At 44.2% G+C, this 121,896-nt stretch overlaps 6 protein-coding genes and 1 non-coding gene across 13 annotated transcripts in view; 5 read left to right on the forward strand and 2 right to left on the reverse strand.

Moving 5' to 3' along the window:
• The window catches only part of Impdh1 (inosine monophosphate dehydrogenase 1), a 15,777-nt gene extending 3,645 nt beyond the window's left edge, over positions 1–12,132 (reverse strand). The window contains exons 1-10 of one of the 4 annotated variants that reach the window (XM_090333257.1): positions 11,904–12,132; positions 7,983–8,081; positions 5,975–6,023; positions 4,032–4,133; positions 3,847–3,921; positions 3,434–3,640; positions 3,203–3,290; positions 1,771–1,970; positions 856–946; positions 559–654 (exon numbers count right to left, since the gene is read on the reverse strand). In XM_090333257.1, coding sequence (XP_090189383.1) covers positions 559–654; positions 856–946; positions 1,771–1,970; positions 3,203–3,290; positions 3,434–3,640; positions 3,847–3,921; positions 4,032–4,133; positions 5,975–6,023; positions 7,983–8,081; positions 11,904–12,073 — 1,177 coding nt within the window. In that variant the 5' untranslated portion in view covers positions 12,074–12,132. Of the gene's footprint in view, positions 1–558; positions 655–855; positions 947–1,770; positions 1,971–3,202; positions 3,291–3,433; positions 3,641–3,846; positions 3,922–4,031; positions 4,134–5,974; positions 6,024–7,982; positions 8,164–11,903 lie in introns of those variants that run through there. The other 3 variants (XM_090333256.1, XM_090333258.1, XM_090333255.1) reach the window with 3 other exon arrangements.
• A 21,537-nt stretch (positions 12,133–33,669) lies between these two features.
• On the forward strand, positions 33,670–35,852 carry Hilpda (hypoxia inducible lipid droplet associated). Of its 2 annotated transcripts, none has more exons than XM_090332381.1 (2): positions 33,670–33,826; positions 34,969–35,852. In XM_090332381.1, the coding sequence occupies exon 2, from the start codon at positions 35,029–35,031 to the stop codon at positions 35,221–35,223; it is 195 nt and encodes a 64-aa protein (XP_090188507.1). In that variant the 5' UTR covers positions 33,670–33,826; positions 34,969–35,028; the 3' UTR covers positions 35,224–35,852. The 2 variants fall into 2 exon arrangements, with proteins under 2 accessions (XP_090188507.1, XP_090188506.1); XM_090332380.1 differs by lacking the exon at positions 33,670–33,826 and adding an exon at positions 33,951–34,126.
• Positions 35,853–43,559: 7,707 nt separating this feature from the next.
• On the forward strand, positions 43,560–54,054 carry Garin1a (golgi associated RAB2 interactor 1A). The gene is made up of 5 exons (XM_090332382.1): positions 43,560–43,823; positions 45,886–46,070; positions 47,344–47,593; positions 49,286–49,374; positions 53,778–54,054. Exons 1-5 carry the CDS (start codon positions 43,671–43,673, stop codon positions 53,971–53,973), a joined length of 873 nt encoding a protein of 290 aa, XP_090188508.1. The 5' UTR covers positions 43,560–43,670; the 3' UTR covers positions 53,974–54,054.
• Positions 54,055–60,458: 6,404 nt separating this feature from the next.
• Garin1b (golgi associated RAB2 interactor 1B) lies at positions 60,459–75,648 on the forward strand. Of its 2 annotated transcripts, none has more exons than XM_090333259.1 (7): positions 60,459–60,752; positions 62,031–62,215; positions 63,220–63,472; positions 66,475–66,596; positions 69,392–69,435; positions 72,649–72,816; positions 75,027–75,648. In XM_090333259.1, exons 1-7 carry the CDS (start codon positions 60,507–60,509, stop codon positions 75,038–75,040), a joined length of 1,032 nt encoding a protein of 343 aa, XP_090189385.1. In that variant the 5' UTR covers positions 60,459–60,506; the 3' UTR covers positions 75,041–75,648. The 2 variants fall into 2 exon arrangements, with proteins under 2 accessions (XP_090189385.1, XP_090189386.1); XM_090333260.1 differs by having other exon boundaries at positions 69,398–69,435; positions 75,027–75,647.
• Positions 75,649–81,458: 5,810 nt separating this feature from the next.
• On the forward strand, positions 81,459–111,125 carry Calu (calumenin). Of its 2 annotated transcripts, none has more exons than XM_090333261.1 (7): positions 81,459–81,555; positions 91,769–92,000; positions 98,191–98,384; positions 102,428–102,594; positions 103,420–103,480; positions 106,558–106,757; positions 108,794–111,125. In XM_090333261.1, the coding sequence occupies exons 1-7, from the start codon at positions 81,471–81,473 to the stop codon at positions 108,896–108,898; spliced, it is 1,044 nt and encodes a 347-aa protein (XP_090189387.1). In that variant the 5' UTR covers positions 81,459–81,470; the 3' UTR covers positions 108,899–111,125. The 2 variants fall into 2 exon arrangements, with proteins under 2 accessions (XP_090189387.1, XP_090189388.1); XM_090333262.1 differs by lacking the exons at positions 81,459–81,555; positions 98,191–98,384 and adding exons at positions 82,014–82,098; positions 97,925–98,118.
• A 1,723-nt stretch (positions 111,126–112,848) lies between these two features.
• On the reverse strand, positions 112,849–115,714 carry Opn1sw (opsin 1, short wave sensitive). The gene is made up of 5 exons (XM_090332384.1): positions 115,369–115,714; positions 114,968–115,136; positions 114,243–114,408; positions 113,535–113,774; positions 112,849–112,982 (listed from the first exon to the last, which is right to left on the reverse strand). Exons 1-5 carry the CDS (start codon positions 115,712–115,714, stop codon positions 112,863–112,865), a joined length of 1,041 nt encoding a protein of 346 aa, XP_090188510.1. The 3' UTR covers positions 112,849–112,862.
• Positions 115,715–121,182: 5,468 nt separating this feature from the next.
• Trnap-agg (transfer RNA proline (anticodon AGG)) lies at positions 121,183–121,254 on the forward strand. The gene has a single exon. It is a non-coding gene; the product is annotated as a tRNA-Pro (tRNA).
• The last annotated feature ends 642 nt before the right edge of the window (positions 121,255–121,896 follow it).

Raw genomic sequence — 121,896 nt, forward strand, 5'->3', positions numbered from 1 at the left:
GGACAGGGAAGGACAAATAGGCATCAGAGAAATGATTCTCACAAGAGGGGCTGCAACCAAGCCTCTAGAGAGGGACCCTCTCCCCACACAGGGGTCATTGGGCAAGACTCTCCTCTCTGCCTTCCATGTTTGTCTCAGCAACCTACCCTGAAAGAAGGCCTCCCTCTACTCTGATATCACCACGTGCTAATGTGGATCGATCATTTCTCCATATGCTCTGGGACATGTTGTCTTCACGTCTTAGGCATCTGTCATGTCACTGATCCAACCTAAGCCTTTATCCAGTGACTCCCCAGCCATGGGCCTCTGGGCTCAGTGGACTTGAGCACAGTCCTTGAGAAGCAGCCTGGTACACTTCCACTCACAAGCCCTCACCTGTTTACGGCTGCCTCACCCACATCTGTGGGTCAGACAGGGCAGAACTGTGCCTATGTCACTCTGAGTCCCCCATCCTAGGAAGGACCCAGGAGGTCTAGCCCTCACTAGGCATCTGTAGAACAAGAACAAGGTGCCTGGATGGCTCTAAATGGCAGTCACTCTGCCCCTTGTCACACGCACCTTCCTGGGTGATGCAGATGGAGCCGCAGCCCATGCCCACACGCAGCCCGTCCACACCAGCGTCAATCAGGTTCTTAGCCTGGGCTGCTGTCACCACTAGGACATTGGGTATGAAAACAGGAACGGTTGAGAATGGGATGTTCCCAGCCTGCCCAGAAGCTTCCTGGGATCTCAGTCTAGTCCCTGAAACCCAAGATGGCCATAATCCCATCCTGCCCTTTGCCCCCTCCCCATCCAGGGGCAATGCCACTACCTAGAGGTGCTGAAGGACAGCGGAAGGGAGGGACCTGCACTCACCATTCCCTCCAATCACCTGAAGGTGGGGGTACTTCTGCTTAATGTAGTGCACCATGGCAATCTGATACACTGAGTTCCCTTGGGAGGAGTCCTGTGAGCAGGGAACAGAAAAGCTTAGACTGGATGGCTGAGAGAGGGGGACCCTGAGTGCATGAATCCCCCAATGGACAAGAACCCTCTTCCTGAAAGTCATTTGACAAGTCCAAGCTCATTCTCAAAGGGCCTGCTTTCCCAGGTCAACCACACACTAAGGTATGATCTTGAAAGTCCTTTCCTGCTACTCCCTGCCCATGTCCATCCTCTCAGCAAGGAAATGGTACTCTGCTCCTAAGAGCTCACTAGCCAAGTGGGCCTCTCCGCTTCTACCACAAGGAATGGAAGTTGTACTTTAAGGTGCCATTGCAAAGATTAGATGAATGTGCATATATTTAGACCTTAGCCTAGTGCCTGGCAAGTGGGGTAGGAGACTCTCAGTGAATGTGACCTATAATTATTAGGGTCTATTTATACACAAAGAAAACTCTCATGGGGCCGCAAGTATGGCCTAGTGGTAGAGTGCCTGCCTAGCATGCACAAAGTCCTGGGTTTGATTCCTCCATACCACATACACAGAAAAAGCCAGAAGTGGTGCTGTGGCTCAAGTGGTAGAGAACTAGCCTTGAGAAAGCCCAAGGACAGTGCCGAGGCCCTGAGTTCAAGCCTCAAGACTTGCAAGAAGGAAGGAAGGAAGGAAGGAAGGAAGGAAGGAAGGAAAGGGAAGGAAGGAAAAGTCATGTCTCAGGGGCTCCCACAGCTTCAGAACTCTATAAGATAGGGAGCATGCAGACCAATAAGGGAGGCCTCAAGTTACCTGAGAGGAGAACACGGGGCCTCATAAGCCCAGACTTTCCCTCTGAGGAACCGCCGCCTCCTTACCAGCACAATGGCATCGGCGCCTGCCTGGGTGAGCAAGTCTAGACGGTATTTGTCATCCTCACGGGTGCCGACTGCTGCCCCACACAGCAGCTGCTTGTGGGAGTCCTTGGAGGCCAGAGGGTAGTCTCGGTTCTTCTTCAGGTCTGTGCGTGCAATGATGGCCACCAACTCGTCACGATCATTGACAATAGGTAGTTTCCCTGGCCAGGAAGGAAGAGGGGAGAGCAAAAAACAGACTTTGGGATGAATGGGGAGATTGGAGGTTTAGAGGTGAAAACAAACACAACACTTCACTGAAGTACCTAAGCCAACCACTAGGTGACAGGACCCAACCAAGGAATGTTCCTAAGGACCAGGATGACGCTCTTCCCAAGGAACAAGAAGCAAAGTAATCCTCCAGACTAGCAAGTTCCAGGAGCACTTCCTAGCCTACTGCCTGGTGGGAGGGGTGGCCCCTGAGCACAAGCAGCTTTTCACCTGCTGGACTAGAGGTTACCCTAGTTGAAAAGCAAGGCACAAACATGAGGCTGCCTGCAGTGGGGTCATATGTTCTACCCAATACATGTTTTTACCCAAGAAACTCTCTAATATAGGTCAAGACAGTAATAGCCCCAAGAGATTTAGTGAACGTAAGATAAACAGCTTCAATATCAAATAAACTGGGCCGGGAGTTTGGCTTAGTGCTTGCATAGCACATACGAAGACCTGAGTTCAATTCCTTGGTACCACATACATAGAAAGGTCAGAAGTGGTGCTGTGGCTCAAATGGTAGAGCACTAGCCTTGAGGAAAAAGCCCAAGGACAGTGCTCAGGCCCTGAGTTCTGTCCCAGGGACTACCAAAAAAAAAAAAAAATCAAATAAACTTAACTGAAGGACTTTCCAGAACCTTTAGTAAGCCAATGGTGTTTTGAGTTTTTGTTTGTTTGTTTTTTTTCTTAATTTATTGACAAGTTCAGGCTATATTGCCCAGGCTTGCCTCAAACTCACCAGCCTCAGATTCCAGAGTGCTGGGATAACAGGTATGTACCACCTACCTGCTTCCATGCAACAAAGCTTTGTGCAAGATGGAGGATACAGAACGCTGGAGATCAAACCCAGCACATTGCTTATATTAAGTTCTGCCACTGCGTTGTATCCTATAGACTTTTAAGATCTTTCCCAGACTTTTAAGATGGCCAGGTCCTTTTCTAAGGGGCTGGAGACAAGCTCCTCCCAGGACTAGTTTCATACTATATTGGAAAAGATACTAAATTAGGGATAGGTTTCCCTAAGCCAGACTCAGGTCATCAGGAATCATGTTCCAGCCTGCACGGTGTCATTCAAGCTTCCCCAAGGCCCACTGTGTGTCTTGGGAAGAATTGTGATGCTGTGAAGGGAGAGAGGGACCTAGGCTGGGGTAAGGGTGTCACTTCTCTGTCTGCTCCCTGGTACCTTTCTTGCTGCGCTGCAGGATCTCATTTGCCTCTTTCAACGTCACACCTGCCGGAGCCACCACCAGGTCCATCCGTGGCGTCATCACCTGTGGGGCCAGGAACATTTGCCTGCAGGTTGGCAGGTGAGAGAGAAAGAGCCAGACCTCCCACTGGTCCACGGTCACAGTCATCTGCCTGGGTCAAGGGACTTTTCCACACCACAGCCTTGGTTTCCCTGCCCTGCAGGTACCTCACTAAGAAGGGTGGTGTGGTCCTTCTCCGCAAGGAAGTCGATGTCTCTCGAGGTGACAATGCCCACCAATTTGCTGCCCATGGTGCCTGTGGCAGTGATGGGGATGCCGGAGAAGCCGTGTCTTATCTTGGCCTCCAGGACATCGCCCACGGTGTGTGAGGGGCTCAGTACCACTGGGTCTGTGATGAAACCCTGCTCAAACTTCTGTGGGCAAAAGGGGAAGCAAAGGCTAGAAGAACCTCCTGGGTGCTGGGTAGCGTGGCCATGGGGAGAGACAGGGAGCCTTTAATGGGGTGAAGGGCTGCTGGGAAAATGAGGGATAAGCCTTGTACTCCAAAGGACGCAGCTGCCAAGAGGAGAAGTTGGGGTGTGCCAAGTGGCATCTTTCTGGGCATGGTCCCAGTACTTGCCTTGACCTTGCGCACTTCATTAGCCTGGAACTCTGGGGTGCAGTTGTGATGAATAAAACCAATTCCTCCCATGAGCTGGAATAGCAGGAAAGTGTGGTCAGAGCCAGGGGCTAGCCCTCCCCAGCCCCACCCCTTGGCACTCTGCTTAGTATGCCCCCTCCCAGGCCCAGCAGGTGTGGACTCACAGCCATGGCAATGGCCATGTCGGCTTCCGTCACAGTGTCCATGGGAGAGGAGACCAGCGGCGTCTTCAGTGTGATCTTCCGGGTCAGGGCTGATGTCAGGTCCTGAGGACAAAAGAAAAGTCCAATTGTCATATCAGCAGTGGACAGTGGACAATCACATCTCAGCATTTACTAATACCCTCTACCGGGACAGAACCTGGGGTCTTGGCAGTGAGCCAGGCAGAGAACCAATGTTTCACTTAGAAAGAAAGAAGGCAGGTGTGAGCCATACAGGCAAAATGTTATCCGTCAAGATCTAGGCTACACAGACACATGCTGAAGCCAAGTGCATCTGTGCAGTGAGTGGGCTTGGGGTTATGAAGGCTGAGGCAGGAAAAGAAACAGGAAAGGATCTATAGCCATCTAGGAAAGTGGTGACTAAAGATCTAGAACTCAAAACAAGAGTGAAGATGGCAAATACAGGTTGAGTTCTCTAATCAGAAAACACTAAATTCAAAATGCTCCACAGTCCAAAACTTTCTGAGTTCTGACTTGATGCCATAAGTAAAAATGTCACATGTGATCTCATGTGACAGGTCACAATCAAATGCAGGTATACAAAATATTATGTAAAAATTATCTTCAGGCTATCTTTGTATAGTGTATAGAAAACAAATGAATTACTGGGTGGAACTTGAGTCCATCACTGAGATACCTCAGTATACGTAGGCAAATTTTTTTAAAACCCTAAAATCCAAAACACTTTTGGTTCTGACCATTCTGAATAAGACAAGCCTGTCTACATTTGGGAGTTTTCTGCCTAGGAATGGTATAGACATCAAAGATCCCTCTGATATTCAGGTCGCCAGCTGCCAATCTTAACCCCAAAACCTGCCCCCAACTGTTTTTTATCTTTTTGTCTTTTTGAGGCAGGTACTCACAGGAGCTGATGCTTTTGCCTGTTGGCTGGCTCTCTACCAACTGTGCCACACCTCCAATCCCTCTCCCTAAAAATCTGTCTGGGTCAGCTCTGCACACAGGTTAAACATGAGCTTTCCCAATACATAAATGTGGGCATGTCCAGGCCCTCTGGCCTTTCATGAGAGTCAAACCAGAATAAATAGAAATAATAACAGCAACAGAAACATTTTTTTAATGTGCATGAGTTCATCAACAAATCATCAAACTTCTTCTTTTCTTTTTTTTCGATTGGTCATGAGACTTGAACTCTTGGCCTGGGTGCTGTCCCTGAGCTCTTCAGCTCAAGGCTAGTGCTCTACCACTTGAGCCACAGGGCCACTTCTGGTTTTTCTGGTAGACTTTCCTGCCCAGGCTGGCTTTGAATCACGAGCCTCAGATCTCAGCCTCCTGAGTAGCTAGGATTCCAGGTGTGAACCACCAGCGCCCGGCTTGAAACTTCTTGAACTGTCATCACTGTCCCTGCTGACTTCATATACTAATTGTTCATTGATTTGGCTCATTGCTGAGCCCCCTGTGGAAAGCAAGACACGTTTCCTCATTTGTTCCAAAAAATCCTAGTCCTTCAAACCCTCCTGCCAGTTCTTACCCACTGTGAAGTCAATAGACAATTGCTAAACACTGTATTCAAAGAGTATTCATAATTTTTACAGTTTCCATTATGTTCTTGCTCAGCATTTCAAACATCCAATCATTACAGTCTATACCAAGACAGCCACAACCAAGCCCTGTCCTCCCAGGGCCTTTCCCAAACTGCCCCCTCCCCACTAGCTCCAGCAGTAACAGAGCATCCTTGCAGAAGCAAGGCCCTCACACAGGGTGGGTCAGAATTACTCCCCTAGCTACCTCTGCTCCATCAAGCATAATCATATGCCCCCAACAAATTTCCAAGAGAAGTCTCTCCTCTGTCGTATACCTGAGCAAGAAGCCAGCCTGCTCCACAGTGTACCCAGCCCCCTCCCTGTGTCAAAGGCAAAGATACTTACCACCTCATCAGCAATGAAGTCTATGAATCCCGGGAGGATCAGGAAGTCACTACGAAGACAGAAAGTATTACTGGTGGGCAGGACTTTGCCACCCCATGGGCAGTGACACAAAACTTGGGAAAAGGCCAAAGAAGCAGAGGGTAGGATCTTCTGGTGCCCGCTGTCCCATGTGAAAGCCCTCTTTGTGCCCCTTATTAATGTCCTACTAGCCCCAAGTACTACAATCAAAGATAGCAGAAGGTCTGAGGCCCTGGGTGCTTCCAAAGCAACTGGCCCAAAATATCCATCTTCAGGAATCAGAGTTTATCAAGTGACACAAGACGTCCCCACATGGCCACACACACAACAGATAAACTGCCTGTCCTTGAAAATGTCTTAATCTTGTCAGGAATGACCATTAAGTCAACCCAGAATACACAGAAACCAGATGGCACAACTCAGTAGTGCAACAAGGTACAAACCTGTCCCAGCCCTGAACACACTGCCATACCCCAGCTCTCACAGGGCAGGGGCTGCTGAGTCACACCAAGTTCAAAGCAAGGTAGTGGGACCCCAGGCGTCTGAGCGCTGGGCATGTTCTGACAAAGCAGGCACTGGGACAGAAGCAAAAGACATAGCTAGGATGAGAAAAGAGGAGAGAAGGCCTCACAGCCAGCGTGCCAGCTGTCAACACAATGCTGCCGTGGTCACAGCAAAGCCCAGCAGGGGCAACGCCTCAGCCCAGTGGCCTCACAGGTCCAACCTGACAGAAGTCACAGCAGGCCTCACTCAGAAAACACTCTGAACCTGAGAAGATGAAGCAGAAGGCACTGCCCCACCCCCACCCCCCAGGCAGGAAGGAAAAGCCACAAGGTATGGATGGCAGTAGGCCTAGAGAAACTTCTGGGAGTTCTTCCTAGGACAAGCCAGTGAAGACTATCAAAGATATCCCCTCCCTCTCAGCACCAAAGGCTGCCAAAGCAGCCATGAATCTCACTCCCCACCTCAGGCTCTTCTGTATAGGGTCAGAGCCTCCCTGAAGAGGCCAGAGAAGAAATGCTGGGGTCTGAGACCCCCACACTTTCTAGATATTACAGACAACCCCCCCCCCGCCCGTTTATGGGAAGACAGAGGGGAATGAATCCTCCCCAGAAGTGACAGGTAGGAACCTTGGTGTTTAAGGAAACTGCGTGTGACCCTGGGTAAAAATGGCAGGAGCTAGGCCAAGGGTGTTGTTGGATCACCAGTATCCCCATTCTGCCCCAGTCCTGGGTTCTGATGCTCTTTCCTGGCAGGGACACAGTCCTGCAGCCAGGAGATAAGTGCCAGGCCTGCAGCTGGCAGGACAACTGGCTTAGGGCCCATGAAAAATGGCAAACTAAGCGATAGGTACAGGTCGGTGGGTGAATCAACATCCTCCTCCCAAATCTTAGGTGGAGTGGGAGTGGTAGTCACACAAAATTCCCTGGGGGAGAAGGGTTACTAGTGCCAACCGTGGTCAGGCAGGTCACAAGTGGAAGGAGGGCTAAACAGTGGCAAAAGGAACCATCCCACTTGCCCTCCTCCCCGGAGAGGGTACTCAAGCAAGTGCCAGGACTGGGCCCTTAGGGACGCCCCTGCTCTTGCTGTGAGGCGGAAAGGAAGGGGTCATCCTGACGCAATGATGGTTAAAGTCTCTGCAGCACTCCCACAGCTGCCTCCCGTCCCCCCCTCCCAAGGTCCCTCCAGGTGGCCAGGGTTGGCCCCTGGGAGGAGGGAGGGGGCAGCTGCCTCCCGATCTGGCCAGGAACGGGTCAAGACACCCAGGGCCGCGACGTCGCTGTGCCACGTCCGTCTGCTCCGGGCGCGGGCCTCCTTCCTTCTCTTGCCCAGCCCCCCACCAGCCCCAAGTCACTCTTATTGGGCCAGGGCGCGCGGGCGTCAGCGCCGGGCAGCGGTGCACGTGTGGAGCGGGGCGGGGGTGGGGGGTGGTTGGGGACCGCGGGTGGGCGCAGCGCGCACCCAGGTGCAGCCGAGCCCCGGGGCTTACTTGTAGGTGAGGCCGTCGGCGTTGGCGAAGAGCTGCTGCGCGGTGAGCCCATCCTCCGGCACGTAGCCGGTGCCGCCGCTGATCAGGTAGTCCGCCATGCTGCTGGGAGACGCGGCGACCCGACATAAACACCCGCGCGGGCCGCCCCGCTGCCACCGACTCGTTCGGCGACCACGCTGCGGCCAGGCCGGGGGCGGGGGCTGCGGCGGCGGCGGGAGGCCCGGGGCGCCGCCCTCTCCTCCCGCCCCTCCCTTCGTGGCCGCTGCCTCCGCCCCGCGCCGCACAAAGGCCCTGCCCGGCGGCTGCTGCGCGCACGCCCCACCGCCCGCACTGGCACAGCTACCCGGCCAGCCCCGGCGGGGGAGGGGGCCGGGGTCGGGGGCGGAGTGCAGAGACCTGGACACGCCCCCTTAGCCACGCCCCCGCGAGCTCCGCAGGGCCCCTGCATCTGCCGGGGTTCGCCCTCCATCCTGGGCTCCCCCACCTCCTGTCAGCCTGAAGCTCCGGTTGCTAACCGCAGGGGAACCACTAACGCACTTTTTACCTTTCCAGGCTACAAATCCCCCCCACTCTGACCAAGGCCGGGAGCCCTGAGATACTGGCCTGGGCCCAGAGCTCCCTACCACACAGGAGACGGAAGTTGAACCACTACTCTTCCCTCACCCCCATATCAGGGTGTGAGGCGGTTTAAACAATGCCATGCCTTAACCTTTTTTTTGGGGGGGGGGGAGTTTGGAGCCCTGGGTAATCTCGAAAGCTTTTTTCATAAATGATCACTTTTACCCCATCATCTATAAATTTCCAATTAGTAGGTGTCCCTTCCCTTTTTTAAAAAATACTAACACCTATAGTTCAGTAATCACTCCTGGACCCAAGTGTGGCTGGTGACTCCATCTCATCTAGGAAAAGGTGCGGGAAAACAGAGGATTGGCCCCCAGAGAGGAAAATTGGCTGTGCTTTGGGAAGAGCAAGACTTAGCTTAGACAAACCTAACTTAGACAAGTAAATATGTGTACAAATCAGCACAGAGGATGGGGAACTCTTGAAAACGTCCCAGAGCAGTGCCCAGCAAGATGCGAATTCCCCCACCACACACACACACACACACACACACACACACACACACACACACACACACCAGGACAGTGAGATTAGGAAGCAAATCCCCTGGTCTGTGGGGAGATGCTTTCCCTCTAGTGATACTGCCTAATGCTCCTCCTATTGCCCTCCTATATTTCCCACAGCTAACTTCTGGTAGGGCAAGATGAGTCAAGCAGACACAACCTTCTTCCTGACATAGGGGCTGTGTAGGACTTGAGCTCCCTCCTTCCTCCCGAGCAATGGGAGGTTGAGTTTGTTTACCTCCCAGCAATGTGGTGACTGCCAGGCCCAAGGGAGTTTTGGCTTCCAAGCCACAAGGCTCCCTGGGATGCCCAGCCTCCCCCATGATGCCCCCGGGACCCTGCCACAAAAACACACTGTTCCATCCCTGTTCAGACAGGAAAAGAGATCTGCCACAGAGCTCAGGACGTTACAGGGGACTCACAGATACCATCTCTCAACTGGGGGAGGGGGAGAAATGACACCGCAGACACTACCCCCACCCCAAGCTTTCAAGCTTTCTTCTTCATTCAAGGAGAGTCCAAAATGAGGGAGCTCTTTGAAGGCCCTCCATGCATCAGAAAGAAGGGCGGGGACTCTTGGGGCTCCCAGCTTAGTGGGCATTGGTACTAGCTCCCAGGGTAGCAAACTCTCCAGTACTCAGAGGCTCACACCAGAAGAGGGCCAAATAGAAGGTACATCCTGAGGAGGACCAGCACTAGAATCTCTTACTGGCCACCTAGGCCACAACAGTGAGGCCAGCCAGAGAAAGCACATGGCCAATCTGAGCTGGCCTTTCTGATTATAGAACATGCCAATCACAGGCTGAGAGCATGAGCCACTCCTCTGGGCTCTGTGAGTCTCTAAGGGATCTGCTTTGGACCACTGACCATACAGCATATATCAAGAATGGGTACTATTTGGGATTCAGCTAGGACTGGGACCCAGGAGAGCAGCGGGGTTCTGCCATCTCAGGTGTCCTTAATAAGACATTTAGCCTAGCCTATAAGGAGAGTTGTAAGGAGAATGGACTTCCCAGTATCTATAGACCACAGAGCTTCATGTCTCCTCCCATTCTACCTGTGTCCAAGCTCAGCCACTCTAAGCTGCTCAGCCCTGGGTGAGGCTGTCCTTTTCCAGAGACTTAATCCCCTCCCCTGGCTTCCCTCCTCCCTCTTCCTGAGCTTCCCCAGCTGCTTCCTCCACAGGGAGGAGACACCCAGGCAACCTTCTCAGCCTCAGGAAGGGTGGCTGATCCCCCGAGACTCTCCACTAGCAGCTTCAAGGGAAGGGGGCAGGTCTAAGCCTGTGTCCTGGGGAGAATAGGGGAATGGTGGCCCAGCAGGGCACTGAGGTCCAGGCAGGGAGCCCAGAGGTCTCTGTCTACTCTGGAGCTATAGGAAGAAACAAGCTTTCAAAACGTATTTAGAGGAGAAAAGGCAATCCCATTCACTTCGTTGAGCTAGGACAGGGGGCATAGCTCGCCCAATTTCTAGCCAGAGAACTACTTGTAACACTGGACTCAAGCCCAAGACTTCTCATGGCCTTTTCCCATGGCTCCAGGTTGGTAAAGGCAGATAGAGGTCTAACCAGGTTTTGAATCTACCCATACCCAGCTAGGTCTCAGGTTTTACACAAGCTCAAGTGAGCCTAAGGGTGGGGTTGGGGGGTACTGAGTTGGCACTCTCATTTGATAGTAGTACATCTGGAGAAGGGATTCTCCCCAGTGACCCCAGCCTAAGTTCTGAAATGACACTTTTTTTTTTTTTTGGCAATACCTGCTCTAACCAAAGTACAGCTTCCACCAAGCATGCAGGAACTGAGTGTTCTAGCCTGAACTGTCCCCTACAGGGGCTCCTCCCTGTCTCCTTGTGTCCCAACAGCTGAAAGAATAGGGCTAGCATAAGCCAGAGTCAACTCTAAAGAGGCAGCCTGGGGGGGGGGGCGTCAGAGCTCTTTAAACCCTTAAAAGTTCTTATATAAGCAGCCAGCCCCATGGGGCAGTGATACTGGGCTAATTCCCCCCCCCCCCACACACACACACAGACCACCCCCTCTCCCCTCCACAACCCAGCTGCCAGGTCACCTCCCCAAGCTGCTGAGCACCAGCAGATGGGATAGAGAAAGAAGTCCAAATCCTCTGGACCGGAAGGACAGTGGGATTGCATTTCAAGCAGCGATAAAATCCAGAGATTAGCCGCTGCGTCCTTTGCAGCCAGTTCCCATGGGGCCCAGTTCACTAGCCCCACTCTTTCTCCAGGGATCTTCATCGCCTTCCAGACCCTAGCAAGGAGGGTTAGGAGTTTTCTGAGGAGGGGAACTGTGTGGAGGGAACCTCGGGGCGCGGTGAGGAGCGTCGGGAGTGTTTTCACCTGGCCTTGGGGAAACAAGCGCCCCAAGCCGACACACACCTACCAGCCAACCACTGAATGCTGCTCTAGGCGGAAACAGCCGAGGAGGACGCAAAGTTGGACAAGCACTGTGTGTACCCCAGGAGTTAGAGCCACTTGGACCAAGTGTCATCGAGTGTGGTGCAGTCGAGGTCCGATCCAGGGATATGACTGTAGGGAGCGTTTGTATGACCTGCTCCCCTCCCCTGCTCTCCCCAGTAACTCAGCACCCAACCACCCTTCGCCCCGTGCCCGCTAACATTCTCCCAGCCGCAGCCTGTGTGCAGGGCTGCAGAAGGGCGTTTCGGAAAGTTCGAGATGGAGGTGGTGGAGAAAAAGGGTGTGTGGGGCCCGTCCGTGCCCTCCCCCGCAGCGCCCTCCACGGCCGCCCGCCCCGGATGCGCCCCGCGCGCTCTGCCCTGGGCGTCACCTCTCGGGCTCGTAGCCGGCCTGCAGCAGGCGGGCGCTGTACCGCTGCGCCGCGGTCTCGTGTCCCGGGTGTTGCCGGGCTCCGGGCTCCGGAATAGCGGCGGCTCCGCCTCCCTGCAGTGGCGGCGGGAGCAGCGCCGACTCCAGTGACAGAACGCACGGCCCCTCCATGCGGAGGCCGCGGCTCGGCGCGGCGGGAGCCTCTCCGCCTGGAGGCTCCCGGGCCGGGGCTGTGAGAGGAGCGCACTAGGCTGGTCCCCGGAGTGGGCGGGGCCGAGGGCGTGGTCGAGTCGCGGGGCGGGGCCTTGTGCCAAGGGGCGGGGCTAGAGTGGCGTGGGGGGGGGAGGGGAGAGTCGCCGGGCCCCGCCCTTGGCACGGAGCCCTGCGCGAGCCCCTCCGAGCTGCTGCTATTCGGAATGAGCTCCTACTGTGTCTCTTACCCCCGGTCAGGGAGGGTAGATTGGGGAAGTGGAAGTGGGTGAGTGTTTTCCAAGGGTGGAACTGGAAAGGACCCCGCCCTACCCTGCCACGCGGACCTCCCAGTCTCTCCAGAGAGAGAGAGAAGAGCAAGCTTAGAGGCTGAAGTTCTCAACGCGTCGCATAGCGTTCTTTGGTCTCTTTCGGACCTTCTGAGCTAGATCGAGAGCTGAAGACACTGTCTCCCTTTTCCTCGCGAACAGATTCCAACTTAGATGGGAGGGAAAGACTTTCCGCTAGTGGCCCGAGGGAGACCGACAAGCGACACCTGCAGTAGCCCATGGCACACGAGTGTTCTCTTGGCTACAAAGCATCCCTCTTCCGTTTGTCATTGTTACCATATACCGTAAGCGAGCTGCCCATGATTACAAAGTTTACAAATCCCGGCCCTCGGGCAATTTATTTAAGGAAACAATAGAGAATAAACAGCGTACAGTTCTTACCCTGTATACTTTTACAAAGGCATCTGATAATCTAGGGGAACAAATGGCACACACCCAATGATTGGGAGCTACTAAGATGCATTTCAAGAAAGCACAATTATAAATTAGGCTTTTTTTTTCACGAGGGAAATTGAAACAATGGTTAGATCTTGAATTATATTCCTGTAGGCAACTTTTCCTATACACATACACAGCTACCCCCCCCCACCATTCAGCATGAAAACACTTTCTCTGAATCCCTGCCAACTGTGAAATCTTGTCTCCATGAATGCCATTCTAGACAAGATTTTATATGCTTAGACTGTTCCCATGACTCTACAGATTTCTCAGAGAAACAAATGTTAACTGGACTAAATTGTACACAATGATAGTCATTTTTTTTCTGGTCCTAACTGATGAACTGATTGTTCTGTACATGAAAAGAGGGAACACAGGTTCCTGTGAACAGGACAGGTAGTAAGTATATCAAGGAAGATAAGGATAGATCATGCCCTTCAGCGAGCTGGATATAGGTCCAAATCTGGGCCTCTTACTGTCTAAGCACTTGTCACAAATTGATTCTATCTGACCCAACAAGGGGTTGATTTGTGAGGAGTGAGACAACATATATGAATTTCCTGGTTGCAGAGTAGGTTCTAAATAAACCCAAGCAATAATTATTGCAAACAAAGTAAGCTTTAGTTACATTATTCTGTCCACAATTAAACACAACATACTACTTCCATCATATATTTACTCAAGCATGCATTGGGCACCTTTCATGCAATGCCAGATGTTCTGGGAAAGAAACAGAACCACTCCTAGAAGTAAACAGAATATAATAAACAAGTGAGTGAATGGCACATGCACAACAAATGAACAGGAGCTGTGACTGAGATAGGCACACATTGCAGAGTGGCTCTGTTTTATTTCCAGACCTTGTTGGCAATAAATGAGATTTGCTAGCAAACGATTTATTAAAACAATCAAATCGGATGGGATAGCTCAAGGGCTTCAGCATTCCCTGGACAAGATTTTATTTTACCAACAATAATGTTCGCAATACTGGTTCTCTGTGGGATATTTGGCTGGCTATTTGGAGACATTTCTGAAGGTCATGACCAACATGTGTCACTAGCATCTAATAGACAGAGGGCAGAGATGCTGAAAAGTATCTGACAGTTCACAGAATGGCCTTTATTTTTTATTTTATTTTTTTGCCAGTCCTAGGGCTTGAACTCAGGGTCTGGGCATTGTCCTTGAGCTTTCTCAAGGCTAGCACTCTAGTACTTGAGTCACAGAACCATTTTTGGCTTTCTCTGTGTATGTGGTACCAAGGAATTGAACCCAGGGCTTCATGCATGCTAGACAGGCACTCTACCACTAGGCCACACTGCCGGCCCCCAGGATAGCCTTTTAAAACAAAGAATTGTAGGCCTCAATGTCAATAGGACTGAGGTTGAGAAAATAAAATGGCCTGGAAGAACTATTGGAAGAAACAAGAACTAAAACTACATGACTTAATATTCCTAATGGCATCTGGACAATGGATTTTTGTGTGTATGTGTCTATGAAAAAGCTACAGTATCCTCACAGACCCCTGGTCTCCTTATATGAGAAATGAAAGCATCGAATGAGATGACAATGACAAGTTCTTCTCAGTTTAAAATAAAAGCACACACATCAATACATTTACTAAATTAGTATGTAGTTAACATGGGCCACATTGAATCAAGTCAGTCCAGACATGAGTTTGAATGATGCTCTCACCTTCTAGACTTCTGGAGCCAGATGCTGAATGCATTGCTGGAATTCCTTGCTCTTGTTTCTATGAGCAAGGCAGAAAAGTGTGAAGAGGAGCTAGCGAGATCTTTGAAGTAACCACAGCATAAGGGAGCAGAAAAGGCAAGGGTAGCTAGCATAATGGGAGAGAATCTAAAGGCAGGTAGAAGAACAACAGCGAGTTGAATATTTATGTTAGACAGGAGAAGGGGACATTTGCATACCTGTCCCATTACTTATACCTATGGCTTAAATTAGGGAACAGCTGGGGATGTACCTTAGAGATAGAGCACTTGCATGAGGTCCTGGTTTGGTAGCTGGCACAAGAAAGAGAGTGAAAGGAAGGAGAGGGGAGGGGAGAGGAGAGGAGGGAAGAAGAGGGAAGGGAAGGGAAGGAAAGGGAAGGGAAAAGGGAAGGGAAGGGAAGGGAAGGGAAAAGGGAAGGGAAGGGAAGGGAAGGGAAGGGAAGGGAAGGAAAGGAAAGGAAAGGAAAGGAAAGGAAAGGAAAGGAAAGGAAAGGAAAGGAAAGGAAAGGAAAGGAGAATTGAAAAGATATAAGGAAGGGGAAGGGGAAGGAGGAACCAGGAGGGGAAAGGGGAGAGAGAAGGGAAAGAGGAAGGGAAAGAAAGGAGAAGAAAAAAGGAGAAGGAAAGGGAAGGAAAGGGAAAGGAAGAAGAGAAAAATCAAAGCTCAGAAAGCTTAAACAGCTTGATCAAAGATTGATGGCTAGAGGAGCCTTGGTAAGATGCACAGCCTCTCTATTCCAGAACCTTCTCTAGAGATGCACACTGCCTAAGAGTGTCAGAACAGGGACAGGAAGGACAAACAAAAGAGGATCCTGGTTAAAGAAAACATTCTGATCAGCCAGGTGCAGTGGCTCAGGCCTGTAATCCTACTCACTTAGGAGGCTGGGATCTAAGGATCGAGGTTCGAAGCCTGGCATCAAAGAACTTGAGACTCTTATTGGCTCTAGAAAACAGGAAGTGGGGCTGAGACTCCAGGGGTAGGGCATGGTAGCCTTGAGCGGAAGAGCTCAAGGACAATGCGCAGGCCCAAGGGTAGGGCAGTAGCCTGGAGCTGAAGAGCTCAGGGACAGGGCCCAGGCCAAGTTCAAGCCCCACAACCCAGCAAATCAAACAACCAAAAAAAAAAAAAAAATAACCTTCTGATCATCTTTTAAATACCAACTTAACTGGGGTGGTGATTCACACCTGTGATGCCAGCACTCAGGAGGATTTGGGTGTTTAAGGCTGGTCTGAACTACAAAGATATAGTCTATCTTTTTTTGTTTTGGGGTCAGTCACAGGTTTTGAACTCTGGGCTTGGACTCTGCTATCCTGGAGCTCTTCAGCTCAAGGCTAGCACTCTACCACTTGAGCCACAGTGCCACTTCTGGTTTCTGCTGGTTAATTTGAGATAAGAGACTCATGGACTTTTGTGCCCACAGGCTACCTTTGAACTTTGATCCTCAGATCTCATCATCCTGAGTATCTAGGATTACAGCTTGAGCCGCCAGTACCCAGCTGAAATATTCAATCTTAAAACATAAATAACTATCCTAGTAACTATCCTGTTTTCTTTGTTTCTAAAGAGCCTGACAGACATTATTAGTTTATGTCTGATAAAAGTTGTTGCTAGTAGTAGCTTTCAAAGCATGCTCCATGTTATTCTCTGATTCAACATGTTTTTTCCCTTTTCAGTAATACAGGGGTTTGAATTCAGGGTCTCAAACTTGCTGGATAAATGCTCAGCCATTTGAGCCATGCACCAACCATGTAGTTCAAATCACTCTGTATTTGTACAGGTCGTGGGCCCTGCACTCTCACGTGGCTACACTCTTACCTACTTCCACTCTCTCACTTGAGTCATACCTCCACTTCTGGCTTTTTGCTCGGTATTTAGAAAGGTAAGGGTCTCACAGACTTCTATCCTGAACTAGCTTTGAACCGTGATCCTCTTAGCCTATAAACCACTACTGCCTGGAAAATATCATTTGAAATAAATAGATTTGGGTTAGAAATATTTTTATTGTGAATTATATTTATTGTCACAAAAGTTCTGCAGTAGTAGACATAGCAAAGTCCTGGCTAACAACTACCTGTCAGGATCTGATGGAAGAAAGTAAATTGACCTTTTAGGAACAAATTCAACAGTGTAATGTAACCCAAAAGGTAGCTACAATAACTCCTTTTTGACTTTTAATACTTGAAAGACTGTATTGATTTGTTTAACAGATAACAATGGAACACATGACACATATAATACTGAATAGTCACATGAGGGCATATAAAGGAGTCCAACCAGGAAAGTAAAACAATAAAAGCTAAATAACCATTCCAAAAAAAGTTGCAGTTCTCAACCGGGGGCAAGTTTACCTCCTCTGGGTTCATTTGGCCATGTCTGTGGACATTTTTGGTTGCTACAATGGAGGATGCTGCTGGCTTCTAGTGGGTAGAAGCTAAGAATGCTAGTGAACAGCCTAAAATGAGCAGAGTAGCCATCCAAAACAAAAACATAAGCGTCTCAAAATGTCCAGTGATTGAGGACTCTTGATATCAAAATCACATGCCCAGTATAAACTTGAAAGGAAAAGCCAGGCACTAGTGACTCACACCTATAACATAGTTACTTAGGAGGATCTGAGGATCATAGTTCAAAAACAGCCTGAGTAGAAAAGTTTGAGAGACTCTTATGTGCAATTAATCAGAAAAATACTGGAAGTGGAGCTATGGCTCAAGGGGTATAGCTCCATCCTTGAGTGGAAGAGCCAGTTTGAGACCTTGAGTTCAAGACCCGGTGCTGGCACAAAAAGAAAAGAGAAGGAAGGAAGGAAGGAAGGAAGGAAGGAAGGAAGGAAGGAAGAAAGGAAGGGAGGGAGGAAGGAAAAAAGGAAGGGATGGAGGGAAGGAAGGAGGGAAGAAGGGAGGGAGGGAGGGAGAGGGAAGGAAGGAAGGAAAGAAGGAAGGAAGGAAGATGAAGGAAGGAAATACGGAGGGAGGGAGGGAGAGAGGGAAGGAATGGGAAGGAAATGAAGAAAGAAAGATAAAGAAAAGGAAGTGTCATTGTTACTCAAGTGATAGCTCACTAGCACTGAGCTGAAATGCTCAGGAGCAGTGCCCAGACCCAGGGTTCAAGCCCCACGACCAACCAAAGAAAGAAAGAGAGAAAGAAAGAAAAAGAAAGAGAGAGAAGAAGGAAGGAAGGCAAGAGAAAGAGTAAGTGTCATCAGCTGGAGAACTTGGGAAGATTTCATGAAGGGGAAGGACTAGACTATGTGTTGAAGAAGAGTTATGATTGGAAGTGAGTAAACTTGTGGAGAATGTTCTCAGAAGGGAACCTGAGCAGAACTTCGTGGTGGAGTGCACTGGCAGGTTTCTGAGTGCTGTGAGGGGGTAAGGTAGGCAGGAGGGTTGTCATCTTTGTGTGACGCAGGAGGAAACAGAAGCACAGCAAACCTGCGAGAGGATCCTACGTGATTCCTGAGCCAATGCCAGAAGCAGGCCTGTGTTTACCCCACAGTAACCCAGCTCTCCTCATGGGTGACCAGAAGCCAGTGGGACATTCAGGTCATCACCAAACTTCCTTCTGCCTGGATCCAGCTGTCCTTCTCTAGAACACATTGTCTCCTTATTTGAAAGGACACACACACACACACACACACACACACACACACACACACACACACACAAGATAATGCAAGAGAAAGTGATAGATTAACATGGAAGAGGCAAAGACATGCCAGACATTGAGAGGTGGGCAAGGGGTAGAAGATATATCTCAGTTGGTAGAGCACTAGCCAGTGCACAAAAGTATCAGGTATAGAGTTCAAGTCCTGGTCTTGGGGGGCCAGGGAGAAGTGGGCAGAGGGCAGAGATCAGAGGATCACATAGGAGGCAGGCAGATCCCCAAACAAGGTTCTCTTTCCCACCCCTGCAGACCACCAATGTCATTTCAAGTGACAAGAGTCCATGGATGGAGTTAAGGATCCAGGCACCAGCTCCATGGTCTCTTTATCCCTCCTTGTCCAAGCCCTGGCTCTGAGCTGCAAAGGCTGCCATGCCTTGTCCCACTGGGCGAGCATTTCCATCTCTAGTGAGGATGAACTCCGGTCCTGCACAGCTGGTGTAGCAGTGGCGACCACTGGTCTAAGAAGCATCTAGGCCAAGACCTAGATGTTGCTTCTACCATGACCTCAGTCAACATCCTATGCATGGGAATCCCCTTCGCGCCCAGGAAGACAGGGAACCATGAGCCTTTATTTGAGGACAGAATGCCCACTCTCTCTTGCCTTCTCTCTCTCTCTCTCTCTCTCTCTCTCTCTCTCTCTCTCTCTGCCAGTCCTGGGCTTGAACTCAGGGCCTGAGCACTGTCCTTGGACTTTCAAGGCTAGAATTCTACCACTTGCGCCTCAGCACCACTTCCAGCTTTTTTTCTATGTATATGGTACCAAGGAATCGAATCCCATTCTTCGTACATGCTAGGCTAACACTCTACCACTAGGCCAAACTCCCAGTCCTCTTTCTTTCTCTCTTTCTATCTCTTTCTCTTTCTTTCTTTTTTTCTTTGTTCCTGTCCTGGGGTGTGAACTCAGGGTCTGGGTGTTGTCCTGGAATTTTTGTGGATCAAGACTAGCACTCTACCACCTGAGTCACAGCCCCACTTTTAGCTTTTGCTGGCTATTTGGAGATAAGAGTCTCACAGACTTCCATGCCTGGACTGGCTTTAAACCCTGGCCCTCAGATCTCCTGAATAGCTAGGATTACAGGCATGAGCCACGGGCTTCTCCCTTGCTTATTTTCAACCATTTCTCAGCCTGGCGGCGTAGGAAAAATGTAAGCAATGTGCAGATTGTACTTTTCTCTCGCCTGGGAGGTCCTGGCATTAGTGGAGCCACCACAAATGCTGGCCTTCACCCCGGCCCACTCCTGCCTCTTGCCTTCGGTTTGGAAGCCAGAGAGAATGAGAGTGCAGCTGCTGTGTGGGCCCAGGACACAGGGCTTGGTCCAACCAAAGGAGTAGCTGCTGTGGCCGGTCTAGTCCCTGAAGTGCTAGAGGGCAAAAGAGGAAGGCATCCCAATGTAGGTTTGCAAGTGCAATCGGGGCTTAGGTTTAGAAAAGTGTCCTCAGCCTTCCTCCTCACTTGTCTAAAACCCTGCTATCCCCTGCCTCCTGCCGGGTCACTGAGGGCAAAGCAGGCTGCTGTGTTTTTTCAACAGAGGACAAAGGGCAGAGAGGTGAACCAGGGCTTCCAGTCGGGGTGAAGGCCCCCATGTTCCAGTCACAGGAGAAGCCTTTCTGGGCCTGCTCACTCTCCCAAGCCTCCATGTACTAGACCTCCCCTCCTATGGGACCAATCAGCACATGGGCATCTCCGGACTCCTGAAAGGGGAGCCTCCCATCCTGCTCCCAGGCTTTGAGATGCCCCGACCTGGCTTCCCACTGCTGTTCTGTCTCCCTGCTGCTCATGCGCTCTGGTGTGCTCCTGTTTCCGACCCATTTCCTCCTCCATCCTCCAGCTCAGACCCCAGCTCCGCCTTCACGGTGGGTGTAACTGGAGGTGTGCTCCTTTTGGTGGATCCCTAGGCCCTGGGCAGGCCCAGAGCTATCTCCACTCCACGGCACTGTCTTCCCTCCCCGAGGTCCTGCTGCGTCTCAGACAAGGTCCTCCGGGAGGGCTGGGACACCAAAGTAGCAGAAATGCAGCTCTGGGTTGGGACATCAAAACCTGCACCCACTCACTGTAGAGGTGGGACTGACAACTCCAGATAGGAATGCTTGACACAATTCTCACCACCACCACCTGCCTTCCAAGCAAGCCTCGTGTGTGTGTGTGTGTGTGTGTGTGTGTGTGTGTGTGTGTGTACTAGGGTTTAAACTCAGGGCTTTACACTCTTGCTCATCTTGTTTACTCACTACTGGTGATCCATCACCTGAGCCATGCCTCCAGTCCAGCATTTTGCTGGTTAATTGGAGACAGGCTTTTCTGCCTCAGCTAGCTTCAAACTGAGGTCATCCAGGTCTCAGCCTCCTGAGAATAACTATAATTGCACTGGCAATGTGAATCACTGGCAGGCAGCTTAACAATGTCTTTAAATTATTCTGTTTTAACTTTTTTGTTTTTGGTTTGGGGGCTTAAACTCAGGGCCTGGGCTCTGTCCCTGAGCCTCGTTGTGCTCAAGGCTAGTGCTCTACCACTTGAGCCATGGAGCTACTTTCACTTTTTGAGTGGTTAATTAGAGGTAACAGTCTCATGGGGATTTTTCTTCCCAGGCTGGCTTTTGAATGTTTTGACTTTTTTTTTTCTTTTTGTAGGTCATGGGGCTTGAACTCAGCCTGAGTTCAGTCCCTGAGCTCTTTAGCTCAAGCCTACTGCCCTACCCTAGAGCCAAGCCCCACTTCCTGTTTTCTAGGGGTTAGTTGGAAATAAGTCTCAGGTCCTTTTGTGCCCAGGCTGGCTTTGAACCTTGATCCTCAGATCTCAGCCTTCTGAGTACCTAGGATTTACAGGCATAAGCCACTGCCTCCAGCTTACATTTCAACTTTTAAAAAAGAAAAGAAAAAAAAATAATACATTTGGTTTGGGTGGCTCTACAGTTACATAATTGGGGCTAAAACAAGGCTACCCTCTTCTGGGCCTTTTCATTATTGCAGGGAGTCCTTATACAGGCTGACTTTTGTTCTTCCTTGGCTGGAAAGCAGCTCTAGCTAAACCCTTGTCATGTTTTTTCCACTTCACCATTGTAAGCAAGCAAGTCTGCCCTTGGGCATAGACTGGAAGAGGACTGTGGTCCTCAGCTGTGCTGGGTTTACAGAAAGTTTTCCAGACTCCCCCTTTTTTTGGGAGTGGGGGTGGGGGTGGGGGTGGGATTGAACTCAGGTACTGGGAGCTGTCCCTGGGCTTGTTTTGCTCAAGGCTACCACCACTTGAACCATAGCTCTACTTCTGGCCTTTTGGTAGCTTATTGTGGAGAGTCTCACAGACTTCCCTACTTGTGGGGAGGGGGTGTGGTTCAAACTGTGATCCTCAGATCTCAGCCTTCTGAGTAGCTAGGGTTACAGGTGTGAGCCACTGGCACCAGCAACCAGTCTTCTTTTTGGGATCAGAGGTGTAGTTGCTTCCCAGCAGTGTCTCCTTAACAATGAAAGAGCTTTAAAAGAACAGCTTCACATTACATATTTCATGTCATAATAATCCTGTGAATTATGATGGTTCACAGATTAATCTCATTTTTTCTTTTTCTTTTTATTGTTGGGGTAATATATAGGGGGGTTATAGTTACATTCGCCAGGTAGTAGGTGCATTACCTCTCACACATTGATATCCCAGATTCTCATGTTTTTGTTCCCATTTCCCTCCCCTATTGCCTCCCAATCATCTTGTTAATCTCACTTTTATATGTAATAATGTAGGTTCAGAGACAGCAAGTGATTTCCCCAAGATCACACACCCACAAAATGGGAAAGAAGTTTAGAGCCCAGACCTCCTTCTACCTAGCCACAATACAGATATTTTATTCTTGTTTTTAATGGTAAGAAAATTTGGCAGAGATTTATTGTCTAAGTGTGAAAACAGACAAGCAGACAGACAAGCAGGAAGACAGAGGCACCCTCAAATAGAATGTTCGCATTCTCCAGGGAGAGATCAGATATTCTATTTTATTTATGACATGCTAGGGCAATGATTTTTTTAAAAAATTAATCAAGATATTAATAGATAGTGCAAACCATAATTTCATCTGAATATAAATGTATGCACACGTTTCCAATGAGTTATCTATTAGGTATCACAAACAGCAACAAGGACTTAAGAGTTATATTAGAAAACTGTATAACTGGAATTTCATTCTAACAATCTCACTTACTCTCTAGAGAACACATCCATTTCAAATCAGTGTTACAAACTCCAAAAGACAGGGTAGGGAGCAGTTGAGGAGGGTGACAGTAGAAGACACAGGGAGAAACACAGCTCTGGAAAAAGCCAAGACACATTATTACAGCTAAGGAAAAGCCTATGGCTTAAAAAGAAGACTTTTCTGCCAGTACCATACAAGTTTTACAAAGAGATGTGCAACAAGTCAGCTGACTTAAAGGTCAGAGGTTACATCTTTAGGACCAGCTCTACTGCCAACAGTCAACCCTTTCCATTGAGAATTCAGCAGTGGAGTTAGCATAGTCTAGAAGCTCAGTGTTGGATTTGCAAATAGTTTATTTTACGGAAATTTGACATTATAAACAGCAGGCTCCTCCCACCTGCCTGTAATGATTCTTAATCTGGCTACACATTTTTGGGGTCTGAAGACTGGAAGTATCGTTCAAATTGTAGAGCAGCAGCCTAGAAACCTCAGGGCCCTGAGTTCAAATCCCAGTGAAATAATAGCTTCCTAAATAATAACTTTAAAAAGTAATTTCTTTGGTCTTAAAAAAAACCCAGGAATGTAAAAATCAACATTAATAAAGAAAAAAAATGACACTGTAAAAAAAAAACCAGGAACTTCCCTTTCATGACCAGCCAATAGGCATCTTAATTACTCCTTCCTCAGACAACTCCAATAAGCAGTATTACACATGCATTCTCCTTTGAACTCCATTATAATCCCATCAAGTTGGGTATTTAATCTACTGGTACAGCTGGGTAAAAACAAGGGGCACAGGGCTGGGAGCATGGCCTAGTACTAGAGTGCTTGTCTAGCATTCTTCAGTACCACATACACAGAAAAATCCAGAAGTGGTGCGATGGCTCAAGTGGTAGAGCTCAAGTGGTAGAGTGCTAGCCTTGAGGAAAGCCCAAGGACAGTGTTCAGGCCGAGTTCAAACCTCAGGCCTGGCAAAAAAAAAATAAAAAAACAAGGGGCACAAAGATATATTGATCAGTTGACTTTAGGTAGTTCCTAATAATATAACTCCCAAACTGTTCACCAAGTTGCTGGATTCTGCAGGATATTTAATTTTTTTTCAAGGAACACCACAATAACTGTCTGTACAGCAACCTTAAACTTCTGTTTTTCCATATATTTTTTCTTGTAATTAATAGAAGGGTTACATTATATTCGCCAGATAGAAGGTGCATTACTTCACATACATTGATACCCTTTCTCATGTCTTGGTCCACATTTCCCTTCCCCCAACTCCCACCCCTCATCTTGTTTTCCCCCCTTCCCTATCCAATTTCAAATAACCAAATGCGCATATATCCAACATATCAGATAACAAAGTGAAATACTGTAACAATAGGAGATAACCAAGGGACAGCAAAAGAGATGATAACATAGTACATTAAGGACAACAATCACTCATTATATGGCTTATGTTTCTATATCCTAGAGGTCCTTTCATTTAGCATCATACTATATGGCCTTATGTATCAAGGTTTTGCTCTATTGCAAATCTCAGCTAGGAGAGCCCAAGGTTTCTACTGATTATGACAAATGAGGGAAGCCATTGAGCCTATGTTCCTTTGAGTCTGGCTTACTTCACTTAATATGATTGTTTCTAAGTCTTTCCATTTCCTTACAAATGGGGCGATGTCGTTCTTTCTGACAGCAGCTAGAATTCCATTGTGTACAAATACCACATCTTGTTGATCCACTCATCAACTGAGGGACATTTGGGTTGGTTCCATATCTTTGCTATGGTAAATAGTGCTGCGTAACCGTGAACTTGTAGTTGAGTTGGTAGCTCACCTCTGTAATCCTAGCTACTAAGAAGGTTGAGATCTGAGGATCAAGGTTCAAAGCCAGACCAGCACTGAAGACTGTGAGACTCTTTTTTTTTTTTGCCAGTCCTGGGCTTGAGCTCAGGGCCTGAGCACTGTCCTTGGACTTTCTCAAGGCTAGAGCTCTACCACTTGAGCCTCAGCACCACTTCCGGCTTTTTTCTATGTATGTGGTACCGAGGAATCGAACCCAGGTCTTCATGCATGCTAGGCAAGCACTTTAACCACTAGGCTAAATTCCCGGCCCTGACTGTGAGACTCTTATCTCTAATTAATCACTAGAAAATGTGAAGTGGGGCTGTGGCTCAAGGGTAGGGTGGTAGCCTTAAGCTGAAGAGCTCAGGGACAGTGCCTAGGCTCAGACTTCAAGCCCCATGACCCCCACACACACAAAAATTCTAGTTAATGGTAGCTCACCATTTCTACAGTAGATGGCGCTAGAGTCCCTCCAATGACATCGTATCTACTATAAAACTGGATTTTTCCATCATGAAAATTAGTCTCGGAAATGAGTACCAAGACATGTGAAAGGGTATCAATGTACGTGAAATAATGCACCTTCTATCTGGCAAATATCATGTAACCTTTTTACTAATTACAATAAAAAAATGCAAAAAAATTAGTCTCTGAATCATGTGACAGTATCCAATCTGATTCCAAAATTGAAGATACACTGTGACAATAGAGCCAGATATAATGCATAGAAAGTAATTTTGAAATTTATGAATAAAAATTTTAGCAAGCATGCTGGCATATCTGTACTTGAGCACAAGAGTTCAAGGTCATCCTCAGTAACTCAGTAAGACCCGGCCCCCTCATATTTTTTTTTGTCTTTCTTAACCATTCTTTTTGGGTTAACACAGAGGTTTGGGGGGTTAACTGGGAGATTAGATCAAGTATCCCCAACTCACTTGTAAACTCACCTACCCACCCAGCAGGATTCTGGTTCCTGAGTGCCTGGTCTCTCACTGGCCCTTTGACATAGGTGGAGTCTGTTTGCAGTGAGGGTCTTCTGTATACTTGAACTCAGGGCTTTTTCACTCGCTGCTGGAGCTCTACCACTTGAGCCATTCCTCCATCCTAGCATTTTGCTGGTTGATTAAAGATGGAGTCTTCAGGCCTTTTTTGTCTGTGTTGGCTTCCCTGAGATCCTCAGATCTCAGTGTCCTGAGTAGCTAGGATTATTAGCCTAAGTTATCAGCGCCCCTCTTGTAAAGTTGTTTGTGAAAGTGTATAAAGACACTTGCACACAGCATGTTCTGAGCCCCACATTCCTCCCTGATTTTGACGCATTAGTACACACCTCTTAACCCCTGAGTGATCCTAGACTGAATCCTTTCTTAGTAATTGAGTCATAGTGAACATGCTTTGCATTCCAGCAAAGCTGATGAGAAAGTCCGGGCCTTAGGTGGGCCTTGTGACTAAGAGGTGTGGGTCAAAGGTGAGGCGACTGAGCAAGGTGGAACCATTCTTACTCTGAGGCCTAGAGACAGACACCAAAACTTAAAGAGATGGAAAAGATGAAGGTTATTTTTTTGGGGGGGGGGTTGGTTTGGGGTTTTTTTTTTGTGAGTCATGGTGCCTGAACCTTGGCCTGGGAACTGTCCTTGAGCTCTTCAGCTCAAGGCTACTTCCCTACCCTTGTGCCAAGCCCCACTTCCCGTTTTCTTGAGGTTAAGGGGAGATAAGAGTCTCAGGTCCTTTTGTGCCCAGGCTGGCTTTGAACCTTGCTCCTCAGATCTCAGCCTCCTGAGTAGCCAGGATTACAGGTCATGAGCCACTGTGCCCGGCTGGTATCTGGTTGTTTTTGTTTTGCCAATCCTGGGCTTGAGCTCAAGGCCTGAGCACTGTCCTTGGACTTTCTCAAGGCTAGAGCTCTACCACTTGAGCTTCAGTACCACTTCCGGCTTTTTTCTAAGTATGTGATACCGAGGAATTGAACCTGAGTCTTTGTGTATGCTAGGCAAGCATTCTACCACTAGGCCAAACTCTGGGCCCTGGTATCTGTTTTTTAACCTTAGGGTTGGCCCTCAGAGTCCTAACGAAATCCCTTTCAAAAGCAGGATTTGGCTATTCTGTTTAAAACTCTGGAGTTCTGGGTTGTACAAGACAGGAGGCTGGTGGATGGTGTTAGGCTAGACTTGAGCTTGCTATTTCATGTCCACATGGTGTCATGACATTAGGCCCTTATGTTCCAAGCCTCTTTCTTGCCCTTTCCCCGCCTTACAAGCCTGACCCTGAGTTTCCTAATATAACAGATCAACCTCAGCCAAGTGCCTGTGGCTCACTCTTGTAATACTAGCTACTCAGGAGACTGAGATCTGAGGATCAAAGCCAGCCCAGGCAGAAAAATGCATGAGGCTCTTATCTCTAATAAACAAAAGCCAAAAGTGGAGGTATGGCTCAATTGGTAGAGCACCAGATTTGAGCAAAGAAGCCCTGATTTCAAGCCCCAGTACCAAAGTATGTGACCCAGACCCACACACAAACTTACCACTTAAAAAAAAAACTGCTTAAAAACCAAATTACTAAAGGTAGAAATTGCCCCCCAAAAGAGATGGCTTCAGAGGAGCCTACGAGTTCACTGTTCAGTCCTTGACCTGCTTGTGACCACAAGAACTCTGTTCTTCCTAGTTTGGGGGAAACACTGGGTCACTGTGACCCTGCCAGCCCAGCACAGCCCAACCCAGGTTTGCTGATCTCATGGGGGTGGTGGAGGCTGAGCTGGAGAGGACCTTTTCCCTCTTTCCTGCCTACTCATTTCCCTTTACCAGCCACACGTCCCTGCCCTGTCTAAGGAGGCGCATGTGAGCAGGTAAGCAGACACATGCCCCACAAAGGCTGCCTACTTGCTGGCCTTGAGGAAACTGGACTAGTTTCTAGTTAGCTTTGGGGCTTCTGAAGACTTCCAGAAACAGCCACAGGTATCATGTGGCCATCTTCTGAAAGATGGAAGGGATGACTTTTGGGACGGTCCCTTGTGGAAGCCATTTTGAAACCAGGGCAACATAAAGCAGGACCCTTCTCCTATGCAGGACCTGAGCAGTGGTGGTTTTGGGGGTTGCTGTGAGGTTATTCCTGTCCAAAGGACAGAGCAGATCAAGTACCCCCAAATTACCTGCACATTCACCTGACCAACAGGATTCTGGTTTCTGAGTGATCAGGCCTCTCCTAGACCTCTGACCCTCGTAGGGTCTGAGGTTTTTTTGTTTTTTGTATGTCATGGGGCTTGAACTCTGGTCCTGGGCACTGTCCCTGAGCTCTTCAACTCAAGGCCTCCGCCCTACCCCTGGGCTGGCATTGTCCCTGGATTCTTCAGCTCAAGGCTACTACCCTACCCCTTGAGCCACAGCCCCACCTCCCCTTTTCTAGTGAAGATGAGTCTCATGGTCTTTAGTGCCCAGGCTGGCTTTGAACCTTGATCATCAGATCTCCACCTCCTTAGTATCTAGGATTACAGGCTTGAGCCACGGTGCGGGTTTGGGTCTGTTTGTATTGAGTGGCCTCTGTCCATCTTTTTGTGCTGCCTCATTAGCCATGGGCCTCTTTCCTTGTCCTCCTCACACTAACAGCCCTCTTACCTAACCAAGCTGTTGTTTTTTTGCAGTTCTGGGGATTGGTATGGTTCTTGCACTTGATGGGAGAACCTCTACTACCCAGCTGCCCCCTCTGGCTTGCCCCAGGTGGTGGGCTTGAACTCAGGGGCTAGCTGCTATTCCTTAGTTTTTTTGCTCAAGGGTGGTGCTCTACCACCTAAGCTACAACTGTACTTTTGGCTTTTTGCTGGCTATCAAAATAGAGTCTCACAAACTTGCCTTCCCAGGTTGGATTGTAACCTCAGATTTCAGCCTCTTGAGTAGCTAGGATTACAGGGATGAGTCACCCATTCCCCATCTCAACTCCCTCTTTTTTTCTTCTCTGTATATATACACGGTCACAACATTGCTTAAGCAGTAAGCTTACAAAAATTAAAATTTACTACTTTTCTCTGATTTAAAAAGTAACAGGTGCCCACGGGAGAACATTGGAGAGAAAAAATTCATCACATTATCCAAAGATGGTTGGTAAAATGCTGTTCCAAAAGTATTCACAGGTGCGAATGTAAATTAGTACAGCCACTCTGGAAGGCAGTGTGGAGGTTTCCTCAAGAACTGAAAATAGACCTTCCCTACGATCCCGCCATACCACTCCTGAGCATCTGTCCTGAACATCATAACCCAGGATGTGATAAGGACACCTGCTCAGCTATGTTCATCTCTGCACTATTTACAATAGCCAAGCGATGGAAACAACCCAGATACCCTACTGCAGATGAATGGATACAAAAAAAAAAGTGATACACACACACACACACACACACAATAGAATTCTACATAGCCAACAGACAAGATAAAATAATGACATTTGCTGGGAGGTGGATGAAATTAGAGCGAATCATGTTGAGTAAGTCAAGACCAAAGGAACAAAAGGTATCCTTGATGTGTGGATTATTAGATCCAAATAGTACAAGAGTGAGGACTCAATATTCAGGCACCCAAGGTTATGGACATGGTCTTGGAGATATAAACATAACTACATAGACATAAAAATATACAATGGGACATATACCCTATAGACATGTTATAGAGATTGATATGTATCTATGACATACAAACCCTCAGCTTAATTTTTTTTGCCAGTCCTGGGCCTTGAACTCCGCGCCTGTGCACTGTCCTTGGGCAAGGCTAGTGCTCTACCACTTGAGTGACAGCACCATTTCTGGCTTTTTTCTGGGTATATGGTGCTGAGGAATTGAATCCGGCTCTGTGCATGTTAGGCAAGCACTCTACCACTAGGTTAAACTCATGGCCCTCAGCTTAATTTTAATTATGTTCTAAAATCTATGTGCCAGTGATTGTATATCGATTATACCTTCCTGAATACTTGTTTGTTAAACATGACATTTGAAATATGTAAACACAATGTTAATAAAATCTTAAAAAAAAAAAAAGTATTGGGCTGGAGTTTGGCCTAGTGGTAGAGTGCTTGCCTAGCATAACGCAGACCCGGGTTTAATTCTTCAGTACCACATACATAGAAAAAAAGCTGGAAGTGGTGCTGTGGCTCTAGTAGTAGAGCACTAGCCTTGAGAAAGCCCAAGGACAGTGTTTAGGCTCTGAGTTCAAGCCCAGGTCAGGCAAAAAAAAAAAAAGTTCACAGGCTTGGGCATTCAAAACTGTTTTGTTCCTTTTTTCTTCCAAGAATACAGGAAATAGTCCAGAGACAAATGATTCACTTAGTATATATTTGTTAAGCACCTATTATTTTCTAGACTCTACTATGGATTTAGGTACTTGGTATTCTCCTCATTCTAGTCTTCCTTTCTAGCTAGATTCCAGTGGGAGAAGCCATGATTAACAAGTAAATATAAGTTGGGGTTGGTGGAGCTGAGACTATGAAGGGAAATAAAGCAGAGTAAGGGATAGGAAATAGCTATCAGGTACTTTATCTAGGCTGTGGAAGAAAGCCACCCAGACCATGACATTCGCTCAGGAACAAGAGGAAGTGCAAGAGGCATTTGTCCATCCATTCATTCACCAAATATTTACTGAACGTGTTTCCAAACACTAAGGATCTAGCAGTAAAGACATTGCATTATCCTGATCTGAGTCATACACCCTTCTGTTCATTGCAGCAAACTTCTTCGATTTTTGTTTTTGAGGCAGGGTCTTAGGTAGCCAGATTGGTTTTGGATTCCTAAGCTCAAGTGATTCTGTCTCAGCCTCCCGAGCAGCTGTGACTGCAAGTTTGTATCTCAATATTCAGTTGAAACTAAATTATTCAGGAAGGGAAGAGGAAGAGCTTCTCTTGACATTTTAATATAAAGTCTAAAATTATTTTTCTTCAATTAAGGACTGGCTCAACTTTATCTCTGTTCCTTGCTCCTATCTTAAATGTTTACCAGTTTTTCTAGCTCATTTTTATTTTCCCAAATTAATCATTAAACATAGTTTTGAGTGCTCATAATTTGTTTAGATAGGCTCTTATGTTTTATAAATATTCATCATTTATCTCATTTCTTTTTGAGGTCAAGTTTTTTTTTTTTTTTTTTTTGGTGAGTCATGGGGCTTGAACTCGGCCCAGGCATGCTGTCCTTGAGTTCTTTAGCTCAAGGCTACCACCCCACCCCTGGGCCTAGGCATTGCCTTGATCTTTTCAGCTCAAGGCTACTGCCCTACTCCTGAGACAAAGCCCCACTTCCCTTTTTCGAGTGTTAATTGGAGATAAGAGTCTCTCAGTCTTTAGTGCCTCAGCTGGCTTTGTACCTCAATCCTCAGATCTCAGCCTCCTGAGTAGCTAGGATTGCAGGCACCTGCCTGGCTCAAGTTTTCTTTCTTAAGTACATAGTTCCTAAGTTTCATAAGGGCCTGTGATGGTGCTTTTTGAAAAATGACTTGGGGCTGGGGGTTTGGCCTAGTGGTTAAAGTGCTTGCCTAGCATGCATGAAGACCCGGGTTCTATTCCTCGGTACCACATACATAGAAAAAAGCCGGAAATGGTGCTGAGGCTCAAGTGGTAGACTAGCTCTAGGCTTGAGAAAGTCTAAGGACAGTGCTCAGGCCCTGAGCTCAAGGCCAAGACTGGCAAAAAAAGAAAAATGACTTTTTGTGTGCTGGTATCTTAATTTGAACTCAAAAGCCTCATGCTCTTGCCTTGTGCTCTAGCTCAACTTTCTTGCTCCTGGCTGGCATGTTAATAATTGAGCCTCTAATCCAGATGTGTGTGTGTGTACTTGAGCCTCTAATCCAGGTGTGTGTGTGTGTGTGTGTGTGTGTACTTGAGCCTCTAATCCAGGTGCGTGTGTGTGTGTGTGTGTGTGTGTGTATGGGTGCATGCAAGTACCAGGGCTTGATATCAAGGTGTGGACTCTGTGCCTGACCAGTGTCACTTCTGGATTTTTTGGTGGATAATTAGAGATACTCTCATAGATTTTCACTCCTTCGGCTGACTTCTAACTACAATCCTGATTGAAGCACCCTGAGTGGTAAAGGATTGTAGACATGAGGCACCAGCTCCTGACATTACTTCAATCCTTATGGCTGAAAAATATACTCCATTGTGGCACATATTGGTTATCTTTTCACAGTTGGTAGACATTTACATTTTTCCTTTTTGTGCTACTAAAAACAAGGGCTGGGAGCATGGCCTAGTGATAGAGTGCTTGCCTAGCATGCACAAAGCCCTGGGTTTGATTCCTCAGCATATATACATAGAAAAAGTCAGAAGTGGTGCTGTGGCTTATGTGGTAGAGCGCTAGCCTTGAGAACACCCAAGGACAATGCCCAGGCTCTGAGTTCAAGCCCCAGAAATGGAAAAAAAAATAAAAAAATAAAAAGACTGTGTAGCTCATGAGATAGAAGGATCCACGTTTGAAGCCAGACTAGGTAGGAAAGTCATTAAGACTCATATCTCCGAGTAACCACCAGGAAACCAGATATGGTGCTGTGTCTAAATGCTGTGGAGCGCTAGCCTTGAGCAAAAGGAGCTCAGGGACAGTGCCCAGGCTCTGAATTCAAGACCTAACACCAAAGACTGTGCCTTTGTGCAAAGGATTTGGGTGTGAAGAGATGTTTTCAGTTCTCTTAGGGATGTTCTCAGGAGACTGATGGATGATATGGCAACTCTTCTGAGGGAATGTCAAAATGTTTGCTAAAGCATTACTGCTCCATTTTGCATTCCTAGCAGGCATATAGGAGTACCAGTTTTCTCCACATTCTCATCAACACTTCTTCTCATTTTGCTTTAGTATCACATCCTAACAGTAGTTATCCTTGTGTCTGTTCTAATACAACCCTTCCCGTGCTACAAGCAGGAGATCTATCATTTAGTGCCTGTACTAAATAAATGCACATTGCCACTTGAGGCACACCTCCACCTCTGGTGGCGGCAACAACTTCTCCTTCTCCTCCTCCTTTTTTCCTAGTTGTAGATAAGTCTGGACTTTTCTGCCCAGGCTGGCTTCGACCTGGAATCCTCAGATCCCAGCCTCTTGAGTAGCTAAGATTGCAGATAAAAGCCAACAGCGCCCAGCCTTTCCTCTGTGATGGTAATAATTTTTTTTCTTTTTGGTGGGTCATGGGGTTTGAACTCGGCCTGGGCACTGTCCCTCAGCTCTTCAGCTCAAGGCTATCACCCCACCCTTAAGCCAGGCCTCACGTCCCCGTTTTCTAGAGGTTAATTGGAGATAAGAGTCTCAGGTCCTTTTGTGCCCAGGCTGGCTTTGAACCTTGATCCTCAGATCTCATCCTCCTGAGTAGCTAGGATTATAGGCTTGAGCCACCGCGCCGGCTCTGATGGTGATAGTTCTGCACTTCTCCATCCAAGGGACTATCTGTAAGGACAGTTCAATTCTGGGTTAAAGGGTACAGACTGATAAAATGATGAACCAACAACGCTTGTGACAGAGCTAACTCGTTATTTTCCCAGCCTGCCTCCCAGCCAGTCAGCTCGCCTCTAGCCCTAACTTTCTTCTTTCCCGTCTTCCCCACCTCTTCCTCCAGGCCGGACTAGCCTGGAAAGTAGAGGAAAGGTCATGGCAGCGGTGCCGCCCCAGGCTTCCGGCCCCTTTTGTGTGTTTTTAGCAGCGCGTTCTCACCCCTCCCACAGTACGTGCCTGCGTTCGCCCAACAGGCAGTCTTGGGGCTCAGGGGGTCCCCGTTTTGAGACATCCCTTCCTCCGAGCTCGGATCCACAACTCTCCTCCCCGGAAGACGCTCGGGAGCGGCCCCGGCCTCCCCTTCCCCGGCGCGGCGGCGATTCGGGCGGGGTGGGGTCTCGCCAGGGTCAGGCCTGGCCGGCCGGAGGGCCCGCTCGTCCACGAGGGCATCACCGCGTCCCACCAACGGAATCGCGTTTCCTAAGCGCGGCGGCGCTCCGCCAGCAGAGCCCACGCAGCGCCAGGCCTGAGGGCGGCCCTCTGAACCACCGGCCCCCGCGGCCGAGGCCGCCGACGCGGGAGAGGGCAGGGGCTCCGACGCCCGGACGGGGGGTCACCGTGGGCGGGGGGTCACCGTGGGCGGGGCTTCCTGCGACGCGCTATGGGGGTAAACGCGCTGTTCCGGTTCCAGCAGACGTTTCCGCCGGCAGAACTCGGTCCGTGCGCAGCCTCACGCTCCGTCCCCTTCCCGGCCGCCGTGACTCAACCGCAGGGCGCGCGCTTTCAGAGACAGTTTTTCCCGGGACTCGCCCGGCACGCGCTTTCAACCCCCGACCACAGACGCGCCGGGGGCGTGGCGGCGGACGTGCACGGAGGCGTGTGCTGCGGCTCGAGTGCGCACGCGCAGACGGTAGGGGCCTGTAGGGGCGGGGCTACTGCGGTCGGGGGCGGGGCCTGTCGGGCCTGGTTTTTGTCCGCTGTTGGAGCTGCTCCCCGGTATCCGGACACTCGTGTGCTGGACCTCCCGCGCAGCTGCTCGTTGGCCGCCTTTCCTGTCGACTCCTGCCCTGCCGGCTGCGACAGCGAGCTGGCCGCTTCTGGCTCTTCCTCTCGAGGTGAGAGGCCCTGGCTTCCCGGGCCTGAGCTTCATACCCCGGCTCCCCGCCCCCTACCCTTCGGGCTGCGTGCCTGGCGTTCGGCCCCCGCGGGCTACGCCGCCCAAGCCTCACTTAGGGCCCGCAAGGATCCTGATTTCTCCTGGCTGTGACCGATCTCATGCTTGGCGGCTGCGGGGTTGGACGTCTCTTCTATGCCCTCCCAAAGCACCCTTAGCATTTCCTTCCAAACACAGTACTTAACGTGCTGTGTGGCAAGGCTGAAGGACAGGCTCCTGTCCATTCTACTGAGTGCTCACTGTAAGCATATAGATATGCTTTGTAGATTTAACGCTTAGTTATTTTGACTTTGAAAAAGTTTATAATCAACTGGGATCTGACTGTAGGGGAGGGAAGTTGCTTTAGGTAGGAGCTTGTTCTATTCCCTTCTACCTCTTTACAGAAAACCCTGCCCTCCACTTCAGGTGTCATGGCACTAGGTTTGTGCACTTGATCGAAGGAGTCTTCAAGAAAATTACAAGGCTCCCCCGCCCCGCCATTTTGGTGTTTTTAGACAATATATATGTAGCCCAAGCTATCCTGGAACTCACTATATAGCCACCCTAGCCTTGAGCTCCTCCCACAAGATGGGATTCTCTCCACCCTCTCTAGTGATAGGATTACAGCAGATGTGATCTACCCTCTTAAACAGTCAAAAGTTTACAGCAGTTCTCAAATGGAATTTGCAGTGTAAATACACTTGGAGAAATTTGTGTGTGTGCGCGCGCACGTGCATGTGCAACATGAGTATATTCAGGCTTGAACTCAGGACCTGGGTGCTGTCCCTTAGCTTTTCCCTTTAATCTGGTGCTTTAGAATCCACTTCTGGAGTTTTTGTTGGTTAATTGGATAAAAATATCTCATGGACTTCTGCTGGCTTCAAACTGTGAAGCTCAGTTCTCAGCTTTTTGAAGAGCTAGGCTCACAGGTGTGAGCCACAGGCACCACACTTGGAGCTTCTGCTGAGAGAACATGCAATGATCCACAACAGTCTTCCCTGGCCATCCAAAAGGATCTCTTAGTTCTGTCCTGACAAGAACAATCCTGGACACACGCATATCCTTGAAAGCTCCAGATTAACCCTTCCTCTTCTCTTTCCTCAGATCAGTGGTCCTCCAGAAGCAGAAGGCAGTTCCACTGCTCTCTGCGGGGTCTTTTCAGCCATGCGATATATGGTGAACCTCTACCTGCTGGGTGTGGTGCTGACTCTGCTTTCCATCTTCGTGAGATTGATGGAGTCCCTGGAGAGCTTATTGACAAGTCCACTACCTGAGAACTCTTGGACCACTCGAGGCCAGCTTGCCAACACAGAGGCCCCCAAGGGCCTTCCAGACCATCCATCCAGAGGCGTTCAATAAAACCTCCCACCGCACCAGCCAAACCATGGACCACTGACCTCAACATGTCCAGCCAGGTGTCCCATTGCCCAACAAACTCATGGCACCCGTGTTTTCCAAGAACAAACTGGTACTAAGCCTGGAAGGGCCAGCTTGGATGCTCCTTGCCCTGGAAAAGCCTGTTGCATGCACAGATGGGTTACCAGTGCTGTGCTTTGCTGTCTTTGCCAGTGTGGCTCTGTCACCTCTGCGGTGGGGACTTGGACTTGTGGTGCCTCCACTTTAGCCAGTGGGAAATGTTTTCAACCATCCATCCTAAACATCTGCCAAGGGTTCCTTTTGGCTATGGTTGTCTTATGGTCTGTTTATTCGATGTTTAGTTTCTCCTGTGAGAGCTTTTCTGTGTTTGGAAAACTGTCTGAGATGTGTGAGTTGGCTTGAGGGGGATTGGGGGTATGGAATATCCCATATGTAGTCCACGTTGTTTTACAGTTTTAAGTAAATTCTCCAACACAGAGTTTATGTGTTTGCATATAATGGTCCAAAGCGGGCAGTGGGGTGACAGATTGCCCAGGACATGGGCATTATGGCCACTATGTGGTTTAAATGAGTTTTTCTAATGCAATAAAGTTGAATATGTGTTTCCGCTATGTGTCATGTTACTTTCTGCTCTTGAAATTAATGGTAGGGAAGGGTCTCAACTCCTAGAGCTCAGGAAATTTTGGAATGGGAAAGTGCTTATAGATTTGCTTAAACATCAAACTCTGAAGCCAGGCATTAATAGTTTATTCCTGTAATCATAGCTGCTAAAGAGGCTGAGACCTTTTTGTTGTTGTTGTTGTTGTTGGTTGTGGGGCCTCAACTCTGGGCCTGGGCACTATCCCTGAGCTCTTCAGCTCAAGGGTACCACCCTACCCCTTGAGCCACAGCGCCACTTCCAGTTTTTTAGTGGTTAATTGGAAATAAGAGTTTCATGGACTTTAGTTCCTGGGCTGGCTTGGAACCAAGATCCTCAGATCTCAACCTCCTGATTACAAGCATGAGCCACCACGCTGGCTAAGGAGGCGAGATCTAAGGATCCTAATTCAAAGCAATCTGATTTCCCAAGTGGTAGAGCCAGCCTGGAACAAAAAAAGCTAAGCAAGAGTATGAGGCTCTGCCTGGGAATGTGGCTTAGTGGTAGAGTGCTTGCCTAGCATACATGAAGCCCTGGTACCATATAAATAGAAAAAGCCAGAAGTGGTGCTGTGGCTCAAGTAGTAGAATGCTAGCCTTGAGTAAAAGAAAAAGAAGCCCAGTGATAGTGCCCAAGCCCACAAATTGTGTGTGTGTGTGGGGGGGGGAGTGGAAGAGAGTAAGGCTCTGAGTTCAAGCACCAGTCCTGCCATACATATGCACAAAATTAATGTCTGGATTGAGGGTAAGGGCTAGGCCCACCCTGAATCAAACAGCTATCCAAGCCTAGGTCAAGACTGTTAGAACTGAACCTCCTTACCACAGAAGCTGCAATCCTGAGGCCAACTGCAGCTTGAACTTTTTTGGGGAGAGAACAGGAGAAAGGAGTGTTGTGTTGGAGTTTGAACCTAGGGTCTTGCATATACTAGGCCAATGCATCCATCCCCAGCTCTGGAAGTATGGGAAAAAGTTTTAATTATGCCTATATGGAATACTGTTGAATTTTACATTTTTTATCATTGAATAATATAACAGTTTACATAATATTTCCATTGCATTAGAAATTATAAGAAATCTAGAGGGGTCGGGAGTTTAGCCTAGTGGTAGAGTGCTTGCCTAGCATGCACAAACACATGGGTTGGATTCCTCGGTACTACATACATAGAAAAAGCTGGAAGTGGTGTTGTGGCTCAAATGGTAGGGCACTAGCCCTGAGGAAGCCCAAGGATAGGGGGCCAGGAATTTAGTCTAGTGGCAGAGTGCTTGCCTAGAAAGCCCAAGGACAGTGCTCAGGCCCTAAGTTCAAGCCCAAGGACTGGCAAGGAAAAAAAATAATGTAGAAATGGTAAAATGGTATTAACTACAGGAAGCTATTCCTAGGTAAAATGCAAATACTGTGGGGGGGTTTTTTGTGTTGGTTTTTTTTTTTTTTGCCAGTCCTGGGGTTTGAACTCAGGGCCTAGGCACTGTCCTTGAGTTTTCTCAAGGCTAGCACTGTACCATTTGAGCCACAGCATCACTTCCAGCCTTTTCTGTTTATGTGATACCGAGCAACTGAATCCAGGGCTTTGTGTATGCTAGGCAAGCATTCTATCACTAGGCCACACTCCTGGTCCATGTGCTATTTTATATTCAGAACTAAAGCATGCAAGTAGGGCCTACAATCAATCCTAAAGACACTGAGGCATGGTTCTTCTGTCCTCTTGTGACGTCCTTCTCTAGAGAGGAGAAATGATCCCTTCTCCCAATGTTTTTAGCATCAGTCTTTAAGACTTCCATTCTAGGAGGACTTATCATTTTTCTTGAACTCTTCAATGCCTTAAACCACCAAAGTAACTACTCAATTCTGTACATTCTCAGATTCCTGGTAAAATACCTCTCACAGATGATTTTTTCAGTCTGGGACCTGAACTCTGGGCCTGGGACTTGAACCCTGAGCTCTTCAGCTCAAAGCTACCACCCTACCCCTTGAGCCACAGCACCACTTCCAGTTTTTTGGTGATTAACTGGAGATAAGAGTCTCATGACCTTTTTAGATTTTTTTAGTGCCCAGGCTGGCTTTGAACCACAATTCTCAGATCTCTGTCTCTTGAGTAGCTAGGATTACAGGCGTGAGCCACTGTGCTGGTTATTTTTTTGTTTGAGGCAGCCTCAAACAACCCAGATTGGCCTTGAACTCACATCTCAGCCTCCCTTGGTAGCTGAGAATGCTAAGACATGCAAATGATTTTTTTTTCTGGCTCATCACACCTAAGTAGCTTGGCTTTCACTAAAAACTGGAAGGGTTTTAAGATTTGTTTTGAATAGGTGGCACATGCCTGTAATCTCAGCACTTGGAAGGCAGAGGCACAAGGATGCAAAGTTTAAGACTGTCTAGACTAAATGGCAAGGCAAGAAAAAAAGGTTTCTTTTCCTCCTTTTGGCAGCACTAGGGATCAAACTCAGGGCCTCATACTTCATGAGCAAGAAGAACACTACCACCACATCCTATCCCTTTTTTGCTTCCGTTGTTTTCGGGTAAGTTCCTATTTTTTAATTCATTGTTGACCAATTCTTTTACCTACAGTCTCTGGCTTAACTGGAATTACAAACTCAAACCACCAAGTCTAATTTATCAATTTTTCTATTTTGTTTTGTTTTGATCTGTCCAGGGCTTGACTCAGGGCCTGGGAGCTAGCTGTCCTTAGCTTTTTTGCTATTCTACATTTGAGCCACAGTTCTACTTCCAGCTTTTGGCTGGTAAACTGGAGATAATACTCTAATAGACTTCCTGTCTGGACTGGCTAAGAAATGTGACTCTCAGATCTCAGTCTCCTTAGTAAATAGGACTATAGGTATGAGCCAGTAACACCTGCTGGCTACTCTGAGGTTACAATAACAAATGTGAACCTACACAGGAAAGGTGACCAACTTCCTGTTTGCCTAGAGAAGAGATTTCCACAGGGTGCAGGTGGCTAATGCATGTAATTTTAGCTTCTCATGGGGCTGAAATCTAAAAATTTCTAAAGAAAGTCCATGAGACTCTTATTTACCAAAAGAGAGAAAGTGGAATTGTGGTTCCAGTGGTAAAGTGCTAGCATTAGCCTAGAACACAAAAGCTCAAGCCCTGAGGCAGGTTAAAAAAAAGAGAGAGAGAAAAGAAGAGAGGGAGGGAGGAGATAGAGGAGAGAGGAATGAGAAGATGAGAGGGGAGAGGAGGGCCAGAGACTGAGACAGAGAGAGGAGATTTGGGTTTTGTTCATAATGGCAGTTTTACCCATCAACAATTTAGGATGAGAAGCAGCTACTCTGCCTACTCTGCAGGCTCGAGCACTTTCATCTTCTCTAGACACTTCACATGCTGACGAGTGTGCTCTCTGTCTTGTGGGTTGTTGTCAGTGGCAACCATTACCAATCATTCAACGCTCTGACTCTCTCCCCTCTTTCTTTCCCCTAGATCTGCAAGACTATTAGACACAGTATCTTTGGTGTCACTCAAAGCAACAGTTCTAACAAATACTTTGCTACTACATAACAAGGGCTGCATTTTTCCCACCTCCAATCTCTTTGCTGCAATCCATGTAAGTTCATGTCCAATAGATCAGGGCCTGTTGATTTTTTTTAATATTTAATACTCTAATTCCAATTTCTGTATCAGTCAGGGCCAAGTTAGATTAAGGTTAACCTATGGCAAGAACACCAAAATCTCAGTAGCTTAAAACAATTGTGTGAGGCTCCTCTTCCTGCCTGAGTATGCTGGGCACAGCATACCCTGCCCCCAGGGCTCTGTCATCTTCTCTGTGTATATAACTACTAAGTTGCTATGTCTCCCATTAATTCTTCCTCATCTAGTCAGTATGAATTCTGTTCCTGTATTTTAGACATGTGTGTGTGTGTGTGTAGGGGTGGGGGATAGTTTATAGATATCCATCTCAAGCTACATCTGAAACCAATAGAGAAACTATTGTTAATCACCAAGATGGTTAAATTTGAACTTGATGCTGTAGCTAAAAGAAATTCTTGCCTTGTGCCGGTGGCTCATGCCTGTAATCCTAGCTATTCAGGAGGCTAAGATCTGAGGATTACAGCTCAAAGCCAGCCCAGGCATGAAAGTCCATGGGACTCTTATCTCCAATTAACCACCAGAAAACCAAAAGTGGCTAGTGGCTCAAGGAGTAGGGTGGTAACCCTAACCTAAAGAGCTTGGGGACAATGACCAGGCCCAGAGTTCAAGTCGCACCACTGAAAAAAACAATTCTTGGGTTGTTGTCTTTGTAGATAGATTCTATCTGCAGGGGAGAAATGAGCTGAATAGTTATCCACCTGAAAGGCCATTAGTAGCAGGTAATGACCCCAACATTGAACACCTAACATTGGTGTGCTGCCCATACAGTTGATTGAATTGTGCATCCTGGCCCTCTAATAGTTGAGGTAGGGTCATGTGACTCATTCTGGCCAATGAGTTGTGAGTAAAAATTAATTACTTGTGTCAGTTCTAGTCCAAGCACATGTGGCGCATGCGCATGCGCGCGCGTGTGTGTGTGTGTGTGTGTGTGTGTGTGTGTGTGTGTGTGTGTGTGTGTGTGTGTGTGTATGTGTTCCCACTTGGCTTTTCTGGTCTTGTGCTCTCCTTGGTTTTTGTGCTTAAGGCTAGCACTCTACCACTTAAACCCACACCTCCACTTCCATAGTTTGGAGCATTTAAGACTGATTTCCAAATCTGTAAGGTCTTCATGTATCCTCAGTTGCAGTGATCAGAACTGATCTTTACAGGGCTCTGCATTCCTGTAGGTGGTGGAGTAAGGATGCCACAGAGCAGAAACCTCATCGGATCCCTGATCAGTGGGAGTTCAACTTTTCTTGTGGAAGCTATGAGAACTTGGGGGAAGGGGGTTGCCTACTGCTCTAACACCCTGTCTGGATTGAGGTGCTAAATGTCCAGCACCAACCGAGATCTCATCACCATTTTGCTTCAGATAGCATACATGAGGTAGTTTAAAAACAATAATGCAGGGCTGGGAGTTTGGCCTAGTGGTTAAAGTGCTTGCCTAGCATGCACGAAGACCCGGGTTTAATTCCTTGGTACCACATAGATAGAAAAAGCCAGAAGTGGTGCTGAGGCTCAAGTGGTAGAGTTCTAGCCTTGGGAAAGTCCAAGGACAGTGCTCAGGCTCTGAGCTCAAGCCCAGGACTGGCAAAAAAAAAAAAAAAAAAAAAAAAAACAACAACAGCAACAACAACAAAAACCAATAACGCATCATGGTTCTTTGATAGAAACATTTGTATAGAGTACAAGCCATACAAGTTATTTGTAAGGGGATATAAGAAATAGCTTTTTGCCTGGTGCTGGTGGCTCATGTCTATAATCCTAGCTACTCAGAAGGTGAGATCTGAGGATCATGGTTGAAGGCCATCAAACTCTTATCTCCAATAACCACCAGAAGACTGGAAATTGAATAGTGGTTCAAAGTGATAGAGTGCTAGCCTTGAGCAAAATTGCTCAGGGACAGCACTCAGGTCCTGAGTTCAAGCCTATGACCAATAAAAAGAAAACCAAAGAGCTTCTGAGGTGGTCTGAATATTTTTGAGATGACTAGGTTTGATAGGAAAGAACATTCCCGGTAAAGAATAATGTGAGCAAACACATGCAGATAAGCCCATGAAATAGCCCATTGAAAAACTCCCAAATACAACATCTAAAGCTTTATTGACTAAATGTGGCCTGGACTCTTATGCCATCTAGTGGACACTGAGGAAGAAAATGTACTTACTTTATTTATTTTTGTGGGTCATGGGGCTTGAACTCTGCGCCTGGACGCTGTCCCTGAGCTCTTCAGTGCAAGGCTACTGCCCTATCCCTAGGCCTGAGTGTTTTCCTGGATCTCTTCAGCTCAAGGCTACCGACATACCCCTGAGCCACAGCCCCACTTCCCATTTTCTAGTGATTAATCGGAGAAAAGAGTCTCATGTTTTTTAGTGCCCCCATTGGCTTTGAAACTTCAATCCTCAGATCTCAGCTCCTGAGTAGCTAGGATTACAGGCACAAGCCACCTTGCCTGGCTGGAAAATGTACTTTAAATGCTGTGTAATGTTTTCTGGATTTGAAAGGCTATGACTACAGCTTACTACAAATACCAAAATACTAAGAACTGGAAGATATAGCATAGTCCAACACTATTAAATGAATGATAATACACAGCACATGTATAATTTAAAATATCATAGTGGCCACATTAGAAGAAAGATATTTTAACCTATTTGACCCAGTATACTATATATATTAATATTCCAGCATATAATCAATATAAAAAGTTATTGATGAGGTATTTTGAGGTAGTTTTTGTTGGTGTAAGTGTATATATGTATGTCTTCTTTTTCTTTGCTATCTAAGCACACATTTTATTTTATTCAAGTAGAGTTTCCTATGTTGTGACATTACTTCCAAACACATGTTCTTCATAGTTTGTTAAAGAATGTTGCTGAGCCAGTGGCTCACACCTATAATCTTAGGTATTCAGAAAGCTGAGGATCGTAGTTTGAAGCCAGAAAAGTTCATGATATTCTTACCTCCAATGAAGCACATAAAAAGGCTAGATGTGGAGCTATGGCTCAGGTGGTAGAGCAATAGCCTCCAGCAATAAAGCACAGGAATAGCACCCAGGCCTTGAGTTCAAGCCTCTGGAGCAACACACACACACACACACACCTGGGAGTGTGGCTAGTGGTAGTGTTTGCTACCATGTAGCATGCACAAAGGCCTGGGTTCGATTCCTTGATGCCACATACTCAGAAAAAACTGGAAGTGGTGCTGTGGCTCAGTGGTAGAATACTACTAGCCTTGAGAAAGCCCAAGGACAGGCCCTGAGTTCAAGCCCCAGAACTGGCAAAATAATAACGAATAATAATAGTGTAAAAAAGAATATACAGAGAAAAAAGTTCATGATAAGCTAGTAGACCCCAACTTTTGGGACTCATGGACATTAAAATTTTTATTATTATTAAGGTGTTGTACTGAGGGATTACTATTTTGTAAGTCAGAGAATGAGCATGTCTATTTTTTGAACAGTCACCTCCTTTCTCTGCTTTCCCCTTTTCCCCTTTCCATCCCTGTCCCCAAGTTGTACAATTAACTTTGCATATGATGTATAGTGAGTATCATAGGCATTTTAAAAGTTGTCACATTTTTATTTTGTTTATTTACTTGTTATTGGTGACATTACTAGGGTTCTGGTTAAATTTTTTGCTCAAGGTCGGTATTCTACCACTTGAGCCACACTTCCAGTTCTGTCTTCTTGCTGGTTAATTGGAAATAAGAGTCTCTTGGGTTTGTCTGCCTTGGAACAAGATCCTCAGATCTTGCCTCCTGTATAGTTAGGATTCTAGACGTGAGCCACCACACCTGAGTCATAGCTTTCACATATTACTTAGAAAGCATGCTCTGTAACTGGGAGAGAGTGAAGGAAGAGTCATTCTCCCCACTTGGCAGGCGAAGAGTGAATGGGTGAAAAGTTGGACAGGACACTAATATATTGGTTTGTAGCCCAAAGACAGAGGCCCAAAAGAGTTCCACGTATCCTCTATGCTTCCTGTCCTCTTCATTTTCCTCTTTCTTGTTGTTACCCTTCACATTCCTTGATGTCATGCCTGCCATTGTGAGCTGATAGGCCCTCCCAGCCCTGTGGACAGCTGGAAGGAGGGAAGCCAGGTGGAGTTGGGGAGGAGGGGGAAGCAGTGGTCCCACCAACACCTTGGACTTGGGCTGGGTCTGTGTGGGGCCCCAGAGATGTTCCCCAGCCCTTTCTTGCCAAGAACCAATGAGTAAAATCAGGGGCCTCCCTCCTGAGGTCAGGGACTCAGGCCCTGGAGTGGAGCTTGGGGTAGAAGATGGCCTTCTTTGTCAACTGATTCATTCTCCAGAATTCAACTTGTTCCCCGACTCTGTGGTGTTTGAAAGCAACTTTATCCAGGTATCCCTGCACAGGTCAGGGCTTGCCCTTTCTAAAATCTGTCCCCAGGGGTTGGTCAGAAGATGCTGTGGACTTTGAAAGCCCTGAGAGAAAGAAGCCACGAAAACCAGAGTAAATCCATGTTGTAGTCTCAGCCTGTTTGTTCCCTGTAGGCCATACACTTTTATGTTTTGAAAGTGATAGTTACGTTTTTTTTTAGGAAAAGGAAACACTTCAATAGACTGAAAGCATGTCTAGGATAAGAGTGATAATCATTTTTACCCAACACAATTGTTATTCAAGTGTAAGGGGCTTGGAGTGCTACCATGTACTCAAGGAGCCAGTTTCAAGTCATACAAAGCAATCACAGCTCCATCATCACCCGCATGCCCACAGGCATGCGCTCTGCAGGTGACACCCTCTCTGGAATGCCTCCCTCCCCCACCAGAGTGGTGAGAGGATTCTTGGAAGGAAACATTGTGGCCTAGGGAAGTGAGGAATCTACTGGTCCCATTGGAGTGTGGAGTGCTTGTCTGAGGACATGTCCTCCCACCCCGGTGCTGCCTGCTTCCCACAGTGGCCTAGCTGAACCTGATGAATCTGTCCTCCTTTGCCTTGTGGTTTAATCAATTAGCCAGAATGCACACAAAAATTCTTACTCTGTGGAGGAAAGGGCAGGAGATACAAAGTATCTCAGTGTCCTGGGCCAAGAAGCTTCTGAATTAGTTTCACCTGTTATAAAAGCAAACTCTGTCCAGTATTTGGGAGGAGCTGACCCATAAGCCAGGAGCACAGAGAGTGGACGCCTGGGGCATGTAGAGCAGACACTGCATTTGGGCAGTGAAAGAAAGCCTAGGAAAACAGGGTCTCGAGCCCTTTTTTCTTTTTTTTCTTCTTTTTGATTTTTGTTTGTTTATGATACTGGGGTTTGAACTCAATGCTGGTACTGACTATGTAAGCCCTCTACCACTTGAGCCACCCCTCCCCCCGGCCCAGCCCTTTTTGAGACAGGGTCTCACTACCAGCTCAGGAACATGCCTAGGACATGACTGCTGTTTTAGGCTTCCCACAATAGCTAGCATAGTAAGTATATGCCATTCTGCCCACTTCTCAGTTGTGAAGGTGGATCTTGTGAACTTTCCTGCCTGATCTGACCTCAGATTACAATCCCCTCTGGACACCAGTGATTCACTCCTGAAATGTTAGCTACCCATGAGGCTGAGATCTGAGGATCACAGTGTGAGGCCAGCTTGGGCAGAAAAGTCTGTAAGACTCTTATTTCCAATTAATCAGCAAAAATCCATAAGTGGAACTGCAGCTCTGGTGGTAAAGCAACAGCAGAGGACCCTTGGCCCTGAGTTAAAGACCTTGTACTAGGAGAAAGGAATGGAAAGGAATGGAAAGGAAGGGAAGGGAAAGGAAAGGTAAAGAAAGGAAAGGAAAGGAAGGAAAGGAAAGGAAAGGAAAGGAAAGGAAGGAAAGGAAAGGAAAGGAAAGGAAAGGAAAGGAAAGGAAAGGAAAGGAAAGGAAAGGAAAGGAAAGGAAAGGAAAGGAAAGGATGGAACCAGGGTTGTTACTCAAGTGCCAGTCTTAAGAAAAAGCAAACAAACAACAAAACTGAGGGACAGTACCCAGGCTCTGAGTTCAAGAAACACACACACACACACACACACACACAGATCAAAGAGAAGTTGGTTGGTTGGTTCATAGTACTGGGATTTAATTCAGAGCCTCATCTTTACTTAGGTAAACACTCTACCACTTGAACCACAAAATCTCCCAGTTGTTTTTCAGGAAGGGTCTGTGTTTTGACCAGGCTGGCTTCAGCCCATGAGCCTCATACCTCCTCTTTCCAAGAAGCTGGGATTATACTTGGGCTGTCAGACCTTGCCCTAGAGGGCTTATTGCCCAGAAGTTCAATTTATTTAAGGAGACCCAACAAAAGAGACCAATAGCTGCTTATAGCCCATTCCAGTACACAACCCAGCTGCCACTGAGCTGAAGTGTCCTTTTCCAGCATCTGTATCCTTCTAGCCCTGGCTTCTGCTTCTTTCTGATCTCTGTTCCTGGGGCTGATTTCCAGGTCACTAAGGCAGGGGACTGGATGGATGTCCATGAAGGATCCACCATCGTGATCCTTGGAGTGACCTCTTCAGTGCCTTCTTTGCCACTCCCCAACATCCTCCTGATGGCCAACATCACCTGGCCCCAGGGTCCATTTTCCAACTGGAACACACCTTGTGCTGCCCCTGTCATCACCCTCAGCAGGTAAAGAAAGGCTGGAGGGAGGGGCAGAGGGGATGATTGACAACTATCCAAATTCTTCTGCAGCTGGATTGTAGATTAAGAAATGAGTGCTCTTTTTTTTTATTTTTTGCCAGTCCTGGGGGCTGAACTCAGGGCCTAAGCACTGTCCTTGGGCTTTCCTCAAGGTTAGTGCTCTACCACTTGAGCCACAGCACCAGTTCCAGCTTTTCTATATATGTGGTACTGAGGAATCAAACCCAGGTCTTCATGCATGCTAGGCAAACACTCTACCACTAGGCCAAACTCCTGGCCCCAAATGAGTGCTTTTTAGTCTGTCAACAATTTAGAACAAATTCATTCATTCATTTGACAAAAGTTTATCTACTATCTGTACATACCAAGGGTAGAACAGTTTACAGTTCTGCCTCAAGCCCAGGTTTGTTTGTTTGTTTGTTTGTTTGTTTGTTTGTTTGGTGTGTGTGTGTGTGTGTGTGTGTGTGTGTGTGTGTGTGTGTGTATAAGAGAGTATTGAGGCTTAAACTCAGAGCCTGAGCACTGTCTTTTAGCTTTTTCCCTCAGGCTAGCACTCAACCATTTGAACCATGAATCTACTTCCATCTTTTTGCTGGCTTAACTAGAGGTAAGCATCTCAAGGACTTTCCTGCCCAGGCTGGCTGTGAACCACAATCTTCAGCCTCCTGCATAGCTAGGATTTCAGGTGTGAGCTCTCAGCATCAAGCCTAGTTCCTGAGGATCCGGGTTTCCTTTGTTGTCTTTCCTCTTATTTTGTCAATATAGATGTAGGAGATTTCTAAAGAAAGGACAAACATATGACAGTCCAATAGGACTCTGAAGTCTTGGGATCAAATGAAAATGGATTATAGGAGATATCATTCTTCTCCGTTCTCTTTCAATACAAGTAATGGAGACATAAGAAAAAAGTCTAGAAATGGAGTCAGGAAACCATTCCAGTTCCCACTTAATAAAAGATCTAAACTTGGGAAAACCATTGGGCTTTTTGGAGCCTTTAAGTCAAAATCTATAAAGTACAATCAATAATTCTTACCCTCCCATCATCAAAAGGTTGTTGTCAGAATTGAGTGAGACATTGCTCTGCAGTAAGAATGCTGGTTAGATGCCGGCCGATTAACAATGAAAGAAAGCCCTAGAAACCAGAAAGAACTCAAATCTTAGTGGTCATTCTCACTCCCAAAACACGAGCTTTCGGCTCCCCAAGCATCCCCCAAGCAAGCAGGGAGAGGCACTGACACAGGAATTTCCTGATTATACACAGGATTCTTCCCCTAAAATACGTGGAGTTACAAATCTACGATCGGATCCAACGCATTCTGCGTGTTAGGACAGTGACTGAAAAGATCTACTACCTGAGGCTCCACAAAAACCATCCAGAGACCGTGTTCCAATTTTGGATCCGCTTGGTGAGAATTCTTCGGAAAGGTCTGTCTATCACCACCAAAGACCCAAGAATCCGGTTCACTCACTGTCTGGTGCCCAAGAGGCCCAGACACTCCACCGAAACAACAGTAAGTGGGGTCTCCCTTGGCTGTCTGCAACAAAATAAACACAGATGTGGTGTAGGCATATATGCACATGGATCCATCCACATGTACCAAATACATAGTTGGCCTTTCATCTAGGTCCTTCATCCATGAATTCAACCACAAATATTCTTCCTTTTTCCCCACCCTTCCCCCTGCTGGTAATTGCTCTGACCTTAGGGCCTTATGAACTGTCTTGACTTTTTTGCTCAAGGCTGGCACTCTACCACTTGAACAACACCTTCCACTGCTGGCTTTTTGCTGGTTAATTGGAGATGAATCTCACAGGCTTTTCTGTGTATGCTGGCTTTGAACCACAATCCTCAGATCTCAGTCTCCTGAGTAACTAGTATTACAGGTGTGAGGCACCAGTGTGCAGCTTCAGGCTAAAAAATGTTCAGAAAAGAGTTGCATCTGTGCCAAACATGTCAAACCTTTTCTCCTTGTCAGCATTCCCTATACCATATAGTATGTGGAAACTTTATGTATTGTTTAGATTACATTAGGTCTGGTGAGTCAGAGGATTGGATGTAGGAGGGCAGGTGTCCCATAGACTATATAAGAAACAGCAGCATGCATAGGTTTTGTGTTGGAGCAGGGTCGTAGACCCCATCTCCACAGGTACTGAAAGACATCTGTATATATTACAGAATACTGTACTTTTCCACCGTAGATGGTATCAGAGGCACTTTATTTTCATCTTAGGGCACTGCTTCCTTATCGTAATCAAGTAGCATATAGTTGTGTGTATGACCTCTTGCTCTCATTTGGCTTTTTAACCCAAAGCTGGTGCTCTACCATTTGAGTCATGACTCCAGCTCTGGCTATTTGCTGGTTAGTTGGAGTAAGAGCCTCATAGATTTGCCTGTCTCTGTGGTTCCAGCCTCAGTCCTCAATCTCCTGAACAGCACAAGACAATACCCAGAAAATAGTATACCAAATTACTATTAAGCTAGGTATAAAGTAGCATTTCTAATCTTTGTGAGGTTGAACACTTGTTACATAAATATTTACACATACTTCATTTCCTTTTGCTTCTTTTGAATTTATTTTTCTTCTGGACAGGATCTCGCTGCAGCTCAGACTGGCTGGATACTTGCTGTATAGGGCAGGCTAGCCTCCAACTCACAACCTTCCTACACTAACTTCCCTCCCAAGTCAAGTGCTGGGGTTTCAAGCATGTGCTACTATGCTCAGCTTCAACTCTTTTTTTTTTTTCCCTTACAGCAGGAAAGAGGGAGAATCAGGGTTTTTCTTGACACTCAGAAGCCTTTCAAGGACTTGTTTAGTGTAGAAACACAAAAAAGGAATCTTGATGGGTTGAATTGCTCAGAACCTTTAGATTTCAGACCCTATAAACTTTCCTGCTGTCCTTCAGGGGTCTAATGATCAGCTTTGAAAGCTAGCTCCAATCTACCTCTTGAGCTCTGGGTAGATAGCCTCTACACCCCAACACAGAGAAGTTGGAACCCTGCCAGGGGTCCTGAATCCGTGGGATGGTTCAGTGGCTTAATGCCGGAGGGCCAGGTTTCCAGGACTAGTCTGCAGAACTTAGATAGAACCCCACCAATTCCTTCAGGGTTCTGTCCCAGGAGGCCATGGGTGCTCCATGAGCAGCCTGGCTTTGCCTTGAATTTCTTTACACAGCCTGAGAGCAGCCTCCCGTCATCCTCCCAGACCAGTGAGACTTTCTTGCTGCAGGAAGCTGAGCAGACTACTGACAGATTCTTGGAACTCTCTGGAAGGACCCAGCCCCCAGCAGACAGGTGGGTTTTGTCCCCAGCATGGCAACATGGAGCCAATGCACTTCTATCATCCTGGCTCTACTCTTTCTTTTTACTCTCAATAGCAATGCGCCTGACTTTGTCTCTCGACTCTGTATTAAGCCTATCCTTGAAAACATGGTTTATAGTATTCAAGTCTCTTTGATCTGACTGCTCATTCCTTGAATAAACCCCCAGCACTTTCATACAGTATGTGCTCAATAAAGGAAATGAATAAATTAATTCCAAAATGTAAGCTAGCCCATAGCTAGTGTCTCATATATGTAATCCTAGCAACTTGAGGATCTCAGTTGAAAACCAGACTGGGCAAAAAAATCTTTAATACCTGATCTCCATATGGCAAAAACAGTGCTGAAAGTTTATATCTCAAAGTACACATGTAAAGAAAACAAACAACTCAAGTAAATAACCTCACAATACAACTAAAACCACTAGAAAAACAAGAACCAACCAGACTCAAATCTAGACAGAGAGACAGAAAAGATTAGAGCAGGAATGAATGATGTAGAAACTAAAAATTATACATAAAATTAATGAAACAAAAAGCTGGCTCTTTGAAAAAAATTATAAAATTCACAGACCATTAATGAGATTAACAAAAAAAAGAAGGTAGAAGATTCAAATCAATAAAAATCAAAGATGCCACAGGAAACATTACAACATCCAAGAAATCCAATTATAAAAGCACTACTTTTTGCTTGCCTAGCATGCATGAAGACCCGGGGTTCGATTCCTCGGTACCACATATAGAAAAAAGCCGGAAGTGGTGCTGAGGCTCAAGTGGTAGAGCTCTAGCCTTGAGAAAGTCCAAGGACAGGGCTCAGGCCCTGAGCTCAAGCCCAGGACTGGCCAAAAAAAAAAAAAAAAAAAAAAAAGCACTACTTTCAAAATCTACACCAAAAAGAAGGAAAACCTAGGAGAAATGGACACATTTCTAGAGACCTACCAATTACCTATGCTGAACCAAAAATATATAAACCAGTTAAACAGGACAAAAATATGAGGAAGTAATCAGAAGTCTTCCCACAAGGGACAGCCCAGGCCCAGATGGATTCACAGTTGACTTCTGTAAGGCTTTAAAAGATGAACTAACAGTCATACTCCTAAAGCTTTTTCGTGAAATAGAAACAGAAAGATCAAGTCCAAGCTCATTCTATGAAGTGAGTATCTCCAAACAAGTAAGGATCCAACAAATAAAGACAACGATAAACCAATTTCTCTGATGAACACAGACACAAAGCACTTGAAGAGCTTTTCATTTTCCATTTTGCATACTTTTTAATGTTTGACTTTATACTTTTATGTACTTTTATATAATGTATACAATATTATTTATGGTACCTACAAAATAGTTAAACAACTACTTCACCTTATCCTTTCCCCAGTCTGTTACAGTGCCTCTAATAAGCTTTATATGTATGTATATGTATACATGTTTTTTATTTTTTCTTTTCTTTCTTTTATTTTTTTGGTGGGTCATGGGGCTTGAACTAGGCCTGGCTCTGTCCCTGAGCTCTTCAGCTCAAGGCTATCACCCTACCTCTAGGCCTGAGGGCTGTCCCTGAGCTCTTGAAGAGTTTTTTAAATTTGTTTCCAGTAACAAATTAAAAAAAAAAACAACTATACATTATGACCAGACAGGCTTCATCCCACAGATGTAATAAGTCAATAAATGTAATTCACCATGTCAACAGAGCCAAACACAGCCTCCGTGCTGAAGGTAAAATGTTCTGTGCCTGAAGATTATACAGAGTCAGAACCTAACACACCTCCTTGCTAACATCAGCCTGGCCCCCATCAAGATGCCTTTTCCTGGGGTAAGGCACTGAGTTGACCCTAATGCTTTCCTGAGTTTCCTAATGCTTTAAGCTCACTTTTTAGAGTTTTCTTGGATTTTTTTGAAGTTCCTAACTCCAATTCAGGTGAGGTTGTAACACTTCCCTCTTTTTTGTCTTTTTCTTCTTTTTTTCCTGTCAGTCCTGGGCCTTGAACTCTGGGACTGGGCGCTGTCTCTGAGCTCTCCAGCTCAAGGCTATCGTTCTACCACTTGAGCCACAGTGCCACTTCCAGTTTTTTGGTGGTTATTTTGGAGATAAGAGTATCACGGAGTTTTGTGCTTGGGTTGGCTTTGAACCGCAGTCCTCAGATCTTAGCCTCCTGAGTAGCTAGGATTACAGGTGTGAGCCACCAATGCTCAGTGACACCTCCCTCTTATATGGTCACCAGCCCTGTCTAGGCCTGGATCCCCAGAGGTCCTTGAGACCTGGCATTAGCAATCAGGCATCACCTTCATCCTTTGAAGGAATCTTCTTGGAGGACTTAAAAGGCTTACATTGGTTTTAGACAACTCTATAGTATCCCAACCAAGAAGCTCACCATCCCATCTCTCCTGTCTTTCACCTGCCAGGGCAAGAGTGTGTTCATCTACAAGTTCCCCAGACCTAGAAGCTCAAGCCCTCTGTGGGGCCCCAGGGATGTCTTCCTTGGCTTTGAGAAGGAATAGCCATGTTGGTTCTAAAAGCTGAAGAGGTCCCTCCCGCAGCCCCAGATCACACTCAGCTCCTAGTCTTGGATTTGGGGGTCCCTAGGATTATTCCTTATTTTTAAATTTTTTTAAAGTACTTGGATGTGAACTCAAGGCCTTGCGTTTCTGGGCAGGCAATCTACTACTTGAACCATGCATCCTGTCCTTTCTTTGGAAGTTTATTTTTTCAGATAAGGTCTCTTGCTTTTGTTAGTACTAGTCTCAAACTAAGATCCACCTATCTCTACTTCCTGAATAGCTGGGATTACAGGAATGTGTCTCCATGCCAGCTCTGTTTTGTGTTTTGCCCTTAGAATTTCCTCAAGGCTATTACTCTACCAGTTGAGCCACAGCATTGATTTTGGCTTTTCTATGGCTACAGTACCCAGGAATCGATTCTAGGTTTCGTGCATGCTAGGCAAGAATTCTACCACTAGGCTAAACTCCCAGCCCACATGTTAGTAGTATTAGTGATCTTTTTGGTATTTTTGTTTTCTCTTTTTTTTGTAATTTCCTTTCTTTGCCTTTTAAAGGAATATTTATTTCCCTTCTAATTATAGATTCTTGTAGCCACATGAACTCATAGCCCAGGATGGCCTAGAACTCTAGATCCTCCAGCTTCTCCTTCCTGAGAGCTGTAATTACAGACAAGCGACACCATGTCTACCTAGGAGTTGTGATATATATTGATTTTGGCTTTGGTTTTGTCAGTCATGGGGACTTGAACTCAAGACTCGGGCTCTCTTCCTGAGCTATTTTGCTCAAAGCTCTACCACTTTGAGCCACAGCTCTACTTCCAGTTTTCTTTTTCATTTCTTTTCTTTCTTGTTTTTTTTTTTTCCAGTCCCAGAGCTTGAGCGTTGTCCTTTGGCTTTCTCAAGGCTAGAGTTCTGTAGCACCATTTCTGGCCTTTTCTATGTATGTGGTACTGAGGAATTGAACCCAGGTCTTCATGCATGCTAGGCAAGCACTATAACACTAGGCCAAACTCCCAGCCCCTACTTCAGTTTTCTAATAGCTAATTAAAGATAAGAGTCTCAGACTTTCCTGCTCAGGCTGGCTTTGAACCACGATCCTCAGATCTCAGCCTCTTGAGTAGCTAGGACAACAGGCATGAGCCATTAGTGCCCACGGTGATATTTTTTAAGTTGTATTATTTTAGAGGAATGTTCCAAGATTCTTTTGGCACTTAAGCGGACTTCACCATCTGGCGGGATGCAGTGGGCACCAGGCAGCTCCCAGTGGGTCTGGGTTTTGACTGTAAGTCATAAGACATTAGGTTCTCAACACATCCAAGTGATATTCCAGGTGCCTGGCACTCTTCTTCAGTTGGCGTCTCTGCCTTGCTGCTGTTTTGCTTTCTCCTGGGCATGCCATATATGCTCCCTGTTATTTCCCTTCACATCCATACTTTTAGTTATCTTCAGTGTACTCATCCTGGAAAAGACAAACGGAGAAAATGATTGTGTGTGTGTGTGTGTGTGTGTGTGTGTGTGTGTGTGTGTGTGTACATGCGTGCGTGCTTACACAAACACACACTGATCCTGGGGCTGGGGCTTGAGCTCAGGGACTGGGCCCTATTCCTGAGTTTTGGTCTGTAAGGATGATGCGCTACCATTTGAGCCGCAACTCCATTTCTGGCTTTTTGATGCTTAACTGGAGATAAGAGTCTTACAGACTTTCCTGCCTGGGCTAGGTCTAAACCACTATTCTCAGATCTCAGCCTCCTGAGTAGCTAGTATTACAGGTGTGAACCGTCAAGTACCCATTAGAAATGAGTTTTTAAAGTAGATTTTTAATAATGCTGTCTTTTCTTCAATTGTTTCCAATGAATGACCCCCAAATTCCTGGCCTCTTACAGAAACACCAGCACTGTCATCAAAAAGGTCAAATCCAACTGCTGCAAGATACTTTCCAAAGTGGCATCTCCAGTCAGCTTAAATATACCCATGAGGGCAACCTTGTGCCACAGCCTCTGGGAACAAGAAGACCCAGATGGGCACTGCTTGCAGGCTCCAGCCGCCAGTTCCCTAGGAGAGCACTTTTTTGGACCCTGACATCTAGCCAAATGGATGATCATCGTGGGCATTTGCTTTCTTGCTACAACTCCTATGATGCTGTTTCCCACAGTGGGCCACATGACCATGGGAGAGGTAAGATGGTGTTTATAACAAGGTGCTTCTGTACTTCCACCAATAAACCTCCAAGAAAACCTGTGCATGTATGCTTTGCCATGGGGTGGTCGGGGCTCGAAAGAACCCATTGGAAACAGGAGCTCACTCCTTCAGAATGCAAACTGAGGGGGAGGAATTAGCATTTGCTCATTTGAAATCCCAAAGCATCTTCACCATGCCCAGAATGCCCACCCAGAAGGAAGGGACTTTAGGGAGAAATTGTACATATATATGGAAATGTCATAATGAAATAGACCTGGGGAAGGCAGGCAAGTAGTGTGGGAACTGGAAGGCTGCCTGTCTTCCCAGATGTGGGTGTGGAAATGGCTGTGCAGTAAAATATTGGAATCCTGTCTGCTCCAGGAAATCCAAACAGGAACAAAGGCCTCTGATTTTATTCACACAGCCTTCTTTGCAGAAATATGCCACCAGATGGCACCACACTGCAGTTAGGCCCCAGGAGGGGCCACTCCTAGCCCTCAGTGAAGCAGGCTTACCACAAGCATTTTATTGACTTAACAATAACACCACCATACCCTAACCACAATTTTGAACCCCGCTTATCAATCTGTAGTGAAGAGGTACTAGAAGTACTATTTTTGAGTAGCAGATTCAAATTCATGACATTTTATGACTTCTAAGTAGTTATCCATAAGCATTTACATATTGACATTATATATTATACTTTCTTTTTATATTACAGTTGGAACAATATGCCTATTTTCTAATTTAATTTTATTGTCAGAGTGATGTAGAGAGGGGTTACAGTTAAGTATGTCCATTTAAAATAATTTATACAAATAGGTTATAATCACTAGGAATTATTTCAGAATAGTAAAAGGATATGACTAAATATTTGCCATGAAAAGAAGATTTTGGACAATAGAGTTGAGAACTTCAGTATTACAGTACTGAGTTCAGTGCTCCTCTGTTGACTTTGGTGACACTCAACCAGCTTGTCACCATCTCAGTTTTCACCTGCTCTCACCTCACAATGGGATCCTTAATTCATGGCTGGCACTCTAAAACTTGAGCCACACCTCTACTTCAGGCTTTAAGTTTGTTAATTGGAGATACAAATCTCTCAGATTTGTCTGTCCAAGCTGGCTTTGAACCTGAGATTTTCAGATCTCAGCTTCTTGAGAAGCTAGGATTACAGACACAAGCCACCAGCACTCAGCAACACTGTCATTATTATTATTATTATTATTATTATTATTATTACTACTACTATCAGTTCTGAACTTGAACTCAGGACCTGGGTATTGTCCCTGAGCTTCTTTTGCTCAGGCTAGCACCCTCCCACTTGAGCCACAGTACCACTTTGGACTTTTTTTTTTTTTAATGTGGTACTGAGGAATCAAACCCAGGGCTTTCTGCATGCTAGTCAAGCACTCTACCACTAAACCACACTCCCAGCCCAACAGTGTTATTTATTATTTATTGGGGTGGGTCATTGGGCTTGTACTCAGCCTAGGTGCTGTCCCTCAGCTCTTCAGCTCAAGGCTACAGCCCTACCGCTGGAACCATAGTGCCACTTCCAGTTTTCTGGTGGTTAATTGGAGATAAGAGTCTCACTGACTTTAGTGCCAGCCTAGGCTGGCTTTGAACCGTGATCCTCAGATCTCAGTCTCCTGAGTAACTAGGATTACAGGTGTGAGCCACCACACCCGGCTCCAACAGTGTTACTTTTATTTACTTATTTTTTTTGCCAGTCCTGGGCTTGAGCTCAGGGCCTGAGCACTGTCCTTGGACTTTCTCAAGGTTAGAGCTCTACCACTTGAGCCTCAGCACCACTTCTGGCTTTTTTTCTATGTATGTGGTACCAAGGAATCGAACCCGGGTCTTCATGCATGCTAGGCAAGCACTTTAACCACTAGGCCAAACTCCAGGCCCCAGTGTTACTTTTATTATACAAAAGGGTTTCATTGTGATTTTCCATATATACATACATGTACTTTGATCAAATTCAACTTTCTATTACTCTTTCTGATCTCTCCTCCCACCCTTTTTGGATGATTTTAAAGGGTTTCATTATTCTGTCTTCATACATGTATATAAAGTACTTCGGTTCTCCTTCTTCAAATGATGTTACAAATATCTAAATGGCCCTTGGCAGGAAAAAAATTTTCCATGATCCTGGCTCAGAGCAAAATAGTATCAGTATATAGTACATAGAAAAATAAAATGTGTGGCCGGGAGTTTGGCCTAGTGGTAGAGTGCTTGTCTAGCATGGACAAAGACCGGGTTCGATTCCTCGGTACCACATACATTGAAAAAAGCTGGAAGTGGTGCTGAGGCTCAAGTGGTAGAGTGCTAAGTCGTAAGAAAAGTCCAAGGACAGTGCCCTGAGCCCAAGCCCAGGACTGGCAAAAAAAAAGAAAAAAGAAAAAAGAAAAAGAAAATGTGTAAGCCAGACATTGGTGGCTCATGCCTGTAATCTTAACTACTCAGGAAGCTGAGATCTGAGGATCTCAGTTCAAAGCTAGCCAGTGTAGGATCAAAAAGCCTGAAGTGGTACTGTGGCTCAAAGTAGTAGAGTTGTAGCCCTGAGCAAAAAAGAGCTCAGGGATAGTGTCCAGGCCCTGAGTTCAAGCCCCATAACCAACAAGAAAGAAAGAACAAATGAAAGATAAAATGTATACTACTAGTAGCAAAAACATCAGGAGAGAAAAACTGCAAAGACCTGTTGTAAGATCCTCATACTACACATGAAGCAAAATAATGTTTGCAGGTAGGTTTTGATAAACCAGAGATGCATATTGTAATTTCTTGAAAATTTCTGAAATTTCTTGAAAATAAGATTATATGATACACATACAGGATGTTTATAAAATAGTCATGGTAAAATTGAACAATAAAATAAAAGTGGTTAATGAACTCAGAAGATGGAACAAAAAGAATAGAGGATACTATGGCTTAAAATAGTAGTTAGATGATAGTAACAGTAATCACATTAAATGTGGATAATCTTGCTTCTTTTGGGGGGAACAGTGGCAGTGACAGTGGTACTGGTATTGGAATTCCATGCTAAGTGACACTACCACCTGGGCCACATCCCCAACTCTGGACAGTCACTCTAAATGCACCAGCTAAAAATCATATTATCAGACTGCACTGGAAAATAGGACCCAATTGTTTATTCTCTAGAAGAAATCTACTTTTAACATTGAGAGGTTAAAAGTAAGATGACAGAGAATGCTATCTGATAAAGGAATCAGTTCTCCAAAGAGACACGCAAGTGTTAAATGCGCATGCAAACTTCAAAATATATAAGCAAAAGCAGATGGCCTTGAGAAAAGAAACAAATACACTGTTGAAAGTAGACACTTCAACACTTTTCTGTCAGCAAATTGATAAAAATAAAAAGTAAGGATCTTGAAAATCTAAATACTACTATTAACTATCAAATTGATATGTATTGGCCTCTATCTAATGACCATATACTTTCTTTTCAAACATATGTGCAAATTCATTAAGACAGACTACACTGTGGACTATAGAACAAATCCTCACATTTTTTTGGCCAGTCCTGGGCTTAAACTCAGTGCCTGAGCGCAGTCCTTGGGCTTTCTCAGGCTCTACCACTTGAGCCCACTGCACCATTTCTGGCTTTTTTTCTATGTATGTAGTTCTGAGGAATCGAACCCGGGTCTTCATGCATGCTAGGCAAGCACTCTATCACTAGATCAAATTCCAGGCCAAATCCCCACATTTTTTAAAGCATGGAAATCATACAGAGCATGTAATCAGATAACAAAATAAAGCAGAATTGGGAACAAAAAGATTTCTGGGAAACACCCAAATATTTGGAAATCAAAAGAGATGTTTTTTAGATAACTCACGGGTCAAAGAGGACTCAAGGGAAAAATATTATGTATCTTCAAATCAACTGAGTGAAAAGGAAAACACAGCACATTAAAATTGATGATATTCTGCCAAAGAATCAGCAGGATGAGGAATAGTTAGGTGGTGCTACTTGGAGGTTGGGAGGAAAGTTTGACTACAAAAAGTATGACTGCTTATGTTGGTATTCTTTAACTGTGAACTTACTAAAACCCACTATGTGTGCCACAAAGAATGAGTTCCATACAAAGAAAAAAAATGCCAAGCACCATTGACTTATGCTAGTAATCCTAGCTACTCAAGAGAATGAGATCTCAGGTTCCAGGTTCAAAGCCAACCTGGGCAGAAACCTTCAAGTCTCTATCTCCAATTAATCAGAAGAAAGCTCAAGTGGTAGCGCACCAACCCTGAGTGAAAAAGCTATCAAGAACATAAGGCCCTGAATTCAAGCCCAAGCACTGCCACCCCCAAGAATAAAAAAAGAAAGGCTAGGCACAGGTGCCTTATTCTTGTAATCCTATAGCTACTCAGGAGGCTGAGATCTGATGACTGGAGTTCAAAGTCAGCCTGGGCAGGAAAGTCCTTGAGACTCTTATCTCCAATTAACCACTAGAAAACTGGAAGTGGACCTATGGCTCAACATGGTAGAGTGGTACTAGCCTTGAGCAAAAGAGCTCAGAAACAACTGACACACACATAGAGAAAAAGACAGACAGACAGACAAACAGACAGAGACAGAGACAGAGAAACAGAGAGAGACAGAGAGACAGAGAGACAGAGACAGAGAGATATAGGATGTGAGGGAAGCTATGGTGGAACACAGACCAAATACATCAATGGCATAATATTGAAGAGGGTGGTGAAGGAAGGAGTCAATCCAAGTAACTGAGAAATGGTGAAAACTTGAGAAAAGAGTACTTGCCTAGCACGCACAAAGCCCTGGGTTCAACTCATTCATACCACATACACGGAAAAGGCCAGAAGTGGTACTGTGGCTCAAGTGGTAGAGCACTAGCCTTGAATGTTCAAGGACAGTTCCCAGGTCCTGAGGACTAGTAAAAAAAAAAATCATGTTAGTACAGGGGCTTGAATTAAGAGTCTGGGCATTTTCACTCAAGGATAGCATGCTACCACTTAAGCTACAGATCTACTTCTGATTTTTGGTGCTTCATTGTCATAAGGGTCTCATCGACTTTCCTATCTGGACTGGCTTCTAACTTTGATCATTAGAGCTCAGCCTTCTGTAGTTGGGATTGTAGGCAGAAGTCACCAGTGCCTAGCTAAGAAAATGCTTATAGATTAAGACAGGAAACCTTTACCAGTAAGAAAAAAGTTGAAAATAAGTTTTTAAAAAATCTAATAGTTTTTTATCTTTCTGTCTTCTATCATTTAGACTTCTAGCATGAATCAATAATTTGTCCTTTTTTTTCCAGTCATGGGGCTTGAACTCAGGGCCTGAGCACTGTCCTTGGACTTTTCTTAAGGCTAGAGCTCTACCACTTGAACCACAGCACTACTTCTGACTTTTTTTTTTCTATGTATGTGGTACCAAGGGAAAAAAATCCTGTAGTGGTAACCAGTCATCCAGAGTAGAACAAAGAGCCAGCATCAGCAGTCCTACAGCTCCTTTTAGAAGCAGAAAAGGCCACTGTCCATAAGCCAGCACGTGGGAGGCCAAGTCAGTGTCCCGGGAAGCTCAAGAATCTAGATTCCAGAAAGTTTTCCTTTCTGATGTTGATAGGCTGCATTAAGAGTAAGGAAGGGTTGGGCCGAGGGCAAAGCTCAGTAGAGAACATTTCAAATAGTAAGCACAAGGCCCTGGATCCAACTTTCACCACTGTAAACAAGAAAACAACAAAAAAGCAGAGCTGTATACCAGCGGCTTGTTCCTGTAATCCCAGTGACTCAGGAGACTGAGATCTGAGGATACTGACAGAAGCCAGCCAAGGACAGACAGACTCATCTCCAATTAACCACCAAAAAAACAGAAGTGGAGGTATGGCTGTAGGAATAAAGCACCAGCTATGAACAAAACAACCCAGGAAAGCTGGAGGCCCAGAACAAGAGAACACACACACACACACACACACACACACACACACACACACACACACACCAGAGAGAGAGACAGACAGACAGACAGACAGACAGACACAGAGAGAGAGACAAAGAGAGAGAGACAGAGAGAGAGACACAGAGAGAGAGACAGAGACAGAGACAGAGAAAGACAGAGAGGAGTTGAAAGATAGGAAGGGTATTTTTTTTCTTGGCAGCAGCAGGAGCTTTGTAATTGCCATTGCTTCCTGCCTGGCTCATCCCTTTGTCAGCAAGTTCTGGATCCCAGAAAAGTGGGGCATATCAGGGCACAAATAAATCACAGCAGTGCTCTGGAGGAAGCAGGAGGCTCCTCTGCACTTCCCTTTCCTGCAGGCCTGTGGGTTTTCATGATGTCATCCATTCATCATTGTGAGCTGATTGGCCATCCCAGGGCTTGGCCAGCTGCCCAAGGCCAGAAGGGAAGAGAGAGACCCCAGGACAACTGTGCAGCAGGCCCCTGAGCATGTGCAGAAATGTTGACATCAGTTCCATCTAGAAAAACTTGGAGGAAATCGAAGACAGTAAAAGTCACAAGATCTTATCCAACCTTCTCTTCCCTCAATGCTTGGGGAGAATTCAGGGGCCTCTTGCCTGTGGATGGGGAACCAAACCCTGGAGTAGGCCTGGGTGTGGAGGAGGGACTGCTCTGCCAGATGGTTCATTCTCCAGAATTCAACCTGTTTCCTCAATCAGTGGTGTTTGAAAGCAACTTTGTTCAGGTACTCTTAGATGGCTCAAACAGCATTCCTTGATTCTTCTGCATTCCCAAACTATGACAATCACCTCCACAATTGGAGAAGAAGCTAGGGGTCTCGAATATAAGGCTTCTTGTATGGACCAGGGCGTCTACATCAGAGGAGAGTGGTCAGGCCTTTTCTGATACAAGGGGAGGGCTTGGTATTTGAACCCTCAATTTTTTCATCCTCAACCTGTCACTTGAATCCAGATGAACAAGGAGGTAGTAAAAGGAGATGGCTTTTGGGGTCAGGAACTGAAATGCTGATTGGTGGAAGAATAGGAGCAAGGGACTCAGAGAGATGTCTCTGATTCCAGTTCTTCTTGTGGGGACCTGTCATTATGCAAAAAACCTGCACACTTGGAATCAATTTTCTCTCTTCTGTTTGCTTGGGTTTTTTTCTTTTAATTTTTTAACAGTCATGTTATGTAGTCCAGACTGGCCTTAAGACTTTTTTTTTCTTGCCAGTTGTGAGGCTTGAACTCAGGCCCTGAGCGCTGTCCTTTTCTATGTATGTAATACTGAGGACTCAAACCCAGGCCTTCATGCATGCTAGGCAAGCACTCTACCATAGGCCAAACTCCCGGCCCCTGGCCTTAAGACTTTTGATCTGCCTACCTCTGCTTCCTGAGACATCATGCCCAGCTTTCCTTTTTCTCTATTTAGAAGGTTTGATTGATCTGGGGTGAAATAAAAACACGAAAACACAGCAAGCAAAGGTTCCTGGTCTAACAGGCACTGCGTATACTTTTTCAGTCAGAACTAGAATAAACTGAGCTGTGAAACTGGAAGGGGCCTTCCCACTGTGTGAAAGTGCAAGAAATAATAAATTCACTCAGAAAAACATCATGAGGATGTTTTTAAAAGTCAGGATACAATCCAGGGGAGGATTCATGGATACCACATAGATAAGGATATCCTGGCTTATCATTCTTGCAAACAGTTGATAATATTAGATGACTGGAGTTTTTAAGCCAATGTAGGCGAAAATACTTGCCAACAGCAATGATTTCTTCACCGCTGCTACAAGACACCTGGCAGTGCCTGGAGATCTTTTTGGTTGTCACAATCTGAGGGGGGGCAAGGTTGCAATCTGCATTTAGGGGATAGAAGCAGCTGCTGCTGCTAAACAATCTTCAGTGCATAGTATAACCTTCCCCACAACAATGAATTCTAACAATGCTGAGTTGAGAAATCTAGGCTAAAAGACACTGCTGCTTTTGTCCAGTACTCAGGGCTGTGTCTGGGGGTTGAATTGCAGGTCAAACGGAGAAGAAACTGGATAAAAATCTACAAATCCTCCAACACCATGGCCCTTGGGGTGACCTCTTCGGTGCCCTGTCTGCCCCTTCCCAACATCCTCCTCATGGCTAGTGTCAAATGGCATCACGGGCAAAGCCAAACATGGAATAGACCATCTACAGCCCCGAAGATCAATCTGAAGAGGTGAGCAGCTTTGATGGGAATGAGGGACAGGTGGGTGGTTAGAGGGTAGAGCCAAAGTGGAGTCTGCTTGTGGCAGTGGGGGTGGGGTGAGGAGGAAGGGAAGAAAACATGCATAGCCAGTGGTGGGGACACCAATTATATTTGAGGAGTCTGTGTAAACGCAGACATGTGAAGACATTCCCTAAGACTCAGATTCGAGACATATGGAGTATGGCCCTGGAATCTGCCATTTCTACCCTGTCATGATTCTCCTGCTGGCCCTCCTTGTGTCCGGCTTGAGAGACACAGCCTAGGGGTTAAGGTGTTAAAACTGTGGGATTTTGCCATTTCTTCTTGTTATATTTTATTATAAATATCTTTTTTTTGTCAATCCTGGGCTTGAGCTCAGGGCTTGAGCACTGTCCTTGGACTTTCTCAAGGCTAGCCCTCTACCACTTGAGCCTCAGTGCTATTTCCGGCTTTTTGCTATGTATGTGGGGTACCGAGGAATTGAACCCGGGTCTTTGTGCATTCTAGGCAAGCACTCTACCACTAGGCCAAACTCCCGGCCCCTATTATAAATATCTTTAAGTGGCTGTACCAATGGGTTATCATTCAGCCTGTCAGTTTATAAGGACAAATCTTGATTAAAACCTCTTGGGTTTTGTAATTTCCTTCGGGATAGCACAAAGGCTCATATGTCCAACACATCCTCCATTAACTTTAATGCCTCCATAATTCTATCTAAAGAAAATTTTAAGGAGCTGGCTTTCAATTTAGTAATTGTCTATTGGGTCTGTTGGTTTACCAAAGATGCACCAGAGAGGTGGGCCAGTGAGGGTTTTCCTGGACTTCTAGGAATGTCTAGAGATTCCAGATATGATCAGCATGTTGTTTAATAAGACTATAAACATCAAGGAGGTCTTTTTAGGTCTTCTGGCCTTAAGGAAACACCTTCATTTTAATGAAGATAGAGTTGCATCTGAAGCAATGGGGTTGTCAAAATGTCCTTCCGGTGCCTTTAGGATTCTCCCATTGAAGTTTGTGGAGCTGCGGGTCTGTGACCGCCTTCAACGTGTCCTGCGATTAAGGACAGTCACAGAGAAGATCTACTATTTAAAGCTCCACCCAGACCATCCTGATACTGTCTTCCGTTTCTGGATCCGACTGGTTCAAATTCTGCATAAGGGCCTGTCTATTACCACCAAAGACCCTAGCATCCTTGTCACTCACTGCTTGGTACCTAAGAACTGCTGTAGTCCATCTGGAGACTCTAAGGTAATGTAGCACCATTGCCAGCCTTCTGCTATGGAAGAGATGAAAGGATCACCTTAGACCATCTCCTAGCAAAGCAGCCTGGAAAGCCTTTATTGAATAACATTTGTAGCCATAAAAGTTACTCTGTGGGGCCGGGAGTTTGGCCTAGTGGTAGAGTGCTTGCCCAGCATGCATAAAGACCCAGGTTCGATTCCTCAGTACCACATACATAGAAAAAGCCAGAAGTGGTACTGTGGCTCAAGTAGTAGAGCTCTAGCCTTGAGAAAACCCAAGGACAGTGCTCGGGCCCTGAGCTCAAGCCCAGGACTGGCAAAAAAAAAAAAAGTTACTCTGTGTATGTAGACAGTATATACTTATGCAACCATCAACCATCATCACATCCCAGTTTTAGTCAGTGTCACCAAGAAAACTTCCCTCTTGTTCCTCTGTAGTCATTCCTTATTTCTATTCCTAGCCTTAGGCAACCACTGATCTGTTTTTCTCTCTGCAAAGTCAACTTACTTAGATATTTCATGTAAATTGAATCTGTTTCTGGCTTTTCACCCAGTACAAATTCATCAATTTAATGGCATGAAACCAAATCTGGGACAGAGTCATAAACTGCCAGTAGGTCATTCCTTTTCGTTGCAGAGTAGTAGCCCATTATATAGACATACCACATTTTGTTTTTCCATTCACTAGCTGATAGACTGTGATGAACATTGCTGATGTGAACATGGGTGTGCAAGCTGTTGAACAGACATGCTTTCATTGGTCATAGTTAGATGCCATTTTGGGGTGGACATATAGAAAGTGCATATTTAACTTTTAAAGAAACTGGCAAACTATTCTCCAAAGTAGTCATTTTTGCATAGCAAAAGAGTTTCAGTTTCTTCCTATCCTCACCACCATTGATGCTATCTTTTTTTTAATCTTTTTTTTATTAAAACAGTGATGCTATCTTTTTAAATTACAATCATTCTAGCAAATGTGTATGTGGTCATCATTTGGTAATGATTTGTTATGTTAAGCAACTTTTCAAAGGCTTTTCAGTTATTCATAAGTTGTCTTTGGTGAAATGTCTAGTTAAATTGTTTGCTCATTTTAAAACTAGGTTTTCCCTTTCATAGAGTTCTAAGAGTTCTATGAATATTCTGGACATATGCCCTTTATTAGATATGTGATCTGCAAATGTTTCCTCCCAGTCTGTCTGTAAATAATCTTCTTTCTCTTTCTTCTTCCTCCTTCTTCCTCTTCCTACTCTCTCCATGTTCCCTCAACCGCCCCCCTCAATTTTCTGTGCTGAAACTGAGGCTTGAACTCAAGCCCTGAGTGGGCACTGTCTGTCCCTGACCTGTTTCACTCCAAGTTGGAGCTTTCCCACTTGAGCCATAGTCCCACTTCTGGTTTTTTGATGGAGGAATTTGTTATAAGTCTCACAGACTTTCCTGCTGGGCTGGCTTCAAACTGTGATTCACAGATTTCAGCCTCCTTGAGTAGTTATAATTGCAGGCATGTACAACTAGTACTAGACTTGACATTGGATTTTGTTAAATGCTTTTCTGCAGCTCTGAAGATGATCATGTGATTATCCTTTATCTCATTGATATAGTATTTTATATTAATTGATTTATTTGGTATTAAATGAATCTTATGATCCTATAATAAATTCTACATGCATGCTCATGACATATATAATTTTTGTATGTTATAGATTCAGTCTGCTAGCATTTTGTTAAGGATTTCTGCATTATGTGTATAGCTTTCTTGTGATGTGTGGATAAAACTCTGTCTTTGGGCTGGGAGTTTTTGCTCTAGTGGTAGAGTGCCTGCCTAGTATGCACAAAGACCTGGGTTCGATTCCTCAGTATCACATACATAGTAAAGCTGGAAGTGGTGCTGTGGCTCAAGTGGTAGAGCGCTAGCCTTGAGGAAAAAGTCCAAGGACAGTGCACAGACCCTGAGTTCAAGCTCCAGGACTGGAAAAAGAAAGAAAGAAAGAAAGAAAGAAAGAAAGAAAGAAAGAAAGAAAGAAAGAAAGAAAGAAAGAAAGAGAAAGAAAGAAAGAAAAAAAAAACCCAACAAACTCTATCTTTGGCATCCAGTTAATATTAGCCTCATGAGTCAGTCAGGAAGTAGCCTTTTCCCCTCTATTTTCTGACAGAGATGATAAATTTCATTATTGCTTTAAATATTTGACAGATTTCGGAAATGAAGCCACTTAGGGCTTTTGTCCCCAGGCTTTTGAGCATGACAAATATAAATCCAGTTTGAGCCACAATATAAATTTTGTAAGGGCAGAGATTTTTTTTTATCTCTCTCCTCCACTGCTTCACTGCTCTCTACTGCCTAGCACAGAGCATTCAATAAACAGTGAATGGATGAATGAATGAGTGAGTGAATGAATACTGGCAGACTATACGATCGGAGCACCTCTGAGACAAAAGGAAATAAATTAATTTTATAGAGTTGTAAAACAAAATTTTTCTCAAAGAAAATGATTTTTTCAATGTTCATTCAGTTCTTATACAGAATTTCCTTGCATTTTAATATAAAACCAAGTAGTACAAACTATTAAAGTATACATCACCCAACCATTCAATAAACCAATCTACTAAATTATGTTTTTTTTTTTTTTTTTTTTTTTGCCAGTCCTGGGCTTGAGCTCAGTGCCTGAGCACTGTCCTTGGACTTCCTCAAGGCTAGAGCTCTACCACTTGAGCCTGAGCACCACTTCCGGCTTTTTTCTTTGTATGTGGTACCGAGGAATCGAACCCGGGTCTTCATGCATGCTAGGCAAGCACTTTAACCACTAGGCCAAACTCCCGGCCCTAAATTATGTTTTTAGAGCACCAAAAGCTACTTATATCAATACATGAGATATAGTCTCAGAATTGTCTCTATGGGCAGCTGGAGTGGTGGGCCAAAGTTTAAATTCCAGCACTGCAAAGTCTGGGTTATGACAGTGGGAAAATGCAGAGATCCTGGGGCCTTAACCACTTGTTTGTTTATTCTCTATATAGTTAGTTCGGAAGAAGCCCAAAGCCTCCCAGCCCAGTGAAAGCCTCATGCAGCTGATGGCCAAGGCGGAGAGTGAAGCCCTCTCCCAGATCTTTGCTGACTTGCACCAGCAGAACCAGTACAGGTACAGGACTTAAATCAAGTGGAGTCTGAGGTGGAAGGTTCAGGAGTTTAAGATCAGCCTGGGCTACATAGTAGCAAAGCTCTCCCCATGCCCTCCCCCTACCCCCACCCCAAATGAGGCCAGTCTGTGACATCCCTTTTTACAGCACAGTTAGTCTGATGATGAGAGTCTTGGTTGGGGAGCACAGGGAGAGAACAGGATATCCTGCCACACACAGTTCCATCTTTATCCTTACCTCAGGCAGCACTCCCCTTGGCTTTAGTCCCTTTTTCCACACAGCATAAAAAGGCTTGAGCTCTAGCCTGGGCACTGTCCCTGAGATGCTTTTGCTCAAGGCAAGCACTCTATACTTGAGCCAGTGCACCACTTCCAGCTTTTTTTGAGTAATTTATTGGAGATAACTGTTTCATGGAGTTTCCTACATGGGCTATCTTCAAACTGCAATCCTCAGATCTCAGCTTCTTGAGTAGCTAGGATTACAGGTGTGAGTCATTGACACCTGGCTCAATTCCCTCCTTTTTAAAAGGCTGGAGAGACTGTACATTTCCCAAGGCTAAGCAAATAGCCAAATAGCCACATAGCATCAAGGGCAAGAGAAAATCAAGGCTTTAGTTCACAGGGGTTTTTTTGGGGGGGGGATTTTTTATTTTCCTTCTAAGAATTTTGTGTATGTATGTGCTGGTCTTGGGCTTGAACTGAGGGTATCAGTGCTGTTATTTTTTAATTCAGTTATAGTTCTATAGAGAAATAACCAAAATGTTGTTTTGAACCCTGCCTACCAAATGGGTTCACTTATCTATTTGCTTAGCTTCTTCACAAGCACTTTTGTGCTTGTTTTCTAAAGATATAATCTGTTCTGGAAAGCGCCATGGCAAAGGCTTATCTTCTACATGCCTGAGGAGGAAAAAAAATCCCTGTATGTACAGAATACTTAGTGCCAAGTCTAAAACCTGTTTGTATAAGAGGTACAGGAACTGAGGGGCCGGGAGTTTGGCCTAGTGGTTAAAGTGCTTGCCTAGCATGCATGAAGACCCGGGTTCGATTCCTCGGTACCACATATAGAAAAAAGCCGGAAGTGGTGCTGAGGCTCAAGTGGTAGAGCTCTAGCCTTGAGAAAGTCCAAGGACAGTGCTCAGGCCCTGAGCTCAAGCCCAGGACTGGCAAAAAAAAAAAAAAAGAGATACAGGAACTGAGAAGACTTAGACTAGAGGGTACCACAATCAGAAGTGGATAAAGTAGATGCCATTTGTTTAAGGGCCCAAGTCCCTTCTCCAACTGTGGCCTTGAGTATTCTGCTTAACTTTTCTGGGTTTTAGTTTCTAGATTCATAATATAGAAATATTATCTGTGCCAATTTCATCTAGATATTGGTTGGGTACAATGAGCTTGCAAATTTCCAGGACTTAATGTAGTTAGCATGTTCCTTAACAAATTTAGAAGCAAATATAACTAAACCATCACTAAATATTGAATTGCATTATAACTATGACTTGGGTTGCGAGTAGACAAATAGTAACATAAGAAAAGGACACTGGGCACCAGTGATTCATGCCTGTAATCCTAGGTACTCAGAAGGCTGAGATCTGAGGATCTCACTTTAAAGCCTCTCCCAGACAGAAAAATGAGACTCTTATCTTCAATTAACCACCAAAAATCTGGAAGGTTTACAGACATGAGCCACTGGCGCCCAGCAAAACCACTGAGTTTTAAATTACTAGGAGACATTTTAGTAATTTGGTCAACATCTCACTGACCACAGTTAACTCTGATGGCCATAGCCAGGGCAAAGGAAGTTTGGAAATTTATTCTCCTTTAGACACCTGCCCACTGAAAGTAAGTTCCTCCCAAGGAAGAAGGGAAAGGGGGTGACTGGAGGTCTATTGATAGTGCCATCTCTAGTAGGCACTGATGGCCTTAATATGGCTGGAAGGTCAGAGGAACCCGTAGGAAAAACAGCTGATAGGCAGATAAAGGATGGAGAAGAGTCAGGCAGATTGAGGGAACAAACTTGTGCAAAGCTGAGGCCCCACCTAAAGAAAGAAGTTTGGTGACTTTAGAGAAATGGAGAAAGACCAAGGAGGAAAGAGCAGGTGGTAGTAGAAGAGACTATGAAGTGAGCAGGGGCTGGCTAGGCAGGGCCTGGAAAGCCACGCAGAGGGATTTAGACATACAGTGGAGTGGGAGCCTTAGCAGCATTTTAAACAGAGAGGTGATGCAATTTACATTTTGAAAAGGTCACTCTAGCTACTGCAGTGACAGCAGAGACTGAGATGCACCAGCTAGGAACCTAGATTGGGCAAACTAGTTCTGTACTGGCATATGCAAAATCAGTCAGAGGTAAGAGGGGGTCACTGTTAACTTGGTAATTGTACTCTTCCTTCTCTTAAGTTATCAGAAGGCATCTCTGAGTGATGAGTTTTCTCATCATTCAGGCAGGTTCCAGTCTGGCTCTAGTTATTATCAATTTTTGCCTAGTAGCAATAATACATGACTTAACAATAACTAAAATACATAGTTGAGATGCAGGATCCACATCCTTCCTCCTCAGCAAAATTAGCAGCATGGGCTCTGCTCCCTGGTTTTCTCCATTCCTTTTTACTTCTGGAAATTGAATATGCATTGTACCCACCCAATATAGCCACAGCTGGCCCTTTTCATATTTATAGCTAGCTGTCTCTAAAGCTATTGCATCAGGCAGGAAAAAGCAAACTAGGATTAAGGCTTGAAATAGGAGTGTCATGTTTCATTCCTTTAACTTTTGATCTTCATTTCCTTGATCCCTGAAATGATTGGAGTTCTAGGAGCAGCAAAAAGACAGAAAACAACAAGAGCAGCTCAGGTAAGATGGGGGATACAGGCACCATGCCTGAGAGCTTTTCTCTGCCAGGGGCAGGACGTAGATTCCCAGCAGCTCCCCTCCTGACCTCCCAGGAGCTGTCAGGAGCACTGTCATTCTGTGGCATAGCTGGAACCCCTTTGAATTCTTTCATGACCACAGCCAATCTGATACCACATCCTATATATTTGTTTCCTTGAGATTTGTTTTGTTTTTGCTTCCCCCCACCCCTCCCTGTCCTGGTCATAGGCCTAAACCATGGGAGCCTCACTGAAATGTTTTTATATTCTTTATTTCAACTTCCCAGACATAACTCGAGCCCAGCTTTTCTTATCTAAAGCCTACAGTATCCATTTGTTTATTCATTTGTTGGTTCATTCAAGTCATGGACCAAGGGACTTTGTAAGTGCCAATCACTGTGCAGGTTTTAGGGCAACCATGTAGAAAGATGCTGTGCCCCTTCAAAGGAATTATGTGGTAGAGTCACAGGGGCAAATACCAAAATGATAACAAACAACCTTTCCTACTAAAACATTTAAAGCTCATGATCAGGGCAGCAAAGACACACAAAGAATGCTGGCTCAGGATGCTGGGTGTCTGAGCAGTCACAGAGGGTGATGTTTACATGAGCTGGCTGAACAGATCCAGCCATCTGTCTGATAGAGCATCACATATTCCAGAATTAGCAGCTGGTTCTCTGTACTCAGGTTTTAGTCTCCCACAAATCCGCTGAGCCTGGCATGCATAATCCTGGGAAACTTCCCCATCATTCCCCTCTCACCAGATTACTCCTCTCCTGACTCATCATCTTCAACCCTAACCTGCTCCCTGAGCTTCCTGGTACCTCATCCCTGACCACTACCTTCTCCCAAGCTCCACTCTAAATCCTCCTGCCCACCCAGACTTACCCTATTCCTCGTGGTAATCTAGTTCATTCTCTACTACTTTTATAGACTTAAAGCTTACATCTGTAGCTTGGACTCAATCCTATGCCTCTGAATTATCCATAGAAGCAAGGTCAGGGCTGGGGGGGACACAATGGAAGTTCAAAAAATATCAATATACCAGACCACTCAGATCAGATTGGCTAAAACACCAGCCAGAACATCATATTTAGGCATTTCGAAGTTATACATCCCAAAACATCATTCAAACCAGGACTTACAAACACACATATCTGCAAATGCTATAAAGAGATATATGCCTGGAAAGGGCGCAGATATATAAAAATGATTACAACTGTGCCCTAAACTCTATAACAATTAAAATAAATTTTGGCAGCTGACCTTTAGTTTTAGCACTAAGGAAGGCAATAAGGAGTAGAGGGAACAGTGGTAACAAAATTAGTGGTTCCTGTTAAAGCTTCCATAAATTGCTGTGGTTTTGGAATATACACAGGTTTGGGATATCAGATACCTTGATTTTTAGAAAGGAACTAAAAATCAGAGTTTTTAAGTAGTACATGCCTCTGTCCCAATAAATAAAATGAATCACAGAATAATCTAAAACTTAGGGCTCAAAGTATGGCCTTAGTGGTAGTATGCTTGCCTACCATGTACAAAGCCTTCCTTGGTACCACTTCATTTCCTTGTTACCACATACACAGAAAAAGCCAAAAGTGGTGCTTTGGCTCAAGTGGTAGAGTGCCTTGAGAAAGGCCACAGACAGTGCCTAAACCATGAGTTCAAGCCTCAGGACTGGCAAAACAAAACAAACCAAAACAAAAGAATAGTCTAAAACTCAGTGTGCAAACAAGATGTAATAGAGACCAAATTCAGCCTAGAGGTTATCACCCTGCTCATAACCCTGATCCTGAGCAGAGTGTGAGCAGAGCCACACTTACAGACAGACTGCTGCTTGTGTTCCATTACCCATTGCGCATTTTTTGTGTTTATACATATATTCAAACATACTCAATGTACATACCCAAAATGCATGCCATGAGGTTAGAGTTGAGGAAAAGAAATAGAAAATACTCTGGATTTCTGAAACTGAGGAAAACAGCTAGAATTTCAGGATAGCTGGCATTGTGGAAACAGCTATGTCTAAGATGTCTTCTGGGCTTCAAACTTGAGCCAAAGTCTCCAGCCCTTTTTGCTTTAGGTAATTTCAGGTAGGAAGCTGTTTACCAGCCTCTGATCACAATTCTCTTATTTATAGGCCCCTTGTTAGCTGGGATCACAGGTGTACACCACCATGCCCATCTTAGTTTTGTTATTTTGTTGCTGAAATTGTGTCTTGCTTTTTACCTTGGCTGGCCTTGGGCCAAAACTTCCTGATTTCTGCCTTCCCAATAGTTATGATTATAGACATAAGCCACCATGACCAGTCAAATCCTCCTATGTTCAGTTAGCCAGCAAACAGGCTGGAAATGCATGTGTGGCTCAAGTGGTAGAGTGTCAGCTTTGAGTAAAAGAACCAAGCAAGAGCACAGGTTCTGAGTTCAAGACCCAGTACTAGCATTAAAAAAAATGAAACGTAGATTCCAATTAATTAGGCCTGAGAAGTGTTGCTTGAGACAGTGAACTTCTAACATGCTCTCAGGTTATGCCAAGCTTTCAGCTATATTTTGAATTGCCAGGGCTAAGAGGAGAACAACAGGCTCTGGTTTGGATCTTCTGAGTTCAAATCCATTGTCAGTTCTGCTAATCAACTCTACTGGGAAAGTTTATTCAGTGAAACTGCCCCAACCATGGTGGTTCTCTGCTTTTGCTAGGGCTGCCTTGTTCATATGATGTAATGGTAAGAACACGGCCATTGACTTTGAATATTGACTCTGCTTCCTCATAATGTTTACCATTGGTAAGTCAAGCAACCTCTCTAAGCATCAGAAATCACCACACATGGGGACTGCTGCCTTCACAGAGATGTCATGAGGAAAAGAGAGCAGAATGTGCCTCATGCTTGTAATTCTAGCTACTCAAGAGACTGAGGGCTAAGGATCACAGTTCAAAGCTGGCCATGCAGGTAAGTCCAGGAGACTCTTAGCCAAAAGAAGCTAGAAGTGGAGGTGTAGCTCAAGTAGTAGAGTGCTAGCCATGAGTGAAAAAAACTAAGAAACAACACCCAGGGTCTGAGTTCAAGCCTCAGTACTGGCACGCACACACACATATGTATTTTTTCCAGAACAGCCAGAAAAGCACCCTTTGCCTGTTGGTGCTACAAGTGTCATGTGAACCAGAATGTAAAAACAAAAATGTCTTTTTTCTTGACTAGAAAGCGACAATCCCTGTGAAGACTGCATTCCTTGTACCCGGGACCTCAGTTGGAGGGACTCTTTCACTTTTGGAGAGTGGGAAAGAGAAAACCCTTCTGGACTACAGCCCCTCTCGCTCCTTAGCACTTTGGCTGCCTGCACCGGGCCACAGCTGGCCCCTCTCATAGGTAAGGCAACAGGATTGATCTGGGCACTACCATGGGACAACCTCAGGGCTAGTATCAGATCCTGAGGTCCTGAGGGTGATTCCAGAATGTCATGGGCTGGAGAAGGGAGTCCTGGCCACAATGACCTCAACCTTCTTTTTTCCTGTTCTCTACCCCCTTCTCTCCCTCTCCCTCCTCCTCTCACCTTCATTGGTGCAGAGTGAACCCCTGCAATTGGTACCTCCAGAGCGCCCAGAGTTTCTGCTAGTGGCTCTAAAGGAACCGGCACTACTAGAATGAAGCGCTTGCAGCAAGAGCTCTTTCTTTTCTTGCTGTGTGAAGGCATAAGGGCTTCCTCTGGGGCACTTCTGTGGGTTCTTCTCCCTCCCTAGAACTCTTGATAGCTTTCTTTCTGAGAGGTTGGAGGTGCAAAGAGGAAAAAGCTAAACTACAGGGCCAAGTGAAGCTAAATTTTCTCTAGGGCTGCAGCCTATCTCTTATTTATTCAACAAGTTTTCATGAAGCATTTCCTACATTTATATCTGACAGAGTCCCTATGCTGGTGGGGTAATTGAAATACCTGTTGTTATTGTGCCAGTACTAGGGCTTGAACTCAGGGCCTAGAGCTCTTGCTCAGCTTTTGTGTTCAAGGCTGGTGCTTGTGTTATACTTCCACTTCCAGGTTTTGATTGTTAATTGGAGATAAATGTCTCTTTGGATTTGTCTGTCCAGACTGGCTTTGAAGTATGATACTCAAATCTCAGCCTCCTGAGTAGCTAGGATCATAGCTGTGAACCAACAGCACCAAGCAAGTTTCCTTCTCCCCCTTCTCTCCCTCTCCGATCCCCCATTCTCTTCCTCCTCCTCTTTACTTCCTTCTCCTTCTACTTCTTTTGTCTGCATTGGTATTTGAACTCAGATTGGTTTTCTTAATGCTTGGCTGGAGCTTTACCAATTCAGACGTGCCTCCAGTCCTACTTTTTTTTTTGCCAGTCCTGGGCTTGGGCTCAGGGCCTGAGCACTGTCCCTGGGTTCTCTCAAGGCTAGGGCTCTACCACTTGAGCCACAGCACCACTTCTGGCTTTTTGCTATGTATATGGTACCGAGGAATCAAACCCGGGTCTTTGTGCATGCTAGGCAAACACTCTACCACTAGGCCAAACTTCCAGCCCTCCAGTCCTACTTTTTGATAGTTATTTTGGAGATGGACTCCCAAGGAATTTTCTGCCTGGGATGGCAGAAAATTGTACTGAGATCTGGATCTAAGCCTCCTGAGTAGCTGAAATTATAGTCATGAGCCAACAGTGCCTGGCTAATTTATGTTTTCTAAAGTAAACTATTCTGAATGAGCTTCTCTTTAAGAGACCAGCATTAAAAATTAACAGTTTAAACAATTAAAATAAGTGGTGTTCCCTCCATCTGCAGTTTTAATTTTTAAAATTTCAATTACCTTCAGTCAATTGCAATTCAAAAATATTAGATAAAGGCTATGTATAAGTGGCTCATACCTGTAATCCTAGCTATTCAGGAAGCTGAGATCTGAGGATCATGGTTCAAAACCAGCCTAAGCAAGAAAGTCTGTATGACTACAATTAACCATTGTAAAGCTGGAAGCTCAGCTGTGGCTCAAGTGGTAGAGCATCAGCTTGAGTTAAAAAAAAAAAAAGCTAAGTGACAGTGCTCAGACTTGAGTTCAAGCCTCAAGTACTTGCACTTGAAAAATCGACATTTGTGGGGATCATGGGCATGGCCTAGTGAGTGGTAGAGTGTGTGTCTAGCATTCATGAAGCCCTGGGTTCAATTCCTCGGTACCACATACACAGAAAAAACAGTAAGTGATGCTGTGGTTCAAGTGGTAGAGCGCTAGCCTTAAGGAAAGCCCCATGACAGTGTTCAGGCCGAGTTCAAGCTCTAGGACTGGCAAAAAAACAAAAACAAAAACACAACTACATTTGAGAGAAATCACATTCATATAGCTTCTACTTATAATTATCCATCTAATTATTGCTATTCATTTCTTACCATGCCTAATTTGTAAACTTTATCATAGATATGTGTGTGTAGGAGGAAAAACATTATCTATAGGGTTTGGTGCTAAGGTTTCCGGCACTCCCTTGCTCTAGGAATAAACCCACAGAGATAAGGGAAGGCTACTGTATCTCTGAGCCCACAGAAGAGCTCCCCAAGTAATGTGTATACTACTGAACCTCCTCTTCTCTCCTGTCTCACAGGAAATTTTATATGATCTACTCTCTCACACTGGGGAGTGTTATGCAGCTCTCACCATACGGCTCTGCAACTGTCAGCTGGGTGGGGGGTACTCTTTCTGGACTGTGGGGAGAAAGCTAAAGTCATGATTGCACGCTGACAGCAGAGCCTTTCCTCACTCCAGCTGTGCCTCCCTCCACACCCTCCCCACTTCACATGAGCACAGCCCATCTCCATCCACTGACCAAGCAGGCACAGGAAGAAGGGCACACTCGCAGAATGGCTGGAACCAAAGAGAGAAAAGAAATATAAGGAAAGCAAACCCTCTCCAGGGGAGAGGCGGATGAGAGCAAAATAGAGATGATGAGGAAGGTGACAGGAGGAAGTCTGAGAAGAAGACAGACACAAAGAGAAATGAAAACAGAAGGAAACAGAAGAGATGTAGGAGGAGTGCTAAAGAGGACCAGACAAGATACCTATCACTGAGAGATGCCTCATCAAGCTTCTATTTATCTAATTTAAAACTTGAAAGTAAAGCCATAAACAAAAAAAAAAAAGAAAAAAGAAAAGAAAAGAAAAAAGTGTCATTTCCTCTCTGCTCAGAGCCCCCTGGAACAAGCATGAGGGGATTATCCTTTATTTGCTTCTTTTGCCAGCTTTTCCCTTTCCTTAATTTGTTATTTATTTTTGTGCCAGTCCTGGGACTTGAACTAAGGGCCTGGGCACTTTCCCTTAGCTTTTTCACTCAAGGCTGGTGCTCTACCACATTAGCCACAGATACACTTCTGGTTTTGGTGGTTAATTGGAGGTGAGTGTCTCATCAAATTTCCTTTCCAGTCTGGCTTTGACTGTAATCCTCAGATCTCAGCCACCTGAGTGGCTAGGATTACAGGCATCGACCAACAGTGTTGAGCTGTCCCTTCTTCTGCTTTAAGCTTAATACTTAGTCTTTTTTGCCCAGCTCTGTTGTTCAGACTGGGGTTTGAGCTGAGGAGTCCTGATTCATACAGGAGGTTCTAAGACGGTGTGTGTTTCATGTCAAGCTTGCCAAACTCAGTCTTATGAACACTAGTACAATTTCTTTTGCATGTGACTCCCTTTGAAATGTTGACATAACTAGTTAATGTGTTATTAAACTAATGCCTTCAGAGAATGGATATGCAGGCTCAAAAATACAAGTAGCAGCTTGGAGTCTTGCTTAGGGGTAGAGTGGTTGCCTAGCCCACATGAAGCCCTGTGTTCGATTCCTTGGTTACCACATACCCAGAAAAAGCTGGACGTGGTGCTGCAGCCCAAGTGGTAGAGCACCATCCTTGAGAAAGCTCAAGGACAGTGCACATTACCTGAGTTCAAGCCCCAGGGCTGAAAAAAAATACAAGTACATAGAAGATCACAAGTTTTACATGGAAAAGTTTATTAAACAGTATCTGCCAGATGGCCCATGGACTGGTCTCTTGGTTTCAATTGTGCAATATTTCACATTCAATAAAATCTAGACTATGAGTGTTGCAGGACAGATGGCCAACTTACATTGGAGTTGTTTTTGTTTGTTTTTAGATATTTGGTTCTGATTTAAGATATACTGGGAGCCATGTGCCAGCGGTTCACACCTGTAATCCTAACCCAGGAGGCTGAGATCTGAAGATCACAGTTCAAAGCCAGACCAGGCAGGAAAGTCCATGATATCCATCTCCTTACCTACCAAAAAGCCGGAAGTGGACCTGTGGACCTGAAGTTGTTTTTAGACCATAATGGTTGGAGGGGACTATAAAAAGCAAGCTGCTAAATCACCATCACTCCAAGGATGAGTTATAGCCTAGCTCTTGGTGTTTTTATTGTCCATCTTGATGACATTATCCATGGTTTGTTTACTGTTTTTGAATTCCTGCTTTTCACTCTTCTGATTCTTCTGATTTTAGATTTAACTTTACTGTACCCCATAATTCCCACTTTCTAGCTATAATACCTCTTCTAGCTCTCTTCCTCAATCTAACAATCCTTCACTCCTACCAATCCTAGACTTAGTTACTCGCAAAGTTTTCACTTTCCTTTACTCCCTTGTCCTCACATTTTCTTACCATCCCAGATTCCAACATCACTCTTGTCATTTTCACCTCCTCATAGGTGTCTGTTTCTTCCATTCACCGGGATAAATATAGCTCTACACCAACTCCATGCCTGCCCTGGGTCTGGATTTCCATTTGCCTAGAGACTAACCAGTCTCACCTCAAAATTATTATCCTAAGCCTCAAGAGAGTCCATGTTGACTGGAAATCATCCTACATTCCACCAATCTGTTCCATCTCATGGCTATTTAATGCCTCTTATGACCCAGCTTTTTTTTCACAGAATACCATTTACCCAGAAGCTTCTCTCCTTCTTACTATAGAAGAACCATCTCAACTCAGCAATTCATCTTTACTAGGTCCCATCTCATCTACCCAAGGCTGTTTTTCCTATATCATTCATTTGATTCTTGTACTGGATTGTTCCCACCAGCACTGGATATATTAGACATACTGTTATTTCTTTCACTTAAAAACAGAATAAGGGTTGGGAATGTGGCTTAGCCTAGCATGCATGTGGCCCTGAGTTCAATTCCTCTCTACTACATAAACCCAAAATTTATAAAACTAAAAAAGTAAAAAACTTTTTTATGATGGTCCTGAGACATTAACTCTCTATTACCTTTTTAAGCTCCAGGCTGATAATCTACCATTTGAACCATACCTCTACTCCCAGATTTTTGGTGTGTCACTGGAGATCAGAATTTCCTGGACTTTTCTGCCCAGGCTGGCTTCAGATCACAATTCTCAGATCTCAGCCTCCTAAATAACTAGAATTACAGACATTAGTCAGCAAGATTTGGCCACAAAATCTTTTTCTTGAACCAACTGCCTCATCTACTCTATTTTACTCTCAATTTTTTATTAACATAATTAGTTATTAAGGAAATACTTCTTTTTAAAATTCATTTTTTTGCAAGTCCTGGGGCTTTAACTCAGGGCCTGAGAACTGTCCTTGGGCTTTCTCAAGGCTAGACCACAGCACCACTTCTAGCTTTTTCTGTGTAAATGGTACCAAGGAATCGGACCCAGATCTTTGTGCATGCTAGGCAAGCACTCTACCACTAGGCCAAACTCCCGGCCCCTTAAAGTTAATCAACTTTTTTTTGGTTTGGGACTCAATTGAGTATCTGATACTTCCACTCACTGACTCATGACTTCCATTGCTACTACTTGACCAAATCATCATCACCATTCATCACGCTTGTTGAAAAAGTCTCTTAAACTGGGTGCCAGTGGCTCACGCCTGTAATCCTAGCGTCTCAGGAGGCTGAGATCTGAGGATCACGGTTCAAAGCTAGACCAGGCAGGAAAGTCCATGAGACTCTTATCGCCTATTAACCACCAGAAAACCAGAAGTGGCACTATGGTTCAAAGTGATAGAGTACTAGCCTTGAGTTGAAGAACTCAGGGACAGCACTCAGGCCCAGAATTCAAACCCCACAACTGAGAAAATAAAGAAAAGAAAAGACAGACAGACAGCTCTTTTTTTCCACTTCAAACCTTACTCTTCTCTGTTCAAAATCTTCCAAAGTCTTCCTGGCTATGCTAGGGTAATGCTAGCTCTATAAAAGGCAAACTTTGGGGCCAGGAGTTTGGCCTAATGGTAGAGTGCTTGCCTAGCATGCACGAAAACCTGGGTTCTATTCCTTGGCACCACATACATAGAAAAAAGCTGGAAAGGGTGCTATGGCTCAAGTGGTAGAGCTCTAGCCTTGAGAAAGCCCAAGGATAGCACTCAGGCCCTGAGTTCAAGCCCCAAGACTGGCCAAAAAAAAGGCAAACTTTACTACATCAAAAGAATAAAATGGGCCAGGAGTTTGGCTTAGTGGTAGAGTGCTTGCCTTGCACACACAAAGACCCAGGTTCCACATATATAGAAAAAAGCTAGAAGTGGTGCTGAGGCTCAAGTGGTAGAGTTCTAGCCTTGAGAAAGTCCAAGGACTGTACTCAGGCCCTGAGCTCAAGCCCAGGACTGGCAAAAAAAAAAATAAAACAACTAGTATTTTAGTACTCACAAAAAGTCTGAAATGGGTGTTTGTGGTAAGTAAATGATACTTTTAACAGGAATTTGGGTCCCTCCTATCCTATGGCTCTGCAGCCTGCAAGAAATGATTTATAAAATGGTCATCAAAAGAGAAACAACTTGGAAAATTACACGTGACGAGTTTGTGTGGCCAGTCCTGGAAGAAGTGGACATATCTGTGGTCTTCCTTGGTCACAGCTAAATCACACTGCAAGGGGAAATGTAAATCTTCACTAACAGGATGAAGAGAAGCCAGTTTGGCAAACAGCTAATGTCTTCCACACCATCTCACAGTAAAAACTAAAAGTCCTTGCAATGGTCTGAAGGCCCTACATGATAGCCTTCCCCCTTCCCCCACATCCCTGCAATCTCCCCAACCACAAGTTATCTCCTCCTCTTATTTCTGCACTTGAGCCACACCTGCTCCCAACTCCAAAACATGCTCCCAGTTCCAGGCCTTTACCTTTGCTGGTCCCTTTTCTCAGAATGCTCTTCATCATCACACATTTACCCAGGAGTCCTCTCATGATCCCTCTCTAGCCCCCCCTTTTTTTCCCAGTCTTGGGGATTGAACTCAAGGCCTGGCCACTGCTCTACCACTTGAATCACAGCACCACTTCTGCCTTTTCTATGCATCTGGTACTGAGGAATTGAACCTGGGTCTTCATGCATGCTAGGCAAGCACTCTATGTCTAGGCCAAACTCAGGGCCTCTAGCCACCCCTTTTATCTCCTATTTTCTTTCCCTTCCCTTTCCTCCTCATCCTTTACTTTTGTGCTGGTACTAGGGCTCAGGGCTGGTGCTTCATCAATTGAGTCACAACTCCACTTCCATGTTTTTTGGTGGTTATAACTGGACTTTCTTAGCCAGCCTAGCTTTGAATCCTGATGCTCAGATCTCAAAGTTATAAGCATGAGACACCTGTACCCAACATGGACACCCTCCCTTTCTTGTAACCACCCTTAAGTCCTCTTCCTCTGCTGCCTACTCTTAACTCTACAGCTCCCAAGGGACCTAACCTGCTTTTTTTCTCCCCTCAATAAAATCTATGCATTTTGAATGTTTGCAGAATTTGTTTGTTTTTTGGGTTTTTTTCACTAGTCCTGGGGCTTCAACTCAGGGCCTTGGCACTGTCCCTAGGCTTCTTTTGCTCAAGGATAATTCTACCACTTGAGCCACAGCACTACTTCTGGCTTTTTCTGTTCATGTGGAACTGAGGAATCAAATCCAGGGCTTCATCCATGTGAGGCATGCACTCTACCTCTAAGTCACATTCCCAGTTTGTTTTTTTTTCTCAAGGCAGTTTTCTGGGAACCATATACTCACAGACAGCAAATATCTACTATATTTCCATCGTTATTTAGTTATTTGGCAATGTGGGGTTTGTACTCAGGGCTTTATGCTTGCTAGGCAGGCTCTTTACTGATTAATCCTTTTTTGCACTGGGTGCTGTCCCTAAGCTCCTTTTGCTCAAGGCTAGCACTTGAGCCATAGCAACACTTGAAGTTTTTTCTGTGATTAATTGAAGATAGATGTTTTGCAGACTTTCCTGCCCAGGCTGGTTTAGAACCTCAATCCTCCAATCTCAGCCTCCTGAGTAGCTAGGATTACAGGCATAAACCAGTTGTACCAGCTTCTTTTGGGACTTCTTTAGTCTGACTTGAGTCATATCTTTCTATGAAGCTCTCTTGGGGTATCACCAATATCCCAAAAAATTGTCAGTCTTTATCTTGGCACTTAAAAGCACACTGTCTTTGTGCCTTTAATTCTTTTGTGAGCCTATTTGTTTCAACTGAATTTATTGAACCTTTATGTGCTAAAAACGCAGGGTTTTTTTTTGTTTTGTTTTGCCAGTCCTGGGCTTGGGCTCAGGCCTGAGCACTGTCCTTGGGTGTTCTCAAGGCTAGAGCTCTACCACTTGGACCACAACACCACTTCTGGGTTTTTTTCTATATATGTGGTACCGAGGAATCGAACCCGGGTCTTCGTGCATGGTAGATAAGTAAGCATTCTACCAATAGGCCAAACTCCCGGCAAGAACTCAGGGATTTTTTGTTTGTTTGTTTTTGTTTTAATTCCATTTGTGTTAAGTAAGTACCCTTCAATGGGTAGATGCTTTAAGCCTACAACACTAAAACGAGTAGGTGAATAATTTCTCTTAAAAGGGATGGACAACGGATACCCTTGTTCAGTTCACCTGACCCGTTTTTTTTTAGCATTCGCTGCCGATTCAAAGGATGCCTATTCCAGCACTTCGTCTAACACTGATGGATAAGCGACTTTATGTAGCAAAAACTGTCAGTGTACTGAAAGATACAAAGTGCTATGAAGGCAACTAAGGGAAGCAGTATTACGCTCAGTGGGATCGGGAAGAGATGCTGCGAGTCTTACTGGCTTTTCTTCTACCGAAAATCTGGAAAACGCACCTATTTCAAGCCGAGGAACAAAGCCCAAGCAGAAGTGAGGAGAGTCAAGGACGCGGCGAGCGTGCGTACACGAGGGGGCGCGGCGGGAAGCTAACGTGACAGAGCGTAGCCAGACTGCAGTTTCCTGCAGACGCGGATAACGTCGCGCTATGTCTGGCCGGAAAGTAAGAGAGTTGTCCGGGAAGCTGGGTGGAGGCAGAGCCACTCGCTGTGAATGAAGACGTGGCGGCCAAGCGGCCGCGCCCACTCGCGTCGGGAGCAGGGGCTGGAGCCCGCCATCCGCACACGCTCCCAGACCAGGGTTGGGCGGGAATCCGGTCCACGCAATTCAGCGCGCTCTCGGGACGTGGCGCTTTCCAGCCAATCCCGACGACGTGACCGGACGGCCAATGGGTGCCCGGGAAAGATACGCGTCAGAGACGAGTGTAGTGATGATTGGCCAGAAGAATGCCGACGAGGCGGACGGGGGCGGGCAGAGGGGGTCGTTTCCGGCTGGGCGGTGCTTGCGCGCGGGAGCCGAGCCGGTCGCTGATCAGCCGCCACGGTGTTCTGTAGCTGTGGGGCTGAGGGGGAAAAGGTGAGTACCAACGTGTCTAGCTGCTCCGCCGCCGTGTCCTTCATTCGCTTGCCTTTTGTCTCTTGGCCTTGCTTCCAGCACGGCTTGGGTCTGCCTTACTCGGGGCGCGCGTCTCCACGGGCGCTGGGGTCCCGGGCCTGAGGCCTTTCGCCACGCCAGGGCCCTCCGGCTGGCAGCCTCGGATGAAGGCCCGGGTTGGCCGTGTGGCTCGCGCTGAGAAGCGGGCTGCGCCCGGTGCAACTCTGGCGCTGCTGGCTTGGCGCCCTGTAGGGCACTGTTTTGTGCCTTTCTTGTTGGTGTCCTTTTCTCTGCCCCTGAGCGCTTCTGTTCAGGGAATCCCTCAGGTCGTAGGGTCACTTTTGCCTTTTGAAGGTCGGAGGACAGTGAAGTAGCGTTATTGCAGCAGCTTCCCGCCACCTCCCACTCACTGGCCGACTTAGATCTGCGGGCCCCACCCCAAAGGCCACATCCCGCGGTTAGGGTGCATCTGCCAGCAGAGTTGTGTTCACTGACTTCAGGGAAAGCAGGAGAAAGAACGAAGGAAGACCTCAGATCCTATGTTTAAAACATCTTCCATAATTTTAAAGAAAAGCTGGAGATTTTAAGCCTTTTTGTGTGGCTGCATTCCTAAATCAGGATTGCGGAATCGTTCTAAAAGGTTGATAGGGATAAATGGTTTCTTTGATTTGTTGCTTCTGTCCCCGAGATCCTCATTCTGACTGTGTGTGTGTGTGTATGTGTGTATGTGTATGTGTATGTGTACGTATGTATTCGGGCGCACACATACACACATTGAACTCAGGTTCTGACTCTGTGTGTGTGTGTATGTATGTGTATGTATGTATGTATTCGGGCGCACACATACACACATTGAACTCAGGTTCTGACTGTGTGTGTGTGTGTGTGTGTGTATATATGTATGTGTACGTATGTATTCGGGCGCACACATACACACATTGCCCAGGCTTAGGATTTTTGCTCAAAGCTGGCGCTCTACCACTTGAGCCACACCTCCGCTTCCGGTTTGGTGGGTATTTTTTATCCCCCTATCCCCGGGTTAATTGGAGATAGACTGGATTTCCCTAAGCACGGGCTGGTTTCCAACCTCTTCTAAAGATCTCAGCTTTCTAGTAGCTAGCATTGTAGGTCGGAGCCACAAGTGCCTGGTTAGTTGACTTTTTTAGCATGCTGTGTACAGAAGAAGTAATCTTGTCTACAACTTCCATGATTAAGAATTGAGTGGATTGCTCATTTGGGAAATGTCTGGCACCAAAAACCTGTCTAAGTATATAAAAGCGCCACAAAGATAGGGTTGGGTTTTTTGGGTGCCACCCTGGAGCTTGAACTCAGGACCTGGGAGCTCATTCTCAGGACCTCATTCTTTTTGCTCCAAGGCAAGCGATCTGCCCCTTGAGCCACAGCTCCATTTCTGGTTTTTGGTCTCATGGACTTTGCCACTTGGGCTGACGTGGAACCACTGTCCTCAGATCTCAGCTTCCTGAGTGGTTGGGATCAGGCACATGAGCCACCAGCACCCACCCAGAGGAATGTTTTTGAGAATTGAATAGTATTCCTCTCTTGTTCCTTGAAGACAACATTAATGAAATGGGAATGAGTTTACTTCTAACTTGTTTTTATAATAGATTTTAATGCGCTTGAATGCAGAGAAATTTGGAAACTCTGATAAATTATTGTTTGCTGTAGAATGGAACTTCACCCAAGACAAATGTGTGTTTGCTATTACTCAGTAGGTTTAATTAACTAAGTATTTAAATGACAGTTATTACACTGAAGAATTTGTGGAATAGTTCAAATGAGGGACCAGACCTACTTTATAGAAAAGTGCATTGCTTCAGGAAAGCCCAAATACCTGATTAAATTCAACTCAGGAACATTAACAGTAAGTGATCCCATAATTATTCTGGTTCGCCAAAATCCCACTGATTAACAATAAAGTGGGAGCAATGGGTGTGTTGGTAAAATTCCAGTTCTCTGAGCTGGATATAAGCAGAAAAGACATTTCTCTAATGAAGAGAGGAAAGTAACTCATTGCTTAAAAATGCCCACTGGAAACTAGGTGTAACAATCTGATAGCAATTTAATCAGTACCTAACTGTACTGAGATTCAGGCTATAAAATTTAGAAACTAAAGTTATCCTGTGATTCTAGACTTTAGTACAAGTATCACCAATAGACTATAATATAAAATACTCTCATCCTTTATGATTTCGTAAGATTTTAGACTGATCAACTATTTAGCATTTCTCTAGAGACAAAGTAAATTTACCGTAGTTCATTAATACAGTCTAATGTTAATTGTGTGCCAGAGCAGTCAGCCGACTAGGAAAATAAAAATTTGGCTGGAGAAGAAAAGCTCTGACATTAATAAACCATTGTCCCAGCCTCATTAGTTCTCTAACCAAAAGCAAGCTGGCAGAAACTTACATTTTTCTGCTACATAATCAAAAACTTTCTGGCAAAAAAAAAAGTTCTAAACCAGGTATGGGTTGTTTGTGCCTGTAATCCTCCATACTTAGGAACCTGATATGTAAAGATCAAGTTCTAGACTAGCACAGCCAAAAAAACCCAAATCCAAACCAGCAAAAAGTTCTGAAGTAAAGGTGTGGCCCAAGTGTTAGAGTGCCAGCTTTGAGCCAAAAGGCAAGCAAAAAGCATAAGACCCTGAGTTCAAGGCCTAGTGCTAGCACTAAATAAATTCTAAAAGGAATAAAAACCAAGACTTCATGGATGCTAGGCAAGCAGTCTACCACTAGGCCACGCTCCTGGCCCCTGTGTTTAGTTTTTTGAGGAACCTTCAGACTGCTTTCCAGAGTGCTTGTACTAATAATTTATATACCTACCAGCAGTGCAGTTAGGGTTCCTTTTTTTCCTCACATCCCTGCCTACATTTGTTGTTCAATTTCAAAATACTGGCCAATCTCACTGGAATGAGATGGAATCCCAGGGTTGCTTTGATTTTCATTTCCTTTATGGGTAGGGATGATGCGCATTTCCTCGTTTGTTTGCTTGCCATTCTTACCTCGACTGAGAGTCTCTTCTTAGCTCCCTTGCCCATCACTCCATTAGTAATTGGTGTAATAAGTTTGGGAGGGGTTAGTTTCTTGATCTCCTTGTATATTTTGGATATTAGGCCTTTGATATATTGCTGGTAAAGGTCTTTTCCCAGTTGGTTGACTGTGTAGAAAATTATTTTAATGTAATCCCATCTGTGCAGTCTTTCTCCTTTTTGTTGTGCCCCTGGGACTCTTCAGAAGGTTCCTGCTTATATCTAAAAGTTCTAATGTTTCCTCTACTCTCTTTTGTAGTAGTTTGAGGGTTTCAGGTTTGACATTGAGGTCTTTGGTCCACTTTGAATTGATATTAGGGCATGGCTACATGCAGGGATCCACTTTGAGTTTTCTGCAAATGGCTGCTCAGTTTTCCCTATAGCAATTGTTGTTTAAAAAGGCTGTGCGTTTCTCATTGTATGTCTTTTGCTCCTTTCTCAATTATCAGACTTTTTTTTTTTTTTTTTTTTTTTTTTTGGTACCGGGGATCCAACCCACGACATTGCACTTGCTAGGCAAGCACTTTGCCATTGAGCTATGTCCCAGCACAGATGACTCTAAGTATGTGGTTGTATTTCTGGATCTTCTAATCTGTTGTATTGATTTTTGGGTCTTTTTTGTGCCAATGCCAAGCTGCTTTTGTTGTTGAAATCTGTGATAGCACCCGCATTGCTTTTTTTTGCTTACAATTGCTTTCACTATTCTAGGTCTTCTGTTGTTCCAATGAGAACTTTTGAGTTTTTTTTGTCTATCTTGGTAAAAAACATTATTGGGATTTTGATGAAAATTGCATTGGATTTTTTATTTATTTATTTATTTATTTTTTTGCCAGTCCTGGGCTTGAGCTCAGGGCCTGAGCACTGTCCTTGGACTTTCTCAAGGCTAGAGCTCTACCACTTGAGCCTCAGCACCACTTCCGGCTTTTTTCTATGTATGTGGTACCGAGGAATCGAACCCGGGTCTTCATGCATGCTAGGCAAGCACTTTAACCACTAGGCCAAACTCCCGGCCCCTGCATTGGATTTACATATATAATTTTTGGCCGTATGGCCATTTTCACAACATTGACTCTACCTATTCATGAACATGGAAGGTCTTTCCATTTCCTGGTGTCCTCTTGGTTTCTTTCTTCAGATAGTTAAGTTTTTACAAGTCTTTGGTTAGGTTTATTCCCAGGGTTTTGTTGTTGTTTGGCTATTGCAAATGAAGTTGTTTTCCTGATTTCCCTTTGTTTTTACATTGTTATACAGAAAGACTACTGATTTTTGTGGGTTAATTTTGTTTCCTGATACTTTGCCAAAGTGGATGATCAGCTTTAGAATCTTGGGGATAGAGTCTTTTGGGTCCTTTAGGTATAAGATTGTTGCTTGGGGCTAAGAGTTTGGCCTAGTGGTAGGAGTGCTTACGTAGCATACTTTGGTACCACATACATAGAAAAAGCTGAAAGTGGTGCTGTGGCTCAAGTGGTAGAGCACTAGGCCTTGAGAAAGCTCCAGAACAGTGCTCAGTCCCTGAGTTCAAGCCCCAGGACTGGCAAAAAAAAATCATGTCATCTGCAAATAGGGACAGTTTGACTTTTTCTTTCCCTATATGAGTCCCTTTTATGTCCTTTTCTCGTCTTATTCCTGATTTTAGGGGAAATGGTTCTAATTTTCCATTTAGTATAATATTGGCTGTTGGTCTGTCATGTATAGTCTTATTGTTTTAAGGAATGTTCTTTCTAGTCTTAGCTTCTCTGATGACTTTTTTTTTTTTTTTTTTTTTTTTTTTTGCCAGTCCTAGGCTTGAGCTCAGGGCCTGAGCACTGTCCTTAGACTTTCTCAAGGCTAGAGCTCTACCATTTGAGCCTCAGCACCACTTCTGGCTTTTTTCTATGTATGTGGTACCGAGGAATTGAACCCGGGTGGGTCTTCAGGCATGCTAGGCTAGCACTCTACCACTAGGTTAAACTCTCAGCCCTGATGATTTTTAACTTGAATAGATGTATTTTTTTTTTCTGCATTTATTGAGACGATCATGTGGTTCTCAGGGTCTTTGGTTCTGTTGACATGGTGAAATACATTTATTGATTTGTGTATGCTAAACCAGCCTTGCATCTGTGGAATGAGGCCTAATTGGTCATAATGTATGATTTTTTAATTTGTTTCTGGATTCTGTTGGCTTAATATTGAAGAGCTTTGCATCAATGTTTACCAGAGAAATTAATTTATAATTCTCTTTTTTTTGTTGTTCTTACCTGTTTTGGGACGAGTGTGATATTGTCTTTATAGAATAACTCAGGAATTGATCTTTCTGTTTCTATTTCACAAAAGAGATTGAGGAGTATTGGTGTTAGTTCATTTTTTTTTTTTTAACCAGTCCTGGGCTTGAGCTCAGGGACTGAGCTCTGTCCTTGGGATTTCTCAAGGCTAGAGTTCTACCACTTGAGCCTCAGCACCACTTCCGGCTTTTTTCTATGTATATGGTACCAAGGAATCGAACCTGGGTCTTCGTGCATGCTAGGCAAGCACTCTACCACTAGGCCAAACTCCCAGCCCATTAGTTCATCTTTTAAAGTCTTACAGAATTCAACTAAATTCATCTGGGCCTGGGCTTTTTCTTGTTGGAAGACTTCTGATTAACTTCTCAATTTTGTTGCATGTTATTGGCTTGTTTGGCTGGTTTTTGTATTCTTGGTTCAGCACAGGCTGTTTGTAGGTCTCTAGAAATTTGTCCATTTCTGCCAGGTTTTCTTTATTTTGTGAGTATAAGTTTTGAAAGTAGTCCTGTATAATAACTTGAATTTCTTGGATGTTAGTTGTAAATGTTTCCTGTGACATCTCTGATCTTATTGATTTGAATTTCCTTTCTTCTTTTTTTCTGTTCGTAAGTATTCTGCCAGCTTTGTTTATTTTTGTTGGTTGTGGGGCTTGAACTTTGGGCCTGGGTGCTATCCCTGAGCTTTTTAGCTCAAGGCTACCACCCTACCCCTTGAGCCACAGCACTACTTTTGGTTTTCTGGTGGTTAATTGGAGATGAGTCTCACGGACTTTAGTGCCCAGGCTGGCTTTGAACTGTGATCCTCCAGAGTAGCTAGGATTATAAGCATGAGCCACTGTGCCCTGGAAGTTTTATTAATTTTTTTTTAAAAAATAGTTTTTTGTTTCCTTGGTTTTTATGCGGTTTCTTTTTAGTTTCTATTTTGTTGATTTCTGCCCTTTGCTATCTCTCTCCATGTAGTAGTTTTAGATTTGATTTTTTTTCTTGTTTTTCTAGCAGTTTTAATTGCAACATGAGGCTTTTTACTTGAAATGTTTCTATTTTCTTTATGGGTGCGCTTAGAGGTGTAAACTTTCCCCTCAGCACTGCTTTTGCTGAATCACAGAAGTTCTGTTGTGATGTGTTTTCATTGAATGTAAGAGCTTTCTAATTTCTTTTGTGATTCAGGTGTTCTGTAGAGTGCTGTTTGGAGGAATCCCCGCCATGTGTTTGAGTGATTTCTGCAGTATGTTTTTGTATTGAGAGCTAGTTTGACTGTGGTCAGATGATACAATGCAAGGAATTATGTCAATCTTTTTGTACTTGCTTTTAGGTTCTTTTAGGTTCTGATAAGATCTATTTTGGACTATGTTCCATGGGTTGGAAAGTTGGGGAGAGCTCTTTATGGTTTTCCATCCTTGTGTGTACAAGCTGTGAGTTTTCCATTCCTGTGATTCTCTATTTGTTTACATATTTGTTGTTAATCTCTTGGGTAGAAGTTAGGACCCGAAATCTCTAATTAGAGAGCTAGGGTGATTCTCTTTTGCTGCCATCTTCCTACATTATTTCCAGTTTTAAAATCATATATAGTCATCATTGAATATCTTTGTTACAAATACCATTGTACACATATTTGAGTATTATAATGAATTCAAACGAAGGTGAAGAACTTTTTGGAATCATAGCTTAGTCTAACATACTTGGGTGTTTTTTTTAAACAACAAAAATACAGTGCTTGCTTCTAATGCTTTCTCATCTTTCATGGTTTTGCTTTCATGCTGTGCCCTGCATGGGTTTTCCTTGGTCTAAATTATCACATTGTTGGAAACAATAAAATTTTTTAACCTTTTAAAAAGTTTAGGCCGGGAGCATAGCATTAGTGGCAGAGTGTTTGCCTAGCATGCACAAAGCCCTGGGTTCAATTTCTCGGTGCCCCATACACAGAAAAAGCCGGATGTGGCACTTTGGCTCAAGTGGCAGTGAGAAAGCCCTGAGTTTGAGCCCTCTCCCCCCCCTAAAAAAAGTTTTTAAATGTTTAAAAAAGCTGGGCGCGGTGGCTCACACCTATAATCCTAGCTACTCAGGAGGCTGAGATCTGAGGATCGAGGTTCAAAGCCAGCCCAGGCAATAAAGAACCTGAGACTTATCTCTAGTTAATCACTAGAAAAGGAGAAGTGGGGCCTATGGCTCATTGGTAGGGCTGTAGCCTTGAGCTGAAGGGCTCAAGGACGGTGCCCAGGCCCAGGGTTCAAGCAAAAAAAGTTTTTTTAAAGTTTTTTAGTTGGGCGTGGTAGCTCATGTTCATAATCCTAGGGAGGATTGCAGTTCAAAGCCAGCCTGGGCACTAAAGAACTTACCTCCAGTTAACCTCTAGAAAACCGGAAGTGGTGTTGTGGCTCAGGGCTGGGGTGGTAGACCAACAATATTTCTTTAAAAATGTTTTAAAAGTTTATAATCACAGGCAAGACCATGCTGTCTGAAGATTAGGGGGAGATCTTATTTTACCTATTCTGAGCTTCTGGTGGTTGTCAGCAATCCTTGGCATTCCCTAACACGTAGAATATTTTACTTCAGTCTTTCTGATTTCATAACATTCTCATTCTGTATGTGGCTGTCAAAATTTCCTTTGTCTTATAAGGACACCAGTCTTTGGGTCAGAGTCCACCCTATTTAATAATCATGACATCATTTTAATGTGATTACATCTGCAAAGACTTTATTTCCAAATAAAGTCACATTCATAGGTACCAGAGATCAGACCTAATGGGAGATGAGGAAGAAGTTGTATAAAATTACAAGTGATTTATTCTCACTGATGTGTATGGGAGTGGACATTCAGAGGCCTTGCTCTGCAGTTTTGTTTCATTCTTGTTCATTTAACTTGTTTGTAACTGAAGAATCTGATGAGATGCTTAGGTTCTATTGCCTAGGAAAATTTGGGAAAGACAATTGTACAGAAGGTCAAAAATTATTTCAATGATTTATTTGGTCTTGTATGTGAGAGGCTATTATGTGCTATAGACCTAGGAAGATGCTGAGTATTTCATTCGTTTCTCATGTGATGATCATCAGAAATATTTCAGAAGCACTTAAAACTACTTACACTTGGATTCAGCTTCATAGATTCTAAACTTATATAAACTCCTCCTAGATAATTCTAGTAGCCAGCCAGATCTGAGTACCAGACCACTGATATAGTGCAAGAATTATATAGTTAGGACCTGTCACTTATGTCTGCAATCTCAGCTACGCAGAGTAGATATTAGCCTCAACAATATTCAAATAAGTGGAAAATAGTCATTCACATCTATACTCTTACAGATTACACAGAAGGCAAAGATTGTAAAATCATGGCTATTTCTGGCAAAAAGCAGGAGACCCTGTCTAGAAGTTAACCTAAAGTAAAAAGTGTTAGAGCTTTGTCTAATATGCATAACGTCCTGAACTTAAAAAATAAAAATAAGGGCCGGGAGTTTGGCCTAGTGGTAGAGTGCTTGCCTGGCATGCACAAAGACCCGGTTCAATTCCTTGGTACCACATACATAGAAAAAGCCAGAAGTGGTGCTGTGGCTCACCTGGCAGAGTGCTAGCTTTGAGGAAAAAGTCCAAGGACAATGCTCAGATCTGGGGATCATGGTTCAAAAGCCAGCCCATGCAAGAAAGTCTATGAGATTCTTATCTCCAGTTAACCACCAAAAATGGTAATGGTGCTATAGCTAAAAGTGTTAGAGTTCTGGTCTTGAACAAGAGTTCAGGGATAGTGCCCAGGAACCTGAGTTCAAATCTCATGACTGACCAAAAACAAACAAAAAACCCAGAACTGAGATCAGAAGGTCACAATTTGAAGCCAGCCCAGGCATGAAGGCTATAGGACCCTTATCTGTAATTAACTAGCAAAAGCCAGAAGTGAAGCAGTGTCTTAGTAGAGAGCTGGCCTTGAACAAAAAGCTAAGGCATAGCACCCATCTCTTGAGTTCAAACCCCAGCATTGATTGACACCAAAAAAAAAAAAAACCAAAAAACAAGGAAGAAGAAAAAAGGACTTAGAGTCTCCAATTAAATCTAGCCTCTTTCACTTCAACACTTATTAGCAAGTTGAACAAAGGAATATTGGTGTCTTTTGAAGAAAAACTACCAAGTAGCCATTTAACTATAATTTCCTTTTCAGTCTACAATCAGGTAAAAGAAACTGGAGAACGTCTGCCAGATTATTTTATGGACTAAGTAACAGTATTTGGTTGTTATAAATGACTTGCTCAGACTTTTATATGTCAAATTGGTAATTTAGCTAAGTTATGACTTGGGTTTCTTGCTTTACTGGTAAGTATATTGCCTGCTGTATTAACCTCTTCATTTTCTTTAAGATTGCATTATCATGGACCTGCGGCAGTTTCTTCTGTGCCTGTCCCTGTGCACAGCCTTTGCCTTGAGCAAGCCTACAGAAAAGAAGGACCGCGTACATCATGAGCCTCAACTCAGTGACAAAGTTCATGATGATGCTGAGAGTTTTGATTATGACCATGATGCTTTCTTGGGTGCTGAAGAAGCAAAGAGTTTTGATCAGCTGACACCAGAAGAGAGCAAGGAAAGGCTTGGGTAAGGTGCCAGTTCCTGGGTGGGTAGGTAGGGTTACACTATCTTTATAAATAAGCTAATTCATTTACTTGTTAAGCTTTGTAAAGCTGTGCTACATCTTCTGAAAGCTAACCACAGAATGGCTGCCACTAAAAATGAACTAAGTACCTGTTTTCATACATTTTACTACTGAATAACAATTTGTGTCTCATTCTGTGAAGCAATATCATTTTTGCATAAAAGTACTGAGATGGTGGGCCAGGAGTTTGGCCTAGTGGTAGAGTGCTTGCCTAGCATGCACAAAGACCTGGGTTCGATTCCTTGGTACCACAAACTTAGAAAAAGCCAGAAGTGGTGCTGAGGCTCAAGTGGTAGAGTTCTAGCCTTGAGAAAAATCCAAGGCCAGTGCTCAGGCCCTGAGCTTAAGCCCAGGACTTGCAAAAAAAAAAAAAAAAAAAGGTACTGAGATGGTGCAGAAATTATATTATTCATACAAAAACTGTATCATCTTAATCCCAGAACAGGGTGGGGAGGGTCTCATTTTTGCTGCTTTTAATTTTGGAAAACTTTCTGTGACCTATTTTTTCATTGTTTACCAAGCTAGGTCTTTGACTGCCTAATAACCAATGTATTATAGTAAGGTTTAGGGTCTCCCAGGGTGTCTTTCAACAAAAGCCAAACCAATTTTCCTTTTTTGGGGAGGGGGGGAGACATGGAGCTTGAACTCTACCTGGGCACTGTCCCTGAACTCTTCAACTCAAGGCTACCACCCTACCCTTGAGCTAAGCCCCACTTCCCATTTTCTAGAGGTTAATTGGAGATAAGAGTCTCAGGTCCTTTTGTGCCTGGGCTGGCTTTGAACCTTGATCCTCAGATCTTAGCCTCCTCAGTAGCTAGGATTACAGATGTAAACCACCTCACCCACCACACCTGGCTCCAACTTTACCATTTAGGAGATTATAGCAAGTAGCCAGGTGTGGTAGTACACACTGAGTTTTGTGTTCCAGGCCAGTCTGAACTGCAAGTTCAAGGCTAGCTCACAAAACCAAATACTAGGGATATAGTTCAAAAGTAGAGTACTTGTCTAACATATATATACAAGGTGCTATGGCTTAAACTCAGAGTTTCATGCATACTAAGCAGGTACTCTACCACTGAGCTATATATATATATCACCATTCCCAAAAGAAATGGTCTTATATTGCTAGAGTATGAGTTATTAATTCAGTAGTGGCTAAGTTATTGTCAGGATTCAAAATCTCAGCAGACAGTGGATTTAGTACACAACTACCTGTTTATTTGAAACTGGAGATCTGAGAATATCTTTTGGCTCTTTAAGAAAATATGGTGGGGGGAGGGGTTGGCAGGAATTTGGCCTGGTGGTAGAGTGTGTGCTGAGCATGCATGAAGACCCAGGTTTGATTCCTCAGTACCACATACATAGAAAACAGCCGGAAGTGGTGCTGTGGCTCAAATGGTAGAGCTCTAGCCTTGAGAAAGCCCAAACACAGTGCTCAGGCCCTGAGCTCAAGAAAAAAGAAAAAAAGAAAGAAAATATAGAGGAACACCACCCTGGACAAGAAAGTTCATGAGATTCTTACTCCAAATAGGCAACAAAAAAGCCAGTGAACTGTGACTCAGGTGGTCAAGCACTAGCTTTGAGCAAAAAAGCTCCTAGACCATGAGTTCAAGCCCCAGGACCAGCATACACACACACAAAAAGTAAACAAGTTTGATTTTTTTTCAATTTGCCCTTTAGTAAGTACTGCTAATACAGCCTTCTGAACTATAGTTAATAAATGTATATAGCAAACTGTACAACATAGCGATTTTTAATAATATTTTGCCATTGTGGGTCATGCTGTAAGAATTATTACAGTTTGCTTTGGGAAAGATCTCATTATAAATTTATTCTTTCATCTTGTTAACTGCTGGCTAAAGGGTAGTTTTTCATTCTTCAGTATTAATAGAAATAATGAAACGGTTTTGCAGTAGAGAATGGAAAATTGCCCCCAGAGTGGAAAGTAGGTCTAGATTTAAAAAAGTCATCAGTGTTCTGAGCTGGACATGGTAGTGCACACCTGTAATACCAGAACTTAGGAGATGAGGCAGGAGGCTCATGGGTTCAAGACCAACCTGAGCTTCATAATGAAATTCAGTTTAATGTTATGTGTCAGGGGGTAAAATTGTTCCTAGTCTTTATGTCATGCTATTAATATTGTACATGTCCAACCTACCTTTTGGTCTCTATAAATCTTTTCATAGAATTACGTTTGTTTGTTTGTTTGTTTATGTTGCCAGTTCTGGGACTTGAACCCTGGGTCTGGGTGATGTCCTTGAGCTTCTTTTGCTCAAGGACAGATTCTACCACTTGAGCCACAGCTTACTGAAATAAGAGTCTCATGGACTTTCCTTCTCAGGCTTTGAACCATGTTCCTCAGAACTCAGCCTCCTGAGTAGCTGGGATTACAGTTGTGCAGCCACTAGCACCTAGCTAGAATTACTTAAGGCAGGTAGTAGAATAGTTTGCTAACTATTTTCAAGGGAGAAAAACTTCCTTTTTGTCATTATTAAATATTATCAAATGCCCAGCACATGAATAGACAGAATAGATCATAATATTAAGGCTTTTTTTTTTTTTTGCCAGTCCTGGGCTTGAGCTCAGGGCCTGAGCACTGTCCTTGGACTTTTCTCAAGGCTAGTGCTCTACCACTTGAGCCTTAGCACCACTTCCGGCTTTTTTCTCTGTATGTGATACCAAGGAATTGAACCCGGGTCTTCATGCATGCTAGGCAAGCACTTTAACCACTAGGCAAAACTCCCGGCCCGATATACTTAATTTTTATGTATGTGTCTTATATGAAGGTTTTTGTTATTTGCAAGTGGTAGTCCTTAGTAACTTTTACTATAGAAACAAAGTCTCTTAACTCAGAAAAGGGCACACAAGGGATGTATGTAAATTTTTGTGGCCTGAAATTTTCAAAACTACTATGCAGTCTTCTGGAGCCCATTATTTTGCAAGTCTTTTAAAGCACTAAAGTATTTTAGTAGAACTGGCATGAGGTCTATTAGGAGAAATAACATAAGGTCCAATTAAGTACATTGTGTCTGTCCTAGAATAAGAATTTATTTACATGCATCCATTGGATTCTCTAGTGTCATAGGCTACTACATCATTAGCTTCATAAATCACAGGGCTTTAGAGTTTAGCTATACATGGAACCTGTCCACTTGTAGAATACATTCTAAAAGCAGGATGGTCAACAAGACAAGAATGGCCTTTATATTTTTAGAGGGTTATTTGTGTGTGCAGGATATGTATGTGTGTGCACTTTTCACAATGGATCATATGTGTATGTATTTACTGTTTCTTCCAAAAGAATTTACCCAACCCCTAACTAAACCATTTGAGATATCAAGCCTCCTTCATTAAGAAAAGCCCATCTAGAGTAGTTGTCATATGTCCCTTTTTATCTGGATGATCCTTCAGGCTATTTATAGTAGTTTTAAATATATATTCAGGGGAAGGGAGAGGTTCAGATACCTTGTCCATTTTTTTTAATAATAGGGAAGTGGCACTATTAGCAACCACCAAACGGTGGTTGCATAAATTGTATAAATTATACAAAGACAAAGGAAAAGTCTTATTACTTTACCATTTCTGTTAGCATTTCAGTCTGAATGATTACAAATTCTTTGAAGGGAAAGACTTGTTAGTAATTGTGTTAAGTAATGCTACATCAATATCAACATGTAGAATCTGTTAATAGTTTTGCTAGTACTCTGATTCTGATTACTTTCCTATTCTATATTCATGAAATGAACACAAATGTGATAAAAAATCATTTGCTTCCAAGAGAACATCTTGGTCACACTGTGCAGGTCAGATTGGCCTTGAACTTATGTTCTTCCTTTCTGCCTCATTTTTTTTTTAATTAATTAATTTATTTATTTATTGCCAGTCCTGGGCTTGAGCTCAGGGCCTGAGCACTATCCTTGGACTTTCTCAAGGCTAGAGCTCTACCACTTGAGCCTCAGCACCACTTCCGGCTTTTTTCTATGTATGTGGTACCGAGGAATCAAACCTGGGTCTTCATCCATGCTAGGCAAGCACTTTAACCACTAGGCCAAACTCCCGGCCTCCTTTCTGCCTCATGCTACTATGTTATGAGATTATAGGCATGTACTATCATACTCTGCTGAGGTAATATTTCTCTTGGAACCTTTCATTTTAAATTCCAATTCTGAACTGTGAGTGTGTGTGTGTGTGTGTGTGTGTGTGTGTGTGTGACTTTACATAGGTTGTCTGAGCCTCCAGAAGTAAATTTATGAGTTTTATATCCTGTGCTTATTTTTATTACACAGTGCTAAGGACCAAATCCAGGTCCTCGTGGGTGCTAAGCAAATCAAGAACTTTACCACTGAGCAGTACTCAGCTCATGAACTTATATTTAAAACCCTAAATTGATGGAGAATGGGATAGATTTTTTTTCCTTTGTTGGTCATGAGGCTTGAACTCAGGGCCTAGGCAGTATCCCCGAGCCCTTTTGCTCAAGACTAGTGCTCTACCACTTTGAGACACAAAACCACTTCTGGGATTCTTTAGTTTTGTGTGTTGCTTTATAGTTGCATACTAACCACTCAGCTTATTAATAATCTCATAATTGTACTGCATCATCGTTTCCTCAGTTTTTCTTTTCATGATTATACATAAAAATAAAGTTTTACAAGGCGGGCACAGTGGCTTACACCTGTAATCCTAGCTACTGAGGAGGCTGAGATCTGACGGTCAAGGTTCAAAGCCAGCCCAGGCACAAAAGGACCTGAGACTCGTATCGCCAGTTAATCTCTAGAAAATAGGAAGTGGGGCTTAGCTCAAGGGTAGGATGGTAGCCTTGAGCTGAAGAGTTCAGGGACAGCCCAAGCCAGTTCAAGCCCCATGACCCACCAAAAAAAAATAATAATAAAGTTTTACATAGCATAGTGTATAAAAGTTGTGGCTTTTTGTTTTTAGATGAACATCCTTCTATCTGTATCTTAAAATATATTCAATCCCAGAGTTATTTTCTATCTTTATATTTTTAACAAAAGTATTACCTTTTTTTCTTTTTGTGTTGGTCGTAGGGCTTGAGCGCTGGGCCTGGGTACTGTCCCTGAGCTCTTCAGGTCAAGGCTACCACCCTACCCCTGGAGCCATAGCGCCACTTCTGGTTTTCTAGTGGTTAATTGGAGATAAGAGTATCCTAGACTTTAGTTCCTGGGTTGGCTTTGAACCAAGATCCTCAGATTTCAGTCTCCTGAGTAGCTAGAATTACAGGTGTGAGCCACTGCGCTGGTGTTAAGGCAGCTTTTAAAAAAAAAAAAAGTTTACTTTAAATATTTTGAATTTTTAGAAAACCATTGGTACTGTTGTGATCATTTGCCAAAAAACGGCAAATATAATAAAGGAAAGATTTGTATGGTGTTTGATGCAAAGGATCAGAACCCAGATAAGCAAGAGTCTTCATTCCTGAATTCTGACCACATACTCAAACCTAACTAAAGAGACTGGCTGAGTTTGTTTTTATTTTTATCTATCTATTTATTTATTTATTTACTTATTTGCCAGTCCTGTGGCTTGACCACAGTACCACTTCCACTTTTTCTATGTATGTGGTACCGAGGAATCAAACCCAGGTTTTTCTGCATGCTAGGCAAGCACTCTACCAGTAGGCCAAATCCTGGCCCTGAGTTTGTTTTAGACCCAGTGACCAGCCAGGAAATCTCTTTACCTTATCTAGATGGCTCACTGTAGACCAGAAATGGCTTTCTGCCTGGCGATTTTGTTTTGAAGACAGTTTTTTACCTCTGTGTGTTAGCTCTGGGCGACACCTATGGTCACAGCACATACTGGCTAACGTGTGTGCCTTTTAACCTCTTGCTGGATTTCTCTGCATTTTCTACAGAAAGATTGTAAGTAAAATAGATGGCGACAAGGACGGGTTTGTCACTGTGGATGAGCTCAAAGACTGGATTAAATTTGCACAAAAGCGCTGGATTTACGAGGATGTAGAGCGACAGTGGAAGGGGCATGACCTCAATGAGGACGGCCTCGTTTCCTGGGAGGAATATAAAAATGCCACCTACGGCTACGTTTTAGGTAGGTCCCTACTATCTGGGGGAAGAGTCTTGTAGAACCGGCACCTTGAACCGTAACTGTTTTGTCTTGTAGAATGATTGTAGATAAAATAGACGCCGATAAAGATGGGTTTGTGACGGAGGGGGAGCTGAAATCCTGGATTAAGCACGCCCAGAAGAAATACATATATGACAATGTTGAAAACCAATGGCAGGAGTTTGATATGAATCAAGACGGCTTAATCTCCTGGGATGAGTACAGAAACGTGACTTATGGCACTTACCTGGGTAAGGGGCAAGATGTCAGCCTGGCCAAGACCATGATCTTGAGTCAGAGAAACAAATGGGTCACGTAGTAAATGAAATAAATTGTGCCTGTCTTAAATAGATCAATGCTGAGCTGACCCCTCTGTCCCAACAATTTTGGATCTGTATAGTACATGTTTTAATTTTTGTGTAGCTTTTGAAGTCCAACATCTTCTGCATCTTTAGCATTACAAATACATTTTTCTGCTTTTTATCTTTGTATTTCTCATAAGGATGAGTAACTCAAAGCACAAGGCCTTGAGTTGTCCTTTTGCCATGGTCCCACTAAAATAGGCCTAAAATTCTAACCAAATTAGATTTCTTTATAACCAGTGAAAATAGGAGGAATACTACTCTTTCCTTAAAATAACTATCAAATTTGTGTCCTTACTGAAGTTTAGAAATTAAAATTTCCCATTTGTTTTCTCTGGCACATTAATTTATCAGCCAGCTTTGTAAATGCTTCAAGGCAAACAAATGTTACTTTGATTATTTCCTTAATTTTGTACCCTTTCTCTTTGTTTGGGCTGCCTATTAGTAATTTTCTTTGCTTCAACACTTAATTTGCCTGCTGCTGAATACTGGGAGGTGGTATTACAGAGTGGGTGACCTCCAGGGTGTTTTTATTAATAGAGATTCCTCAATTGTACATGGTTACAATTTGAGGCAAGAATGTTTAAGGGATACTTTTTACATTTTTATTGTGGAAATTAGGAAACTTATGAGTTAAAAGAAGCATTTCCCACCAATGGCCAACAGTGAATATGTAAAAGTTTGTTTCACCACTAGATAGCCAGCTGTCCAGGCTAATTTCAGGGCTACATGTGTTTCTAGTGGAGAGACTTATTTTTGTGGAGGGCTTGTTCTCATTCCTAATTCTAAAGTGGCAGCCTCTCTCAATAGTTGACCCTTAGCCAAGAACCAAACATAGCTACCCAATTAAGAACACATGTATTAAAAAGCCAGCACAGATGGAGAGGCATTTCATGTTTCTTGCTCTCTGGCTGAGGCCCATCACCCTCTTAATTTCATCAGGATTAATTATAAAGCACAATGTAACTTAGACTATTGGTGATCTAAACAAAATAGTGTGTTAATAAATCTCAGGTCAGATCTAAGCACTCACTTGCTGCCCAGAATGTTGCTTCAACTGTGTATGATTATGTGCATAAAAATCTGTTGAGATCCCTATTGACTCACTGGGCAGATGATCCAATGGAATGGGTATTTCTACTGCCTGAGACTATACACAAGCCGAAGCGCTGGCTGGAGAATTGATGTCTTTATAAGGCATCTTTCCCTGGAGATCTACGAGTGAACAGTCCTCAAGGGGTAACAAGTTGACTTAGATAAATGCTGAGGAGTTTTTGTGAGAATGTTTTCATCCAGTCTAAGTTCAAGTGTAAATCATCTCGACTCTTAAAGTTTGTTCAATGAATTTATTATCCACAAAAAAAAAATTAACACTTACCTCCCCAAGTAAAATGCAGAATATGAAGTTGGGCCTTTCTTTACCAAAATTAGATTATGGGCCCACCTGAAGCTCTGTTACAAGGCCCATAAGGGCTATAAATTGTTGCTTAGGGTGAAAGACTGCATTCCAAGCACCCCTGTAAAATGTATATAGGACTATAAATTTCATCATTGAAGATAAAATATTGCACCTTCCCTTTTCCATTCTAGGTCTGTACATGTTGCCATTAGTCTTCTTGAGACCAGCCACCCTTAATGGAGGGAATGGGGCAGAGGACTCAAGAATCTAGTCTGAAATTGAAAGTTGACTTCTGTTATCTTTCTTAAGTTCCTAGTTGGACTGAAAATTTAGCATTTGTTTAGAAGGAATTTTTTTTTTTTTTGAGGTGGGGTGTCAGTCTTGTGGCTTGAACTTCATGCCTAGGCACTTGGGCACTGTCCCTGAGCTTTTAAAAGCTCAAGACTAGCACTCTACCACTTGACTCACAGCACCACTTCTAGAAGGAATGATTTTGAGAAAGATATTTTCCTTACATACTCTATCTCATCGATTGCAGCTTTTGACTATACATACATGTAGTCCCAAAGCCTTATGACTCAATTAACTGTCTTGACAGTACTGAGAAAGAAGCTTCAAGTTGCTTAGCTCTTTAAAATAAAGCAGTTTTTTTAAAAATGGGTTTTTATGAATGCTAAAGTTGTTAAATGGTATTTAAAATTAAAATAACTTGTTGAATACTGAATCATTGAAAATATAATTCATTTTAATTCAGTAGTTTAAAAAAATAAACTGTTCAGAGTATAGAAAGGCAGGCTATAGTGTCAGAGTCAGCAATAATATGGGGGCAGTGTTAAAGAGGCACAATGAGTCTTTTTAGAAAAATGGTGCCATCCCTGCTATACATTACCTGGACAATAAAATACAATTTAAAGAAAGAAAAAATGGGGCCGGGAGTGTGGCCTAGTGGTAGAGTGCCTGCCTAGCATGTGGTACGATTCCTCTGTACCACATACATAGAAAAAGCCAGAAGTGGCTCGGTGGCTCAGAGTAGAACACTAGCCTTGAGAAAAGCCCAAAGACAGTGCTCAGGCCCTGAGCTCAAGCCCAGGACTGGCAAAAAAAAAAAGAAAGAAAGAAAGAAAGATGGTACCATGTCCTCTTGATTTAGTATGTTGTAGGACAAATTCCTTTAATGTAGTATCTTCCACTTTTCAAAATACTTTTACATGTTTGATTTATAAAGCAAAACTCAATTTTGTACTCCAGTTCTACAGTTAAACTCTTTCACATTTCTTCAGTTAATAGACAGTAAATCTTGCTTTTCCTAAATGCTCATAAACCACTACTTATGCAGTTCAACATCTAACAAATTAATAAACTTAAATTCAATTTGATTGTAACCTGTTTAGACATGAGTACACCAAGTCAAACTATCACTGCAGTCCAAAACTAATAGTGAACATATCTCCCCCACCCCCCAATTGCCTATTGTCTTACTTTCCTTATTTCCCTGTCCCTCAGCATTGACTTATTTCCATAACTCTAGAGTAGTGTATTTTCTCGGATTTTTCATAAGTGGCCCATGAGGGCTACATGTGTTTCTAGTGAAAAGACTTATTTTTCTATTCTTGTACTTGTAACTCGTAGCAGATTTCTGGGGTAGCTGAAAAACAAGCAAACAATATGACCTTTCCAGCACTGGTTTTCTGTTGCTTGAATCCAAATGCCTTTAAAATGAGACAATATGTAGGCCTTGATTTGTAATGGAGCCCAGTGTTTAGTAAAAGTAGCAATAGCTAGCTGGGCACCTGTGTTCCTAACTACTCAGTAGTTCAAAGCCAGCCTAGGTAGGAAAGTCCAGGAAGCCCTTATTTCCAGTTAACCAGCAAAAAATCAGAAGTGGAGTTATAGCTCGAGTGGTAGAGTGCCAACCTTTAGCAAAAAAGCCAAGGGACAGTGCCTAGGCCCTGAGTTCAAGCCCCGGTACCAATACACAAAGAAAGGGTGCTATCTATGCGGTGGACATCATTCTGATCACTTAGGTTAGTCTTATATAATGACCCTACTGAGGCAGGCCCTGTTGTTAACCTCCTTTTACAAGGCACATTTGTTACTTGCCTAAGGCCGCATAACAGCTAGAAATGACAGAGTATAATAAACCCAGGCAATGTGACTTTAAAGCCATCACTGCCTCCTAGATACAACTAAAGAATTAAATCCTTCTACTAGTCTTAATACAATTAATAATGAAGCTTTACTTCCTGAGTTAGATGATTCAGGAACCGTAGTTCCATTTTGTGGAGCAAACATTTACATTCAATTTGAAACTGATTCTAATGATTACTGAAGCCTTAGCTCAAACTGAATGACTTTCTGCTACTGCTGGTATAATCAAGAATAATTTTTTTGCTTGGTTTAATTTTATCTGTGTAATCAAGAATTATTTCTTCATTTCTTGGTTTATTTTTCTTGGAAAATTGATTTCCTGGCCCACATATTTTTATCTTTTCTACAAGCCTTTTAAGGTTTGACCTACATTTTTGTTTTCTAGATGATCCAGACTCTGATGATGGATTTAACTATAAACAGATGATGGTTAAAGATGAACGGAGGTTCAAGATGGCAGACAAGGATGGAGATCTCATTGCCACAAAGGAGGAGTTCACAGCTTTTCTGCACCCTGAGGAGTATGACTACATGAAAGACATAGTAGTACAGGTGGGCCAGCTTAAGGGGTTTGAACAAAAACTTTCTCATTATGTTGCATGTGTTGTCTCTTAGTCTTTCCTATGTGTTTGGAGTACTGGCCGAATTTGCAGTCCAAGTGCCATCACTGTTTTTCTTAAGTTAGGCTTCTGTCAGATAATGTAGTTAGCTATAATTTCACTGGTAGCTTCATATAGTAAGAATGGAAGGAAATCCTTTTTTTTTTTTTTAAGTATCTCATGATCAGTGACCAGAAACTGAGTAATAATAATCACAGTACTAGAAATTCTCAGACAAGACAGTTGTTGACAGCAAAGACTAGCTGTAGCCTGGCACTGGTAGCTCATATCTGTAATCCTAACTAGTGGGGAGGCTGATTCTGGTTCAAAGCCAGTCCGTGAGACTTATCTCCAATAAGTGACGATCTCTTTTCCCAGAAAAAATTGTAAGTAGCACTGTGGATCAAGTGGTAGAATGCTAGCCTTGACCAAAAAAAAGCTGAGGTATAACCCCCAGGCCCAGAGTTCATGCCCCAAGACTGAGTGAGTGGGTAGGTGGGTTGCCGGACAGATAGACAGGACCATAGCTATAGGCATAGTCACTGGTCACATCTTCTATTAGCATGACTAGAGCAACCATCATGGAGCAATTGTTCTGTCATTGGATATTGTTCCCGCTAAGAAAACTCAGCTACTTTAGCTAGATGCATACAACATGGCTAATATTTGCTATTTTTTAACTAGGAAAGCATATCATTCCTAGAGCTTTTAACTGCACTGCATTCTTCTGGAAAATTCATTCAAGATTAACTCTTATCTATTGTTCTTTACTGTTTAGGAAACAATGGAAGATATAGATAAAAATGGTGATGGTTTCATTGATCTTGAAGAATATATTGGTAAGTTTCTGTTTCAAGTCTTTCCCTTAGAGGAAACTGAGGTGCTTTGGAAGATAATCATCCATAAAAACAATGTACTTCCAGGCCTTGAGTTTGGCCTAGTGGTAGAGTGCTTGCCTAGCATGCACAAAGATCAGGGTTCGATTCCTCTGTACCATATACATGGAGAAAAGCCGGAAGTGGTGCTGAGGCTCAAGTGGTAGAGCCTTGAGAAAGTCCAAGGACAGTAAAAAAAAAAAAGAAGAAGAAATAATGTACTTCCTACATCAGCTCCTAAACAGATCATTAGATAGCAAATCGATATAATGAATGCTGAATTGTGACTATGACAGCTTTGTTCGGTCAGAATAGAAAGTAAGCAGCAGAAGTAATTTTAATGTTTCAAATGGCTATATTAAAGGTAAAAAGAAGCAGGTGTATTTAATGTGATATTCCAAAATACTAAAATTACTACATATTATTAATATAAATTGTTGAATTTTTCACTGGATAGTATTTCCTAATTTTGGCTGGCCTCATTTCAAGAGCTCAATAGAGTGATTAGGCCTTTTTCTCTTTTGTTTGTATGTGGACAGATGGCACATGTACTTAAATGTTTGAGGCTACAATCTCTCCAGTAGACCTCTGTTTTTATTATCCTCCAATGAAGTTTTAAGATTTCTCAATGGCTTTTTTTAAGTTGTTTCTTACCAAGTAATACAGATTTATTTTTGCTATTTGAAATAATAGTTTTGTTTTGGGGTTTTTTTTGGTCAGTCATGAGGCTTGAACTCTGGGCCTAAGCACTGAGCTGAAGCTCAAGGCTACCACCTTACCACTGTGCCACAGCGCCACTTCCAATTTTCTAGTGGTTAATTGGAGATCAGAGTCTCATGGACTATATTGCCCGAGCTGGTGTTGAACCGCTGTCCCTTTTTTTTTTTTTTTTTTTGCAGTCCTGGAGCTTGAACTCAGGGCCTGAGCACTGTCCTTGGACACTTTGCTCAAGCCTATCGCTCTGCCACTTGAGCCATAACACCACTTCTGGTTTTTTCTGTGTATACGATACCAAAGAATCAAACCCAAGGCTTTGTGCATGCTAGGCAAGCATTGTACCACTAGGCTATGCTCCCAGCCTCCAGTTTTTGTTGTTCTCGGTGGTAGTGGTGGTTGTGGTGCTTGAACTCTGGGCCTGGGCGCTGTCCCTGACTCTTCTTCAGCTTCAGTCCTTGAGCCCTTGAGCCACAGCGCCACTTCCTCTTCTTATTTATTTATTTACTTATTTATTTATTTTTTGCCAGTCCTGGGCTTGAGCTCAGGGCCTGAGCAGTGTCCTTGGACTTTCTCAAAGCTAGAGCTCTACCACTTGAGCCTCAGCACTATTTCCGGCTTTTTTCTATGTATGTGGTATCGAGGAATCGAACCCGGGTCTTCATGTATGCTAGGCAAGCACACTACCCACTAGGCCAAATTCCCAGCCCCTCTTCTTATTTTTAATGGATACATAATACTCACAGTAATGAGACATGATGTGATAATACATATGTACTCAAATTAGGTATAATGAGTTAAACCAGGGTAATTGTCCTCAAACATCTTAATTCCTTTGTGTTTGGAGCCTTCAAATTTCTCGGTTCTGTGTTGTTGTAAACTGTAATTGCCCTACAGTTCTAAGGAACACAGAGTTCATTCTTCCTCCCTCCCTCCTCTCTTCCCTTTTATAGTCTAGTGAGCACTGTTGTCCCTTCTATGAGGTAACTTATTTAGCTTCTACATATAACATGAAACATTAGGCTTTCTCTAACATAAATGTATTTTTTTTTTCTTGTACTAGGGTTTGAAGTCAGAGCCTTAGGCTTGCTAGACAGGTATACTACTACCCAGCCACATATTTAGCCTATAAATGTCTTCCAGTTCCACTTATGTTGCTACAAATGGCAGAAGTTGATTGCTTTTATAACTAATACTTTGTTTTACGTCATATACCACATTTTCTTATCCCATTCACCCATAAACAGATATCTCTCCTGACTGTTTAGTGTTGCAGGTGTCCTCTGAGATGTTGAGGCCCTCTGTACTATTTTCTATAACGATTGTAATAATTTACATTCCCAGCAACAGTTCATGAGATTGCTCTTATCTCTACATCGTCACCAGCATTTGTTACCAGTTGAGTTGAGTTCCTTGTATATTTTAGGTATAAATGCCTTGTCAGCTGAGTAATTTGCAGGTATTTTTCTTACTGATCATCTTTTTGCCCCCACCCCCTTTTTCTTCAGTAAATTATAGGGTTTGAACTCAAGGCCTGGGCTCTATCCTTGAGCTTTTCTGCTCAAAGCTAGTGCTCTGCAAGTTTGTGCCACAGCTACACTTCCAGTTTTCTGGTGGTAAGAGAGAAGAATCTCAAAGACTTTCCTGCCTAAGCTTTGAACCAAGAACCTTAGGTCTCAGCCTCCTGAGTAGCTGGGATTACAGGCCTGAGCCACCAGCACCCAACATCTCTTCACTCTTGATTGTTTCTTTTGCTATGCAGAAGCATCTTAGTTCGTTAAAAAGCTCTTTTTGGCTTTATTTTCCTCTCTTTTGCCTGTATATAGGGGCTTGGATTTAGGACCTCACACTAATTTTTTTTTTTTTTTTTTTTTTGCCAGTCCTGGGACCTGGACACTGTCTTTGGGCTTTTTCAAGGCTAACACTCTACTAGTTGACCCACAGCACCACTTGCAGCGTTTTCTATGTATGTGGTACCAAGGAATGGAACCTGGGTCTTCCGTGCATGCTAGGCAAGCACTCTACCAGTAGGCCACACTTCCTGCCCTCTGTTTGTATTTCTTAATTCAGTTCTCTACTTCCTTCACAAAAATATCTCCTTTGTCTTCATATCACTCAAAATCAGCAGCCAGAATTAAATATTTTAGTTGCAAGGTCAGTAATTAGTCCCTAGAAAATACCAAGTTTTCTAAGATCTCTGTAGCCCACAACACTTCCATAATGACTATTAGGTGCTGAACAAATAGATGGGGAAAGGAATAGACTAGATTAGCATGAAGACAGTCTGGAAAAAGACCCAACTTTTTTGTGTATTTCTGTGAACGTAGGTGACATGTACAGCCATGATGGAAAGGCTGATGAGCCAGAATGGGTGAAGACAGAGCGAGAGCAGTTCGTGGAGTTTCGAGATAAGAACCGTGATGGGAAGATGGACAAGGAAGAAACCAAAGACTGGATCCTCCCTTCAGACTATGACCATGCTGAGGCCGAAGCCAGACACCTAGTCTATGAATCAGACCAAAACAAAGTAAGTCTGGGCAGCCTAACCAGTCTAGCAATGATCTGTTTCTAGGGAATTTCTCAATAAAATTTTAGTAAAATGGAGCATTGTTAGGTGATCAATCCTAGCTACTCAGGAAGCTGAGATCCAAGGATTCTGGTTTGCAGCCAGGCCATGCAGGAAATCTCCATGAGACTCTTATTTCCAGTAAGCTACCAAAGAAGCCCAAGGCAGAAAAGTGGCTCAAGTGGTAAGAATGCTAACCTCAAGCAAAAGAAGTTTAGGAACAGCTCCCAGGCCTTGAGTTCAAACCCCAGAACAGCACAAAAAATAAATAAATCAGTACTTTATAGTAGGTTATGAACCAGTTTCTTCAAAGCCTATTAAAATGTTATTTTTCAATTATCCAAGGCATTCAGTATTGAATATTTAAATATTTCATAACATTAATAATTAATGCTTATGAATTTATTCTGGCCACCCCCTCATACACACATTTGGCTGAATAATTTAAAGTTGATTTACAGAAGAAAGAAAGAAAGAAAGGAAAAAACAATGTTATCTCTAAGCCCTGGCACCTTTTCAGAGATCCAGAAATTCTTAATCAAAGTTAGTGTAAGTGTATTGGGGTTTGTTGTTTTGGTTTTGTTTTTGCTACTCCAGGGGCTTGAACTTTGGTCCCAGGCACTGTCGCTGAGTCTCTTTTTGCTCAGGGCAAATGCTCTACCACTTGAGCCGCAATGCCACTTCTAGCTTCTTCTGTTTATATAGTGCTGAAGAATTGAAGAAAAAAAAAAAAAAAGCATTACCAAGAGCTTCGTTCATGCTAGGCAAGCACTCTACCACTAAGCCACATTCCCAGACCATATGTGTTGTTTTTAAAGTTCAGTTTCTATTCTTTCAGGGGTGGAGTTCATCAAGCTTATGGGCCACATGAAGCCCCCAAAATTTTTATGATGTGTTCCTTCCAAGGCAACCATAGCAGACTTTAAAGTCAATAAATCTAGGAACTTTTTTTCTTTTTTTTTTTTTTTCTGGCTAGTCCTGGGTTTGAGCTCAGGGCCTGAGCACTGTCCTTGGGCTTTCCTCAAGGCTAGTGTTCTACCCTGAGCCACCACACCGTTTCTGGCTTTTTCTATGTACATGGTACTGAGGAATTGAACCCGGGTCTTCGTGCATGCTAGGCAGGCACTCTACCACTAGGCCAAACTCCCAGCCCCAAAAAATCTTTTTTTTTTTCCCCAGTCCTGGGTTTGGGCTCAGGGCTTGAACACTGTCCCTGGATTTTCTCAAGGCTAGCACTCTACCACTTGAGCCACAGCACCAGTTCTGGCTTTTTGCTACGTATGTGGTACCGAGGAATCGAACCTGGGTCTTCGTGCATGCTAGGCAAGCACTCTACCACTAGGCCAAACTCCCGGCCCCGGAACTTTTTTCATGGCAATATAAACTCAGTATCAGCTAACATCATTTGCTAAATGGCTCTGTAAGAAAAAAGATTTCCCACACCTATGAGCCAATTTAAGGGCTAATCTCTTGTGAATTCTTGGCTTACTTGAATAGACAGGGGCCATGTCCTAGACTGTGTAAGAAGCCATCCTTTGGAAATCTCAGTTCTGTTAAAGATGTAGGAACCTTTTTGGGGGTGTGTCTCATATGGTTGTTAGGGAAGACAAAGTGATTGGCAGATCAGGTACTGGCAGATTTCATTCTTCCTGCTAGACAGTGACTTGAATCACTTTGAAGGGTTGCTCATTTGTTAATGACCATTTTGTATCTAGTACATGTTCCATGCTTTTTGTCAAAGGGAGTTTGTTCCTTGGAAAACAAATGGTAACTCTTATGGAGTTGTATTATACCCGTGATTTGGTTTGGACTTAATTGATAAATATAATTTATTTCCTTGGCATGTGCATATGAAAGGGGAAAGAGACAGATCATATTTAGGGGAAATTAGAATCTTAAGTCCTGATGTAATGCCTATTACTTCTATAGCAGTAGCTGAACTTCGAATTTAGAATGGAAATATATATTGCTGAGTTCACTGCTCTCTCTAATTCCAGGATGGCAAGCTAACGAAGGAGGAGATCGTCGACAAGTATGATTTATTTGTAGGCAGCCAGGCCACAGATTTCGGGGAAGCCTTAGTAAGACATGATGAGTTCTGAGCTGCAAACAAGAGCTCATATTTCTTCGAAAGTAATTTATTTTTACAGCTTCTGGTTTCACATGAAATTGTTTGCGCTACTGAGACTGTTATTACAAACTTTTTGAGACATGAAAAGGCATAATGAAATAATGAAAACCATCCCGTCCCTATTCCTCCTCCTCTCCAAGGACTTGGAGGAAAGCGTGCTTCTGAGGAACAAGTCTAATTAGTACACTTGTGTTTGTAGATTTACACTTTGTATAATGTATAACATGGTGTGTTTATTTTTGTATTGTCTCTAGTTGGGAGTATGCTATGAAGGATCAAGATCCTCAAACCACACTTATAGGCAAACATTAGCCCTTTACTCTTTTTCAACCCCTTAATAGTTTTGTTTTGTTTTTTATAATTCTCACTTAACAGATTTTTAAGCCTGAGGTCAGTAAGAATGTTCAGAAGAGTAAAAAGGAAAATTAGATTCTCCATGAGTTTTATGTAGAGATAACACTTCATTTTGCCTGTTGGAAAGTCTAGAATTTCAGAGGTTGTAGGAGCCATGAATTCCATTCAGTCCCTGCAGATCCCGCAATTGAGCCCCGCATGATGTGAGCAGTGGCAGGGACCTGTGCTCGCAAGCATCCCCATTCACCTCGACTTCGTTTGCTTTGCCTGTTGGAGGACTAGCTGTTTGCTAATTTTGTTAAGCACAGCTATAGTGGGAAGACTTGGAACAAATGTCTTGAAAAATCAATCGAATAGTGATCTCTTTTCAGAGCTATTTCCAGATCTTTAAAGAACTGTTTCCAATTAGAAACAGCTAGAAAACTGAAGAAAAATACAAGTGTATAGGCCGTACATTTTCTCGCTGGGCGTGTGCCTCTTGAAATCACTGTAAGTACCCCATCCAGCTCCTCTTCGCCTAGGAATCTTGGCTTCACTACAATTAAAATTCATGCCATTTGAAATCATGTCATTTGAAAGTGCCTTTAACAAGAGAAACAATCACTAAGTGGGAATTTACTTCAACCTTAAGTGATAAAACAGATACTTGGATAACTTTATATGAAAGTTTAGAACCTCCCGATACAGTGGGGGTCTTTTTTTTTTCCTTTTTTCTCTTTTGGACAATAATTAAATAGCAGTATTAGTTGTAAGCTTGGTTGCATTGTTCTTCTCTTGTGGGGCTGGTTTCTAAAAACCACATGCTGCTGACTTTACCAGAGATCCTCATACCTCAATGCAAGCCACTCACTGCCCGGGCTTCTCTACCTAGAGAGCTTGAGCTCAGCCTTGAGGGTGGAAGGATCTGCAGAGAGGGTTCTTTGGTTTAAGGACCACTTCTCACCCTTTCTGCTTTTGACCCATCACACCCCTTCCCTCCTTCTCTCTCTTCTCTTTTCAGATAAAATAAGGGGAGTTTTATGGATCAGTAAGTTGCTAATCCTTATCAAAACCACCCTCCGTTCTCAACTCCATTTTACCCATATTTTATATAACATGAACTGTGTCCATTTGGGTTCCTTTCTTACCAATGGACTTCTTTTGAAAAGAATTATTGTATTCTAAGTCTAGCCCTCAGGTTATTAAGATAAATATATGTACATATAACCTTTATTATTTCCAATATCTCTTTGGATAATACATTCAGGTGGTGCTGGGTGATGATTATATCTGAACCTAGATGTACCCTTTGGTCTTCCATAATCCTGTTGAGGTGAGCGCCTTGATGTGGTAAAGAGCCAAGTGTTTTGTAACTCCGCCAGCCTTTGCATTGAGCGCTTGATAATAAAGAAACTCTTGAACTCAAGTATAAGGTAACTAACATTCTCTGCCCTTCAGATTTCCCCTTTGTAAAGAAGACCAGAGATAATTTTATCAGCCTTGGCTTAGAGAGCATTCATCAGGTGCACAGAGCCCAGGTCTGATGTGAAAATCACCCACTTAGACAACAAACTGTATTCTGCTACAATGGCAGCTTCTGGATTGGAGCACTGAGCAGTGAGAGCTGTACTGTCATCTCTGAGCTCCTTAATGTTGTGGGATTTGGGGCCTTGGTTTTGGTTTAAACCAATCCCAAGGCAAGTGAACAGTGGCTGCATACCCACAGTGTGATTCTATGAGTGCTAACTCTCTGGAACTTGGATATTGGTTATTTTTTTTATGGAGTGTAAACCAAGTTTTATATTGTATGATGCAAACAGGTACCCATCTGTTTCTAAATAAAACTGTTTACATTCGTTAGAGGAGTATATGTGTCTCATTCTCTTAGAAATGGAATTACTTAGAATTATGGGTTCTGTAAAATGTCACAAAAAAAGAAATCTAAAAGAAGGTTCACCAGGGACCGGGAGTTTGGTAGAGTGCTTGCCTAGCATGCACGGAGGCCTGGGTTCGATTCCTCAGTACCACATACATAGAAAAAAGCTGGAAATGGTGCTAAAGCTCAAGTGATAGAGCTCTAGCCTTGAGAAAGTCCAAGGACAGTGCTCAGGCCCTGAGCTCAAGCCCAGGACTGGCAAAAAAAAAATAAAAAAAAGAAGGTTCACCAGCCTCCCCCCACCCCCCCAAAAAAAAGTACTGACTTTTTTTCTGGTTGGTTATTCCTTTCCTCCTATTTAGATTCTTCTACCGTCCTCTCAGCTGTAACCATCCTCCGCTTGCCAGGAGTCCCATCAGTGATAAGAGTCCAGTTCATTGCATAATTACTTGAAATCAAGACATGTGCTTGTGTGATGCATACACATTTACTTTGGGTTTAGTTACAAAGAGACTTTCTGGCAGTGGAAGGAGAGTACAGAGTATAAAATAAAACAACACTTTGGTATTGTTTATAAATGATATTAAAGTATGCACATTCGTTTTGGAAACATCAGGGGCATTAAGCTATTAACTTTAATAGGTGGTTTATATTTTAAAATGTACTATTCAGGGGCCGGGAGTTTGGCCTAGTGGTAGAGTGCTTGCCTAGCATGCATGAAGACCCAGGTTTGATTCCTCGGTACCACATACATAGAAAAAAGCCAGAAGTGGTGCTGAGGCTCAAGTGGTAGAGCTCTAGCCTTGAGAAAGTCCAAGAACACGCCCAGGACTGGCCAAAAAAAAATATATATATATATATATATATATGGACTATTCAGCCATATGAGTGGGAACATCTGAATTTGAAATCATTTGTCCTGACTCAGGAGCTATGGTCATGGCTGTCCCTGCCAAAGCCATATCAACAGTTAAGAGAGAGCAAGCATGAGGAAGACCTCACCCTCACAAACGCAAATTTGTAACATGACTGTGACTTGGATTTCTTTTTTCTTTATATCTCTTATTTATTTTATTGTAAAAGTGATGTACAGAAGGTTACAGTTTCGTGTCAGGTGACAAATACATTTCTTTTTGAACAGTGTCACCCCCCGCCCCCCAAGTGTATTCTAACTTAGAACACCATCTTAGATCCCTAATAAAAGACCGAAAAAAGGGGCCGGGAGTTTGGCCTAGTGGTAGAGTGCTTGCCTAGCTGCACCAAGACCCAGGTTTGATTCCTTGGTACCACATACTTAGAAAAAGCCGGAAGTGGTGCTAAGGCTCAACTGGTAGAGCTCTAGCCTTGAAAAAAATCCAAGGACAGTGCTCAGGCCCTGAGTTTAAGCCCAGGACTGGCGGGAAAAAAAAAAAAAAAAAAGACCGAAAAAAAAAAATGTTTGCCATCCACTGAAATGTCAGTCATACGTGCTTTTATAGTTCTCCACTTAGAAACAGGAACTGCTGATTAGTGAGATTGCTTTTGGGTGTTGAAGGAAATCCAGTGGAGAACAGTAAAGTAAAAGGTGACTCCTCAAAGTACAACAACTCTCCTTCCTACCTTTTTTTTCCCCCTTTTTTTTAAAAAAAATTTCTTTTTCTCTCTGTTGTTTGCAGATAGGTTTTTATTAGAAACTTTTTTAAAGGTGAAGGTCTAGTTGCTGCCACCAGGTTAATAAAAAGGGTCATTAGTTGGGGCCAACTTTGCTAGAAGAGACAGTTGAAGCTTCTGTTTTCTGGGAGCCGGACATCTCAAATTCATCTGTCATAGGCTTTCTACACAGCATCTCCATGATGCAAGCTCGGAACTACAAGAAAAAAAGAATTGAAGGTCCCCCTTAGCAAATGGATGCAAAAGATAGCATCAAGGACAGGGGAGTCTCATTTTTGGTGTCTTCTAAACCTCATATGTCTCAAACCCAGGATCTTAGGTGTTTTTCAATGTCTCCTTCCTGAGAAAGTAGCTAACTTCTCATCTAGAATGGCTTTCTCCTGCAGGATGGGATTTGGAAGGAAAAGGATTAAGAAACATGGACTAGAAAAATGTGTAACTATTGTCTCCTAGCTTTTTTTTTTTTTTAAGAAGACAGGAAACTTAGGACTCAGTGATCTTATAAGGTCCTGAGTTCAATCCTCAGCACTTGGGGCTAGAAAATCTTATTTATTATTGATTTATTTATTGGCCTAGGTCCTGTTCTGATAGCTACCACACTTTCCTTCCCTGTGCTTACTAAGCTTCCTGGGCAACTTGGAGATTCTATAGCTTCTGGAAACCTGAATAGAGTCTAAGCGCTCTGAACTAAAAGGCCCTACCAGGGAAAGAACCAATGTCTTAGGAAAGTGTGACAAGACCAACTTACCTGCTTATTCATGAAGCAGTAGATGATGGGATTGTAGACACAAGAGCTCTTGGAGAAGAAGGCAGGGATGGTGACAAGCCGTAAGTCCAGCCCATGATTACGGTTGTTGACCATGTACATGGCCAGGGCAGCATAGGGCACATAGCAGAGACAGAAGGATGCCACCATCACCACCACCATGCGGCTCACCTCCCGCTCAGCCTTCTGGGTTGTAGCTGACTCCTGCTGCTGGGCTGCCACCTGGCAGAGCACAGAGAGGATTATATCCCTCTTCCCCAACTCCTAGATCTTGACCCTTTTCTGTTGGGGAGCATCCACTCTGCCTCCTTTTCTGGACTCTCAAGGAAAGCAAGATGAATGTGGCTTTCTAGTGTATGACATTGTTAGGGGTGACATGTTCCTAGCCCCCCACCCCCACCCCTGGCCTCTCAAAGTGCTAAAAATTGAATTTAGAACCTTCCATCTACTGGGTGAGCATCCTGTCACTGAGCCACACCCCTGCTGCCTATGTCTCTTGGCACTTAGCTTGAGCAAGGATGACTGCAGCCTATTCTTCATTCCATTCCATCATTCCTCTTACCTCACTTGCTTTCCTCTTTTTAAATACCTCCTCTCTCAACATGAACATTTCCAGATACCTTAGGTCCTAAAGCACTCTTGTCCCTCCTGGAGCCCACTTCTCCCAGACCCCCCTCAAAAGCCACTCACAACTCTGAGAGTCCTCAGGAGCTGACAGTAGGAGAAGCAGATTATAGAGAGTGGCACGATGAAGCAGAAGATGAAGAGGAACCAGGTATAGTATTCGCTGTGATATTTGGTGCCCACTGTGTACCAGTCAGGGCCACAGGAGCACTGCAGACCCTCAGGGATAAACCTGCAAAGCATCCAACACACCCACAAGACAGATCCTTGGTTGGGATTCAGTTAGTGCAGTGGGATCTGAAACTATTCCCCACTTAGAATTCAGAAATAGCCAGAAAGCTTCTACACAGGGGTTTTCTGTCCTCAACAACTGAGGCTACTGTATTTCCACTATACATGTTGACATTCATTTCCCCAAGCCCTTTCGCCTCACTTGCTCCAACTAACAAATACAAGTCAAAAATTAAGCATTTAAGTCGGATGAGGTGGCTCACGTCTGTAATCCTAGCTACTCAGGAGTCTTGAGATCTGAGGATCGAGGTTCAAGGCCAGTCCCGGCACTAAAGACCTTGAGACTCTTATTAACCACTAGAAAAGGAGAAGTGGGGCTGTGGCTCAGGGGAAAGGTGGTAGCCTTAAGCTGAAGAGCTCAGGGACAACACCCAGGCCCAGAGTTCAAGCCCCATGACCAAAAAAAAAAAACCCCTAAGCATCTATACTCTGAGCTCTTTTTCCACCCCCAGCAGGCCTGAGCTCCTAGCCAAATCTGCACCACTGCCCTGAAATCTCACCGGCTCCAGCCAAAGAATGGTGGAATGGAGACGCCGATACCAATGATCCAGGTAGCCAGGACCACTATCAATGCATGCCTGGAGTTGAAGCGGAAGTTGCCAAAGGGCTTACAGATGACAATGTAGCGCTCCAAGGCCAGGAAAGCCAGTGACCAGCCTGTGACCAGACCTATGGCAAAATGTGAGATGGGGTAGAGTCCCACCCGGCAGAGTGAAATACCAACGAAATGGAGTAGGTCTAGAGATAGGTTTGAAATTTCAGAAATTTAAGACTCAACATCTTCTTTGGGTCAGACTTCTACTCTGATCTTAGAGCCCCTCTCCAGCCCCAAATTCTAGTCCCTTCTTCCAATCCTAGGATAGTGACCTTTGCCTCTCTACAGCTCCCTTCCCCAAAGTACCTGCTGCGGATCCCAGGAAGGCCTCCATAGCGCAAACATGTGGACCAAACAAGAAGTATCCATGACAGCTGGCGATGAAGACAGTGGAGACAGAAAAGATGCAGAAGAGAAAGCCACCCAGGGACACATTGACCAGAATGTAGTTGAGTGGCTGGCGCAACTTCCTATAACGTAGTGTAGCCACCAGCACGATGGCATTGAGTGGTGTTCCTGCAAAGAGGACAAAACCCATGAAGGCCGCCTGGAGTTGGAAGGCCCAGACAGGAGCAATGTGGTACTGAGGTCCATCCCAGGGCCCTACAGAGGAAATGTTCCTGAACAAATAGAATTCCTCCTCCCCTGACATCTTGTTCCTGAGATGCCCCCACCCCCTCCAACCCCTCTTATACACTGTCCTTCCATTGTTCCCCCTCCCACAAGACGGGCCTCTAAAGACACTCAGGCCCCTGTGAATGATCCTAAGCTTCCCACAAAGTCTGGGATTAGAAATCCCTCAGCCCTCACCTAAGCCTTTTTGTGCTCCCAAAGCTGATTTTATGTTCTTTACAGGATCAAAGATTGGGGTCAAAGAACCTGGATGTTCAATGCCAGCTGCTAGGATTAAGTTAATATGGGTTCCCCATAGACTGACAAGTGTTGACACATATCCAATGAAGATGCTGCTCCCTTTGTCCCCACGAGTGAAATACAAGAAAATACCTCTCTCCTTTTGGCTTTTGTCACTACTCTATCCTACCCTCTGTGGAAGGTGCCTTTTAAATCTTTCTCTCCAGAGACGCTCTGGGAATCAGCTCTAAGCTATACAGAAAGCGGAAGACTAGGAATAGCCTGGAGACACCTTACACAATCTTCATGGAACAGGACAGGAGGCAACTTGACAATGTGTAGGGTTTCAGGCCATCCCTGCACCAGGCTATCTCCACTTCAGAGAATGTACCTTTCCTGGCCAGCCACAGACAGGTTGATTTGTTCATGGTCCTCATACTGTGTCTAGACTCTGTCCTTAGCTCAGCAGAGCATGTCGCCATCCCACACAGCTGCTCACGCACACATAGGATTCTGTGAAAATTACCAAAGAGATTAAACTAAGGGGCCAGAAATCACAAAGCCATCTAAGCTCTACCCCACTGTCTGGGCAGGACTGGACTAAGGACAAGGCCAAAGGCCACTTTAAGGTTCCTGTCCCTCAGCAGGCACACAGTCGGCATGTTAGCCTGACCCAAATGTAACAAGTCAGCCTCACTGTCTACAGAACTCTGTCAAGGTACCCACCTCTGCATGTGGCTCGTACAGGAGTCTGCCATAGACACAAGGTAGCCCACGCCCTCTGCTGCCCACTGTGCAGGCTAGATGGCCATACCTTTGGCCTTTCCTGACACTGTCTTGATGCTTTCACTGACAGATCCCTACCCCACCCCTCCCATGAGTGGGGATCATAGGTCTAAGCTAGGAGCAATTCAACCCCAGCTCAGGTGGGGCAGATGTCTGTGAGAGGCTTAAACCAAAAAGAATGTCACTCGAGTGCATGACCTTCCAGAGCTACTGAAGCCATGAGTGGGATGAAAGCATTGAAAGAGAGGGAAGGAGACGAAGGAGACGAAAAATGATATAAAAAGGGGAGATATATAAGGTCATATAACGTTACTACATAGTGCCCTTACTGGGATAAACCTGCTATATTTGTTCAGTGACATGATTTACGGAAATCGTTTAACACATCAGGATTTCTCAACCTGGGCACCATTGACATGTAGCATCTGATATTTCCTTGTACCGTGACTGGCCTGAATGACATAAGATTCTTGACAGCATCCCTGGCCTCTTCTCATTAGATGGCAAAACCACCAGCTCCACCTGTCATAACAAAAAAGTGTCCCTCAGAGACAGATTCTTCCACTTGACTGAGGTCTGCTGACTTAGATTTAAGCTTAGAAATGTCCAGAAGTAATTGGAAAACAGCCAAGATGGAATGTATTTTTCCATGGTTCTAATTATTTAGGGGAAAATAAAAGGAAAAGACCTAGAAAATGTGGCTACTTTCTGAATAGTTTCAGGGGTTTTTCCTTTTATACTCAGAAGTTTATTCATTTGTGCACAATCTGTATCCAGAAATAGCATGGATATATTAGATACAGAAATGGTATGAATATGTCAGACCACAACTAGAAACCATGAATTAAAAATAGGGACAAAAGAAAGAGTTACAGGAAGAGTTAAGGAAAGATGAAAGAAAAGGCTAAGTTAAAAAGGGAGGAATCATTTGGTTAATCTCATATTGTTACAGTATCTGACTTTGTTACCTGGTATATTATATAATATGTTTATTTGTTTATTTGAAATAGGAGGGGAAAAAAGATTAAGGGGGGGTGGGAGAGGGAAATGGGGACAAAAACATGAGAAGGGGTATCAATGTGTGAGAAATAATGCACCTGCTATCTGGTGAATATAACTGTAACCCCTCTATACATAAATTTTTTTTTGCCAGTCCTGGGCTTGAGCTCAGGGCCTGAGCACTGTCCTCAGACTTTCTCAAGGCTAGAGCTCTACCACTTGAGCCTCAGCAACACTTCCGGCTTTTTTCTATGTATGTGGTACTGAGGAATTGAACCCGGGTCTTTGTGCATGCTAGGCAAGCACTCTACCACTAGGCCAAACTCCCAGCCCCATAAATATTTTTAAAAATATGAAAAAGGTGAGGAATCAATGGCCTGGGAAAATGGCTTAGTGGTAGAGTGCTTCCCTAGAATGCATGAAGCCCTGGATTTGATTCCTCAGTACCACATAAACAGAAAAAGCCAGAAGTGTGCTGTGGCTTAAGTAGTAGAGGGTTAGCCTTGAGCAAAAAATGAAGCTCAGAGACAGTTCCCAGGCCTTGGGTTCAGGACCAAGGACTGGTTAAAAAAAAAGAAAGAAAGAAGGAGAGAAAGAAAGAAAGAAAGAAAGAAAGAAAGAAAGAAAGAAAGAAAGAAAGAACTCCTTTAATTTAATTACTCATTTAATTCAAAAGGACCAAAGAACCAATTCAAACCAATTGTTCTTGCGACTATGACAAGCAAGAGTGCCTCCCAGGGGACATCACAAAGGAGATATTGGTGTGATATAATAAGCAATATCCTCAACAACTTACTCAAGTGGATACAACAACCAGTGTCACAAGATCAGGACGATTATTGACTCTCAGTATGGATTCAGCTCAGTACAAATCACAGCTTAGATCTGTGCCAACTCAGAATCATTAGGAGGAGACAAATAATGGTTTATAGGGCTTCTCTGATCCAGAGAAATCTAGGCTATGGGGGGGGGCTCAAAGTGCATTTATTTCTTCCTATCCTGACTATTCCTTTTCTGTTAATATTTTATAATTTATTTGTTCATGTATTCAGAGGTCAAAATTCAGAAAGTACAGAAAATAAGCAGTAAACAATATATTTCTTTCCCATCCATTCTCCAGTGACTCAGTTGCCCTTTTATGGGGAACTAGGGTTAGATTGTTGCTGTGTGAACTCAGCTGACTCCAAACTGTGATTTTTCAGATCTCAGCCTCGTAAGTAGCTAGGATTATCAGCGTGAGTCGCCAGAGCCCAGCTTGTTGGTGTATTTTTGATGTAATAAAAGCTGACAGTGAACTTGAGATGTGTTAGGACAATATTATCTGATGAATACTGACCCATACATAAGGCTTTCCAAACAAATGGTGTGGAAAAGAAAGGGTGACATGCTTTCATGAAGATAAAAGATTCCCCCCAAGGACTGACTAACAGCCATCTTCATCATGCCTGAGAGGGGAGCAAGGAAGCTCCAGAGGTAGATTCTCCCTGGAAAATTCCATCCATATCTGCTTCAATGCAGAGACACATGAGCAACAGAGGGCCTAATGTGCTACTGCAAGGAGCAAGGAAGAGCACAGCAATAAACTGAAGTCAGTGGCAATAGGTTTCATCAAGGCCCCATCTTTCCCAGCTCCCACGTCCACCATGCAGGGAGTATTTTGTGGTTGTCCTAATAGCAGAGAGGGGCTTGCAAATATTTAGCATAAAGGATGCTTCTCTAGATTGACCAAGCAAAGAACAATGATTCTACCCCAAATCCTACAGCACCTCTCCCCCATCAGAAATACTTGCCTGGAACCCAAACTGGGTGTCAGCCCTGAAACATTTTCAGCAAAATCCTCCTAGAAGCTCCAACTTCATTGGCACTCTCACCAAAAGGAACCATTTGGAGAATGTGTGCTGAGGTCATGGAACTTGATATATTGAGTGTGCTTTTATAAGCTAGTCTAAACCTTGGGGACAGCTACTCGAAAAATAGCCTCTCCCTCTCTCTCTTTTCTCTCCCTCTCCTGCTCCCCCACCTCTCTCTCCCTCTCTTTCCCTCTCTTTCTCTCCTTCTCTCTCTGCCTCTCTCCCTCTCTTCACCTCTCTCCCCCTCCTCTTCATAACTAGTTAGCAGAGGCAGTTATCCAGTTATGTGATTCAGGTATTCCTGGAAGCAACAACACAACTTTATAGCTTGAAGATAAAAATCACAAATTGAGTGAAGGCCATTCTTCTCACCTATTAGGGAGGTATTGGTTCACTAGGAAGAGGAAGTGTGCCATACAAGATGGAGGGAGAGATCCTCCAGGCCTTGGCTCTATGCCAAGCCAAGCAGTAAGGTTTCACCTGAACAAACGTTCCCTAGTGATTTGTTGCAAGCAGTCCTGAGACTATCATTCTTTTCCTACTTCATTCTTTCCAGGACATTCTCAGAGTGATTAATCCAAATATAGTTGTGCTGGGGATCCAGTAAGCTTGGTCTAGCGAGGTTCTTACATAGGCCAGTCAGGCAGAGGTACTTGGGTTTCATTTGTATTGTCAGGATGATTGCCAAGCAGGGGACGTTATCCACCCTCCACCTTCTTTTGGAAACCCCTAACCTGAAGGACCCCCATCTAGGTCACCCTTAGTTGTAATCAGATTTCATCGGGGCAACTTTCCTGGGCAGGAATGAGCTGAGCTCAGCAAAGTACAAGATGTAGTTCCTTCTCTGGGTTTCTAGAAAATCTGGTTTGCTGTGTGTGCCTTTAACTCAGGTTTTAGATTCCGGTATATTTGAGTAAGCTGATTTAGAATTCTGGCTGAATTTAGGCAAGTGCCATCTTACTGTGGGATGACATAGATCTCAACAGGTTAACTGGAGAGCGTGAAGTGACTCTTTCCTATCAGGGAGTTCCTTGCCTTGGGTAACTGTCCTTGGTACAGCACTTCACACTTTGCAGGCTCGCATACAAACTCTCCCCTCAGTCCTGCTGTCACCTTGTTGGGCAGATAGGATAGACGTTTTCTTTCCCAGTAGACAGACATTTGGCAAGTCACCTAGCAACAGTGGTCTGGGAGGCAGCGGGCCTCTGGTGCCTTGCCTCAGAGTAACAGGTGGAAAAAATGTTTTCCTGATAGTCTGTCTAGCCATGACCTAAGAAAGGAGGACGTTCATTTGGACCAAGAACATTCAGACAGGCCCACAAGGCACTGGGGTTGCCCAGGGAAAGGTAGGTGCTGGGGTCCCATTCCTTCCTTGATTTTCTTCCACCACCCACTTGTAAGAATGGCTACTTCCTGGAGCACTGGGCAGAGGAGCATCTGTGTAGCTCTGCAGTGGACAGAGGAGGAGCAAGTAAAAACCTCTGGAGTAAGGCCTGCTGGAATACTGCCGGCCTGGGCTGGCAGCCAGCCTCAAAGGAGGAGCAGAAAGGCAGCTTCTAGGAACCACAAACTGCTGCTACTAATGGTGATGATGTGGCAGTGAGGACACATCTGGCTAGATATAATAACCAGTGGCTCGTTGGTCTAGGGGTATGATTCTCGCTTAGGGTGCGAGAGGTCCCGGGTTCAAATCCCGGACGAGCCCTTTTTATTCTTTTCTAGTTCACATTGGCTGGCTTCCACAAAAGCTGCCCACCCTTTATGGATGGACTTGAAGAGGTATGTGGCATGTGGTTAAAGGATCCTGAGGGCTAGCTACCAATTACTCTCCCTGTTAACTATAATCTGTAGTGGCCTCCATCATTTCCAACAAGACCCACTAGGCAGGATGCATTGTGTTTCTGCATTGTACAGAAAGTCAAGGGGCTTTGAGTGATCAGGACAAACAAGGGGCTGAAACTGAAGGTCAAAAACAAGCAAATTCTCCATGTAAGACCCAAGCTGTGAGTATAAAACACACTAGACTTGAGTGTAAAAGCTTGAATTAAATATTACAGTTCTGACACTAAGGTGTGTGTGTGTGTGTGTGTGTGTGTGTGTCTGTGTCTGTGTCTGTGTCTGTGTCTATGTGTGTACTGGGGCTTGAACTCAGGTCCTGGCTACTGTCCCTAAGCTGTTTTGCTCAAGGCTGACATGCTACCATGTAAGCCATATCCCCACTTCCAGCTTTTTGCTGGTCAATTGGAGTTAAAAGTCACATAGACATTTCTTCCCAGGCTGGCTTCCAACTGTGATTCTCAGATTATAGCTTCCTATGTAGCTAGGATTACAGGCATGAGCCACCAGC

Source organism: Megascapheus bottae, chromosome 5 (assembly GCF_031878675.1).
Source record: "Megascapheus bottae isolate mThoBot1 chromosome 5, mThoBot2.hap1, whole genome shotgun sequence".
In the NCBI taxonomy this organism is placed as follows: domain Eukaryota; kingdom Metazoa; phylum Chordata; class Mammalia; order Rodentia; family Geomyidae; genus Megascapheus; species Megascapheus bottae.

Coding starts and splice junctions, on each gene's coding strand:
- Opn1sw (XM_090332384.1), bottom strand. CDS start 115,714: ATGTCAGGGGAGGAGGAATTCTATTTGTTCAGGAACATTTCCTCTGTA. Junction 115,137..115,368: donor CTTCCTGGGATCCGCAGCAG/GTACTTTGGGGA, acceptor ATTTTGCCATAG/GTCTGGTCACAGGCTGGTCA. Junction 112,983..113,534: donor ACTGCTTCATGAATAAGCAG/GTAAGTTGGTCT, acceptor TTTTTCTTGTAG/TTCCGAGCTTGCATCATGGA.
- Hilpda (XM_090332381.1), top strand. CDS start 35,029: ATGCGATATATGGTGAACCTCTACCTGCTGGGTGTGGTGCTGACTCTG.
- Garin1a (XM_090332382.1), top strand. CDS start 43,671: ATGAGTAAAATCAGGGGCCTCCCTCCTGAGGTCAGGGACTCAGGCCCT. Junction 43,824..45,885: donor TTGAAAGCAACTTTATCCAG/GTATCCCTGCAC, acceptor GCTGATTTCCAG/GTCACTAAGGCAGGGGACTG. Junction 46,071..47,343: donor CCTGTCATCACCCTCAGCAG/GTAAAGAAAGGC, acceptor GATTATACACAG/GATTCTTCCCCTAAAATACG.
- Garin1b (XM_090333259.1), top strand. CDS start 60,507: ATGTTGACATCAGTTCCATCTAGAAAAACTTGGAGGAAATCGAAGACA. Junction 62,216..63,219: donor CCGAAGATCAATCTGAAGAG/GTGAGCAGCTTT, acceptor CGGTGCCTTTAG/GATTCTCCCATTGAAGTTTG. Junction 66,597..69,391: donor CACCAGCAGAACCAGTACAG/GTACAGGACTTA, acceptor AAATGATTGGAG/TTCTAGGAGCAGCAAAAAGA.
- Calu (XM_090333261.1), top strand. CDS start 81,471: ATGCTGCGAGTCTTACTGGCTTTTCTTCTACCGAAAATCTGGAAAACG. Junction 98,385..102,427: donor GACTTATGGCACTTACCTGG/GTAAGGGGCAAG, acceptor TTTGTTTTCTAG/ATGATCCAGACTCTGATGAT. Junction 102,595..103,419: donor TGAAAGACATAGTAGTACAG/GTGGGCCAGCTT, acceptor TTTACTGTTTAG/GAAACAATGGAAGATATAGA.